General features: G+C 38.9%; 1 long non-coding RNA gene across 1 annotated transcript; it reads left to right on the forward strand.

Moving 5' to 3' along the window:
• The first annotated feature begins 12,113 nt into the window (after window positions 1-12,113).
• LOC142363006 (uncharacterized) lies at window positions 12,114-89,057 on the forward strand. Its single transcript, XR_012765433.1, has 5 exons — window positions 12,114-12,197; window positions 18,284-18,325; window positions 39,899-39,950; window positions 82,423-82,492; window positions 88,989-89,057. It is a non-coding gene; the product is annotated as an uncharacterized LOC142363006 (long non-coding RNA).
• The last annotated feature ends 55,122 nt before the right edge of the window (window positions 89,058-144,179 follow it).

Here is a 144,179-nt window from a genome sequence, read left to right on the forward strand (position 1 = left end):
AAGTCAGCCGAGCTGGATAACATTGAAAACTTATACAGAGGGGATGCATGAATTATAAAACAGAGAACTCAAAAAAGATATTCCCCAGGGTGGAAGCAACTAAAAGAACCTTTTATGACAGCTGTGCATCTGGAGGACTGCATGGTCTTGATAAAAAGACTCCCTCCCTTTTTCCCCAGTTCTCTTCATTCAGTGAGTTAGAAATGTTTTACCGTAACTGAATTTTATGCTTCACTTTATGTTCAGAAATATGAACACTTAAAATTTAAAAGGTACATATATTTTAACTCATCATTTTATCATTCACATAAGATGTCCAGTGGATATGATTATTTCTAAATCATTCCTGTCAGGTATTTTCATATTTCAGGTCAATGTACTTATTCTGAGTGTTCTTTATCAGTCAGACAAGCAAACATAAAGACAAATATTAGGGGAAAGTGTAATTCCCCTGTTTACAGAATCACAGAATCACAGAATGTTAGGGGCTGTGGGTCATCTAGTCCAACCACCCTGCCAAAGCAGGGTCACCTACAGCTGGCTGCACAGGACCTTGTCTAGGCAGGTCTTGAATATGTCCAGAGAAGGAGACTCCACAACCTCCCTGGGCAGCCTGTTCCAGGGCTCCATCAACCTCAGAGGGAAGAAGTGCTTCCTTGTGTCCAGATGGAACTTCCTATGCTTCAGTTTGTGCCCGTTGCCCCTTGTCCTGTCACTGGGCACCACTGAAAAGAGTTTGGCCCCATCCTCCTGACACCCACCCTTCAGATATTTAGAAGCATTTATAAGGTCACCTCGCAGCCTTCTCTTCTTCAGGCTGAACAAGACCAGCTCCCTCAGCCTTTCCTCATAGGAGAGATGCTCCAGTCCCCTCACCATCCTTGGAGCCCTCCGCTGGACTCTCTCCAGTAGTTCCTCATCTTTCTTGAAGAGGGGAGCCCAGAACTGGACACAGTACTCCAGATGAGGCCTCACTAGGGCAGTATAGAGGGGAAGGAGAACCTCCCTCAACCTGCTGGCCACTCTCTTCTTGATGCACCCCAGGATCCCATTGACCTTCTTGGCAGCCAGGGCACAATGCTGGCTCATGGTCAACTTGTCATACACTAGGACACCCAGGTCCCTCTCCACAGAACGGCTCTTTAGCAGGTCTGCCTTGAGCCTGTACTGATGCATGGGGTTGTTCCTCCCCAGGTGCAGGACCCTGCACTTGCCCTTGTTGAACTTCATCAGTTTCCTCTCTGCCAACTTTCCAGCCTGTCCAGGTCTCACTGAATGGCAGCACAGCCTGCTAGTGTATCCACCACTCCTCCCAGTTTTATGTCATCAGCAAACTTGTCGAGGGTACATTCTAACTCTTCGTCCAGGTCATTGATGAAGAAGTTGAATAAGACTGGACCCAGTACTGACCCCTGAGGGACACCACTATTTACAGGCCTCCAACTAGACTCAGTGCTGCTGATCACAACACTCTGAGTTCTGCCATTCAGCCATTTCTCAATCCACCTCACTGAACACTCATCCAGCCCGCACTTCCTGAGCGTCCATACGAGGATATATGGGAGACAATGTCGAAAACCTTGGTGAAGTCGAGGTAGACAACATCCATGGCTCTCCCCTCATCTACCCAGCCAGTCACACCATCGTAGAAAGCTATCAGATTGGTCAAGCATGATTTCCCCTTGGTGAATCCATGTTGACTTCTCCTGATAACCTCCTTTTCCTCCACTTGGTTGATAATGACTCTAGAATGAGCTGCTCCATCACCTTTCCTGGGATGGAGGTGAGGGTGACTGGCCTGTAGTTCCCTGGGTCCTCCTTGTCTGCCCTTTTTGAAGATTGGAGTGACACTGGCTTTTCTCCAGTCCTCGGGCACCTCTCCTGTCCTCCAGGACCTTTCAAAGATGATGGAGAGTTGCTCAGCAATGACATCTGCCAGCTCCCTCAGCACTCGTGGGTGCATTCCATCCGGGATGGAATCAAAACCCTTTATTGTTAAATTAAAATCTTGTTATTGTCAAAAATGGACCATACCTTTTACCTGGAAAGCAGAATATCATTAGCCCAGTTAAAAACTTAACAACCCCCCCAAAAAACAGAGCATTAGTACTGTTGCAATAATACTAATATTCACACTCTGAATTCATACAGAATAGCTCAATATTACTAACATTATAATTGTTATACAAGAAAAATATCTAACACCAGACCCATCTTTCTGGTATTACATGTCCCTGTCCATGTACCCGAGGTCCCCAGGCTGACAGCACCAGTCTACTTCAGGCCTAGAAGGTGGGTGTCACTGCTAGTGACAGCAACCTATGGTCCCTGCTCTAACAAGTGGGATGTCCACGTCAGGTGTAGACCCCTCAGCCCAGGGCCCTGCTCAGAGCTCTGATGGTATACATCTGAAAGTACTTAATGTTGTGTGTTAGTCACAGAATACTGTCAATCAGAAAGGACTTTTGTAGGTCTCTAATCCAAACCTGCTCAAGTATGTCTAATCAGGTCAGGTTTCTCAGGGTTGCATCTAGTCCAGTCTTGAACACCTCCAAGGACAGACATCTCAGAAATTCTCTGAGTAATTTATTGCAGTGTTCAATTACCCTTAGAGTAATATATGCTTCATCATATTTAATTGAAATTTTCCATGTTCCAACCTGCATCCATTGCTTCCCACTGAACTGTTAAGAGCCTAGCTCTGTCTTCTCTGTATCTTCTGATTAGGAACTTGAGGACCACAATAACATCATCCTGTAACTTCTTCTTCTCCAGGCTGAACAGTCCCAGGTCTCACAGCTTCTCCTCATATGACAGATGCTCCAATGCCTTAATTATCTTCATGGCCTTTCGCTGGATCTCCTCCACTATATTCATGTCTCTCTTATACTGGGGAACTCAGACTGGGACACAACACTCCGTATGTGGCCTCATAAGGACTGAGGAGAGTGAAAGGGTCACCTCCATCAATCTGATGGTAACACTCTTCATAATACAGCTAGGGTGCTGTTAGTCATCTTTGACACAAGGGCACATTACTGGCTAGTCATAAACTTACTGCCCACCAGGACTCTCAGTTTCTTCTCTGCAGAACTGCTTTCCAGTCATTTGGCCCCCAGCCTGTAGTACAAGTGCATGGGTTTATCTCTCCCCAAGTGCATGACTTCTATATTCTGTTTTGTTAAACTTTATGGGGTTGCTGTCAGCCCATTTCTCCAGCCTGTTAAGTCCTTCTGAACAGCAGCCCTGCCCTCCGATGTACTGACTACTACTCCCAATTTAGCGCTGTCCATGAACTTGCTGAGAATGCAGTGCATTGTATTGTCTAAGTCGTTAATGAAGATAACAGACAATACTGATCCCAGCATTGATCCCTGAAAGGCTAGTTACTTGTCATCTGCCAGACTTTGCACCTCTGATCACAACTCTCTGAGCCCAGCAGTCCAGTTAGGTTTCCACATGATCCACTTATACAGCTCATATCTTAGCAATTTGATGATAAAGAGACCACTGGAGACTGTGTCAAAGCTCTTGATAAAGTGAGGGTATACTGTGTGAAAAGAAAGGAGCACATAGAAACTACTTATTTTTGCAGTAGGTATTTTCATGCCATAAGTCAATATACTTACTATGATTAAGCTACATTCATATCTGAATCTCAGTATACTGTTGTATTTAAAGAACTGTGCTAAACATGTGTTTCAAAGAAAATATGTTGCATAGTTTTGAACTGTGATTTCAGACAAAAAGATGCTGCTGAATAAGATGCTTGTGCAGATTAAGCAATAACTGTGGTACGAGATGTCTCATGGGTTTGGAAGCTCATTTGTGTCCTATTCAGTCAGGCAACAAGGAAAAACAGAGCATTACACTTGAGTCTGACACTAAAACAACACCTCAGATCACAGATCCTAACTTGTCCTGCTCCTAATAGGCAGTAAGCTTCAGGACTAATTAATTCACCCTTTTGCATTGCTCTAACAGTGCGGAAGACAGATGATTCCTATGAATCATCAGTTTGACAGCATTTTTTTTCCCTTGACGTAGAGAGGGATTTCCTAGACTTAAGTGAGAAATGGTTAAATGCTATACAGAAAACAGAATTGCTGGAGAGTTCATGGGGTTTTCAGAAAACAGAAATGATATTGACTGTTCAAAATAAAGTTAGTGTGTCATTGAGGTTATAAGGAGATCTTGCTATTGAAATCCGATAATTTTGTGATGATTGCTCAAAGGAAGGATATAATATGGTAATTTCTTATTACATGTTATATATATAAAAATCATAATTCCTGGAAACAGATGCATGACTCATGCTTGACCTTAGTCTGGCATAAATCTCAAACTTACAGTTTCCTTTGACTTTCCTGTGGAAGGATTTTAACTAGTATTATGCCCAACATCGGCAGCAGACCAACTAGATCCAGTTCCCCATTCCCCCTTGGGTGGCTTCTTTAACAGTCAGTGGAGTACTTGATGGTGTAGGTCCAGTCAGTCACCAAGTTTCAAGGTAGACCCTCTCTCAAGCCAGTCCCTTAGAACATATCTGCAGATGACTGGTTGGAAACCCAGAGAATTAATGACTGACATACTTGGGATGTGCACATAAGCACCACCCTGATGCCTGGGTGATAACTATAGGAGAAATTTTTCGTATTTAAAACTTAAGTATTACTCAAATCACACTGCTCTTGCATTTATACATCAGTGTCACTGTGTTGTTGAGCCTTTACAGTGTTATAACACTGAAAGATAATTATCCTTTTTTATGTTATACTCCAAGAATAAGACTAGTTGGCAAAAAGAAATAAACAAACAATACTGAATTAGGAAAAAAAACTTGTCTTTATAAAATGTATTTTATGGAATACAGTGAACGTACATAGGTGTGCACATATATATAAATAGATCAGTCACAGGATCATAGAACAGTTTGAGCTGGAAGAGACCTTTAAAGATCACCTAGTTTCAACACCCCCATCATGGGCAGGGGCATCATCCACTAGATAAAGTTGCTCAGAGACTCATCCAAAATGAGTTTGAAAACTTTCAATAATAAGGCACCCACAACTCCTCTGGGCAAAATGTTCCAGTGTCTAATCACCCTCATCATCAAAAATTTCTTCCTTTAATCTAAACCCACCTCTTTCAGCTTGCCCCTTGTTCTCTCACCACAGGACCTGCTAAACTGTCTTTCTCCATCTTTCTTGTAAGCTCTTTTTGTATATCGAAAGGCAACAACCAGGCCTCCGCAGAGCCTTCCCTTTTTCAGGCTGAATAACCCCAGCTCTTTCAGCCTTTCTTCCTAGGAGAAGTGTTCCAGACCTCTGTTCATTTCTGTGGCCCTCCTCTGGATCTGCTTTAACAGGTCCATGTTTTTGTGCTGAGCACCCCAGAGGTGGATGCAGTATTCCAGGTGAGGGTATCACAAGAGCAGAGATAAAAAGGCAGAATTACCTTTCTTGACTTGCTGGCCATGTTTCTTGCTATACTGTTCAGGAAAAAAAAACGATCTTTCTGGGCTCCAAGCATGCATTGACAGCTTATATCTAAATTTTCTTTTGTCAGTACCCCCAAGTCTTTCTCAGCAGGGCTGCTCTCAATCCCTTCATCCCCGAGCATGCATTGGTACCAGGGGTTGCCCTGACTCATGTTCAGGATCTTCGCTTGATCTTATTGAGCTTCACGAGGTTTGCATGGGCCCGCTCCTCAAGCCTGTCAAGGTCCCTCTGGATGGCATCCCCTCCCTCAGGCGAATCAATGGCACTGCTCAGCTTGGTGTCATCTGCAAACCTGCTGAGGGTGCACTCAATCCCACTGTCTATGTCATTAATAAAACTTTGAACAGTACTGGTCCTAATACGGACTCTTGAGGGACACCACTCATTACTGGTTTCTGTTTGGACATTGAATGGCTGACTGTAACTCTTTGAATGCGGCCATCCAGTCAATTGCTTATCCACCAAACAGTCTATCCATCAAATCCATAGTTCGCCAATTTAGAGGCAAAACTCTGACTGTCTAAAGGAGCACAAGAATATCATGAGTAATGACAAAATAATGTGCTGAGAATTTTTTCTTAGAAATATAGCAACTCAATTAAGAAAGTTTTATACTTCGACATAAATTTTAATGGTTGTGTCTCTTTCTTTCCAGGGTCCCTTTGTCCCTCTCCTTCAAATCACATTCATACAGTTTCTGCTTTTTTTTTTTTTTCTCCCCTAGAATGGATCACTTTAGTCCCCTCTAGACTAAAATAATTAATATTTCCATCCAGGAATCACTCTCTGTACAGGACCCTGCTAAATTCAGTCACTGTCACAACCAACTCCCTGCATCAATCATGCTATAACATCCAGCCTGAGGCAGTGTTAAGCTCTTATGCCACTGTCCTGAGTTTGGCCAGGACAGGGTTAATTTTCACTGGACTCCAGGAAGGAGCACAGCCGGGGTGGGCTGACCACACCTGGCCAAACAGAGCAGGGTATTCCATACCATGTGCCGTCATGCTGGGTTCCGGTGGGGGGGAGCTGGGGGACAGGAACTCACTCGCGGCTCGGTTAGGCTCAGTGGCAGTTCGGTCCGGGAGATCGGTTCTGTTCTGCGGGTTTGTTTTATATATTCCCTTTTCTGTATTGTTGTTGTTACTGTTCCCTTTGTTTGCTGTTCTGTTAAACTGCCCTTATCCCGACCCACCAGTTTCTGCCTGTTTCTTTCCATTCTCCTCCGCACCCCGGCAGGGGGAGGGGCGGCCACGTGGCGCTTTTGTTGCCGGCTGCAGCCAAACCAGAAGAGCCACAATGTGCTACAAGGAACACATACTTCATATCACGTTGTAAAGACAAATGTGGTAAACAATTTCTAAAAACCTTACCAAAATCTTGTTAAAAAACCTCGGACTCAAATGGGGGCTTTATGGGCCAAGAGGAAATGGAGTTTTATGAAAAAGTGCATCTCGACCAGGATCAGATTCGGGAAGGCGGAAGGGTGTGGGAACACAGAGCAGGAATTCAGAGCTGCAAAAGTCTCCTTGGTTCCTTAGCTATGAGGTAGAGAGGCCTCACGCTAAGAGATCTGAGTACAGATGAAGCAGTCTTATTCAAAATCTAAAAAGATCTATGCTGAAATCCATGCCATCTCTCACTGTTTTCATATTCCATTGAACAGATGGTGGTAGGTGAGCAGAGGCTTGTGGCAGGTGCAGGGAGTCCTCCCAGTTCTCTGCAGCGTGAGTGCAGCTGCTCCACTGGGAACCAAGTGTGCTATGAGCAGGGTGGGCACAAGCCTCTTTGAAGCTGCTGGCTCATGAAACAACGATCAGTCCTACGGTGTACACCAATAACAGTAGAGGCACAGTACTTCTAGATCCCCTTCTTAAATATTACCTACTCTTTAATTATTTGGCTTAACAGGCAAATATGCTTGCAAATGTAGGTAGTGCTAATATTTTTAAAAATAATAACATTGCTGTAGGCTGTAGAGAAAGTTAAATTTGGCAACCAACATATTAGTTCTTTATCTCAGGTGTTTCCTCTGAGTAAACCGTAAAGTGAGAAAATACATTAACAGAATTAAGCAAAATGGAATTTATTGTGATTAATATATTTCAGCCTTTATGACCCAAGAATGTTGTGATCAAGGACAGAAAATTGGTGAGTGACAAATCCATACGAAGCACAACATATTTATGGAAGTTACAGAATTCTTTAAAGTACGTTGTCCTGGTTTCAGCTGGGATAAAGTTAATCTTCCTCCCAGAAGCTGCTGTGTTTTGGATTTAGTATGAGAAGAATGTTGATAACACTGCTGTTTTCAGTTGTTGCTATGAAATCAAGGACTGTTTTCTGTTTCCCATATTCAGCTAATGAGCAGGTTAGCCGGAGCTGGGAGGAAGCATAGCCAGACAGCTAGCCTGAGCTGGCCAATAGAAATATGCCGTACCATAGCTATCATGCTCTTTTTATAAACGGGGGTTGTCTGAGGGGCCGGAATCCTCTTTTCTGGGAATTCAATCCTTTTTTCTTCCAGGAGGTCGAACTTTTCCGTGAGCCTGGACTTTATTTGCGAGTTGAGTGTTCTGCGAATGTTGCTTGGGGACTGGCTATGCAAGTGGTCATCAGGTGGTGAGAAAAAAACTCTATTGTGTATTTTTTGTTCTGCATTTTCATTATTATTAATATTAATAGTAGTATTTGCCTTTCTTGTTTTACTCAACTTTCTCTATCTATCTCAATCCACAAGTTTTACTATTTGTCCATTCTCCTTCCCATCCCACTGATAGGGAAGGTGAGGGGTGAGTAAGGGGATGTCTGGTCTTAGTTTCCAACTCCTGCTTTAGTTAGACCATGCCATACATGTAGTCCATTTCTTGGAATATGGATATAGATTACTTCCATCGCACACATCAAAAACAGACCAACAGCATGAGTGAAGCAGAGGGGGGGAATCACCTTCCTTGATCTGCAGAACACCCTTCTTTTTATGCAGTCCAGGATATGACTGTCTTTGTGGGATGCAAATGCACAATAATGGCTCATTATTTTTTCTTTCACCAGTATCCCCAAGTCCTTCTCTGCAGGGTTGCTCTCAACCCGTTCATCTCCCAGTCTGTATTGATAGTGAGGATTGCCCCAACCTAGGTGCAGGACCTTTAACTTGGCTTTATTGAGCTTTGTGGGATTCACCTGGGCACACACTTCAACAGCCTGTCAAAATCCCTCTGTTATTCAATCAACTACATCAGTAAACTTGATGTCATCAGCAAACTTGCTGAGGGTGCACTCAATCCCACTATGTCACTGATTAAGGGATTACATTTTATTGGTCTCAGTAAGGACCCTTGAGGGACACCACTCATTACTTGCTTGCTCTTTGATGCTGAGCCATTGGCTAACACCTTGAATGCAACCATCTAACCATTTCAGCATTGACCTAATATTCCATCCATCAAATCCGTACCTCTCCAATTTAGCAGGCGGTATGTTGTGGGGGACCAAATCAAAGGCCTTACATATTTCCAGGTTGAGAACATCTGTAGCTATTCCTTTGTCCACTCATGTAGTCACTCCTTTGTAGGAGGCTACCTGATTAGTCAGGCAGAATTTGCTTTTGGTGAAGCCATGCTCGGGGTCAAGACATGTTATGGAATCCAAGATTCATTTTGCACATTATACGAGAGTTGATTGTTTGACTGCTCTGATTAAAGAAGATATTTTTTAATCTACATTTCCATTTTTTATTCACTCCTCTACAGCAGAAGTGTAAGAAGTTGTTATTCTTCCTGTACTTCTTTCTTCATGTATTCAATTTAGAGAATAGAAAATTCATAAAATCCAGATGAACAAAGTAAAATGATTTATTGTCAGTAATAATCTATACTTGGCTAAGGCTAAGACCATGTAAAATTTTGATTAGGAGTACTACAGCAGTAGAAGCTCTCTTCGGTGAAATAGCTAGAGCTAAAGATTGAACAATCACGCTATTTGTACTTGAAGGTTTTAGTTTGGTCTACCTCTGCTCTGGATCATAGAGTAGGAGTGCATTAGGCAGACATCTGGAGCTCATTTTCCATTTTAATGACTTCCTAAAAGTATTCTGGCAGTTCTCTAAGACTGTTCGATGGTGTGAACAAGAGTATGGTGAGTGGGGATAATCATACTCTCTTCATACGCAATTTCAGCATCTAAACTACTGTTCAAATGCAGATGAACTTGGTAAAGATGCTCTTTGAAATTTTTTCACTTTCATATATAAAATATATTACAAAAGGGACTGATTTTACTTTGCTGTCATAAATGTTTACCTTGTTTTTTTTAAAACAGAACTAATTCTTTTTTACTGATTCTTCCTTACAGCTATACTCTTCTAAGTTCTGTTTTTCTGAAGTTGGCTGCATATTTTTAAGACAGTATCCACTTCAGAGCTGATAAAACTTGATGTTTATAGTTTTACTGAGCTAACAGGTAGGAATGGAATGCAGAAAAAGGCCCACGTTTGTAATTTTTACAATAGCAGCCAAGGCCACTGATAGACCTCTTAGGTCCCACAAGTGAGGAATGGTAAAAGGGTCGTGCTTGTAGGGAGTGGTGGACAGTACAGGTGACGCAATATTGACCAAGAAGGTATTCCATGCCATGCATGTCTTACTCAGTTTCAAGCTGGGGATCATGAGGGTCTCAGTCTCTTCGTCCACGGCCGGTTTCTGAAGAGGACCCTGCTCGTTCTTCTGCCTGCAATCCTGATCCAGATTCCCATCCGTCCATTTCTGAATTCTGTTCCAGCCTACTCCTGAGGCCAGTCTGGGAATTTCTGGTGCTGCCTGGCAGCTACTGGCGGGATGCCAGCACCCCCCCTTCCACCCCACCCCCTCCCCCCGCCATGGCACGCTAGTCTGGGAAACTCCATATTGATTTTGTGTATTTTGCATTATTTTACTCATTATTAGCATTACTAACAAAAATGTTTTAACATTCACTTTGTAAATCTCTTTCCTTTTTCCTTCTTTTACCCTTCCCATGGTGGGGTGGGGGTTAAGAGAGAACATCTGTTTATTGGCACCCTGCTCTAAAGAGTGACAATGTCTAAAAAAGGTGAGGGACAAGAAAATGTCAACAGTAAAGGGTAAATCACCCCTGAAGAGTATGCAAGCAATGGAGAATCTGTACATTAAAGCACAGAATTTAGAGTAGTTTAACTCTTCCTATTATTCTAACTTTTTTTTGTTGTTGACATACTGTATATTGTTCAGAGCACAATTATCCTTCCACAAATATCTCAGTTCCTGTGGGGAAAAAGTACTTTTTTAATATTTTAAATCCTACTCACTCCATTAACTCCTTCAATCCCTGAAAGCAATATATGAGCTTCCTAACTACCATAAGCACAAAAAAATATATTTTCTATGGACAAAATAGATTACATTTTACATTTTTAAGTAATTATAATCTGAAATCCTATTTATTTTTGTTTTCTTCTTTCTTTTTCCCAGTGAAATTTCTACACCAGTTTTCACAATAAGGTAAGATATACAAGAAACAGAGTTATTAAATCTGTTTGTGAAACTTCCGTAACAAGAAAAAAAATGACCTGGATTTTCATCTTCATGGATTTTGAATAACTATCTGTATACTTGTAATAAAGAGGGAAAAAAGGTGGTGCATGCATGCAAAACGGCCATCAGAATAGCATTTTCCATTGATTTTGCAAAAGAAACATTTCTGTTTTAAATGGCAAAGTGGGGAATCTCACTCAGTATGGTAAAATAGAGCTATCAAACACACGCATTGAAGCTCATCACTTGATGCACGTACAGTAGATGCTGATTTTATCTGGCTGAACAGAGTAAGACAGAAAACCTTCTCAGATGACAAAAGAGAACTGAGGAAGATTAATTGGAAGAAAGGACAAATGTAAAGATATAAGAGAACACAGGTATAGAATAAGCAACGATTTTAAATAAGAAGGAAAACCATCCAAAAGAAAAAAGAAGCAAACCAGCCAATGAAGTACAAATTTGGTCTACCTACCTGGCATGGAACTTCACACGATATCCTTCACAACACATTTTTATTCTGCAGTTCATGCTTCATTTCCTGTGAAGTTTCCGACTACAACAGTGAACAACATGTATGAAGTAGAGTGTTAGCAACTTACTTACTACAGAAGAAGAACTCTAAGTGTCTGATTAAATATCATATGCAAGCAATAAAAATATAAATATATTAAGAAAAAATAGTTTATATGAATGTAAGAGACATTTCTGTAAAAATAACAGATATTTGTTCTGCGCTGCAGAGGATACAGGTTTCTTTCCAGATCTCAATAAAAAAGTCACAACAGCATAGTAAAATTCCGTTAATAATAAGACAGAAATAGGAAGAGAAATATAGATGGTGAATAAATCTTACATCCCTTCAGATGCTGGGAACCTCACTTCATGCAGCTTTGGACACATACCAGGTGGACAGACAAAGCATGCCATGCAGAAATCCCATCCAAGGAAGGGTTCAGTCTGCCTCCTATACCATGGTGTCCTTGACCTAGCATAACGAACAAAACTATATTTCTTGTCTTCACACATAAGAGCATTGTCTCTTTCTGTCCACCACAGAATACCCAGCTGCATGTATCCATGAGATCTCTCCAGGAGTGGCACATGTTCTTGTCATCCCAGCATGTTCTCTGGCATTTTTGCATAGGTAAGGCTATACAGTGGTCACTCATGCTAACATAGGGGTTATTAGGCCTAACATGGTGATACCGCTGGCCTAAGATCACTAATTCCTCAAATGCAGTATCTTCCACAATATTTCCAATACAATACCATATGTGGAATCAAACAATATACTGCAGAAATATTTGACACCCTTAAATATATATATTCTACAAATGTTTAGCAGCACTAGCAATCTGTAATACCTATGGAAAAAAAAAAAAGGTTTGAATAGCTAACCTCTATTTTTTTCTGAAGTATGAAATTTTACCCTACAAAGATGTAAACTGACAGAATATATAAGTACACACGTACATATAAAAATTTCTACCCATATTTAACAGCTTCCTTCCAAAGTCCTTTCTTAAGTTTGGAATGCCTGAAGGGCATCATTATTGTCTCATTTATTTGCACAATAGTGCTGTTTGGGAAAATTAATTTCTGATTGTGCTAACCTACTTGAGTATGAATATGAAAAAAAAGTCAGCATAACATAGCTATCCAAAATTTCAACAGTTTATTGTGGATAAACTGATATTGTGGATAAACTTCTCTGATGAAGATATGTCAGGCATATTTTATTGCTTGCAATTATATGCATATACATATACAAGTACATGTACAAATACTAATACAAATACAAATACATATGGAAATACAAATACAGCCTCCAGTCTGTCTAGCTGACCAAGTTTTTTTAGTTTACAGATGTTTATCTGGTACACTGAAGATTGTCAGATTTCAGTTTTCAGCCAGGTGCTGGACAGAGGTTATTTTTATAATTACTTTGTCCATGTGTTTTTATACAGATACTCACTTTTGTTCTCGTTGGAACTGATCTGTCTCTTTTTTCTTCTCTTTTTGTAATCTTCTTGAAAATGTTTGTTCTGTGCTTCAGGAATCTCAGTTAAATTTTAAAATTGGTATATAGAAGTACAGTACTTTTGGATCACTAAGGCACTTCCATGCTCTTGAAGACAAACATAGTATGTAAATCTTTTCATGACACATCAAACACTTGCTTGAATGTAGCTACATTACTTCTGCTCGTACTTCACTGGGAGGAAGCTGCTACAGAACATCACTATATGATCGATGGAAAAAGTCCTTTCCAGTCTGAATGTATTCATGGGCAGTTTATATCAATTTGGTCTTGTGTCAAGGTTATTCTTAGTTTGGAGAGCTATCTTCCATTATTTGTAGATGTATAGATTACAGTTATATCTCATGAACAGTCAAATATCTATTAGCCTCTCATCTCATTATTCTAGTAATCCTTGCAAGCATTTATTCTAGTACAAAATTTTTTTTCTTGAAGTGAACTACCAGAAACATCTGCTGTATTGTAGACAATATCATGAGTGACTTGTACAATATTATCATAATTATGTTTTTTTCTGCATTACTTGTGATTATTCATTTTCTTAATACATAACTTTAGTTCTGCTCTGGGGATAGCAATTCTAATTCTCATTTTACTGTAACACAGGTGTTAATTTTAAATATCTCTGTTCAAGTCAATGTAACTGTGTTGGTATGTGAGTAGCATTGGCACTGATGACTTTGGCAAATTCCTGTCTGGTCTAGACTGAGGTGTGTACAGCCTCAGGCCTGGAGTGAGCAATTGTTGCAAACATCTGTCATGAGAAACCAAGACAAAGAAGCGCTTGTCAAACATTGTGCTTTGGGAACTTCCTTGTCTTGATAAGGGAGTGTGGAAGAAGAGCGAAACCCTGCGGAGTCAGGGTGTTGACTTGTGAAACCCACCTGTCACGTAGTCAAGGAAGTTAAGCACTTGCACAAGGCAGCGACCAGTCTTACAATGGCAGACTGTGAGACCACCAAGACCACCGCACCGCCACACGCGACTCATTTTTGAGAACTTTCAGGAAGCTATGAGGCAGGTACCCAAAGGGTATAAAATGAGAGGGAGCCAGCCCTTTGCTGTACACGCCCACGAGTGGAGGACCCCGACCACCAGCAGAGACCACTGCTGGATCCAAGGGTGGTGATATCTTTTGTCTTATTTCTTCTCTTATCTCTCCTTTCATTTTCCTCCCTATCTCTGACTTTCTGGGCACATAAGGCTAATGTTGTTGTAAGTTTGTTAACCTGCTATATTCTGTGGTTTTGTGAAATCAGATGTTGTGTTATTGAAAGCTTTGTCAAGTCAATATCCATTTCCAACCCCACAGCACAAAAAATTATGTTATGAAGTTACAAAGATATCATCTGTTGTAATTCCACTGCCTTCCAAGTAAAGCTTTGTTTTTAGTCAAGCCTCTTGGTCATTGTTCTGACTTTTCAGTACCCCACAGAGAATTAAAAAGCTCACCTTCCTATTTACCTGCTGAGTGGGATGGGACAGGGCGATTACTGAGAAGCATCTACTGTGACTTGATATTCTACTAGCACAAATTAAAGTTTCATGTGTTAGTGTAATATTCAACTTGCAGGTAGAGAAGGACTAGAAAGACCAAGAGAGGCTAGCACCCCACATGAATAAATGACTTACAGAAGAATGAAGTACTGGTGAAGAATTGCCAAAATTGCTGGCCTGTACTTCAAGTGATGAAGACATCAAACAGATAAATGAAGACACATTCTTCCGATGTCATAGGCTCCCTTGCAACTCCTATAATCTATCACAAAATGTATGTGAGATAACCTCTAAGAGAAATTCTTCTGTCACTTTTGAAAAGGAATATGGACAGAGAACAATAATTCCTAGTTGTCTCTCTTGCAACTCTACATCCAAAAGGGAACAGAAGCAATAACAAAGAGGATTACACACTGCCTACTCCATGAATGAACTCCAGAATGCAGCTCAGACCATGATCCCACAATATTCACACCAGAAGTGTACATGACAGGATTATTCGACTGGACAAATTCAACCCTGATTCTGCATGTACAGAAAGGTGTTACTGTTAAGATAGCCAGGGCAAACAATATAAGCCTACTCCGGCTGATTTTATGGTTATACCAGATTTAGCATGTCTCTAGAGGACAGTTGATGTACTAAACCCAGTTTGAGTAGTCAAGGTCATTTTTTGTATGAGATCAATGTTTTCTCATCTGGCTATGGTTTCTTTTTTTTTCATGTGGAAGCAGGATTCCTAAATCTGGAGCTGCTTTTTTATTAAAACTTAAAAATCTGTTGTAATTAATAGTTCTAGAGTGCTTTGAAGTGGTCCATGCATATTACCCCCAAGAAAGCAAAGATGCAGTTTCCAACTCTCCTACACCTAGTAGCAAGCCGTGCCATCACATAGAACTTTTGCTACCCTAAAGCTGGTATGTTGGTAGGAGGGTGGTAAAGATAGTGGCTTTTGCCCACATTTGTCCATCTGCCGGGTTTTTTTTTTCTTTTCATCATTTTTCCTCCTTTAAGAAACCACTTTTTCTTGTCCCTCTGGAATCTACAAAGTAAACCACCCTGAGGAAAAGATGTCTGCTTAGCCTAGGTGCTTTGAAGTTGCAACGTCATGGGATGACAACATGGACTGTTTATAATTGTAATAGTTTTGGATGAGTTTGCCTCTCTCCTCACATACATATAGGTTTTGCTTGTTTATTTATGTACTAACATATTTATGTAGCATGATTTAACCTATTGCGTACATGTAATAACCCAGATTTTTACAGAATGGCTCCACAGACTGTCTTTGAACAATTTCTTTTTTCATTTCCTAATAACACTGCTGATCTAATGCTGCAAAGCTCAGAAAATATTTCCATTTTCTTGCCTGTCTGAGATTCCTATGGTTCTAGGAGTTGTCTTGTCCCTTTATCTCAGGGATGGCACAGGCAGCTGCATGTATCCCTCTGTGATTCCAGTTAATAGAAGTTTGCACATCTGGAGGCACATACTGATTGTAGCAGCTATCTCTTATGAATTCATAATATGCTTTGCTAATGCCTTAATGCTGCTTTGGTCTCTGGGGACTGGGGGGCAATTCACTGTTATCTTATGGCAATCACTGAAATGTTAACATGAATGAGAAAATATGAAACAAGCATAGGTTAAAGGCAATGGAAGTTTAACAACAAGAGCTCCAGGCTTATCACAATAGACAACGGTTTGAACCAGAGATTAAATGACAATTAAAAAAATCCAGTCTTTGTACAGACAGTATAATTAAAATGTTTTACAGCAGTGTATGCATCAGCCTCAATTGCTTACAGCCATATGTAGGAGGAATAGGAAGCATCCTTGATTGTCTGTCAACACTTAATACATCAGATTTTAATATTACATTATTGTATAGGTCAGATTAATATTATAATATTGCACTATATTATAGAATTATGTAAGTATGATAATGTAAGAATGCTATAATTGTATAACATATAAAAAACATAATGTATAAATGATATATGATAAAATACAATATAATATAATCAGTATGTCAATATAGTATTTAAAAATATTAATCTAGACAATATAATTTATACTATTTTATTAATAAAATATAGTAAATAAATTATAATATAAAATTATGTGATATAAATATTTATTATTAAAGTACATAAATATAGTGACTGATATCACATTGTATCATATCAGCATATTATTTTTTATTTATTTAAAATTTATAATTTAATGTTTTGGGTTTTTAAAGAAGTATATTAATACTCTATTTACATTAATAATCTTTGTAGTTATAACGATCAGACTCATAGTATCGTATATGAACTTACAGAAATCTGAAATAAACCCATGCTCTAAATTGCTCTTGTGATATTAACTTCCAGAATTGTAGTGATCTTCATCAGATATTTCAGAATTTAAGAAAAATTCCACAAAGTTCAAACCTGAGCAGTTAAAGAATAGTAAATATTTCTGTGCAATATTTTCCATACTGCTTTTTAAAAGTCAAAACAATCTTAAAATGCTTAGATAATAGGTTGTCATTTAAACTACTACAATAGCATAGCATAGATATGTTTAGTTTGAAATTTGTTTTTTGTGAATAAAATTTAAAATAGAAAAAGTCTTATCAATATAACTATTAAAAACTTAATTCAAAGTAATGTAAATAGAAATAATTTTGTGAAAGTTGTTATCAAGGGAGAAGAGAAAGTGGACTATTCTGCTTATTTCTGTTCCTTTAATCTGGAGTATATGAACATCAGTCACTCTCTGAAAGTCAATTTCAAAGGCTTCCAAGATTTTCAGCTATCTTGGTTGGCTCCTAAAGGACTAGGAAGAATATATTAATTTATTTATTTTCACTTAAGATACAAATCAAAGGATAATCTCAATATATTTGAGTGAATGCTTTTAAAGATGTGCTAAGAGGATGTCTCATTCTTGTAGACCTGCATGACAAGTGCCTGTCTCAATGACATCAGGAAACATAAAATACTTCATGGATCATGGTGGTCATGCACTGCAGCACTCTGTTAAACCCACACCTAACTAGCCTCCTCATGTTCATGAGAATAAGACAGGAATTTTAGATATCATAAAAGTCACTTTTGACTGATAACATATGTAAAGTCATTCACCTGGAAGCACTTCATTCATATTCCTCCATAACTACATTTGACAAGTTTCTCTGTTACTTCCAGTCCATGCTATGTAGATCACAGAATCACAGAATCAGAATCAAAGAATGCCTGGGGTTGGAAGGGAACTCTGTGGGTCATCTAGTCCAACCGCCCTGCTGAAGCAGGGTCACCTACAGCAGGTCGCACAGGACCTTGTCCAGGAGGGAATCATAGGTGGTCAGGACGATTGCTGAAGTGAACTTTTCTGTTCTAAAATTTTGTTCATCGTGGCATGGAGATGGCAGGAAACAAAATCCACCATCCTTTGCAAGTGTTCTTAATATACATTACTATAGAAGTTGCATAATTGTTTAGGATTAGTTTGAAATACATTACAAAAAAACAGAGGATGGGTCACATTTTTAATTCTATACTGGTTTATTTGATAACTCTATACAATCAAATACTAGCAGCGATAAATGTCTTCACATTTTCTGAGCTCGTATTTGAAGCTGTTATAACCGATATGCTGCCGCTCCTCACATTTGATTTCATTTTAATTTGATTTCTTTCTAGATAATGAGACCTTTTCACTGAGAAGTTGTACCCATTAAACTTGTAAGTATTCATTCAGCTGTTATCTTTCTAATGCCTGCCAAAAAGCATGGACAATAATGGGAATAAGTAATGTCCTAGATAAACTCTTTTATTTTAATGGCTCTCATTTAGAAAAAAAAATTCATACATCTATGGCTTCAGTGAACAGCATATTTTCCAGTTGGCTTCCCAACAATTTTCTCTATAGACCCTGTCTGGCTGGTGTTGAAGTGAACAGTACATTTTTACTTATCTAAATTGAAAACAATAACTGCATGAAATAAAACTGGACTACATGTTGCAATAATAATATAGTTCACTAGGTAAAGGATGAATGCAAATGAAATGCTATGTATAATGCTGACAGTGAATATAAATAAATAAAATAAAAAATAACTTAGAAGAATTATTTCTTCATTGCTGAAATCTGCATAAAACAGTGCTGTTTGCTGAAATATCCACAGAATAATTTATGCATTTCTTACATGAATTCATTAGGGACAAATTCTATTCATGATTGTTTGTAAAATGTTTCTTTCATTGTTAGTGAGATGCCTGTACCATGTATTAGTGTGATGATTTTTGTAAGAAAACATTAACTTCAGACTCATGGTTCATACTTCTGTGTAACTGTCGCCAGTTCTGCATGAGTTGTGATTTTTATATCTGAACCTACAAACAGTTTTTATGCTACGAATATTGCTCTGAAGTACACTTATAGGGTATACAGTGTGAGACACTGAAAGCATTAAAGTGTGCTAATGTCTCAAACACTGTGGTAAACTAGCTGCCTCAGCCTCGGGGCTGTCCTGAGCAGGCAGGACATCGCCCACCTGCAGTGGGGAGTCTGCCCAGGAACAGCAGACTGCACAGAAGGAGCAAGGTAACACAAGATGGGGAGGATGGATTGGAGGATGAGCAGTTCCTTGTTTCTAATGTGCCTTACCCAAATATGGCCAGAGGTCACAGAAAGTTCATTTGAGGAAGGGGCTTGAGATCACCTAAGAGACTCATTGCGACATCCCCCACCTCCCCACTGGTGCCTGCGCAGAAGGTATGAACTTTCTAGAAGAATTGCCATGTAAGTCCCCAAGAGATGCAACTAAGGGCGGAGACTTTGTGATAAAAGACACATGTGCAAAGAGCCTGGTGTGTGTCTGCCACCAAAGGATGCCATGCCTGTCGTCTTCATCGCTGGATCCTAGGGTGGTGATACCTTATTTGTTGTCCCTCTTTCTTTTCTTCTCTTTTCTTTACTCTCCCTCATAAACATTTTTTATAAGAATCCATGTTTTCCAAGTTACCTCTGTTGTAAATAAAAAGCTTAAATGTACTGTTTGATGTAGTTTCACCTTAATTTAGCCCAAGGGAATTCACAGAACCTGAGTGGTTTCCCCCTCCCCCTGCTCCGGCCTCCATAGGCAGGACATGACACATAGTAAATGAACATAAATTACAGTGACTCAGGACAAAATAATTTGACAGTATTTCTGTGGAGTAGGTACATGTAAGATATAAAACATTAATCGGATACTTTGCCTCATCCAAGTGTTTTAGCCTTTTTTGTTTTATTAACTGTTTTTTATCAGTCACTAAATATTGTTAAAAATATTGTAAGGTAGTGACACAAAATGATTTGACATTGAGACCAAACAAGTCATATTCTGTTTTCTACTGTATATACTATAGCTTTTACTATCTGCCCTGTTCATTGAGTGGTCTTGATGAATAACCAGTTGGTCACAATACAATGAAAACAAGAGTAGATAGATGAACAGGCTGAATGTTACTTACTTAGTCAGATTTCTTTCACTCATCCATGTTCTAAGTTAATCAATAGAAAGCATCATACTGTAAGATGAACAGGCAAAAAAACACTTGTGAATTCAAATTATGTTTTGAGTTTTTTGTTTTGTTTTATTTTGGTTTCACATGCATCTCTTAGTTGTTACGCTTTACATTTTTAATTAATTCTGTGATTTAATTTGATATATTAGAATACTAATGCATGTAGTATCTCTAGACTTGGTCTCCTTTTGTTAAGAAATCAAGATGACTTATGCAAGGGGACTTATAATTTTTTTTCCCTTAGGAAAATAGAGACAAAACTGAGAAAACCGAAAAATAACATTCATAAATATAATAGTACATTTTAGAACACTTATTGTTCTAAATAAAATATGTTAGTATTGTTATTTATGTGGTTAAAAAGGTGGAAAACTATGGAAAGAGTTGTTAATTTACTTTTGTTAAAGTAAACTTAATTTTTTTGTAGTTTTTACAGACTTTAATGTCTGTTATACTGTGATAATGGTCTCCATGGTATAGGTGCATTAGTGAAATATGCACAGTGAAAATAATATGGGTCTATAAATTTGATGTAATGAATTTATGAAAACCCAGGTTTATATTAGCATTACATAATCTGATGAATTACCTGTAAATTACATCAGTAATCTTATACATCCTTCTTCACAATATTGTAACCTGTATCAGCAAGTAGTGAAAATACTTTGCATGCTTCAGTAGACTCGGAGGACAAATCTGGTTCAGAAGACTACGTTGCTAACTGAGAGCTTCAGAGACCTTGACTGGAGGTCCCAGTTGACTGGAGGTTAGCAAATGTGATGCTCATCCACAAGAAGGGATGGAAGGAGGATCTGAGGAGGCCTGTCAGTCTGACCTCATTGCCAGGGAAGATTATGAAGCGGCTCATCTTGAGTGCCATCACATGGGATGTGCAGGACAACCATATGACCAGGTCCAGTCAGCATGGATTTATGAAAGACGGATCCTGCTTGACCTGCCTGATCTCCTTCTATGATAAAGTGCACATGTTAGTGGATAAGGAAAAGGCTGTGGATGTTGTTTACCTCAACTTCAGTAAAGACTGACACGGTTTTGCACAGCATTCTCCTGAAGAAGCTGGCAGCTCGTGCCTTACATGGGTGTACTCTTCGCTGGGTAAAACTGGCTCGATGGGTGAAGGGTTGTGATGAATGGAGTTAAATCCACTTGGTGGCTGTTCACAAGTGGAGTTCCACAGGACTCAGTATCAGGGCCAGTTCTGTTTAATATCTCTATCAATGATCTGGATAAGGGGACTGAGTGCTCCCTCAGTAAATCTGCAGATGACAGCAAGTTGGGTGGAAGTGTTTAGCTGCTCAAGGGTAGGAAGGCACTACAGATGGATCTGTGCAGGCTTGATTGATGGGTCAAAGCCAACCATATGAGGTTCAACAAAGCTAAGTGCCAGGTCTTGCACTTGGGTCACAACAACCCCATGCAATGCTACAGGCTTGGGGAGGAGTGGCTGGAAAGCTGCCCAGAGAAAAATGACTTGAGGGTATTAGTCAACAGACAGCTGAATATGAGTCAGCAGTGTGCCCAGGTAGCCAAGAAGGCCAACGACATGATGTTGTGTATCAGGAATAGTGTGGCCAGCAGGAGTAGGGAAGTGATTGTCCCTCTGTACTTGGCACTGGTGAGGCCGCACCTGGAGTACTGTTTTCAGTTTTTGGCCCCTCAATACGAAAAAGACTTTGAGTTGCCAAAGAAGAGCAACAAAGCTGGTGAGGGGTCTAGAGCACAAGTCTTATGAGGAGAGATTGAGGGAACTGGAGTTGCTTAGTGTGGAAAAAAGGCATCTGAGGGAAGACCTTATTGCTCTCTTCAACTACCTGAAAGGAGTTTTTAGCAAGGTGAGTGTCAGTCTCTCTTCTCAAGCAGCAAGTGGTAGGACAAGAGCAAACAGTGTGAATTTGTACCAGGGGAGGTTTAGAATCACAGAATCACAGAATCACAGAATGGTAGAGGTTGGAAGGGACCTCTGTGGGTCATCTAGTCCAACCCCCCTGCCGAAGCAGGGTCACCTACAGCAGGCTGCACAGGACCTTGTCCAGGCGACTAGATTGAATATTAGGAAAAATTTCTTTACAGGAAGAGTGATCAAGCATTGGAACAGGCTACCCAGAGAAGTGGTTAGGTTGCCATCCTTGGAGGTATTTACAAGGCCTGTAGATGTGGTGCTTAGGGACATGGTTTAGTGGTGGACTTGACAGTGTTAGGTTAACGGTTGGACTCAATAATCTTAAAGTTTCTTTTCCAACCTTAATGATTCTACGATTCTGTTGTGGTTTATCTCCAGCTGGCAATTAAGACCAGACAGTCACTTGCTCACTCCTCCCCTCCTCCCCCATGGGATCAGGAAGAGAATAGGAAAAAGTGAAAACTCATGGGATGAGGTAAAACCAGTTTAATAATAAAGCAAAGGAAGAGATAATAACAACATTCATAATAATATATATACAAAACAAGTGATGCATAAATGCAGTTACCAACCACCTGATGAATGACACCCAGCTCACCCCCGAGCAGCAATCACTGCCCCTGGCCAACTCCCTCAGCTTGTATACTGACCATAACATCATATGGAATAGAATACCCCTTGGCCAGTTTGGGTTAACTGTCCTAGCTGCGTTCCCTCCCCAGTTTCCCATGCACCTGGCAGGCTAGGCCAGTTTGAGCAGCTGAAAAATCCTTGACAGACTAACAACTAAAAATATCATAGAATCATAGAATGCTTTGGGTTGGAAAGGACCTCTAGAGGTCATCTAGCCCAACCCCCCTGCAGTGAGCAGGGACATCTTTAACTATATCAGGTTACTCAGAGCTCCACCCAGCTTGACCTTGAGTGTTTCTAGGGATGGGGCCTCCACTGCCTCTCTGGGCAACCTGTTCCAGTGTTTCACCATCAAAATATCTGTACGTTATCAACATTAATTTCATCCCAAATCCAAAACACTGCAGTACACCAGCTACTAGAATGAAAATTAACTCTATCCCAGCCAAAACAATGACAGTTTCTATGATTCTATGACTTTTCTCTGGGATTCTTGGCAGTCGTCTATGAGACGAGCTCAAGATGCTAAATGTGAGGGACATATATCAAACCAAGACTAACATTTCAGAATATTCTTGAGACTACTGATCATTCATTAAAGAAAAAGAAGTTTAAAGTGAATCTTTTATTTCCAAATCACTGGAGGATTAGTATTTCCTGATAAATACTCATCAACCATTCAGTTACAATTGTACTTCTCGGGTAAAAAAAAATTAGTTTACACCCTATTGCTTCAAAGAGGGACTTTAAATTAGAATTACAGGCTGTCTTCAAATAGGGTATTCTTGAAAACAAAACAAATATGGAGAGACAGAGGCAAAGTGATAAAATAAACAGTGCTTTAGCATTGTCCTGCCATTATTCATACCATTTATTTCTATGATGATTCCTATCACAGTTTTGGCCTGTATCACATACTCTCCCAGCAGAAGACCAGGCAGGCTGACCGAACTGTTTGTGTGCAGAGGCTATTATCATTGGTTTGTATAGATTAGACCATTCTGCCCTTGAGTGAGGGCAGAATTTCACGTTACAAATACAATCAGTGTTGAATTACTTGCTACCCAGTCCAGAAAATGAGCATTATTTTGTTTTCATTACCAGACAGTGAAAGTTTCTTTTTACAGTTTGATGACCGGGACTACTGATGTAGAAGGGAAAAAAATCTGCTTTCTATGTGCTTAAAATTGCCTATCAATCTTCTATTAAGCAGTCACTTCACTTAATGTGTAAACTGTCCTAGGAAAGGGGACCAGAAGTCAGGTCTGTTCCTTTATGTCATGGTTTAGCCCCAACTAGCAACAAAGGACCACTCGTTTGCTCTATCACCCCTCCCCCAGCTGGGGTGGGGAGGAGAAAGGAAAGAAAAAGGCAAAACATCGTGGGTCAGGATCAGGACAGTTTAAGAGAACTGCAACTCTCTCACTGCAATGCCCAGCTGTGCTCCCAAGCTGAGACTAACCTCCCCACAGACAGCTCTCCGACTCAGAACCCAGCATGATGTAACACGGTGTTGAATACCCTGTCTGGGTTAGCAGGCATGGTGGTGTGGGGTTGACAGTTGGACTTGATGATCTTAGAGGACTTTTCCAACCTTAATGATTTTATAATTCTATGTTTCTATGATTTGTTTAGCCAGTTTGGGTCAGCCCTTCTGACTGTGTCTTCTCCTATTTACTTGTGAAAGTTAACCCTATCCCAGCCAAACCCAGGACACTTTATCAAGGTAAAGATATTTTTTCCTAAGTGGTGTCATGTCACTTGAGAAGGGCCTTTCCACTAGTCAGGGCATTCACCTGGGTTTTGAGAGGTAGGTGTGAATTTGACTTCTGCCTTATATGCTTCTTCTTCAGTGTTTATTTCACATAACTTTGTGTATTAGCCCTGCTGCCTAAAGTAATCTGACTTTCATTTGGAGGATTTTTTACACTAATACCAACACAGTCACCCTCAGATTTCTAAAAGCCTCTTTTTACAAATTGCAGCATGTGAGAAATACCTGATTATCATAAACATCTGAAATTAACTTGATTGGATTAATCAAGCAGTAATGAAGCTGTTATTTTAAACAGGTAATACCAAGTTTTATTCATGGGAGTATTGTGTATACAGAATAAATTTTATTTTTATTGCTACTTACAACAAGAATGTGTGAATTATGTGTGAATTAATATCTGTAAATATTTCTCTGTAGCAAACGCAGACTTAACAGTTGTTATGCTTCTTTTACTGTTCTTAAAGTTCCACCGATAATTTTCTTTAGCAGGGATTGCCAAATCAATATACACAGGGCAATGAAAGGTAGTTTGCAAAATTATGCTGTAATTTTAGACCTACTATAGTCAAGGTTCTGATAGCAGTTATATCAGAAACCTACTTTTAATTACTTTTACATCAGATATAACAAACCAGTTCAGATTGAAACTTTTCATATAATCTGCTAATGGGTACAAAGTTTTCCTCTTTTTTTTTTAATTTTTTGGTTTTAATTATTTTTTTTAATTTTAGGTTTATAGTGTTCATTACATATACAAAGAAAAATGTATTACCATTTAAATTTTAAATTTGCAGTTTTCTGTAGTACTGCAAATCATACCCATTTCCTAATGAAAAAAAAAAAGAAACAAACTCCCACAAAACATAAACATACTTTTAATTCTACCTTTACACAATTAAGAATTTGTGTTCATAGTTATTATACATGCATAGCTTAAGGAAATAATTCAACATACATTTGGGACTGAAGAGAAAGCATGGGAGCATAACTAAGGAATTGTTTTACATAGTGAAAGAGACTGAATATACATACTCTATTTCCTTATCTGGTAGAAGCAGACTGATGCTGCTATTGAAATTTCAGTCTGGCAGGGAAAATGTGGTGTGTGGATATAAAAAAACCCTAAAAATGATCTTCAATTTGTCAGTTCCTTGGATTTAAATTGCGACACAATGAATGTCACTTCTACAAAATGTAATCACCTTCAAATAAGGATATTGTTTGCTTATTTTCTGGAGTAGATCAATTTAATCCTCACACAACTTGGTGAATGGAATCTCTATATAGAATACATGTCCTTTCAGTACATTTTCTTTTAAAACTTGATTAAATAAGACACATACAGTTTCTCAGTGGTCATTGTTTCATGTCAGTGTAGTGTTCCATTATAGCAGAACACAAGAGGTGTTATTCTGTGGAGGTAAAGGTAAGCTTGAGTGGGAGTGGGAGGTTCCACTCACTTCCATGAGGTTTCAGGAGTGCACTGAAACAGAATATCACTCATTTAGGCCTAGTGGTTCTTCTGTATCTCCATCACCAAAAAAAGTAAAATATTCTTTGCCTAATTTCAGCATATGTTGCCAGTCTAATGTACAGTCTGTTTTTGCAGCAACCCTATTGCACTCATATCACAACAGCAGTAAAGGACCTGAGGATGCAATACTTCCTTTACTGGAGCTCATTACCTGATCTCTTTTTCCTGTACCAGTAACAACTCATAAAACTGTGAAATTAAAAATATAGATTTACTCATAAACAGGACATGTAATTTGTCCTATTTTGTGTGATGATGGTCTGAAATGGGGCATGTTTTCTTCATTATACAAAGTAGTTTTTCCTTTTGGGAAATTAAAACTCTTTTAAATAATAAGACCAGAAGAATTGTTATGAAAGTTATAGCACCTTGTGGTGGGTTTAACTTTGGCTGTCTGCCCAACTCCTACCTTGCCACTCTTTCACTCCCCCTCCTCAGAAGGACAGAAAGAGAAAATAAGATGGAAAATCTTGTGAATCAACATAAAGACAGAGAGATCACTCACCAGTTATCATCACAGGAAAAAACAGACTCGACTTGGGGAAAAATAATTTAATCTATTGTCATTTAAAAATATAATGTGATGGTGAGAAGCAAAGACAAAAGCTAAAAAAGCCAACACATTCTCCCTACCCCTCCTTTCTTCCCAGGCTCAACTTCTCTTATTCCTGATTCTTCCACCTCTTCCCTCTAAGCGGTACAGGGAAATGTGGGATGGGAATTATGGTCAATTCATAACACCTTGTCTCTGCCACTTCTTCTCCTCACACTCTTCCACTGCTCCAGTGTAGGGTCCCTCCCACAGGACACAGTCCTTCATTAACTTCTTCAGCATGGGTCCTTCCCATGGGCTGCAGTTCATCAGGAACTGCTCCAACATGTGTCCTTTCCACAGGATACAGTTCTTGAGGATTGACCTGCTCCAGCATGAGCTCCTCTCCATGGACCACAGTTCCTGTCAGGAGTTTGCTTCTGCATGGACTTTCCATGGGCTGCAGTTTCCACCACGGCACAGCCAGCTGCTCCAGCATGGGGTCCTCTATGTGCTGTAGTGTGGGTAACATCTATTAACAACAACAAAAATTACCCCAGTTTATATTTAAAAAGAAATTGTCCAAACTCTTACAACATTCCCATGATATTTGGATAATTTAGAGTGTTCAGTAGTTATATTAAACCATGTGAAACTGAGCAATATCAGCAGGCAACATTTATTTCAACCTGTAGGCAACATTTATTTCAACCTGTAGCCCAAGATGAAGAACAAAGGATGCAAACTATGTTGACTGAGTATAAGGAAGAGAATTTCTTGTGAAGTTTGGTTAAACAGTGTAACTTACCAGTGGGAAATTCTAAGCATATTTATGGCTTCTATTTCTTAATTGATGCATTAAATACTCAAATGTTCTTCTGAATCTGTGAGTAAGAAGATATGTTTAATGATTCTTGCATATGATATACACTCCCAGACATCAGCTGTCTGTTGAAATGAATGCACAGAATACATGAATAGAGACAATGGAAAGGTGCCCTAGAACATCTAGTGCATAGATCCATGCATAAGAAAGCCTGAGAAATGTGGTATACCATATGTGAAGCAAAGATTTGAAGAGATAAGAATGGCTTGGAACAAACATAACTTTAAAATTAAAAAGCTCATGACCAGAAGAAAGACACGAAAGAAATCAGTGAAGGGTAATGGTCATAATACTCAAAGCCTTGTATATATAAATATTATGCACTAGTGCCACATATTTTATAGAATCAAGGGAAAACTCGCGAAAGTAGTAGCTGATATATTTACACTGTCATATATTTATTATACATACCTAAGTTATTTATTAGTGAAATATTTTTTGCATTCTCATGGAAGGAAAGATTTCTGTCCAACTTACTTCACTAAGAAATATAGTAAAAATCTTTCCTGGGATTTTCAGACCTGTTAGTGTTTAATTTTTTTTTTCATTTTCCTTTTTCTTCATTTTCCAAAACACTCCTTTTCTTGCTGTTTTGTGTCGTGTCCGTCCATCCATCTCCTCTCCCCCCTTAATTTGCTGTTGGGTTTGGGGTTTTTTTTTGTAGACCATTGCAGGTCAAGATAAGGTCATACGCAAAGAAATATGAAGAAAAGTGTAAAGGGACTTCACCTCTCCAGTTTTTTCTCCTTTGCTGTGGCACTGGGATATTCCTATTCTTTTTAACTCCCCATAATGTGAATTTTATTGGAGGATAAAGTAGTTTGAAGATAAGCATTTATTAGGTTATAATCACACACACAAGTATTTTTTAATAGTATTGTAAATTAATCAATAGCAACATTGCTCCAGTGCACAAAATACTGCAAATGGTAAACCAAAACATGGTTGTCTCTCCTCTGGAATATTGGAATGTTTTCCCCATTTGCATTCCTCTATCCGTATTTATTTTCACTTCATAAATTGCACTATGCTGTTACTCAGTTAAACCTTATTAGTTTGTTCTTTACTGGTTCTCTGCTTTTAATTCAACATGTTTTGCTGTCTGGGTTCTTACTTCACTGTAGACAATTGGTACAGAAATATTCTGTTACAGCAGTTGTCATGGTCTTAAGTAATAACTAGGAAACAATTTTTAAGAGATAATTGACATGACATATTGCTCAACTCATGCCAACATTATAAACACCTATTTAGCATATCACCCTTGTTGCTAAGCTTCAAAAGTATTGTCTGTGCTTTCAAGGAGACCTCACTGACTTCTTCATAAATGAAACAATAACACTTATAAAAAGTAAAAGTTTTAAAAAAACCTTGTGGCTGCAGGTAGCACTATCAACATGGAGATTCTATTCTTCAACCGGTATTTCCACTTACGCTTAGCGTAGGCATATAATCATAGAATCATAGAAAGTTATGGGTTGGAAGGGACCCCTAGAGGTCATCTAGTCCAACCCCCCCACAGCGAGCAGGGACACCGCTAACTAGATCAGGTTGCTCAGAGCCCTGTCCAACCTAGTCTTGAATGTTTCCAGGGATGGGGCCTCCACTACCTCTCTGGGCAACCCGTTCCAGTGTTTTATCACCCTCATTGTAAAGAATTTCTTCCTTATATCTAGCCTAAACCTACCCTGTTTTAGTTTAAAACCATTACCCCTCATCCTGTCACTGTTGTCTCTACTAAAAGGATTGTCCCCATCTTTCCTGTAGGCTCCCTTTAAGTACTGAAAGGCTGCAATCAAGTCTCCGCGCAGCCTTCTCTTCTCCAGGCTGTTACTTGGCAAGAAGTGTCAGTCTTTCAGACCTGTCCATCTTTTCATTAACACCAGAGTGACATTGAAAGAAAGGCATGTAATGGTGTAGTGCTAGTTGAGCTCCAGGAGGAAACACAATGCAATTTTGTGCTTACCTATTGCACAGGTTAATATTTTAAACAGTGTTTCGAAGAATTCTTTAAAGTGCTATCGACTTTGACAAGTAAGATGGCTCTGTGCACATATTGGGTAGCTTATCTGGTTTTTTTTTTGTAGCTTGCGGCACTTTTGTTTTTCCCCAGTTTAATAAAATATGCTGTATATTCTCTGATTAAAGCTACTGTTTTCAGTTCTTTTTTTACAATTTTTTTTGCAAATCATATTATTTAATTTAGTTACAAAATCTCTCTTGAAATATACATTTTACGTAGTAGTTCTGTTAACTTAGTGGCTAGTGTTCTTTTTAAGTAGCTGATCCTTAAAGTGCATAATAGATATTAAATGGTATGTGCATATCTTTCAAAGTCACAATAAAAACCCCTAAACTTGTTTTCAAACATCTTGCCAAATTACAGGTCAAGCTATTCATTCCATGTCCACACTGACAAAGGGTACAGTAACTCATTTCAATAAGAGCTCTTTATTTTTGCTTCTTAAATCACATGCAGTGTTAGCTAGCAGCTCTGATTCTGTACATTTTCTTATCCCTTATTTTTTTATGAAATTAGCGAGGAGTAATGGATATTTCCTCTCCTTTAAGCCACACAAGTTAGTAAGCTTGATGGCACTCCACTGAACATGGATACTCCCATGTGTCTACAGCAGTACTTGATATACTGCAGTGTCTGTTGTCAAAATAAAGATAACATTCTTCTGGAGTCCGTGCTCTGAGCTCAATGTTACTGTTGCAAAAAAGGCGAGCTGCAATGCAGCTTAGGGTGTGTCTCGCTGCTGAAGAACTAACAGAACTAAATGCCAGACTTTATCTTGAGACATTAAACTTTGAGGGGAACACTACAGGAGCAGAGCGCATGCTGTGAAACCAGGGACGGATACCAATCAAGTAGAATTCTTCAGAATATGATACAGCTTGAAACAGGAAGGAAAAGTAACTTTTGCAACACTGAGCAAGAGAGGGTCTACAGGGACAGTACCACAAGAAAGGCTTATGATGTAGGAAATTCTATCTGAAATCCCTGTGTGGGTCTATATTAGAAAAATCAAGAGAGCAAGGAAAAAACTCAGCTAAGTTATGAGCACATGCACAGTCCTGCATTTATTCAGCTGGGCGTAGCTCTATGGAGGTTCCCAGGCATGGCTTTGACAAGTGCCATCTGCTCTTCAATGGTTAGAAAACAGCATAGACCAAGGACAGTTCCAGTTTGGCGTATTATACGTATCATTTCAGAAGTATAGGGTGAGGGAAAATATGAGTTTAGCAAACTTGATACTAACTGTGCTCTGTCATTTGCTTCTGGACTAGAAAATGGTCCCTGGGTCATTTTAATTACTAATATAGACATAGCTTATGAGTTAATAGACTAAAGTGGAAGGAAAGCTGTGGGAAAAAAAAATTGTTAGAGAAAAAGTTGTTAGAAGCTTCTGTGAGACTGGAAAAAGTTTCGTGAATCAAGGCGGAACTAGAGAAGTCATAAATTGAAATCTTGGAACAAAAGTGATATGAAAACCCCAAGAGAGAAAGATCTGGAGCTGAGAAAGGAAGGAAGATTTATTTATAAAGATAGGATTAATTAGATTCCCAAGAACAACATGTTTCTTTTAGTCTTGTGTACTGTGAACATGCAAGAAAACACTGAAAATCGTAAAGGACAACCAGGAGATTTTGTGTGACAGAGGAGTTTGGCAGAAATGAATTAATTTATACAAGTCAGGGACTGTTCTGAAGTTGCATGAAGTGAAACTTCCCATATATTCCAGAAGGTTCTGACTTATCCCTTAAACAAACAAGTCTTTACACAAGGTTTCATACTGACCAAGAAGTTCAGTTTGTTGACTTTAAGGTTAGCTTTATTATCCATGGTATAATATTTATTCTATTTCTAACTTTGAGGTGATGTTATAGGAGGCATCATGTTTTGAGAAGTAATATGATTTGGTGAAAAACTTCTGCTTTTAATTTGGGGATCTATTATGGAAAGAACAATTAACAACTAAAGGAAAAGAAACTGTCATGTTCATGAATTTACATACATGAAAGATTAGTAATAACAGCTATTATATATATTTACAAAATTTTGCTTGCCTGATGGCTGCAGTGGCACTCCTTATAAGCTACATTCAGTTTCTGAGAAGTTTGATTTGGTTCATTCTCTAGGCTTCTAAGGTCAGGCTATTCATGTGTCTGTGCCTTCTCACACAGCTTTAGAATCCTTTGCAAGCACATGCTAAGTGAAGTTTAATATTATAATGTACACAGCTGTTATTTTAAGCTACGTTCATACTACATTTCAGTATTACACTTGGGCACTTCTCGGCATTCTGATAAAAGTCCCCTCATGAGCTAAGCTCTTGCTTGTATGTTTTTCAGAAGCTTGTAATTCAGAGTTTTATAAATTTTATATACATTAATGATGAGACTTGGTGGTCTATAAAGACCAAAAATTATTTTTTATACTTTAATGCATCTCAGAGAAAATATCAAGTTGGTTTTTTTTTTTATTATTTTCTTTTCAGTATGTACCATTGGCTTAACTTCATCAGAACAAGATTGAATAATGCTAATACTGAAGACAAGTAAGCTTCTTGGTAGAGATTTTTTTCCTGCTACAGGGCATGAACTGTTTGATGAGGTTAAATGGATTTATTCTATTTGCTAAAGCAGTTCCTTCCAAGCATGGGAATAAAAATGTGTTTTCCTGAAGAGGACAATATTGTACTGTTGTTCAATTGATAAGGAATGAACAAAGGTAGCAATGCTAGATATTAGTTTTCTGCAGTAGATCAATTCATTAGAGTCTCCCTGCCATACTCCTAAGAGTAAGAATTCAATGTTGATGTCCTTCCTTCTTTACATTCCTTCAAATAAATCATAATAGTCTAATATAATATTGAACCGCGCAAAATCAGCTTTATCTGAAAGGAAAGTAGATGCTCTTCTGGAGAGTTCTACTCACAACACGAAATTCAAGATTGTATAGAATCACAGAATCACAGAATATATATGTATCACACGTATACACGTGATATTTTCTACTTTGTAACTCTTCATGTTTTGTATGCAAGAACCCACTGAATCATACTGAAACTTCCTTTAGAAGTTCTCTGAAGACCACTCTTTCATCTCTTTCAATTTCATAGAAAGCATTTTGTATGTGTTTATTGTAGCCTGGTGCAGGGTAGTCCTTCTTTATCTATAGTTAACTGAAACCGTTTTTCACTGCATATTTGCCCAGAGCAATAGATGATAGAAAACTTCCATTTGTTTTGGCACTGTTTATTATATGTGTAATGGATATTACTTTTTTTTCAAGTTTGGAAGTTCTGTTTAAATTTAAGTTTGGGAAGCAGAAAGGAAAATCACCTGCTCGTCTTGCCCTACAATTGAGTTGTAAATAAGTAAGGCAGAGTAAAAGATTGTTACTTTTTTGGAGTAACTAAGGACAACTCTGGTGGCAGTGTATCCTGGAGTGCAAAATGGGGCAGGTACACAGTAAGACATAAAAAGTAGGGAGCCTGAAATGCAGATAAAGACAAGACAACTCCTTGGTAAGAAGAAACACGGAACAAACCTTGGAGATGGGAAGAAGCAGGATCCAAAAGCAGACCATACATGATTGTTACAACCATGAAATCTGTTGATAATTGTTAAACTGTCACTTGTGCAACAAAAGATTTGCCTCTTCCTCCCTCATCTCAGCTGTGAATAAATTGTCCCAGGAGTTCCAGCAATTCAAAGAGGATATGTTCTACTCCCTACCTGTACAGGCCAGTGTCTCAGCTATTAGGAGTAAGCATTCCTCTGTTCAGGAGAGAGAATACAGAGGCTACACACCACCGGGCACCCTGTGGTTTTACCTGCATGACCACGGAGAGGACATGAGGAAGTGGGATGGAAAACCCACCTCAAGTCTAGAGGCACGAGTGTGTGAGTTGCGAGGTAAAACACTCACCAAAGGGGATTCTGTTAGGAAAAATGCCGCTCCAGTTTCCAGCAGCCAGCTCTCCAGACAAGGCAGACACTTTGATCTTGATTCTGATCCTCTGGAAGGGACCTGTAAGTCATTCTCACAGCAAGTGAGCAGCAAATTCTCTGACCAGGATTAGAGGGGTCCTGCCTCCAGCCAGGTGGAGGAAAGGGACAACCGCGTTTATTGGACGGTGTGGGTTCGGTGGCCTGGCACGTCAGATCCACAAGAGTATAAAGCTCTAGTGGACATTGGTGCACAGTGTACTTTAATGCCATCAGATTTCAAAGGGTCAGAGTCCATTTGCATTTCCGGAGCGACAGGGGGGATCCCAAGATCTGACTATAGTGGAGGCTGAAGCTCACTGGGCAGGAGTGGCAGAAGCACCCCATTGTGACTGGCCCTGAGGCTCTGTGCATTCTTGGTATAGACTATCTTAGGAGAGGGTATTTCAAGGACCCAAGGGGGTATTGGTGGGCTTTTGGCATAGCTGCTTTGGAGACGGAAGAAATTAAACAGCTGTCTACTTTGTCTGGTCTGTCAGAGGATCCTTCATTTGTGGGGTTGCTGAGGGTTGAAGAACAACACGTGCCAATCGCAACCACAACGGTGCACCGGCGACAGTATCGCACTAACCGAGACTCCCTTATCCCCATTCATCAGCTGATTCGCCAGCTGGAGAGTCAAGGAGTGATCAGCAAAACTCGCTCACCCTTTAATAGTCCCATATGGCCAGTGAGAAAATCTACTGGAGAGTGGAGACTGACAATAGACTACCGTGGCCTGAATGAAGTCACACCACCGCTGAGTACTGCCGTGCCAGACATGCTAGAACTTCAGTATCAGCTGGAGTCAAAGGCAGCCAAGTGGTATGCCGCAACTGACGTCGCTAATGCATTCTTCTCCATCCCTTTGGCAGCAGAGTGCAGGCCACAGTTTGCTTTCACCTGGAGGGTTGTCCAGTACACCTGGAATCGACTGCCTCAGGGGTGGAAACACAGTCCCACTGTTTGCCATGGACCAATCCAGACTGCACTGGAAAAGGGTGAAGCTCCAGCACATCTACAGTACATTGATGACATCATTGTATGGGGTGACACAGTGGAGGAAGTTTTTGAGAAAGGGGAGAAAATAGTTCAGATGCTTCTGAAAACAGGTTTTGCCATTAGGTGAAGTCAAGGGACCTGCGCAAGAGATCCAGTTTTTGGGAATAAAATGGCAGGATGGGTGCCGTTAAATCCCAATGGATGTCATCAACAAAATAGCAGCTATGTCTCCACCAAACAGCAAAAAGGAAGCACAGGCCTTCCTGCGTGTTGCGGGTTTTTGGAGGATGCACATCCCAAATTACAGCCAGATTGTGAGTCCTCAGTACCACGTGACCCAGAAGAAGAATGATTTTGAATGGGGCCGTGAGCAACGACAGGCATTTGAACAAATTAAACGGGAGATAGTTCATGTCATAGCCCTTGGTCCAGTCCGGTCAGGGCAAGATGTTAAAAATATGCTCTACACCACAGTCAGGGAGAATGGCCCATCTGGAGTCTCTGGTAGAAAGCACCAGGGGAGACTCGAGTTCGACCCCTGGGGTTTTGGAGCCGGGGATATAAAGAATCCGAGGCCCACTATACTTTCACTGAAAAAGAGATTCTGGCAGCATACATTTGAGCTGCTTCAGAAGTGGTTGGCACTGAAGAAAAGCTCCTCCTAGCACCACGACTGCCGGTTCTGAGCTGGATGTTCAAAGAGAAGGTCCCCTCTACGCATCGTGCCACTGATGCTACATGGAGTAAGTGGGTTGCGCTGACCACACAGCGGGCCCAAATGGGAAACCCCAGTTGCCCAGGAATTTTGGAGGTAATCATGGACTGGCCAGAAGGCAAAGATTTTGGAGCATCGCCAGAGGAGGAGGTGATACGTGTTGAAGAGGCCCCACTGTATAACCAGCTGCCAGAAGATAAGAAACAGTATGCCCTGTTCACGGATGGGTCCTGTCGCATTGTGGGGAAGCAGCGGAGGTGGAAGGCTGCTGTATGGAGCCCCACACAACAAGTTGTGGTAACAGCCGAGGGAGAAGGTGAGTCCAGCCGGTTTGCAGAGGTGAAAGCCATCCAGCTGGCTTTAGACATTGCCAGTCGAGAGAAGTGGTCAGTGCTCTATCTTTACACCGACTCCTGGATGGTGACGAATGCCTTGTGGGGGTGGCTGCTGCAATGGAAGAAGAACAACTGGCAGCGCAGAGGCAAACCCATCTGGGCTGCCCCATTGTGGCAAGATATTGCTGCCTGGATAGAGCAGTTCGTTGTAAAAGTTGTAAAAGTCATGTGGATGCCCACATCCCTAAGAGTTGGGCCACTGAGGAACATCAAAACAACAGCCAGGTGGATCAGGCTGCCAAGATTGAAGTGGCTCAGGTGGATCTGGACTGGCAACATAAGGGTGAACTCTTTATAGCTCGGTGGGCCCATGACACCTCGGGCCACCCAGGAAGAGAAGAGACATATAGATGGGCTCATGACCGAGGGGTGGACTTGACCATGGACAGCATCACACAGGTTATCCATGAATGTGAAACATGTGCTGCAGTGAAGCAAGCGAAGCAGGTAAAGACTCAGTGGTATGGAGGATGATGGCTAAAATATAAATATGGGGAGGCTTGGCAGATTGGCTACATCACACTGCCACAAACCCGCCAAGGCAGGCACTATGTGCTCACAATGGTGGAGGCCACCACCGGATGGCTGAAAACCTACCCTGTGCCCCATGTCACCGCCCAGAATAACATCCTGGACCCTTAAAAGCAACTCCTACGGCGACATGGCACCCCTGAAAGGACTGAGTCGGACAACGGGACTCACTTTCGCAACAGCCTCACAGACACCTGTGCCAAAGAACACGGTATCGAGTGGGTGTATCACATCCCCTACCATGCACCAGCCTCTGGAAAAACTGAACAATAAAATAGATTGCTAAAAACCACTCTGAGAGCAATGGAGAGTGGGACTTTCAAAAACTGTGATACTCCTTTAGCAAAGGCCACCTGGTTGGTTAACACCAGAGGATCCACCATCACAGATTACACCAGAAGGCTTTGCTGCCATTCAGTGAGACCTGGACAGGCTGGAGAGCTGGGCGCAGAGGAACCTGATGAAGTTCAACAAGGGCAAATGCAGGGTCCTGCATCTGGGGAGGAACAACCCCATGCATCAGTAAAGGCTTGGGATGGACCTGCTGGATCTCTGCGGAGAGGGACCTGGGTGTCCTAGTGGATGACAAGTTGACCATGAGCCAGCAGTGTTGCCCTTGTCGCCAAGAAGGCCAATGGTCTCCTGGTTTGTGTTAAGAAGAGTGTGGCCAGCAGGTCGAGGGAGGTTCTTCTTCCCCTCTACTCTGCCCTAGTGAGGCCCCATCTGGTGTGCTGTGTCCAGATCTGGCCTCCCCACTTCAAGAAAGACGAGCAGCTACTGGAGAGAGTCCAGTGGAGGGCTACGAGGATGCTTAGGGGACTGGAGCATCTCTCCCACGAGGAGAGGCTGAGGGAGCTGGGCTTGTTTAACCTGAAGAAGAGAAGGGTGAGAGGGGATCTTGTAAATTCTTATAAATATGTGAAGGGTGGGTGTCAGGAGGATGGGGCCAAGCTCTTTTCAGTGGTGCCCAGCGACAGGACAAGGGTCTCCTCCCCACCCCAGCGGGGAGAGGGACAATAGAGCCACTACATGGCCCTTTGTTGCCAGCCACAGCCAAACTGCAACATAGATATAGGGATTTTTTAGAAAATAATTTGTTCATTAAAAGTTTTGATGGTTGATTCTCCACTTTTTCTCTGTTTTCTCTGTACATGGCAGCATGGTTTAATAGCAAAGCATTGAAATGAGACTTAGAAATCTTGATTCTCACCTTTGCATGTTGTTACCTTAAGCATTTCACTTCCCCTTTGATACTTTTATATATTGAGTAAGATGACGTTTCATTATTTTTCTCACAAAAAAACAGTAAATATTAAATAGAGGCCTGATTTTAAAGTGCAAATTATATTTCTAAAAATATTTTTTTTAAGTTTAAAACACTGGATAAAAGCTATTATTTTTTTGTCATTCTTCTTTGATTTATATAAAATTGAAACATTGCAATGATTATGCAGTAAGCATGTCTAGTGGAAGGATAAACTAAATCTGAAAATGTTCTCATTATTAATATGACTTGCTATCCCACAATTATAAACTAAATCCAGATGGTTCTTATCTCTTTGCTACCACAAACATTTTTTCTATAAGCATACATCACACAGAATTGTCTGGGAATATTTCAATTATCATAAATATAAAGCTATTTTTATAGAAGACATACTGATCTAAATACATGTTTGGATAGAAGACAAGAATCTTCAAATGAACTGGCTTTTTTCAGAGATGATATTGATACTTTCCTCCCCTTCTCCCATAGAACCGAAGGATAAGACCGACAAAAATACTTTCCAAAAATCAGTTTTGATGATGTCAAAAATAGAACAGTCAGATTCAACAGGGATCTTATATTACACACACTTCTGCAAACACAGCTTTTTTACAGGTTCAGGATGGCAGCTGGGAACTAACACCACATGGTGTATAACTAAATCTAAGCTTAGAATGATGACCCAAAATGGGAAACCACTCATTTATAAGGTGAGGATGCTCAATCCTGGGAAGTTTCTTTAAACGCCATCCTGATACAAAGGGATAGTCTCCAACTGCAGACCAGCAGCTGGAGGAAGACTGGCTCGGGAGGGGCAATCTTCTGACAGGCTCTGTTTATTCCCAAGTTGGATTGTGGCTCGTGGTCATACACAACTGCTATTGGTTGAGGTGGTCTCCAAGGTGGGCTCATTGGCTGAGGTGGTCTTTGGCAGGCTCAGGTATTTGGGGTACATGACTAGGCTCTCTCCGTATATGTCACCTGCAGCACACATGCTTCCCATCAAACTAGCCACTGAGTCAGCTTACTGCACTGTTAAACCCACGGGGGGGAAGGGAGCAGAGTGTACCTGCCACATCATAATAACTAACTTTAGCCAAGTCAAGTTTAAAAAATGCGCATTAAGGTGGACAGAGAACCACAGATTGTCTTCTAACATAATCTGTGAATACAAGTTCAAGCTCCCCATCCATTTACAGTATTTTTGAGAAGTTCTTTGCAATTTACTTCAAATTAATTTTGCAAAAATTGGTCAAGGTATATCAAAGTATATAGTATGAGGATCACATAAAATTGAAGGCATTCAGACAGAAATAAAGTATTTCCATAGGACATATAATTTCTGACTTGAATTTGCACTACAAATCTCTAACTTTTGCACTATGGACTGTAGAGTATCTGTTACAAACCCTTGGACTTCAGTATGCAAACACTTAAGCAATGTATAATTTCACGCATTTGGACCCAAAGACAATGAAGTTAATAAACAAGAACCATACTTTGAGTCTTACTGAAGTCAAAGGAAAGCAATTCCGTATTTCAGTTGGCTTTGGATCAGTCCATATATGTCAATATTTATGAAATTAATATGTAGAATTGTATATATATTTGAGTTTGGACTTTCTCCAGGCATTTTAGATGTATGTTCTGGTTTGGGCTGGGAGGGAGTTAATTTTCTTCCTTGTGTTTTTAATAGGGGGTGACAATTATGTTGATAACACACGATGATTTTAGTTATTGCTAAGCAGTCCAGGACTTTTCAGCTTCTCATGCTGACCTGCCAGCGGGAAGGCAAGGGGTGCACAGGAAGTTGGGAAGGGACGGAGCTAAGACAGCTCACGCAAACTGGCAAAAGGGATATTCCATACAATGTGACATCATGCTCAGTATTTAAACTGAGGGGAGTTGGCTGGAGGGTGTCACAACTCAGAAACTAACTGAGCATAGGTAAGTGGTTGGTGAGTAATTGTGCTGTGCATCATTTTCTTCCTGTATTCTTTTACTATTATTATAATCATTATTATTATTATTTTCCTTTTCTGTACTATTAAACTGTCTTTATCTCAACCCACGTTTTTTTCTTTTTTTTTTTTTTTTTCCCATTTCTCACCACCATTGCAGTGACAGTGTGGAGTGAGCAAACAGGTGTGTGGTTGTTTTAGCTGCCTGCTGGGTTAAGCCTCAATGGTCCTTTTGGCACCCGAGCAGGGACGAAGGGTTGAGATAAAGACAGATCTGACCAGAGTGTGTTAAAAGAAATTTGTTACAAGCATTCATTATATTAGTTTAATAGTTGGTGGTGACAATGTTGATGCATTCGCTCTCAAAGTTTTTGTACTTATTCTCAGAGTTGTGTTACATAACACTTTACTTGCTGTGTACATTCCCTGTCGTGCTGCTTAGCATTACTAGGATCTGGATCTGGATCAAAATTACCATGTTTCTGTATTATGTAACACTGGCCATGAGACTAATTTGGTATTTGTGCTCCACTTCAGGAGCCATCTATCGGAAACTATTAATAATTACAGTTTTTGCTTTTTTTCCTCGGAGAGCCGATCTGTGAAGGAGACGCCTTCTTTCATCTTCCCCCTTCTCCTCAAAGGTAATTACAATAACTCTTTAGAATTTTTAATATCATTGAGATGTTCAAACCAGCAGGTTCTTATTGCTGTGTCTTCTGAATGTGTTTCTGGTCTTGTACTTGTTTAAGATTAGACAACTATTTAAGCATACCACCCAGAGGTCTGCCTTGAGGCAGGACAGTCATGGGTGGCATGGCATGCAGGAGAACATGGGCAGCTATCTAGAGAAGTTCTTACTTCTGGAACTTAACTTCCAAACAACTACAGAATCCTAATGAAGTGACAGAATGTTTGAAAGAAAAATGCTGTGGCTATTCCAAAGAGGCACAGCTTACCACACTGTGTTGGGCCCTGGCCAGTGTCTACCAAACACTGCTCTATATTATGAAGCACTCTCAGCGAGAAGAGAGGGAAAACACACCAACAGGCTTTGCAGCTACTCTGACACCCATGACAGGCACTGCAGTTACCCTAAACCCCGCGACTGGCGCTGTGTGTACTCCAACCGTGGTGGCAGGTGCTGTGGTTGCTCCAACTCCCATGACAGGCACTGCAAATGAACCCAAGAACAAACCCTTGCCAGTATCAGTTGCCCCTATACACAAGAGGAAATCTTGGAAAAGAAAGTCACCTTATTTGGTCAGGGATGAAGAGGATTCTCCTAAGAGTGAGCAAAAGGAAGAAGCATTCTGCCCCACCAGTGAGGAGGAACACTACTTTGAAGTGGGACCATCACGAGAATAGGAGGAGGAAGAAGAAGCATTCCCTGCTGACTCCAAAAGAGAATTCAGCAGAAGGGCTTCTCCTCTTCCTCACAGGGAGCTTTTGCCCAAGGAAGAACTCAGCAGAAGGGCTCCTCCTTTTCTTTGGATAAAAAGGAAGAACTCATAAAAGAGACAGTAATAACGTGATCTCTGTCCTTGAGTGAGCTGTGAGATATGCGAAAGGATTTCAGCTGTAGTCCAGGTAAGCACATTGTCACATGGCTGCTCCGGTGCTGGGATAATGGGGCCAGTAGCCTGGAATTAGAGGGTAAGGAAGTCAAGCAGGTGGGATACACTGCTAGGGAAGGGGCATTGACAAAACAATTGGAAAAAGGGCACAAGTCCTCTGCCTCTGGAGACGACTCCTGTCAGACGTGAAGGAAAGCTATTCCTTCAAAGAAGACACTATACTTCAAAGAAGATACCTAGGCAAGAGGACCACCATGGAGAGGGGTATCTAGTACCTGAGGGAGTTAGCCATGCTGGAGGTCATTTATGATGACTGGAACAATGAGCAGTTATCCAAAGATCTAGATGAACTCGAGTGCACGCAACCCATGTGGCAGAATTTTATATGGAATGTATCATTGTTTAATGTCAATTCCTTGGCAGTAATGACCTGGAAAGATGGAGAGGAACAAACACTGGATGAATTGGCTGGTCAACTCCAGCAATATATAAATCAACAAGAATTTTTTTTTCTGATTGATAAGTATTTTTTCCATGTTTTAATTATATATAATATACTGTTTCTTAATAAAACTACTTTGCTTCTGTCAAATTAGAGCAGGGATAAGCCATGGCATTTTTTTGCCAGGAAACATCCTGGGAGAGAGATTGTTTGAAATAAGAATCTGAATTTAATTATGTCATTCTCTCACAGATTCTTATTGATGTCATCCTAAATGATGCCACCCACTAGACACTTAGATAGACTGTCCTGCTTAATGGATAAACACAATTATAATTTTATTCACTGTAGTAAACCTACTGATAAAGAACACAAATTAAATAAAAGAGAAGATAGTTCTACAACCGCCAGCAGGTCTCTTAGAGATGGAAAGATTAAGGCCAGCTCAGCGGTGATAAAACTGAGCTAGAGAATTCTTTCTCTCTCTAAACCTCTGAGTGAAAATATTAAGACAATCTTTTACCTGCCTTTGCTTTCCATGAACTGTGAGAAATTTGGGAAAAGAGCCAAAGAGGATGTAGATGACATAATGCTAAGTGTTGCAATGACTAACATTTAGGAATGTGGACCCCTGGGCCATGCACCTGCTCTTTCTACACACGTAGATCCCAAACAACTCATGTGCACAGTGTGAGAAGTTACTTGGTGTTAACTAAATAGGAAATGTTTAAGAACAATGGAAGAACAGCATCTGTTTCTTCAGCAGATACTTAGAAATATCTCTGTGCATTTCAGACTTCAAGACATCCTCTGATGTACTGTCTTTCACAAAGAAAAAGAATATATTTAACACTAAATATGTATTGGTTAAAACACACAAACAATTCTTGAAATATTGATCGGAACCTATCACATTCTACCATATTCTAAGTGCTCTAAGTGTGAAATATAAATTTTAGACATTAACTGACTAGACATAATTCCTTTCTATGTGTAGCCCTGTAGCTGAGCAGATATGCATTGCCATTGCTCTTGAAAAGCCAAAGGCTTTATCCAAAATCTCCAAGGCCTCAGGACAGTGACTTTGCAGGATTGCTGTGTTTGTACTTGTCTCGGCCTGTCTGAAAATTTACCTCTCTTAGCTGTAACAGCAGTTGTCAAAGAATTAAGTGATTATTACTAAATTTGTTTTAGATTTGGCTTAAGTTTGTACAAGACTATGACATAAGACCTGTTATTGTAATAATTTTAATGTCTGTAACTCATGATTAAACCAAATGGGTCTGTATAGAATATACTGTGACCCTACAATAAAATACAGTGTAGAGAAATGAAGGCATAGTAACAGAGGCCTTGAAAGTGTGTGGATGGGATGATGACAGAGGCTCCAGGGCTGTCAACATTGCACCAACAATTGATTAGTCATTAAAGGAATATAGCACTAGGAGCAGGACAAAACTGGCTTTAGGGGTTATAAATTTGAATGTTATTCGGAAATTAAGACCAGTAAAGAAAGCATAAAATTTAGAATATTTTAAAAAATGCATACAATTAGACCCTAAAATGAGGAGAAATACCCCTACCAAAATCATACTTCACCCTGTGGAGGAGCTGGGGTTCTGATGGCCTTCTAAAACCCATACTCCCCACCTCCTTCTAAGTGAAGATCGATACTTTTGACCCAAAGACCCAGAGCGGCATGGAAGGATAAGTCTAGCATTGCAGAAAAGGTGAGGATGTTAAGAAGAAAGAGTATGTGTGTATGTGTTTGTGTGATAATTTAAAACCTTATTAAAAGTGAAGTTTTGTTGTCTTTCTTTGAAGTAACTAGATGATTTAGACTCTAAACACTAACGCCATTACGATTGGACTAATAATAACTGTTCAACTACACTACTAAGACTTTTATTAAACCCACAATAAATGTCTTGGTTTTGCACAAAATGTGTGTTTCTCAAGACCAGTTAACTTGCATTGGGGTTAATACAACACCTCGGTTTTCCTGACTGTCTTCATTTACCTCAATTCTTAAATATATATACAAAATAAAGACACTTTTTTGTGTCTCTGATGTGCCGCTGTCTTATATTATGGTGAAAAACCCAGAAAGATTAAAATCACTAAAAATTTAAATAGTGTCAGCTGATTTGACTACAAGATAGAAACCCAGCTGTTAAATAAGGAAAACTAAAAGCCTACGCTTGTCCTGAGCTGTGCATTACTTACACTCATGCACTAGGAAATGGGTCATACAACTCTGTGCTCAGTATTTCCAAAGCAGTACCTCTAAAAGGCTAAGTGAGGGTGGCACCTGAAGTTTCATTACCTTGTAAAAGATTGTGTAATCTAGGACACACACTGAGTTCTTAAATTTAAAACATAAATCAAAATGGAAACTTCTCTCCTCGACCCTCCACAGTTGATTGACTGCAAGATGGGGATCAGAGGGACCAAGCCCCTCCCACTCTAAGGGAAGACCAGGTATGGGAGACGGAATACACCCTCATCAAGTTTGCAGATGACCCCAAGCTGAGTGGTGTGGTTGACACACCAGAAGGACGCGATGCCATCCAGAGGGACGTGGACAAGCTGGAGAAAAGGGCCTGTGTGAACCTCAGGAGATTCAAGAAGGCCAAGTGCAAAGTGTTGCACCCAGGTCAGGGCAACCCCTGATATTGATACAGGGTGGGGGACGCAGGGATTGAGAGCAGCCTGCTGAGAAGGACTTGGGGGTACTGGTGGATGAAAACCTTGACATGAGCCACCAATGCGTGTTTGCAGCCCAGAAGGGCAACCGTATCCTAGGCTGCATCAAGAGAAGTGCGGCCAGCAGGTAGAGGGAGGGGATTCTGCCCCTTGACTCTGCTGTGGTAAGACCTGACCTGGAGTACTGCTTCCAGCTCTGGAGCCCTCAGCACAGGAAAGACATGGACCTGTTGGAGTGGGTCCAGAGGAGGGCCACAAAAATAATCCAAGGTATGGAACACCTCTGCTATGAGGAAAGACTGAGAGAATTGGGGCTTTTGCCCAAAGGAGTTGTGGATGCCCCCTCCCTGGAGGGTGTTCAAGGCCAGGTTGAATGGGGCTTTGAACAACCTGGTCTACTAGAAGGTGTCCCTGCCCATGGCAGGGGGGTGGAACTAGGTGACTGATAACATCCCTTCCAACCCTTACCATTCTATGATTCTATATTCAGTGAAATATTTATAATGTGGACATCAGGGACTCAGTACTAGCTGTTCTGCTCTACAGATCTACCCCTATTGGTTCTCCACTATATGCTAGTGTAGATATCACCTTAACATCACAAAAGAAATCAGGGAATTCTGTTTTGGAATGAAATCTCAGTGTATTTTTATGGGACTGGTAGGTAGATGCACCCTTGTTACTATTAATTCCCTAGGAAATGTTGCTCCTCTTTCTTCAGTTTTATATCTAAATAACCGATTCATTCTTTTGTTTTCCCTCCTTCCTCTTTCTCTTTTCTACCTCCTCTCTTTCTGTCTTGTTCCTAGTGGCAAGACATTTTTTTTTCTTTTTTTTCATTTTCTAATGCAAGTATCTACCATATCACAAGAAATATAGGTCAGCGTTTCAGAACAAAACATGCTTTAGCAGCCTGAAATGACAAAGCAAGTTCTAGGAAGGTAACCTAATTTGAAGCTATCTTCCATAACTTAGGTTTCTGACAAGTTTTCACAAGGTAGTCAACTTGACTGAAGTTCCCTTTACAATATTGTAGAGGTTTAGCCCCGGTCAACAACAAAGAACCACGCGCCTGCTCTATCGCCGCTCCCTCCCCGGTGCAGTGGGGAGAAGCATCAGAAGAAAAAGGAAAAATTTGCGGGTCAGGATAAGGACAGTTTAACAGAACATCAAAGGAAGCAAACAGTAATAACAATAATACTAATAAGAAGAAGGTACAAAAACAAGGGAATACACAGAGCAACTGCCTTTCACCGCCCCATGCCCAGCGGGCTCTGGAACAGTGGTTAACCTCCCCCTGGCCAGTTGCCCCATCCAAAACTAAGCATGACATCACATTGTATCTAACACCAGGTTTGTTTGGCCACTTTGGGTCAGGCATCCCAGCTGTGTCTCCACCTGCCTTCTTGTGAAAATTACCCTAACCCAGCCAAAACCAGGACAAATATCTAAAGACCTTTAGCACTGCAAAGCTACCACAGTGTCAATTAACTACATTGCACCTATTTTTTTATTGAAGTAACAAATTTATCCAAAGCAAACCAGATTTTTTCTCTCAGGTCTTTAGAAGGACAGCTACAGTGTGAACCAGAACACATTAAAACACATATATATTAAACATATTTACATTCCACTTAATTTCTTTTCCTGCACTTCTCACCTTGATCTCTCCCATTTGCCTTACATATTTTTAATTATCTATCATAATATAGGCTTCAGTAGATATGTAGGACAAAAGCATTTTCATAAAACAATTCTTCCCTCACTGAGTTGATTCCAAACAGCTGGATGTTAATATTTGTTAGTTTTCATCAAGGCAGATTCTTAAAGTTCATTCTTTGCTCTGAATAAAACCACCCATGAGTAAAAAAGGAGCATAATAAATGAACAGCAGTTAGTTTGCAAAATTTGGAAAGTTCTACTTCCTAAAAGTTCATGTGAGGTGTAAATGCATAATTCACTGAAAATAAAAAAGAACAGGCATTTACAATTGGACAAACTCAAGAAGTGGGCCCGTGTGAACCACAGGAGGTACAATAAGCCAAGTGCAAGGTGCTGCACCTTGATGAGGGCAACCCCTGGTAACAGTACAGACTGGGAGATGAAGGGATTGACAACAGCCCTGCCAAGAGCGACATGAAAGAACTGGTAGACAAATAGCTGAACATGACCACTCGCAACCCAGAAGGCCAACCGTATTCTGGGTTGCATTGAAAGAAGCATGGGCAGCAGGTCGAGGGAGGTGATTCTGGTCTTCTGCTCTGTTCTGGTGAGACCCCATCTTGAGTACTGTGTTCAGGTCTGGAGCCCTCAGCACAAGAAGAACACAGACCTCTGAAGTGGATCCAGAGGAGGACCACGAAGATGATCAAAGGGATGAAACCCTTCTTTTGTGAAGAAAGGCTGAGAGAGTTGGGGGTGTTCAGCCTGAGGAAAAAGAAGAGGGAAGCGAAGGGAAGGGAAGGGAAGGGAAGGGAAGGGAAGGGAAGGGAAGGGAAGGGAAGGGAAGGGAAGGGAAGGGAAGGGAAGGGAAGGGAAGGGAAGGGAAGGGAAGGGAAGGGAAGGGAAGGGAAGGGAAGGGAAGGGAAGGGAAGGGAAGGGAAGGGAAGGGAAGGGAAGGGAAGGGAAGGGAAGGGAAGGGAAGGGAAGGGAAGGGAAGGGAAGGGAAGGGAGGAGAGGGGAGGAGAGGGGAGGAGAGGGGAGGGAAGGGAGGAGAGGGGAGGAGAGGGGAGGAGAGGAGAGGAGAGGAGAGGAGAGGAGAGGAGAGGAGAGGAGAGGAGAGGAGAGGAGAGGAGAGGAGAGGAGAGGAGAGGAGAGGAGAGGAGAGGAGAGGAGAGGAGAGGAGAGGAGGAGAAGGTCTCGTCCTCCAGGAAGACCTTATCGCAGCCATTCAATATTTAAATGGGACTTATAAGAAAGATGGAGACAAAATTTTTAGTGGGGCCTGTTGCATTAAGACAAGGGGTAACAATTTCAAGCTAAAAGATGACAGATTTAGACTAGATATAAGGAAGAAATTTTGTACAATGGGGTTGGTGAAACACTGGAAAGGGTTGCTCTGAGAGGTGGTAAGTGCCCCACCCTTGAAACCTTCAAGGTCAGGTTGGATGGAGCTCTGAGCAACCTGGTCTAGTTGAAGATGCCCCTGCTCATTGCAAGGGAGTTGGACTAGATGAGATTTAAAGGTCCCTTCCAACCCAAGTTATTGTATGATTTTATGATTCTATGAATTATGGATGTTCAGAGGAAAGGTGTTTGCACTGAACTAATAACCTACAGCCTAAAGCACCAAAAACTGGGAATGGTCTTTTCTTACAGAGTAAGATTTTCTTCAGATTAGGAATTAATTCACTATAGTTCTTATGTACTTTTGCAAACTTTGTTACAGGGGTAAGGATCATAATTTTCATTGCTGCAAAACTGTTAATGGCAGACATGCACTTCTATCTGTGGAATATTTGTTGAATCTGAGACGTGGACTGTCACTGTCAAATAATAGGATACAAATTAAGTGATCATAAAAGATGAAGAGTGAAAAGGACAAATGGAATGAAGGACTACCAAAGTTTACCTTTTTTGCTTTCCTCCTGAGTTTCCAAAACTTATATAAATTTTCAAGAAAATAACTTTTATTTACAGTCTTTTGCATCATAGTTCCTTACTGAAGGCTACTAATGTATATCATTTTTGTAGTAACTTCTTCACTCTGGGAAAGTGAGAATATCAGAAAGTGTATACTATATACAAGATGAGTTTCAGATACATCACTATATATCTGATATAATTTGTTGGTACGTTTTACTAGTTTTCAGCAAACAGGTCAGTACGCAGAGAAGACAGTTATGCTTCAAGTATATTTCTCTTTCATATTTGACAGCTGTACCCAATGAAAGATGTCAACTGATCTGAAAGGTTTCTAGTCAGTCTCTCACTGGCAGTCACTCAGAATGTAGACGTGCTTCATTTTTCCAGGTACAACACCAATTTAGGGAAATGCAGCAGGAGAAAAGAGCCAACAGCATTCTTTCCTTGAAGAAAATAAGCTGGAAAAAAGTTTTACTTATGTATGTGCATATGGCAGGTGATTTCATTTTTATCTGCCAATTTTGCAATAAGTTTAATTTCATATGTCATTTTTTTTAATTATCTGCTAATGTTACTACTCTGTTTATGCTCTTGGGGAAAAAAACAGACAAAACCCCTGCTGCAGTTTTCTACTAGCACCAGCATTAACTGATTCAAGACTTCTGTGTTAATAATCACTTCACTTTTCAAAGAAACTCATGAATGTTAGAGTAAGAATAAAATTAAACTCATTTCAATTTGGAAACATACAAAACACTTTAAGAGAGTTTAAGAGTTCTTATAGCCACAGTTTTTCTAAGTAATAAGTAAACCAATAGTTTACTTTAGGAAAAAATTCATACATTAAGGAAAAATACATATTTTATAATATGAATGATACATATGTAATTACAGAATATGGATGATGTAGATATAATACATGATATTGTACACTTGCAGCCCAGAGGGCTAACCATATCCTGGGCTGCATCAAGAGAAGCGTGGCCAGCAGATCAAGGGAGGTGATTCTGTCCCTTTACTCCACTCTCGTGAGACCCCAACTGGAGTACTGCATCCAGCTCTGGAGCCTCCAACATAAGCAGGACATGGATGTGTTGGAGCAGGTCCAGAGGAAGGCCATGAAGATGGTCAGGGGGCTGGAGTACCTCTCCTATGAGGACAGGCTGAGGGAGTTGGGGCTGTTCAGCCTGGAGAAGAGAAGGCACCAGGGTGATCTTCTAGCAGCCTTCCAGTACCTGAAGGGGGCCTACAGGAAGGATGGAGAGGGACTTTTCACAAGGATGTGTAGTCATAGGACAAGGGGGAATGGCTGTAAACTAAAAGAGGGCAGATTTAGATTAGCTATTAGGAAGAAATTCTTCACCATGAGGGTGGTGAAACACTGGAACAAGTTGCCCAGAGAAGCTGTGGATGCCGCCTCCCTGGAAGTGTTCAAGGCCAGGTTGGATGGAGCTCTGAGCAACCTTTTCTAGTGGAAGATGTCCCTGCTCACAGCAGGGGTGCTGGAACTAGATGATCTTTAAGGTCCCTTCCAATCCTTACCATTCTATGATTCTATGATTCTGATATACTCATGTACATATCTATATATTTACATAGCTCTGAAATATTTCTGAAAGACATAACTGAGGTATAAAATTTTACCAGTGTTAGATAAATAGTTGAAATATCTTCAGTTAAACCTTTAAGTGTGGCTAGATCTTTAAAGGAGATATTGTGTGTCTTATTATTTAAATTACAAGTTGCTCTACAGAAAGGTATCGATCAGAAAATCTAACCAACAATTTTATTTTGTTTTATTTTATTTTATTTTGAAGGTGAGGTAATGAAGTATAAATGACATTTTCTTTCTGAAGCTTTTTGTCTTTTGAATAATAAAATCACTGCTTTTTATTCAATTTTTTTCCCCCTTGGGGTATTCTGAATGTCGTACTGAGCTATATGTTCACACAGATCATAACAGACTGTCATTCTATTAAGCCTGAGTATAAATTCTTGCTTGTAATACATATGGGAATATACAAACAACTGTAAAAAGGAACCAAAAAATGGAATCTACTTATGCTGAGAATCACTGCTTTTTAGGCAAAAAACCCCATGTGCCTGAAGTCCTGCCAGTATTATTTTGAAGGATGGAAATAAACATATACGTTCTATTTCAAGAGACACTGCACACATTTAAGAAAAAATTATTTCTGGAGAATAGAAGGGAACAGGAAATATAAATAATACTTCAGACTTTCGATACAGTTCACAAGACTGTATTATTGAAAAATAGATTCCAAGTGTTATATTTAATCTTGGAACTCCTGGCCTTTGGCGTTCTGGAAGGACAATCTTGAGAGTTAAGTTATTTCCAAGCTGCCACTTCAATTTCCCACCCTCCCTTATTTGAGAATTCTTAAACAAACTCTTTGCTCTACTCTCTAAACTTGAATCTTTATTTCTGTAAATTTTCATACAGTGATCTATGCTGTTATTTGTCTTCGAAAGATTGACTTTTATGTATTTTACTTTCCTTCATTATGCATAATCATGTTTAATGAGCTTGAAACAATTCAAATGCAATTTTAATGTTGTGTATTCTAGGTTCACACACTTTTATTCTAGTGAAAATTAAAATTTCTGTAATTCTTTCCCCCTGCTTTGTCTTTCACTCCTACATACTGGTACTTTATGTATTTTTTTTTATGGAAATTCACAGATATTACAAGCGCTTTCTCTCATTAAGTCAAAGAGTCATAAAAACACAGAATAATAGAATGATTTGGGCTGGAAGGGACCTTAAAGATCGTCTAGTCCCAATGCCCCAGCCACGGCAGGCTTCCTTCTACCTTCCAGTAGACAAGGTTGCTCAAAGCCCCAGCCACCCTGGCCTTGAACATCTCCAGGGAGGGGGCATCCACAAATACTCTGGGTAACCTGTTCCAGTGCCTCACCACCCTCATAGTAAAGAATTTCTTCCTAATATCTCGTCTAAATCTATCCTCTTTCAGTTTAAGGCCACTACCCCTTGTCCTATCACTACATACCCTTGTGAAAAGTCACTCTCCATTCTTCCTGTAGGCCCCCTTCAGGTACTGGAAGGCTGCTAGAAGGCCTGCCCAGAGCCTTCTCTTCTCCAGGCAGAACAACCCCAACTCTCTTAGGCTGTCCTCATAGGAGAGGTACTCCAGCCCTCTGATCATCTTTGTGGCCCTCCTCTGGACCCACTCCAAGAGGTCCGTGTCTTTCCTGTTGTAATCAATGGCCTTGTTGGACTTCTCAATGCAAGAGGAAAGACATGCAAGGACTGAAGTGCCAAGAGATGAAGATTTAACTAAGGGAGCAATTGACTTGTGCTTATCTTATCAGACAGAATTAAGGGGGGATAGCCCATCACTGTAAACCAAGTGATCTGTGGGGCGCCGCGGAGGCGGCACAGCCAGACATTGCTTCCGATAAAGAACACATGGCCCCCAGAAGCGCATCCCAAGATGCTCACACCATAGGCATGTCAAACTGGTGAATCTCACTTCTGAAGACACGACATTCCATGCCAAGAGCCAATCGATACACAATAATTGACTTAGTCCCACCTCACAAAAAGTTTTTGAAACTTATAAAAATTGGCACTTGAAAAGCTCTCTTTGGGAGGAGGAACCAAGTGAGAATCTTACCTGATGGATGGGTCAAAGGGCCTGAACCTCTCCGCCCCAAGAAGGAACGCCTTTTTGGTGAGAGTCGCACCTCTGACTTTGTCAGACATATCCTCAGGAACACATTGTTAACTAAAGCATTAAACCATTACTTTGAGCTCAACTTTTGTAGACAGTGCATTTGTCAACGGCAATCCTGAATCTGTGATACCTGTCGCTTGAATAAATTACCTATTGTTTCAACTTTGTGAAACTGTCTCAGTGAAAGTCCTTGGAAGGACTCTGGCAGGCAAGCTGAATCTGTTAGGCGGCTACACACTTCACCCTTTAGACATAAACCGTTGACCAAGTCTGGGACTAGGAGTAGATCCAGCCGCACCTAGACTTTCCTCTGAGAGGGAGTTTAGAACGCAAGGTGTTCTGCTCTGAACCTCGTGACTCAATGGAAGGGCTTTCCTTTTGCCGCTTATCAGACTCCCTCACCCCTTTTAACACGACACCTGTGCTGAGGACTCCAGACCTGGACCTAAAGAAGCCACACTGAATTGATTTTATGCATCGTGGTTTCCTAAGAAGACATATTTTATGAAATCATTATTAATACCACAAATAGATATATTGGCAAAGAGTAGGGACAAAATCTTTTTACTTCAGAAGGAGTTGGTACCTTCTTTCTGTTCACTTCTTATCAACCCAAACAGCAGAAAAGCTGTGGGCAAAATGGTGTATCTGCTATGTGTTCATGAGTTACAGGACAATAGTTACTCAGTGTTTGCCATCTTGGTTTAGAATATCTTTTAACTTCATTTTAAATCAAGAAAAGTATGTATTCCCACTCTTTTCAGGAAAAAATTGGAAAAAAAAGACACAGTCCATAACTCTTTAAAGAAGGCCATATTTCAGGTAATATTGAATAAGGAATATACAGTTATGATGAATAACAGTATTAACTTACTAGTAAACCATAGATATTCAAACGTGGCTTATGCTATTATTTCAATGAATCAGTAGTCTGATGAATTTCAAATGGGATCATTCAGATTACATTGAATATTCACTAATTATATTTTCTGGTAAAGGCGTATTTGACCATCTTCTGTTTTTTCCTTTAAGATGAAATGAATCGTGGCATAAAAATATCTCTTTTTGGTCTTTTAATACAAAGGGACCCTTAAATGAAGATAGTGTAGGAGAAGACTTCTAAAAGTTTGGTTTCAGACTTCTTTCTTTTATCATTTTAAGTTCAACCTTATGAGAAGTTTGAATCAACCATATCACTTCTGTCAGGTAGTTCAGCCTCCTTAATACATAGAGAATTATGGTCTGAGGTTGGCTAATCACAGCTGATTTTATCACAAAACAAAAAAATAGGGAGGGTGGTCAATCACTTGAGATACTGGTGAAAGACACACATAACAATCTGAAATGAATCCAGAAGAAAAATGGAGTCATCTGCATAGTACAGGAACAGACTTATTTCTCAGGTGCCATATCATAAGCTTAAACCAGCATCTCTTTTTTTTTTAATCTTACTTAAAATGTAAGGACTGAAATATCCTTGACATCTATAAGACATGACTGAAGATAGCACCAGTTTTCCACAGCTATATAACAATTGACTCCTAATAAAAGTAAGAAGGTATCTAAATTTTAAAATTAGGGTCATCTGTGATCTTTAATTTACTAAAAAGTTAAGCTAACATGGAGTAGCTTCCTATGGAGTTTGACTGCTTAAAGTTGTCAGAAAATGAAATATGTTTATTAATTCTTAGCTGAAATGAATCAGTGCAACTAATTATTTTCATTTTGTTCCAGAACATGCAGGTATCACTGCTTCTGTCTGGTCAGTTTTTTGATGGTAACCAGTTTAGTGAAAAAAACCACCTTTTTCAGCATCTTAACCGCTACTGGTGCTGCAGATACAGCACTTTGAGAAGACTGAGTCTAGATTTTTCTTTACTGTTTTTCAAAGACTTTCCAACAAAACGCAATTTGTGATATTGTAATTTCTCTGATGGAATTTGCCCTGTACGTGATCCGTGTGACTATAGGCTGTACCTGGATGAGAACAAGAAGGAAACCTGGCTGCCAAAACATAGGTTTTATTATTAAGAGAATATTATGTACATATTTTAATTATGGAATGAACACAAATCATTAAGAGAAAGCAATTCAACAGTATTCTGCTATGCTAGAACAATATTTCATTGGAAGCAATGTCAGTATAAGTGATTTTTTGTGTGTGTCCTTTATTGGATAGCTATCGCTTCCTTGATTTCCATGACATTTTCTCAATTTCAGTGGCTTCATACTGTATACCTGATCTTTCACTGATGTTGCCTGGTTGTGTGGGAGTATTCCTTATGCTGCATCTTCCTGCATGATCCTCCTGTCTGATAGAGGGAACAGATAAGAGAGGGGTTTTCAGTAGCAAAAGAGCAATATGTGTATTAAGCATTGCCAGATCACCAGCAGAATTTGGAGATGATTCAAGTGTCTGGCAAGTGATATGAGAGAGAACTAAGACTTACTGGACAAAAATGGGCATGTAATAGGCTTTTGTAACTAAAAGGATGTGGTAAAGGTATGAAACTATCTAATATGCTGTTCAAACAGAACAGATAGTAAGCACTGCTTGTGTCAAGTGCTCAGCATAGATTCTCCTATTTTGCTGAAGTAGAATTTCTAATTAAATCCTAAGGCATATAAGGTAGTTCATTTCCCCATACTCATCAGATTATAAAATAGGGAAAAAAAGGTGGCAGAGGTGGACAGTAAATGTATGAAATTAAGAGGTGGAAAGCAATACCGGGTAATGCATATGGAAGTAAGAGGTGTAGAAAGAAGAGGATTTAAGTAGGAAAAAAGAGAAAAAAAGAAATTTTAGGCTATCTATTTAAAGTCTAATACCATGAACACAGGGACCCTGACAAAGATGAGAAGAATAATGACTGATGCAGGAATGAAGTAAGGGATTCAGTGAACAGGGAGCACATGGAATTGGCTGCTCCTTAGGTCCATCCAGAAGGAACGATTAGTGCATTAGTAATCTGCAACAAGAAAAAGGACAACTTACACGAGGAAACCTTGCAAGCAAAGGAGAACAGCGTATGGTTCTTATTACAGGAAAAAGTGGAGATGGTTTGGGAATGGAACAGAATTAATTATGGGGTGACCTAAGAGGATTTTGGGAATGTACAAGTCTCATTATAAGATGCCACAAAACCTTTCGGGGATTGTGCAAGAAGTGTTATTGGATGTTTAGTGTTGGAGCCAAAAAGAGGGAAAAAAACAGATCAAAGCGATTTAGGGAAGAACAAGTATGGGGAAATGGAGGGAGAAAGGCATAAAAAGGGCTGGTTGTGTATAAGCAGATTGCTAGTCTGTACGCTTGTCTGGCCATTCCCTGCAGGTGATCAGCAGTCTCTCCTATATTCTAACTAAACTCCATTTCTAACTTTTTGTGGGTAAGGGACTCTCTATTCCATGTGCATGGGTGTGTATGGGGGCTTAACTGCCAGACAGTGGACCAGGGGTTAGAGGACCCATGTGTCAACAATGCCAGCAACTGGAGATGCCATAGTGCATATATCTGGTGTGGGTACATGTGATGATGTATGATCACTAAAGAGCATCAAGCCAAAATAGCTGAAGAGTAGGATAAACAGTTAGGAATCAAATATTGAAGTGTCCATAAGTCTTGGGCAGATGCTGCAGACAACAAAGGGACTGTGAGTTTGGTGTTGGAGGGACCAGGACGTCCAAGCCACCTACCATGGGGTTTAGATGTTGGCTACCAGTCAGTTCATAAGTCTGGACGAGCTGTCAAGAGATACCCATTTGCACGTGTGTGTGTGTCTGTGCATGAGGCAATTGAGAGATATGGGGGTCCAGGGCCCAACTGCTGGGTAGGCTGAATGTCTAAGAGAAGTCACTAGAGAGATTTGTAGTGTGAGAGAGTGTGTGTGTGTGCCCGTACTTATCTGTTGATGTGTGAAAGGAAGTTTGGGGCTGGGGACTTGGGGCCTTGTATGTCCAGGTGCATGCAAGTGGGCACATTCAGATCCAGAGGCAGCTACTGGGCAGGCCAAGTGTCTGAGCCCAGATGATGGAGGGATCAGTATTGTATACATTGTATATATATTTTCCACTAATGAACTTTCATCCTGATCAGTCAGAGAGGGAATAGGATAAGGCTGTTGGTGCTGTCTGTGTCCATGTGAGTGCTGAGTGTTTTCTGTCTGTGTTGATCTATGTGTCTGGCTGTGCATACATGTACACAATTGGTATGCGCATGGATTTGCCTGTCTGCTGGCCATACGTGCTCGTTCTCTCTGCTGGTTGTACCTAGGGACAGGGAACTGTGGCTGTCGTGTCTCTGTCAGACAACTCAATTCAGCAACTGCTAACAGAAATGAATTTAAAGTGTTAAAAATCGAGAATTACAGGGAGGGCAGAGATTTTGAAACAGAAAATTGAGAAGGAAAAGAAGAGAGAGAACAGTCCAGAACTGATAAGAGGGAGAGAGGGGTGAAGAGAGAAACTACTGTTGACAGCAGGAAACCCAGTACTCTGAGACACAATAGCACTGCAGCTGAACAGTGCTAGAGAGGACAAGATTTGTAACCCTGTAGATCATTAGAGCACCAAGAGAACTAGATACAGGAGCTCTCATCTTGTATCATGAATAGATAATGAGAATTTAACTTAAAGGAAATCTTGCCAGTGATAAGCTACATTAAAGATCTTGTAATACCCAGAACTGCTTTGATGTATACTACCCGAAAGCTTGGTTAGTAAATTGATGGGGAAAGACTGCCCATCATTTAAGGCTTAAGAGCTGTCTTTGTAGTGTATGGCTAATTTTAAAATTTCCTTTTTATATTTTGCTTAGAATGCCAGAGTAAGAGAATACTTTTTCAGGGACAGTTGTTTTAAATGGAAATTTAGGATGCTGAATTCCTTCCAGGTTAAAGTTACTACTTTACTACCACTGAGAAATTCCATTATTTGTAGACCATTACAGGAAACCTGTTTTGATAAATATAGTTTTAAAACGTATCCACCCAAAATATATTCATGATTAAATAATAATATAACAAATTTATGTTTAGAAAATATTGATTTATTACATGGTATCATGAAATTATTTCTCTTTATAGAACCAATATTATTGATTCACTTTTTTTTCTTAACTTTTTCTGTTTTGGCACCAAATCAAAACATCATATTATGTGCAAAGTTCAATATTTCTCATAACATAATTCTGTTGTTATTCATAATAACACCTAGCCAACTTCCCAGCTTCGCTGTCTGTAAGATGCAGAATTAATGTGCTGTTTGCTTAAACAATATTAGATATGTTTAGACTAGTCTGTAGAGAGATAAAATTATAGAAATGGTCATTATAAAGTGACCCAAGTATCACTGCAGTGACAAGCACAGATACTAGTAGTAGGAATAAACTATAAGTTGCCAACTGTGGAGAAATGAATTAATACACACATTATGAACAATCATCTGGTTATTAAAGAGCAGTGCTTGTAATGTTAGCTGGAGTCCTAGTCTCTCTGAGAAAAATATATTTAATTAGAAAAACAGGACAGGATAGAACATAAATATGGAAAGTTTTGTGTTTTGTACTCAATGCAGTTTCCCAAACTATTTCCTCTTGTGAACATGTACAAAGTTAAAACCAAACCAAACCAAAACAACCCGCTCTGCCTCCAACTGAGTGTATATAAAAACTCTCATTGAAATAAAATGATGCAAGCCTTATGGTCTTGTTTTGGGTTTGCGCAGGCAATTAGAACTTCTTTATGTAAACTCTATTTATAATTTTTCTGTTCTATATTACTATGAAACGCTGTTGCTTTTAAGCAGAGAACTGCAGACTCCTAATCACTGACAAACAAATATATTACTAAGGTAGCTCTTAAATCTTCTTACCCTGCATCCTCATAAGAAGTGCTTTCATAATGAAGTGAAGGTGGCCCTTCTCAGCCTCAGGAGGCCTGCTGTTAACTTAAGTCTTCGTTTTGCTTATTTTACTGAATTCACGCCATTCTTAATGTGAGTGCCAACAGATATTGTCCAGCTCGCTCACAAAAATTCCCTTCTTGACTATCATGCTACACAGTAAATAGATGCCATATTTTGATTAGCTGAGGTGAAGGGTGATAATAGAGTATCTTACTACAATATTTTATGTTTTTTCCCTGTATTAAAAATAATGAAGCATGTTCATGCTATCTCTGAAATTAAGGCTATAGGGAACAGTGTTTTATCCTAGGAATAGCTTCCCATTCTCAGTTACCAGAGTAATTTAGGGCAGAATTTGGAGACACTGTAAATATCCAGTCCTCTGGCACTTGTATTTTTCTATTTCTGACATCTTACTTAGCTCTGAGCAAGGTCTTTGAGCAAGGAAATCCTTTCTTAATAGCAGGTCATAGTAGACAGTGAGTTATTCTTTGAACAAAATTGACACCCAGAAATGGTTACCCTCACTAAATATATTATGTATTTTTATGCATTATGCTGGGATTTAGAATCAAGTCTCTTTGCACGATTAGCAATACCAAGATTCTCAGGCTAATTCATAATGCAATACTCTGTTCTGCAAGTACCTGAGAAAGAAAGACAAAAGAAAAAAAAAACCCAATCAAATCATGAGACTTGATAATCGAATCCTGCTTACTACAATAACGTTGGTTGAACTGTAATTGTACTACCTAAGAACTTCACCCAAAGGGCCATTTATTGGTCTTAGGTAACCTTTCTTGACCACTAAATACAGAAGCTTTTCACTGTTTCAGCTGTTATTGTTGGAGCTTTTCAGATCTTTTGAATTCTGACATGAGGAAAAGACTAAATCATAGTTATACATGACACTGAGGCTGAGAGACAAGGGTCTTTGTTGGTTGAATATTTCAGGTGGCATGTCAGTATACATTCATTTCATGATGATGTGACCTGCATGATCTGAACCATACTATAGCCTTATTTTATTTATTTATTTCTGGAAAAAAAAAAAAAAAGTTAAAAATGAGTGCTGTAAAAAGACAGGTATCATGAGTATCAGACTTTTTTATGAGCCACCTCACTTCTTTTTTCCTTAAAACTTCATGTCTGTTACTGACAAAGTCATCTAACTTCTTTATTTACAGTGCAACTAATTGTGTTTCAGCTTTAGAATTTGTGGGCAATCAGCTAAATATGGTAGGCGTAAGGGAAATATTTTAATTTTGAAGATTAATATGATTTCCTATTTTAATGAGAAAATAAAAACCATATGTTGAGCATACATACATATATATACACACATACCTTGCTTCTCTGCTTCTCTCTGTGTGTATATATAAGTATATATTTCATTATAAAAATTTTCAGATTCTCTTTCACAGAGGTAATACATTATCTTGAAAACTACTTGTTATGTACAAGTCATTATTACTCTGAATACTGCCAACCCTTTCCTGGGATCAATGAAGAGAAGCATGGCCAGCAGATCAAGGGAGGTGATTCTGTCCCTTTACTCCACTCTCATGAGACCCCAACTGGAGTACTGCGTCCAGCTCTGGAGCCTCCAACATAAGCAGGACATGGATGTGTTGGAGCGGGTCCAGAGGAAGGCCATGAAGATGGTCAGAGGGCTGAAGCACCTCTCCTATGAGGACAGGCTGAGGGATTTGGGTCTGTTCAGCCTGGAGAAGAGAAGGCACCAGGGTGATCTTCTAGCAGCCTTCCAGTACCTGAAGAGGGCCTACAGGAAGGATGATTTCACAAGGATGTGTAGTCATAGGACAAGGGGGAATGGCTGTAAACTAAAAGAGGGCAGATTTAGATTAGCTATTAGGAAGAAATTCTTCACCATGAGGGTGGTGAAACACTGGAACAAGTTGCCCAGAGAAGCTGTGGATGCCGCCTCCCTGGAAGTGTTCAAGGCCAGGTTGGATGGAGCTCTGAGCAACCTTTTCTAGTGGAAGATGTCCCTGCTCACAGCAGGGGTGCTGGAACTAGATGATCTTTAAGGTCCCTTCCAATCCTTACCATTCTATGATTCTATGATTCTATGATTCTATGAATATTATATATGTGCATGCATTGTCTGTGTTTGAATCTTGGTTTTGGTTGTAACAATATCCTACAAAGTTAATTCAAAGATGGTTTAATTCTTCACTATTTCCTTATTGTGATTTTCCTTCTTTTACAATTTCATTTACTTCCTCTTTTTTCAGGAGTAACATAAGAATAGGAAACTTCTCATTACCAGGTTTTCTTTTTATTAATTTAGTAATTATACCTGAATATTAATGCTCTTATTATTTACTATTAAGTATGGCTATTTCTGAAAATGGAATTCATTCCGCATCAACTTTTTGCCTGATCAAAACTTTTGCAGAGTAAAACAGAGTAACTCGTATTGACTTCAATAGTATTTGAACTATCTTGAGATTTAAAATCCCTGTAATACATGTTTATTTCTTATGGTATTCCTTAATCAGTAAACTCTATTTACAGGCCCAGAAAAAGTTTGACTGATGCCTATGAGATTAATCTTTCCAAAGCTTAATTATTTAAATTAAGTAATAATAACATGCACTTTTTAAAAAACCGGCCACAACTTGCTGTGACAATGTTTCTGGACTAGAGCCTGTAAAACTCAAACATGAAGTACATAATAGTTTTTGCACAGAAGTATTCATTTCCATCCGTTAGTATGGCATGTTGCCTGTTCAGAAGATGTAAGACCACTATTTACAGGACCTTATCCCTATCCAAAGATAGGACAACCTGAAATATACTTCAACAATCAGCTTCTCTGCCAAAAGACCCTCTGTTTGAAAGTAGTGCCAGCCTGAAGTTACTTGCTTCATTAGGTGGGCAAATATCTGTAGATATTTTTCAGCCTACATAGTCTGTTTTTCTACCCTATTTTACCATTTTTCCTCTCTCTTTTTTTTCTATAAAAAATCTTATTCAATGTTTTGGCTTTTTGTCAAAGAGTAGTAAAGGGCTTAAGGCTTTTTAATTAATAAAAATATAATACACCTTAAATCTTTTATTCTGTAAAGAAAGAAATTTTAAAATTAGGAATAGAGAGAAATGTCTCTCAAAATCAGTTACTTTTACACTGTTTTAAATCCCTCTTTTTCCATTTTCCTGCCACATTTTCTCAATTTCCCACACATGGTTGTCAATATTTTTTCTTGGGAAAATAAGTAGAGAATACTGAAATTTTCTAAAATTTAGTCTTTCTAGATTATTTATCTTAGCATATTTTATCAAGTGTTTTGACCACATCATCAAGTTTTTAAAGCAATTAATGCAAACTATGTCTGTCTATGAAAACAATAGTAAAAACAACTTAAAAGAACAGAAACACCAAGAAAATGTTGTTTAATGGTATGGTGTCTCTTTGTAACATAAAGTTATATAAATTACTACAGAGTTACTTGTGCAAAAAGCTGCCATACCAGGTCAGCAGCAAAGTCAGCATTACTTGGTAGCTGGATATCCTATCAGGCCATTATACAAATCTCAAATAAAAATTGTCAAAACCCAGAAATAAAAAAGTGTGATTCTATTTCTCTGAGCCAAGCAGTATGAAATGAGCTATCAGTTAGTCACTATAATATAAGTATTGTACAAAACAGAGAGGAGTAAATAGAGCCATTAACTGAGTTTTTGGTGAGCATTAGAGCCAATGGACTATAGGATGGAGCTACTACTTTATGGAAAAACTGCCAAGATCCTGTACACACAGTACAGGTCCCAAGATCTTTTCAAGTTTTGTGCATATCAGCAATGCAAACTTAGATACCATGTCAGAGACTCTGGGTGGGGTTTTGGAACCAAAGCACAAGAAGGACAAATTTATAAAATGTAGTCACCTACTTGTCAGAACTCCCAGAAAAAACATGAAGGCTCATTCAACCTGGCATACATTGTGTATGTAACTGGTTGGCCTTATCTTGTTTTCACTAAACTTCTATATTCAGTACTGAGTCTCAGATTTATGTGGAAAAACAAAATATGTATAAAAATGCAAGGGGTTTTTAATGTATACAAAATATATATTTGGACATCATAAAGTAAATCATAATGATTTAATGAGAAAATGATAATGATTAGAGGTTTGTACCTGCTGTGTTGTAGGTCTATATAGAATCATAGAATCATAGAAAGTTTGGGGTCGGAAAGGACCCGTAGAGGTCATCTAGTCCAACCCCCCTGCAGTGAGCAAGGACACCGCTAACTAGATCAGGTTGCTCAGAGCCCTGTCCAACCTGGTCTTGAATGTTTCCAGGGATGGGGCCTCCACTACCTCTCTGGGCAACCCGTTCCAGTGTTTCACAACCCTCATTGCAGCGAATTTCTTCCTTATATCTAGCCTAAACCTACCCTGTTTTAGTTTAAAACCATTACCCCTCGTCCTATCACTGTTTTCTCTTCTAAAAAGATCGTCCCCATCTTTCCTATAGGCTCCGTTTAGGTACTGAAAGGCTGCAATCAGGTCTCCCCGCAGCCTTCTCTTCTCCAGGCTGAACAAGCCCAACTCTCTCAGCCTGTCCTCATAGCAGAGGTGCTCCAGTCCCCGGATCATTTTTGTAGCCCTCCTTTGGACCCGCTCCAACAGTTCCATGTCCTTCTTGTGCTGAGGGCTCCAGAGCTGAATGCATATGTACTTAGTACAACGTCTCCTATGAATATGTGAGTCTCAGTTCAATTCTGTCATAGGTCCAAAAGTCACTCAGCTTTGAAGTGAAAGAGCAGAACATTCATTTCCACCAGATTTCTTCAGGAATTCATTATTTTAACACATGTGGATAGAGTAAACTAACGGTTTTACAAGCCAAAAGAGGAAGATGAAAGAATCTATAGCCATCAGGAAATTGGTTTTATATTAAAAGGCAAGACCTATTTAAAGTTAGTATATAATTAATGTCAACAATTTGTAACCCATTCAGAAGCCATAATATGACCTAAATTATAAGCACAATTTAGTTGCCTTTAAATTCCTTGTCTCTGAAGACTATAAATATTAGGAGTATACGCTTTTCAGACGTAGCTATAAGGTGATGGTTTTGTAAGCAGCAAATAATTATTCCTTAGAAAAAATTCTGTTGCCAGAAAAAAGCACTGTATGTGTTTACTAAGACTTTTCAATGAGGTTAACAACAAGATGAACAAAGAGAAAATATATTCTGTATGTAAGTGTTGTCTGAAAGACATTGACTTAAAAAGGTCTTATGCAGTTCTCATTGTTCTTTGAATTACAACAGCATCCAACAATGTTTAGGTTATGTCTTCCATATTTTGATTCTTATATTCCTTATCTTTTTTGATTTTAAGTGAAACAGTTATTCATTGTATCACTCTGGATGTACATACCTTTGAATTGTTACAGGTATTTGTCCTGCTCGTCCCAGATGTTAAAGCTGAATTTTTATGCTTGTTTTGATTATTCTTACAGACTTCTTTTGTTTCTTTTTTGTTTTGTTTTGTGTTAGGGATTTTGGGAGGTTTGATTTTGTGGAATTTTCTTTACATTGTAGAATCATAGAATGGTCTGGATTGGAAGGGACCTTATAGATCATCTAGTTAAAATTCTCCTGCCATGGGCACGGACACCTTCGACTACACCAGGCTGCTCAAAGCCCCATCCAACCTGGCCTTCAAAGCTAAAAAAATTTCCAGTTAACAAATCTATTTAAAATGTTTCCAGCTAAAAAAAATCGATGTAATTAGTTTTTTTCTAAACTGTACCGTGATTTCTGGTAGAGTCTTCTGTAGTTGTTTAGAAACATTTTTGCTGTGGTAGTTCATGAACCAGCAGATGTTTCAGAAGTTTAAAAAAGCGCAAACAAACCAGAACTTTTCCAAACCAAAAGTAAAAAATAATTTACAATGAAAAGTAAAGTAGACAAAAAAAAAAAGACATACAGTAAGTGTCATAGTGTTCCTGTGATTTTCTTATGATAGGTAGTTAAAACAAGATTGCAACATCATCTGTACTAAGAAAAACATGCCAGACCTCCCAGTTTCTTTGTCCTAGAAGGAAACATGCCTTCTAGGAGGTCATTTAAGAGTCATGTGGGCTAGTATTTTGCTGAGACCAGGGATTGTCTGAGTATGTGCTGTGGTCTCTAGTCACAGCTGGTCAGCAGATTTCTGTCTAAATGCAACTGCCAGCAATCTTTTAATTCTGTTTGCTTAAGTAAAAATAGCTTTGATTAAGCAAATATAAATAAACTTTTACGAATATAAATTTCAGAGGAATGAATGGATGCTTAATAATACAATGTGGTTGTAGAGGTGGTATGTGTCGCAAACGAGTTGTTAGGTTACTTAAGTAATCACTCCAAGGCTTTGCAAGAAAGATTTTATTGAATATTTAGAAAATGTGATTTTACAACGTTCATTGGCAAGGTTCACTTCATTACTTATCAAATGAGTGGAAAACAGTATTGAAGGAGGTTTTGAGTGGAAAATGATTTATACAGAGGTGAAAGAAAAGAGCAAGGGGTACTGAAGACCTTCTGGTTGAGTCGCAAGGTTCGGAATTCACCCCCTTACTTTCTAAACTCCTTCTCAGAGACAAGCCTAGGTGTAGCTGGATCCAGACCATGTTTAAGGGATATGTTTAGCAGCAATTCATGGTCTGTTCACAGTTTAGTGAGAGAGAAAATCGCAGGAATTTAGCAGCTATTAATCACTGGTTAACTTAGCATTTATAGAGTGATTAGAAAGAATTTACTGTTACAATTACAATAATAGGATGTTCTGCTTTGAATCGATTCACACACACACACAAATTCCCCTTGTGTTCAATTAAATACTCACTTCAAATCCAACGATTTCTCAACAGATGAAGGCTGAGTCTCAGGGAGATCAGCCCAGGTAGTTCACGAAGTACCCTGAGAAGTGTGCCACTGGGAGGTACTGGGTTCAGCATGCTGTGGACCAGAATTGCTCAGAGGGCCTTCCTGGGTACTGCTCTTTATAGGGTCCCAGGATTATTTGCTTTAGGCATCAGTAATTTTCCATCCTGATAACAATCTACATGATGCAATCCTGACATTTAGACATCAGCTATACAATTCCAGTACTACCCAGAATGTACAGTTCTGACATCTATCATGCAGGGGCGATTCCAGGTGCCAGTAATCACAGAATCATAGAATCAGAGAATGCTTTGGTTTGGAAGAGACATTTAGAGGCCATCTAGCCCAATCCCCGTGCACTGAGCAGGGATATCTTCAACTAATCCAGGTTGCTCAGAGCACCGTCCAACCTGGCCTTGAATGTTTCAAGGGATGGGGCCTCCACTACCTCTCTGGGCAAACTGTTCCAGTGTTTTGACTCCCTCATTGTAAAAAATTTGTTCCTTATATTTAGTCTAAATCTACCTTCCCTTAGTTTAAAGCCATTACTACTTTTCCTATCACAACAGACCTTGCTAAAAAGATTTTCCCCATCCTTCCTATGGGCCCCCTTCATGTACAGAAAGGCTGCAGTAAGATCTCCCTGCAGTCTTCCCTTCTCTGTGCTGAATAACCCCAATTGTCTCAGCCTGTCCTCACAGAAGAGGTGCTCCAGCTCTCAGATCATCTTTGTCGCCCTCCTCTGGACCCACTCCAACAGGTCCATGTCTTTCTTGTGCTGGGGGCTCCAGAGCTGGACCCCAGGAGGGGTCTCATCAGTGAAGAATAGACTGGCATAATCCCCTCCCTTGATCTGCTGACCACACTTCTCTTGATGCAGCCTAGGATATGGTTACCCTTCTGGGCTGCAGACACGCATTGGTGGCTCATGTTGTCACCGAAAATCCGGGAACAAAACCTCATAACACCAATGTAGTGTTAAAAGGCAGGCATTCTTGATTACAGCGCTGGATGCATGGGGGATAATTCCACCAAACATGCATACCTCATACCTTTTCCATGCAGTTTATATAGATCAAAAATATACATCTTTAATTTATTCATGCATATTCAGTATTATTCGCTTTGGCGATTGGTGTAAACATTTCTCGCTTCTTACGTAAATGGTTGCGCAGACTCAGTTACCCTCTTCTATGGTTTCTTTTTGAGTAGGTGGTATTACTTGTGTAGGGGGTCTGTGAGTCGGTGGTCGCGATCTCCCCCTGCTGGAATTACCTTTTACCTACTAGGCTTGCAAGCTTGGCAGTCCTGGTCAGTTTCTTCAGTCCGCTTCACAAAACCACACTCCACCATTTCTCTTGACAGAAACACAATTACCTACTATTGTTAGCACTAATGGTTACGTAGAGACTAGACCCTCTGTTCCCAGACCTAATGTCCAGGTGGGTAGGGCTGTACAAGGGACACGGCAACATTGTTCATGTTTATGGTCAACTGATTCCATCACCCTGGTTACAATGTCAAGGTTTTCATCCACCAGTACCCCCAAGTCCTTCTCAGCAGGCTGCTCTCAATCCCTGCATCCCCCACCCTGTATCAATATCAGGGATTGCCCTGGCCTGGGTGCAGCACTTTGCACTTGGCCTTGTTGAATTTCCTGAGGTTCACACAGGCCCACTTCTCCAGCTTGTCCACGTCCCTCTGGATGGCATCCCGTCCTTCTGGTGTGTCAACCACACCACTCAGCTTGGGGTCATCTGCAAACTTGATGAGGGTGTATTCCATCTCACTAAGTCATTGATGAAAATATTAAACAACAATGGTCCTAGTGTGGACCCCTGAGGGAGACCACTTATCACGAGTGTCTTTTTCGATATCATGACCACTACCCTCTGTCTGCGACCTTCCAACCAAATCCTTAGCCACTGAAGAGTCCATCCATCAAATCCATATTTCTCCAATTTAAAGAGCAGGATGTTGTGGGGCTCTGTGTCTAAGGCTTTACAAAAGTCCAGATTGATCACATCCATAGCTCTTCCCTTGTCCACTGATCTAGTCATGCCATCATAGAAAGCCACTAGGTTGGTCAGGCAGAACTTGCCCTTGCTAAAGCCATGCTGGCTGTCTCGAATCATCTCCCTGTCCTCCATGGGCCTTAACATGGCTTCTAGCAGTACCTGTTTCATGATCTGCCCAGGCATAGAGGTGAGGCTGACAGGTCAGTAGTTCCCAGGGTCTGCTTTCCTACCCTTTTTAAAAATGGGCACAATGTTTCCCTTTCTCCAGTCACCAGGGACTTTACCTGACTGCCGTGATATTTCAAATATTGTGGAGAGAGGATTGGCAATGGCATCAGCCAATTCCCTCAGGACTCTGGGATGCATCTCGTCAGGTCCCATAGATTTATGTAAGTTCAGGTTCCTCAGGTGTTCCCAAACCTGGTCTTCCCTTAGAGTGGGAGGGGCTTTGTCCCTCTGGTGCCCATCTTGCAGTCCATCAAATGTGGAGGGTCGAGGAGAGAGGTCTCCATTTTGATTTATGTTTTAAATTTAAGAACTCAGTGAGTGTCCTAGATTACACAATCTTTTACAAGGTAATGAAATTTCAGGTGCCAACCCTCACTCAGGGCTTTACCCCCCTGCTCCCCACCTTGTGGACCACCTACTCAGGAAAAGTGAGGAGAGAGATTGCCAGTGAAGACTAAGGCACCTCAGCCTTCTCCTCTTCTTTTTATACTAGGTCACCATTCTTGTTCATCAGGTGGGGTACACTTTCTTTAACCTTCCTCTTCTAGTTGACACAGCTGTAGAAGCCCTGCTTATTATTTTTAGCATCCCTCGCCAAATTTAGCTCTAGCCACACCCTGGCCTTCCTGACCCCATCCCTACACAATTGGGCAGCCTCCCTATACTCTTCCCAAGATACCTGTCCTTGCTTCCACTGCCTGTTCAGTACCCTCTTGCTCTTTAGGTTGACCAGCACGTCTCAGCTCAGCCATGCTGGTCTCTTCCCTTCCTTGCCTGACTTCTTATACCTGAGAACTGAGAGCTCTTGCACTGTATGGAAAGTGTCCTTAAAGATCTGCCAGCTCAGGAGTTACAGTAAGGTCGGGGAGTCCCTGATTGGCCCAACTCACTGCTCTTGTACAAAGATAAGAAAAATGCCAAGTCATCCCAATTCAGTGGTCTCCTTCAAAGGCAAGACAAATGGCCAGTTATGCCAGATCACTATCTTTGCAGTGTAAGCAAAAATACAATGTTGGCAGGTTTTGAGATAATGGCCGGTCGTGCCTTCTTGTTATGAGCAAGGACGAAAGGTTAGCTAGTTCTGGGATTGCCAGGTGTGAGGGACGGATTGCACCACCACAGTATGCGTGTGCATATATCACATCTTGAATTGCAGCTCTGGTACTAACCAACAAAGAAGAAAAGTAATCAGAGGTTTGGGATTTTTTTTTTTTCTTATTTACTACTGGATTCATTTTCTCATTAATGATATCTAGTGTTTAGGTTATTTCTGTCTTGGATCTTAAGCAGTTGTCCAGTTAGGTGGCCAAAAACACTGTCTAAATGAGAAAACTGTTTTAGTTAGAAAATTGAAACTCTGGAGAGAGTAAATTTGTTTTTAGCTACCCCTCAACTAAAATGAAATTCCAGTTCAAATCTTATCTTCATGTTGTGATATCACCAGTGGAAAACTGTAACCAAAGGAAGTGATGTTATCCAAATTAGCATGTTAGCATTTGACTCTCAGAATCTTTTCCTTGCCTGAGGAGTCAGCAGTTTGGAAAGGACTTTTAGTTATTATACAACATAGTTAATGTTTCCTTGGGTAAAATGTAGTTCCAGATGGTTGATTTCTAAACTTAGATATGCAGATATATCTGGCTAAATATGCACGGTGGGTGAGGGTGAGGGGATGTGTGTGTTTGGGGGAACATATGTACACCCGTATATAAAACCTTCTTATGGATATTTGAAGGTCTCTCTAACTGTCGTTTGCAAAGATGTAACATTTAGGATACAATGGTGAATTTGAAACATAAGGATAGTGCTAGTGGATACCCATGAGAGCTGAGGGTGTTTAAAGTGACATTAGAAAACTCTATACATGGCAGCTGAATTGAGACACTTCTCAGTATATCATCAGACTACAGAGAGCTTATTTGGATTAATCAGTTGGCTATTTATAGACTGCTGTTATCATTCTAGATGCCCTAGGGTATACATCCTGCTGCCCACCTGCCACCTCAAAAAGCCCATGGGTCTCCCATAAATCCTGTTATATCTGCAAAGCCACAGTGTTATATTAGGTACCTCTGAGCATTTGATTTTTATTCTTGATGGCATCTTTGAACAACTGGACCAAGGCTTAGATGTCATAGATATGTGTCCTCACACACTTCCCCTGCTCAAGTGTGAGGTCCCTCTCACAGGAGACAGTTCTCCACAAACTTCTCCAATGTGAGATCTTCCCACGGGCTGCGGCTCTTCATGAACTCCGCCAGCGTGGGTCCTTCTGTCCTGATCCAATATCGGGGAGGTTTCAATGTGATCCCAGGAGAAGAGATTAAGACGCAAATGCAGTCATATGCCGTGCAACCTTTTAAACTTTATTTTCGGTGAACAGGGAATCGGAGGTCTGGGGGGGACGGCAGCAGGGGGGGGGAGAAGACGAGACAGAAAAGAAAAAAAGAGTAAAGTCGGAAAAACCCCAGCAGTGAGGAAAAGAAGGGCGGGGGGAGGACAGCATCAGTTACCACCACCACGCATTTGATGATGTCCAGCGATGTCCAGTCGGCTCAGTCTCTGTGCAGGCGTGGAGGCCCCGGCGAGGGCGGAGCCCAGCAGCGAGGCGACGAGGAGGAGAGCAAGAAAGCAGCGAGGAGGAGAGCAAGAGCGGGGGGAGGAGCATGTGCTGCCCTTTTATAGGGGCATTTGCGCATGCGCAGGGCATGTCCGCATACGTGCAGTTCCTGCCATGCGTGCTGCCCGCTTAGACAAGTCCATTCTTGCCCGTCCATGGGCTACTCTGTGCGCAAGCGCTTTCCTGCAGGTCGTTGTGGTGAATTCTTTCCAGAGGCCAGCAAGAGATGACAATGGCAATGTCAAGACAAAACCAGTTTGTAGCGGTCTTCTACACCTTCCCACGGGGTGCAGTCCTTCAGGAACAGGCTGCTCCAGCATGGGTCCCCCACGGGATCACAGGTCCTGCCAGCAAACCTCCTCCGGCGTGGGCTCCTCTCTCCATGAGTCCGCAGGCTGCTCCAGTGCAGGGTCCCCATGGGGCCACAGCTTCCTTCAGGAATCCACCTGCTCCAGTGTGGAGTCCCTTCCACAGGCTACAAGTGGATATCTGCTCCATCATGGACCTTCATTGACTTCAGGGAGACAGCCTGACTCACCATGGTCTTCATCATGAGCTGCAAGGGAAGACTCTCTGGTCCGGCATATCGAGCATCTCCCCCCCCCCCCCCCCTTCTTCACTGACCTTGGTGTTTGCACAGTTGCTTCTCTCACAATCGTCTCACTCTCTCACTTCTCCCTCTCCGCTGCCGTCTCACCACAGTTTTTTCTTCCCCTTCCTAAATCTGTTATCACAGAGGCACTACCACTGTCGCTGATTGGCTTGGCCTTGGCCAACGGTGGGTCCATCTTAGAGCCAGCTAGCACTGGCTTTATCAGATATAGGGGAAGCTTGTCGCAGCTTTTCACAGAAGCCATCCCTACAGCCCTCCCACTACCAAAACCTTGCCACACAAACCCACAATGTATGGGAAACACAACAGGATAGTAGAATGAGAATCTTTGGAAAATACTCAGTTCAGAATTTAAAAAAAAAAAATTCTTCTGTTTCAAATATGACTATTGCATCCATGCAGATCTGCCCCAACTTGAATTTGCCTATAAATGATAATATGTATCTTCAAATCAAATTATAGTTCTCCTCCAAAAAAAAATGCTTTATTTTTATTCAGAATCTGACAGATCCAGAATTACCTTACAGTAAATAAGTCTACATTAGTTTAAGCCATTCTTAGAGCGTACAGCTATACTACATTTAAGAATTTGAACCAGTATTCAGTTATCTGATTGAATTCCACTCATCAAGGCTTTAAGGAGTAATGATTTTTAGTTAATGTATAAACAAGGTATTGAGATGTTTACATTTTAAAAAACTGTCCTTATTTTAAATATGAGCCCAACAGATTTAATCCACTCACTTCTTCAGCTTTCACCATTTAGAAAACTCCATTTGCACACAAAATCTTGTATTTTCAATCCATCTAAACAAAAATATGAAATTCCTTGAAAACTCGATAAAGCATGATCTTTTGAGAAATAATTTTCTTTACTATCAGCTGTAGACAAAAGCAATAAGTGTCTTTTAAACTGACATTTATTAGCATACATGTTTCTGGAGGCTAAGAATGCAAAATATAGAGTATTACTCTCTATAGTCTCTAACTCAGTCATATATTTCATTATAAGGATTGAACTTTTTTACTATGAAAAATCACAATACTCCATCTGATAGTGACACAGAAGTCAACAGAAAAGACGAGGAAGAGGGATTACATGCTATTCCTAGCTCTTCACGTGGCAGACTAAAACAATGTGTTGTGATAAACACAGCCTCTGTGGAACCTCTGGGTGAGGTTGAATATGGCATATAGTGTTGACACTCAATAATTTTGCGTTCCTGATGGATTGCCCTTTGTGGATTAAAATTTGTGACCTTTGGATACTGAATAGCTTCTGAATTATCTGGTATCTGCAGATTCCAAGTCAGTTCATTATGAACTGCAGACATCTAAAAGGCTCTTTACTATCTTGATTAGATTGAGAAGCAGAAAAAAAACTGCAAGATGACAAAGTGCAGGAGCAAGTACTCAATACTGATTGATTATTATTTCGTTTCAGAAACTATTTTTTCCCCAGATAATTCTTGCATGTTCTTTCTATTTTCTTCCACCCTAGCATCTATGTTCCTTGTCTCCTATTAAATAGGATACTAATAATTCAAGATAGCCTGCTGCTGTAGAACTCCAATTTCACTTCATACAATTTGCACTACCTCAGATCATTGGGCAATTGAGTTTTTTGCTTACAGTGACATTAATTACAGAAATCATTCTGCATTCATTCCTTCTGCACAGGATCTTCACTTAAAACACCGTGGAAGAGGTTTTTGGATCCTGACTGTTACTCTATTCACACTCCTACCTCCCCTTTGTAGTAAAAAGTCTTTCCTTTTACATATATATGTGCATCGCATATGTGTTGTGCCATTGCCCAAGGGATTTGTTGATTGACAATAGAAAGGGTTTTAAACAGCCGTAAACCCGATGTTCATCCTTAAACAAAGCTTATCAGTTCAAGGTCAGATTCATTCTGCCTGACTCGGCACTTCTTTGAGGTGCTTAAATTAGGAATCAGTCCCATTTTCTCTCTCTAATTTTCATAAGGTGAACAACTTTGCTTATGCAGTGTCACTAAGAGTAGATTTGCCCTCTGCGCATGCCAGTGTCTCTCCACTGACTATGACAGGCACTTCATAAGTATATCCTTATTCAGAGGTATTAGCTAAATGCCTGAAATTCAGTGGGATGAATCTGGGCATAAAGAAGTAACCTGAAACCAGGATTCCCCTATGGGAACAAACACTATATGGTAAAGAATAATTTAAAACAAGTTAGCGCTGTGCTCAAAATGTTGTGTATGGGCAAAGAGGAAGCAAAATACATATATCTATAAAAGTAAAGCTGAGATCTTATTGTTACCATAATGGAAATCTTTAGCCTAGTTCAAGAATTACCATTAATCTAGATAAAATTATTAGATTTATTAGTTTTATTATTAGTTTCTGTTTTATTTACAAGTGGAAAAATTCACAGTAATACTCATTAGAAAACTAGAAATGCAACAGTCAGGTTTGTGTACCTGTATGTTCCCGTTTATGGCTTCCTTCCTTTCTTATCATCCATTGGTACACTGGAAAAGGTCCTTGGCGAGATACCCTTAAAGGAAGCACTCTGCTTCCACATACATTTACGGGTAAAACTCTAAGCTGTCGGCTTCTGCAGTCCTTTTGCTGGGAGGAGTATGCTGTTTATAGCCACTTCTTTCTCCTCCAGTATCCAGTTTGGGTCATTTTTATTTGTTTGTTAATGAGCTTCTACACCTTTGTCTTACCTCATTGAACTGCAGTGTGATGTTACATCCAAGTTTGCTATATATGGTGGCCTTTATGTATATGTTAAATACTTTTTTTTGTTCTGTTCATTACTCAAAAAAACAGTTTTAGCCATATCCAGGTCTGCATTTCTTTAACTGACTGTTGGTGAGTTGTTTATAGCTTTGGCATCTCCATTGTCAAGCCTGTGCCCCATTTCTTATCATCCCATGCCTGAGCTCCTCTGTACCATGTCTTGTGTTTCCAGTTCTCAGAATCTTTGCTACTGTACCAGACCTGTATTTCTCTGCACTGCATCACTGAGTTAGATCTGTAAATAGGTCATTCTACATGGAAATTTTTTTTTTACTACTACTATTTACATGAAACTGTCATTGAAGTGTGCAAGGATAAAACTAGCCACTGATGCCTGGACAATTAGAGACATGGCTGTCACAGCTAAAGCAGGTAAAACAAAGCTGCAGTCATGTAAAAAAAATTCAGACAGAGCAGGCCTGGCAAGCCCCAGCCCTGAGGCCTTGCAAGTGTAGTACAAAGCTTATGGCCTGTTACTAGCGCTGGCAGTATCACATGACTGGGCTACGCAATTGCATTGTGACTAAATATGCAAAGGGAATTAGGCCCATATTCAGAAGGGAGCCAGAAGTTGCAAGTTTTTTGCCTTGAAAGAACAAGATGCTAGTGCCTTTTTTATCTCCAGCAGAACAACAAGATCAAATGGGCACGTAGGATTTCAACAGGCAGCCTGAGAAGAGTTACGTTCCGTAAATTGGCATGGAAAGCAATCAATAGGTTGAGCAGGGAGCTGTTTATACCTGTGGGAGAAACTGAGGATTGATCTCATGTGGACTCTCATAACTCTTCAGTGCCAGTAGGAGGTGTTTTCATTTAGACTCATCCTGATCTAGTACTTATGTTCAGCTTGTGATGACACAATTCACTCTAATCTCTTCAAGCCTAGGACAGATTTATAGCCATGTGTCCTCTTTCCATTGAGTTAATGGGTAAAGGTCAGCGAAAGCAACAGCTTTTTGAAGACTGGTTAATTAAAAACATGATGATGATCTTGAGATCTGACATATTATAGCAAGAACTGTTTGTGAATCAAGCCCTCAGAATGAATCTAGTAACACTTTCACTATGAATAAGCGATAAAAATCTTTGCAAAAGCTTTTTGCAAAATTCAGGTGGATGATTCAGTGGGGGAGTTTATTTCATCTTCCTCTGAAACTGTGCACTTGTTTTGGCATTCGTTTTGTAGTCTCTATTCTATCCCTTATGTCTTTTTTTTCTATTGCTTCTGGCAACATTTTTAAAATACCTGTAATTTTAATCTTGATTCTTAAAAGGAAAGAAAATCCTTTTGAGACTGGTATTGTTTCTGTTGTTTGTTGTCTTTTTTCAAAATATTTTTGCCACTTACTTAATTTCTTTATCTCATATAAGTCCTAAATTTTATGGAGAACAGAAACAGATTTGTTCTTAAAGGATTATTATTCATTGAAAAAAATGAAAGCTAGAATATTATTTCAAAATCATTAGAATTTTTAATTTCAAATTCAGTGCAAAATAACTGTAAATGGTTTTATATACAATAGTATATAGTATACAGTATACAGTATACAGTATACAGTATACAGTATACAGTATACAGTATATAGTATATAGTATATAGTATATAGTATATAGTATATAGTATAATCCAAACCTGAAGAATATGATTGATACGAGTAAAATATATGAAACTTAAATTTTTACTGGTATAAAATAACTGTACATGTTATTTTATATCAGTAAAAGTTTATGTTTCATACTTTTACTCGTATCAATCACATTCTTTAGGTTTGCATTACTATTTCAAGTAGACTATACATTGTGTGAGAGGTATTTTTTCTTTAAACTTTGGAACAAAGTGGAGTTGGAGACATGTTTTACATGTTACAAAATGTTGAAAAAATTATACATTGTCTAATTTTTTCTCTGCGCATGAAACACACAGAGTATCTTTATGCTGTACTTCAAAGTCTGTTTGATTTACAAGTTTTGCAAGTAGCAAAATTTCAAGCTAATCTTAAGAATAGTCCCCAGAGTGCAAAGGACCCTGCCTACTCCACATATCTGATAGAAGGGTATGCCATTGTGTATTTTAAAACTCCAGCCAAAAGACATTAATTTATCTTGAGGGGACATATAGAGAACATCATGTTCCTGGTTGGATTAATACCTGAAAATTCTAAGAGGCCAGGATGTCCCATGAAAATTAAATAAACTATTAGTACTATGCAGTGCAGCATGTGTGTTCTCAGCCACATGGCATGAGTGGCCATGGAGGGAGTAACCCTCTCCATTTTATACCACCTTCATTTATGTGGACTCAGATTCTTTGATATCACTACTAACTTCAACAGGGCTGAGATTCCTGTACTGAAATGTACTCAGTAGAAATACTGTACTACTTACTACTAGGTTCAGTTTTTCTCTTGGCAAAAAGATCAAAATTCAGTACAAATTTCACTTCATTTTGACTGGTATTTTTTATTATTTTAAATGCAGTGTTTAAGTCATTCAACTTCGGTAAATAGACATATATAACATGTTTAAAATAAAACTTGCTAAGTCTAACTGGTAAAGGTATTTTTCATTTTAAAATACATTTTATAAGAAAAAATGTTGCTTTGGCCTTTTTCCAAGTGGGTGTCTTGCAGATAACTTATGAAATACTTAAGTGGGTGTCGCGTTAAAGGGGGGGGTAAGGGGAGTCTGATATTCAACTAGCCTGCCAGAGCCCTTCCAAGGACTTTCACTGAAACAGTTTTGCAAAGCTGAAACAATAGGTAATTTATTCAAGCGACAGTTATCACAGATTCGGAATTGCCGTTGATAAATTCACTGTCTACAAAAGTTGAGCTCAAAGTAATAGTTTAGCGCTTTAGTTAACAATGTGTTCCCGGGGATACGTCTGACAAAGTCAGAGGCGCGACGCTTACCAAAAAGGCGTCCCTTCTTGGGGGGGGGAAGAGAGGTTCAGGCCCGTCGACCCGTCCGTCAGGTGAAGTTCTCGCTTGGCTCCTCCTCCCAAAGAGAGTTTTCAAGTGCCAATTTTTATATGTTTGGAAATCTTTTTGCGAGGTGGGACTAAGTCAATTATTGTGTATCGATTGGCTCTTGGCATGGAATGTCGTGTCGTCAGAAGCGGGACTCAGCAGTGTGACACGCCTTCAGAGCGGGCATCTTGGTATGTGCATTCGGGGGCCATCTGTGCTTTGTCCAAAGCAATCTCTGAAGCAATCTCTGGCTGCGCAGCCTCCGCGGCGCCCCACAGATCACTGAGTTTACAGTGATGGGCTATCCCCCCTTACTTTTGTCTGATAAGATAAGCACTAGTTATTTACTTCGTTAGCTCTTCGTCTCTTGACAACCTCAGTCCGTTTGTCTTTTGTCTTGCATTCGACAAGTCCAGCAAGGCCATCAATTACAGTGGGCAACAGGGAGTTAATTGCTGTTAGGAAAGGTTTTGAACCAGATTCAGAATTATTTAATACTTAACATGAAGGACTGGCTAATGTTTAAAACAGGTGACTATGTTCTTTTCATTTCAATTAAAAACATATGTTCCTATCTTATTATAAAAACTTCAAATATCCAGAGCCTGTTGCATGTAAATGCAGGCATGCGCCACCATCTGTAAATTAGATTTGTCAGTTCTGAATTACTTTTATTACTCAGCACAGATATAAAGCAGGTGTATTTCATTTATAATTGGATGAAATTATAGCCCCATTCAAATATAATATACTTTGTTTTCAGCAGAATTAGGAGTTCTGTGAAATACAGAGTATATATCCATGAAACTGTGCATGGAGCATACGTTACAGATAAAGAGGCAATATTCACCTTGCAATGCAGTGTTCTGTTTCTGAGATACTAAAGCTGCGGGCACAATCTCTGTCCTTCTGAGGTGAAATTACAGAAGCAGAAGTGAATTTTTAGCCTGCTGCTAAAATATTTAACTTCAGTATTATGGATGTAATTATTCTGAAAATGTCTGCTAAGAGGTTTCCGAGGTGTGGTGTACAGAGCATATGAGGCTGGTCCATGGAGAACTGTTTAACTCTATCACATTACCTTTACTCCTTGTTTACACCTGTAAATCTCACTGGACATTACAAAATAATTCCTCAAATATATTACAAGAAAATAAAATATTTCAGTGTCCCAAGATGATGTTTATCAGTCACAGCAGGAAGTCTACTGGTTAAGATACAAAAAACATTAAATACCATGTGAAGACTGTCTCATCTGTGTTAAGTTCCTACCTACTGAGAGAAACATATATTATATAAACACCAAAACAGAAAGACATTTCTGTTAATTTTAATACACACCATAACTTTCTCTGTTATTTCCTAGATATACTGTAAGATGAAAGTGTACTAAATTGGAAGAGAAATGAAGGAGGAATAGAAAAATAGCTGAACAAACGCAAGAGGAATATCAAGGGCACAAGCACAAAATTGTGATTTTCAGTTACAGTACTTGAAAGGATGTAGACTGAGGACATGTATTGCTCTGTTTATTCACCAACAGTAAATATCTCTAGTTAAAGAGGTATTTGCATCATATGCTGTAGTTCAGACTTGAGTTCCTCTTAGCTACAGAAATAATTATAAACAAAGGAGGAAGAACAGTTCTGGGTCTCTTAAACAAACTATTTTGCTTTTTCCTTTCATTTAGACTTCTGGCTGCAAAATGTCTCTGATGAAATTTAGTTCAAAGGGAAGAAAAAATGTCTATCGTTATTATTCTTATATTTAAAATAACTTACATAGTGAATGCGATCCATTGCAAACAAGAGGAATTAAAAGAGAGAAAGAGTAGGTGTATTGTGTATGTGAACATTTACCTTTTGGTGTTTTTTTTAAAATGATAAATGTGCAAATAGTTTAATTAACAAAATGAGAAAACAACAACAAAGGAAATACAAGTTCTTTGTTTTTTTCCATAATAACTGAATGTCATATTTTATTTCCTTTTACCTATAATGCATTTTCTTCTCCATCAAGTAAACACAAAATTCTTTAAGAAAAAAAAATTCAATGATGCCACAGGGAAGGTTCATATTCATGTTCAGAACACGTTTCTTTCCTCTCGTTCAGCCCGTTCTGTTAGGGCCACAAGCACAATTATATCAGCTTCTTAGGAAAAGTAAAAGCATTATTTCTTGGACATGTTTACCTTTTAGAAATATATTCTATATGTCATGTATTGTAAATATTCAGATTCACCTTGCAGTTAATAATCATGCCGCAGCTTCCATGTTTTCAAAATGATTCTCAGTAGGTACTGAAAGCAGGAAAGGAAAGATGTGTTGCAGTACTATTCGGTGAAAAGAACTACAGCTATTTATTTGCACATGACTTTGGTACTGTTAGTTACGTATTGTTATCTGAGTAACTTCTTCTGTGGGAAAGCTAAATGTGGGATACAGACCTCAAAACACATGCTAGGTTGGAATGATAAAATCTGCGGATACAGATAGAACAGCTCATGTTACCAACCTGAACTCAATAAAATTGCCTTTCCCTGATTATTTGAGGCTGCTGAATTCCAACATCTGCAAGCCAGCTAGGGAAAACCTTATTAAGTAGTGTCTTCACTGTAGAAAAAAAAAAAAAAAATATTCATTTTTCCTTTATTTTTACTGAAAATGAGTGAGATAACATAAATTAGAACTTATAAAGAAAAATTTCTTGTGGCTCATGTAATTCACATAGCAAATTTGAGCCCAGAGCTAACTTTTTTGCATAAATGCTTTTTAATTTCCCTTTATTATAACAAGGGGTTTGAGTATTTTTTATTGGAAGTATTTTCAAGTCCTTAAATTCAGCATTATAGTAGGTGGGAGTACAATTGAAAATGTACTTCAAATAGTAATTTAAATACTTTGATACTATAATATTGTTATTCAGCTTCTTGTCTCAGTTTTAAAAAAAAATTGTTTTAGAACAAACTGGTCAGCATTACTACTTTCTTCTAGTGATTTGTGTCAGTGCTTTAAAATTTGAAATGTTGGGTGTTGGTAAAGATAATCAAGTTTTCTGCTCTTCAAAGTCCATCATGTCATGAAATCGTATGTATATAAAAGATAGTAAAAGTACACACAATAATCTTCAGATTAGTTGGAATTCTGGGCACGTTATTTTTACAACTAAAATAAGTGGCATCCTCATGGTTAATACCTTAATTCACTTACTAAAAATCTATGAGTTACTGTTAATGATCCATATGGTACCCCTGAACACAAACTTGTAATTCTGCAATGAGAATCTGTTATATGGAAGTAACTGTTTCACTTCAGTATTTGCTGATTGTGCTCACTTCTTTAAAGTAACATTTGAAAAATTAGCTCTCTTACAAACAGTCCCTAGACTCATGATGAATGGAAGGACTTGAAGTTTTTTGTTAGAAGAAACAAGTAACTCATTTCAAATTAGATCAGGTGCCATCACTGTCAACATACAATAAATATCACCGTGATGTAGGGCCAGTAAGCTGTCCTTGCAGCTGCGAAGTATGCTGATTTTGCTCCTAAGCATGGAACTCTAGTTAAAGTAATTAAACTTAAGATTTATGCATAAAAGAATGAAAAGTCATAGTGAGAGGCTAACTGGAAAAATGAGTGTGGCTGAACGGTTTCTGTAAGTATAAAGACAGCAGACAGTCTAGTTTAAAGTGATATGGGTAAGTATAAGAATCTAATAAGAAGCAATAACTGAAGCAAGCTGAAACATTAACTTATATGAATAATTTCTAAGTGTCTGTCTAATTACTGAAAGCTTTAATTAAAGAAAATTATTTTTAAAATGGTGCTGGTAGTCACTTCAAAATATTGCACAAAAATGTTAAGTGTTTCAAATATTGAATGTCTCATTGTGGAGATGTGGAGAAAAATATGCTTTGTTTCTCTGGCCCCCTTGCTTTTCTTAGAGAAGTAAACATTTGAATGAGAAATAGTTTTTAAAAAACCCCAAACAAACAACAGAACTGAGGGTATTAGCATGAAGAGAAATCATGAATGAATAAAAAAGAAAAAAAAAAATTTTCTAAAGTAAAGAAAATTTCTAAAGAACTAGTAAGCTTGCAAAGGGCATAACAGTGATGTTCTGCCCACAAAGATCACTAATGAAGGATAAATAATTCCTGATGAACAGTTTCTTTGTTCTTTATGTTTGAGACCTTTACCCTTTTTGTCTTATGCTTACATCTATAACCTTTTCTTTGCTTATGCATATAAACATATATTATATACACGTATATGCATAATATAAACATATGTATATAAAATATTTGTATTGAGAATGGACTTTTCCAATTAGATTTTGCATTATCACTGTATTTGTTTTTTTGTATTAATATAGGCACTATATTCACTAGGGTATTGCATTTTTATTTTTTGGTGCAGTTTGAGAATTTTTATTTGTTGTTAGATTCTTAGGTTGACAGTTATTTATCATTTCAAAAATGAAGAAGAAACCTGGCCAAGCTCTGTGTGATAACTAATACAGATATGGTAATTTGTGACAAAATAGCTTATACATATCCATTAAATAATTTATCATCTGCACTATTGTTATTACATTGACAGCAGCCTCAAGTTAGGAGTACATAGACAAAATCAGTGTGAGAATTAATTGCCTAAACATCTGGTTCTATTTGATCACATGACATGCCCTAAAGTATTCAAGATATGCATGTGTTTGACAGACAATGAGATAGGGCCTACAGGACACACATGTCAGTATGGAGTATCAACAGAACACTTGGAAGGAAATCATAATAGTACTTCAAATGACCCTGGATACATATTTGGCCAAATGAATCACTGCCTCCCTGTGGGTCACCAGTAACTGGCCTGCAGTAGTGCGGGTATGCAATACGCACTGCTATGAGATAGCTTATATTTTTTTGAAGTAGCAATCAAGTTTTTGAGTATAATTCAGCTGTAGAATTTATGCTTAGCATAATGCCAAACAGTTAATGATTCGCATATATAAATAAAAGTAGGCATGCATTTAAAAAGTAGGTGTCTAAGAATTTGCACTTTTTTTTCACTACACTTTCTACAGTTTTAATTTAGCAGTGACATTAAAATGGGTGTCATACCATAATATGACACACAACCAGGGTTCTATATCTCAGTGCTCTGAGATTTTTAAATCAGATTGTCTACCAAACTTTTCTATTAAAAACAAAACCAAGCAAATCCAGCCAAACAAACAAAAAAGCCCCAGAACTAAAAAATACATTATACATTGCAGGGTGGGCATTTATCAGGTCATACATGAGAATTATGGGCATGTTCCAACATAAAGACACATTGACAGTGAATTCATATGCTCTCATCAGTGCTATTCTACTACAAAATGGAAACAAAAATGCATTAATCATGTGGCTAATTTCCAGCATTTTTTCTTATATCTATTAAAGTATTGATGAAACTGCCTTTTGTCTTCCTCTTAGAACACTTAGATCATCCTCTTAGACCTCTCGAGTAAATCTGTAGTATAGCAGAAGACAGAAATAGTAGTATAGATATGGGCATAAGTAAACTCCTTTTCCTTTGGATCTAAATGTAGTAAAAAGCTTTGTTCAGGCTTACAGTTCATAATTTCTGAAAAAAATATCTTGACATTGTTCTGACTGTCATTTAGACTGATGCCGTGAAACAAAACCTGATAAAAGACATTCCCACCTCCCGCAGGGGCTATAGGGTAATATTTCTTTTTTTTGTTCTCTAAAAATCTACCTAAAAATATCAAACAATTGTTCTTTAGTCAAACAATGCTTTTAATATTCATGGGATCCTTCAGGCATTTGCATTTTCATCCACAGAGACTTTCTTTTGCCTTCAAAGCGTGTAAATATATTTATTTCTTTTCAGAAATAAAAAAAAGGTATGACTTGTTCAAAACCTGAGAAGGATGTGTAATAAACCTCAGAGATGGAAAAGTCCAATTTCCTTTAAAAAAAAAGTAAAAGAAAATAAAATTTTCTTAAAGCAGAAATTCACCTTATGAGCTACCTTTCTTTTGGTAAAGCCAGCATTTACGAACCGTTGCAAGATTTTTAACTGCTAATGAGTAAAATAATTCCTCTACATTTTGTGCACTTCCTATCATAATTTCTTAATTAAGAGAGAATTATTATTATTGAGGTTCTCAGCAACACATAACAGAGTACATATACGAAATCAGAGGGGAAGAAGGGTGGGGAAGATTTACTTCACACTCAGACATAAATTAACACTGCCAGAAATAGCATAAATATCTGTCAATGTTTACAAGTGTGGAAATACACAACTATTTAAATGAATGATGCAATATCTTTATTGCTATGGTATTTGCAGTGGTTTTCTAAAGGCTGAGGGATCTCACTACAGTATTCAGGATTACTTTGTCTTCTTGGTTGTAGGTCACTCCCTAGGCTTTTTCTTCCTTGTGACATTCTGAAAAGTAAGTTGTTTCTAAATAATGCCACAGCCACATGATTAGTTCTTCTAATAAGGAATTCTAGATTATCAGAAAATACATGGAACTGAAAAGAAAAAAATCCATCTCCCTAATTTATAATTAAATTGAAATTATCTATGCAGACAAATTGTGCAAGATTCATTTTACCTAACTTTGTATGTTTCTGAGTTTAACACCTAACTGAGACCTAGCCAATGTAACTTTCCTTTGCCTTCAGTGGAAAGAGGTAAGTGACTAAAAAATAAATCTCGTCCTAATTAAGTGCCTAATAGAAATCAGTTGAATCCCTTTTTAGAAGTTATTCAATATTTCTTTATTTAGACATTATTCACTATTCATTAAAGACACAGGTTCATAGTCAGATGTCTCTGTTTTGCACACCTAAGTCACAACAGATTGAGTCCATTAGTTACGGCTACAAGGATGCAACAAGGAGCTAGGAAACACATGTAGTCCTATGCTTTTGTCTGACTTGGGTTTGTTGCTCTGTGAATATATTTTACAGAATATTTCTACTAGAGTCCTGAAAATACTTTATGTATTCCCATGCAGAGAGAAGACCTCAGAGTGGTACTGCACATCTTGTCCCTAGACAACATTATTTTGGAACATTCGTTTTGCTGTAAGTTGGCTATGTTGTGAAGATCTTTAAATATATCCCATAATTGCATTTGTAAAGCCATTAGAGATGCAAGGGTGTGGTTTAGGTCTGAGTTTGTTTCAGTGGTAGAAAACAGTTCATAGAGATGATTGAACTGCAGGATCCTCATTTTTGGAGCCAGTAAGTTGACTGTAACAGAATCTGCAATATCTGAGAATTAAACTCAGTTTTCTGTGGAATTTTTCTTGAGCCACCTGTCCTTACTAGCAGCTGTGATACGAGTCATCAAATTTCAGCAATGGTTGTTCTAAAAGATACATATATCTCAATATCACTGAAGGATTTCTTACTTGAGAGCTGTTTTCCTCTTTGTAAACACAGCCACCAACTGCAAAGAAAACATTTCTGCATGATACAACATGTTATAGTGGCATTATCAAGGAGTATGCTGAGACTAGGTCAGTTAAAACTTAATTCTTATGAATGGCAAACTATCAAGTACCACTGTAAACATACAGAACTTAAGTGTTATTACCAAGAAACATCATTAATGCTTACGAAGTATTTCATTTATGAGGTGTGGACTGTGATTACTTTCCATAAAATCATTAAAATTAACCCATTTTGAACTAGTGATACTATATATGTGTATGGATGTAAAAGATATAAACTACTTTTAAGGGTGAAAATTTCAAAAATCTCCATAATGATGTAGGATCTTTAAAGTCTTTGAAAGTTTGTAGGACATGTGACTCCTTAATTTGTTTAAGACATATTAAAATCCCTTCATGATTATTTTTTAGTCGATTTCAAATTATTTTCTAGCTTTAATCTGATTGTTTGCTATAGAATATAAAATGTTCAACCCTTTTTTTATCATTAGTGTAATGTATCTTCATGAATTGAAGGTCTCAATCCACTAAGAATAACCATCTTTAGGCTTTGGCTTGAAACCAAGCATTGATCATTTTAGACAGCATGGTGTGCTTCTGAAAGTAGCAAATGACTGTTGCTTACATGCTTATATGAAAGGAAAATAGGTCATTAAAGCACCTAAAAAAGCATCAAGATTGTATTTCAGACAAAAAACAAGAGCTTTCTGGTGAACATTGTAATATGACTTTTTTGTGAGTCTAGCTTTTCCCTACTCCATAATATATATATGCTTGCATAATTCATACAGGTATAAATACAAGGAAACATTTAAAATAAGGTAGTTTTTAATTTCTGTAGTAAATCTTCAGAGATTGTTAATCCAGAGTTATCTTGGTGCATTAATTCAAACATAGCATCAGGCAGCTGTTAGGGTCTTCCTCTAACCACAGCCTAACATTTCTTTTAGTTCTTTCCTCTCCTCAGGAGCAAGTAGCAACTAGCTATCAGGATTTTACTTCTTCCAAATGAGAAAGGAGCAGCTCTTTCTTTCTAAACTGCCCTTGGAGTCAATCAGGACCTCTCTAAAGGAGCACCTTTTTCCCTTGACATTGTCTTGGAAGCAGGAACAGAGTGACTGTTAGGCTGGTTCTGCTTCACTTGATGGTGGGCAGTGGGAATTGTAGAAGGGGGCACAAGTCTGAGACATTGACTACACTTGTTAGTCTTTATTTCTCACTAGCCAAATAGATTTTAACTGACAATAAATTAAATTGATTTTCTGCAAGTCAAGTCTGGTTTGCCTGTTACGGTAATTGGTAAGTGATTTCCCTATCTTCATCTCTACCCACAAGCTTCTTCATCCTATTTTCTCCCCTTGTCCTGATAAGGAGGGGAAGTGAGTGAACATTGTTATGTGCTAAGGCTAACCCACCACAAGTTAGGGCACTGGTCATCCTGTGGAGAGCCTCAAGACCGTTTCCTTCGTGTGGTGAGTTGTCATCCTCTTTTTCCTTCCCCAAAATTAGAGCTTTCAGCTTTTTATGAATGTCTGCTGCAGTAGCATAGGTGTGAATACTGAAGGGCAGTAGCTAGCTGGGCCTCTGACAGTGGCTATGCAACTGGGCTGCATGATATGAAAGTTGCATTTGACATTGGAGAGATACTAGAAGGGGCTTTATGTGGTGCTATGTGATCTCTGAGATAATGCTTGACACTCTAGATATCTCTTCTGATCTGCAATTCATGGATCCACAGTGTGCGTTCAGGTAAGACACAAATGGTCCTGAGAACTTACCTGACAGTGACATAGTGACCAATGAGGGCAAGAAGCTTATAATCAAACTAAAGCAAAAACAGGCTAATCAAAATTTCGGAGTTAAAAGTGTATACCTACCTGAAAATCTGTTGCAAATATGTAATATTTAAAATGATAATTTTCACTAACTTTGGTCAGTGTTCTAAGAATTAAGAGAATAAGATATTCAAGTCTAAAATAAGACATTCTGAAGAGATCTAATGACCATGTGAATAATGCTTAGTTTGCAGACTTATAAAGCTTATAAATGTTTGGCATTAGCCTTGCAGTTACAGGGAAATTTTCTTGCACAAAACTGGAAATATGTTGGAAGTTTTTATACATTTTTTTCCCCAAGAAAAAACTCAATATACTTTGCTGTGCACTACTGGGTTCTCCAGAGTAATCACATTAATTAAACGAGGTCTGCAAGGCTGAGATCAACTATTTCTATATGAAAAAAATGGTATTTGTAGGAAATACTGATTTAGGTTTTTGAGAGAAAATGACAACAGAGAAGAGAGGAAACAATAAAACTCTGAAAATGACCTTTTAAATAAAGCATGACTGAAATAAAAGTTCCTGTCATTTAAAAACCATTAACATCTCATGGATGTGCAAGTAAGATAAGATAGTGTTAAGAGGTAATCAGATGAGATAATTCCATATGAGGACAAATCAATGAGTCAAGAAACAATTTTTCCTCTTGTGCTGCCCTGAAAATTTGCCAGGCTAGGTCTAAGAACTCTGTAGGAGGAGCCTCACCACTCTGATTTTGTTCAGTTTTCATTACACAAGTGCAAATCAGTTCATATTGTGTTGACGATTGTCTTCATGGGCACCAAGGATTGGCACATGATTTGTCACTATACAACCTCATTATAATTACCCACTTAATGGTGAGGATACCACAAAAGACTTCTTTGGTCTCAAGAAGATCTATCACAAAAGATCTGAGATAATTTTCCACAGCTCATTATAGGATAAGTGGTGGTTTGGACGAAATTCAACATCTTCGAGATATCCTGTGCTTTGACTACTATGAACACAATAACCTTTCTGTAGAAGCTTGATGGCCTCACAATAGTGCTTTTTGTTTGACACTCCTGTGCTCGGCTTCATATTCCCACAGAGATCCTGGGTAGATGAGGAGGGTTTCTGTCGGGTCATACATTTTAGAATCTTACGACAAAAATTACTGGCAGCTTCATGAAATTCAAAGAATTCTGTGTTCTGTCTTGTTAAATTTTTATCACAGTACTGTTTTTTGTATGCAATTAACATAGAAAATATTTCTTGACCATCCTTATTCTCACTGTGGGAACACAGATTATATCTGACTTGAAGTGAAAGAAACCATTTGTTTGCTGTTACTGTCGAAAAATTACCTCTTAGATTTGCACTGCTAGCATACTCATGTGGCTTCTATTGTATATAAGAGAATAATTTCATTTTTTCTCTGTGATACTGGAGCTTTCAGGGCATGCACTAGATTACACAGTGAAACAAACAAAACTATTTGACCAAAAGCTGTATGGATTGCTAAGAATTATAAACAAGTAATACTTCTTGGAGGATGCAGAGAAGGCGGAGCTACTGAATGTCTTCTTTGATTCAGTCTTCAGTGCCAACGAAGGCCCTCAGGAATCCCAGGCCCCGGAGATAAGAGAGGAAGCCTACAGAGAGGATGACTTTCCCTTGGTCGAGGAGGACTGTATGAGGGATCGCAAAGGCAATCTGGATGCCCACAAATCCATGGGCCCCAATGGAATGCAGCCACGAGTGTTGAGGGAGCTGGCGGACGTCATTGCTGAGCCACTCTCCATCATCTTCGAGAGGTCCTGGAGGACAGGAGAGGTGCCCGAGGACTGGAGAAAGGCCAATGTCACTCCAGTCGTCAAAAAGGCAAGAAGGAGGATCCAGGGAACTAACTACAGGCTGCTCAACCTCACCTCCATTCTGGGAAAGGTGATGGAGCAACTCATCCTGGAGGTCATCAACAAGCAAGTGGAGGAAAAGCACGTTATCAGGAGTCGTCAACATGGATTCGCCAAGGGGAAATCATGCTTGACCAATCTGATACCTTTCTATGATGGCATGACAGGCTGGGTAGATGAGGGGAGAGCTGTGGATGTTGTCTACCTTGACTTCAGCAAGGCTTTTGACACAGTCTCCTACGATATCCTCCTAGGGAAGCTGAGGAAGTGTGGGCTGGATGAGTGGTCGGTGAGGTGGATTGAGAACTGGCTGAATGGCAGAGCTCAGAGGGTTGTCATCAGTGGCGCTGAGTCTAGTTGGAGGCTGGTAACTAGTGGTGTCCCCCAGGGGGCAGTACTGGGCTTACTCTTGTTTAACTTCTTCATCAACGGCCTGGATGAAGAGTTAGAATGTACCCTCAGCAAGTTTTCTGATGACACCAAACTGGGAGGAGTGATGGATACACCAGAAGGCTGTGCTGCCATTCAGCGAGGCCTGGACAGGCTGGAAAGTTGGGCAGAGAGGAACCTGATGAAGATCAACAAGGGCAAGTGCAGGGTCCTGCACCTGGGAAGGAACAACCCCATGTAACAGTACAGGCTTGGTGCGGACCTGCTGGAGAGCAGTTCTGTGGAGAGGGACTTGGGATTGCTGGTGGACAACAGGTTGACCACGAGCCAGCAGTGTGTCCAGGCTGCCAAGAAAGCTAATGTGATCCTGGGGTGCATTAGGAGGAGTGTGGCCAGTAGGTCGAGGAAAATTCTCCTTCCCCTCTACACTGCCCTAGTGAGGCCCCACAGAATCACAGAATCACAGAATAGTAGGGGTTGGAAGGGACGTCTGTGGGTCATCTAGTCCAACCCTCCTGCTGAAGCAGGGTCTCCTACAGCAGGATGCACAGGACCTTGTCCAGGCGGGTCTTGAATATCTCCAGAGAAGGAGACTCCACAACCTCCCTGGGCAGCCTGTTCCAGTGCTCCGTCACCCTCAGAGGGAAGAAGTTCTTCCTCATGTTCAGACGGAACTTCCTGTGCCTCAGTTTGTGCCCATTGCCCCTTGTCCTGTCACTGGGCACCACTGAAAAGAGCTTGGCAATGACATCCGCCAGCTCTCTCAGCACTCATGGGTGCATTCCATCGGGGCACATGGATTTGTGGACGTCCAGATCGCTTAAGCGATCCCTCACACAGTCCTCCTCGACCAAGGGAAAGTCATCCTCTTTGTAGGCTTCTTCTCTTACCTCCGAGGCCTGGGATTCCTGAGGGCCAGTCTTAGCACTGAAGACTGAAGCAAAGAAGGCATTCAGTAGCTCTGCCTTCTCTGCATCCTCCGTCACCAGAACACCCGCCTCATTCAGCAGAGGCCCCGCGTTGTCCCTAGCCTTCCTTTTGCTGCTGATGTAGTTGAAGAAGCCCTTCTTGTTGTTTTATACATCCCTTGCCAGCTTCAATTCCAGGTGGGCTTTGTCCTTCCTCTTCGCATCCCTGCATGCTCTGACCACGTTCCTGTACTCTTCCCAAGTGGCCTGCCCCTCTTTCCACATTCCATCTGGAGTGCTCTGTCCACTTTTGGGCTCCCCAGTTCAAGAAAGATGAGGAGCTACTGGAGAGAGTCCAGCGGAGGGCTACGAGGATGGTGAGGGTACTGGAGCATTTGTCCTACGAGGAAAGGCTGAGGGAGCTGGGCTTGTTCAGCCTGAAGAAGAGAAGGCTGAGAGGGGACCTACTATATGCTTACAAATATCTGAAGGGTGGGTGTCAGGAGGATGTGGCCAAACTCTTTTCAGTGGTGTCCAGTGACAGGACAAGGAGCAATGGGCACAGGAAGTTCCATCTGAACATGAGGAAGAACTTCTTCCCTCTGAGGGTGACAGAGCCCTGGAACAGGCTGCCCAGGGAGGTTGTGGAGTCTCCTTCTCTGGACATATTGAAGACCCACCTGGAGAAGTTCCTGTGCAGATTGCTGTAGGTGACCCTACTTTGGCAGGGGGGTTGGACTAGATGACCCACAGAGGTCCCTTCCAACCCCGAACATTCTGTGATTCTGTAATTCTAAATTTTTTAGTTAGTAATAATTTCATATGAAAGCTGTAACAAATAATACTGAAAAATCACATTTGGAAAAGGAAGAACAGGCCCTTAGCCACAAGCTTTACTATCTTACATCCTAGTATGTAAGGTTATTTTTTGTGTCATCTTTCAGCTTTGGAAGTGAATCAAACTATTATATTATTCAAACAGCACCGCTGTCAGACTCTCTCCAATACCATTGCTGCCTTTGTTTTACCTTTCACACCTCAGATACTATTGAAGCACGTTACTTCTGCTGTTGGATCTAACTTTTCCTTTTATTCATGATTTTCACACATAGAAATCTTGATGAGCCCGGTCCGTTTTGTATCATGTCCTCATCTGAACACCTCACTGCTTTCATCCTGTTGATGTCAGTCTTATCAAAAAGGTACTGTCACATTTAAAGCTACCATAATTAGAGTGTTCAAATCAGAAAGGGAGATTAAAAGCACTTTTCAAAATTGCTCAGAGGAGTTCACATCTCTCCAGGGAAAATGGTGAATCTTCCTCACTTTATTTGTAGCAAGGAAACATCCACTACAGGGAGGGGGGTAGTAGGGAAAATAATATAAATATTTCACAGCAATAGATATTAAAAAAGAAACTATATTGTTACTTTTATACTGCCAAGAAATGTCACTATGTTTTCTTAGCAGGCAGACTACTGTATTGTATTCACTTAACACCGTTTTGTCGGGGGGGGGTGGGTGGGTGTGTGGAGCTACAGGGGTAGTTTCTGTGAGAAACTGCCAGGGTTTGTCCCAAGCTAGACACAGTTGGTTCCAGATGGCTCCAGCAGATCCAGGATGGGACACAGTTGAGCCCCTCAGCCAAGGTTCTAGTTCTTCCCAGAAGACGTATTTAAGAAAGGGCAAAAAACACTGCACAACAGCTGTGAGAAAGAGGAACAATATAGAAATTTGAAACAGTCTTGCAGACATCACGGTCAGAGAAGAAGCATGGGACTGAAACACAATTTCTCTTGCTGCCATGTTGAAGACCACAGCAAAGTAAGTTGTCTTCATGTAGCCCATGGAGAGGAACACATTGGAGCAGATAACCACACTGCAGCCTGTGAAGGATCCCGCACAACAGCAGATGGATATGCCCTGAAGGAAGATGCAGCCCATGGAGACCCTGCGCCAGAGCAGGTTCCTGACAGGGATGGGGCCCATGGAGAAGAGCCCATGCCGGAGCAGGTTTTCTGGCAGGACCTGTGACCCCATGGGGGACCCACACTGGAGCAGTCTACTTCTGAAGGACTATACCTTTTGGTTAGGACCCATGCTTAGCAGTTGTTGAAGAACTGCAGCCCATGGGAAGGATGTCTGTTGGAGAAGTTCATGAAGGACTGACTCCCATGGGAGGAATCCCATGCTGGAGCAGGGGAAGAGCATGAAGAGCAAGGAGAAGCAGAGACAAACTCTTCTGACCGCAACCACAGTTCTCCTTCCTCCTTGCATCACTTGAGGGGTGGGATGGGATGGGAGGAGGTAGAGAAGTTCGGAATGAGGGAATGAAACCGAATGTGGGAGAAAGAGGATGGGAAGAGGGAAAAGTGTTTTTATTTTTGTCTTTGTTTCTCACCATCCTACTCTATTTTTAGTTAACAGTAAATGATATTGCTCTTTCCCAAACAGAGTCTGATTTACCTGTGATGATAACTGGCAAGTGATCTCCCTGTCTTTACCTTGACCCACAATCTTTTCTGTCTTATTTTTCTCTCCCTGTCCTTCTAAGGAGGGTGACTGAAAGAGAAACTGGGTGGAGATCTAACAGCCAACCAAGGTAAAACCTACCATAGCTACCAACATACTTATCTGAGAAATTAATTCTTCCCTTGGATACTCTGCTGCTACAGTTGAGGTCTGTTTCTAGACTCCAAATTTTGTGATGAGAAGAGACTGTTGACTTGGAAATTTGTGTGTCTGCCTTTTGTTATTTTTATTTAATTTTCATACAGAGCAGTTTAGAGAGTATGTAAGTCTTATACTGAAAATGGTGCATATTTTATCACGCTGTTAACCGTGGGGGAGGGGCTGTATGGATACTGCAGTGCTGAGCCAGTGAAATTTCTTCTGTGTTTCTTCAAGTTTGGTGTTGGTGGTTTTTTGTTGTTTGGGTTCGGTTTCCCTCCCGAACTGTTTTTTTATACAATATTGTCACAAACTGTTTTTCTATGTATAATGTATTATACTATATCATATCATATCATATCATATTATATCATATCATATCATATCATTCTACTGTATTACAATAATTCACAGAATTACAGAATGGCAGAGATTGGAAGGGACCTCTGTGGGTCACCTAGTCCAACACCCCTGCTGAAGCAGGGTCACCTAGAGCAGGCTGCACAAGACCTCTTCTAGGTGGGTTTTGAATATCTCCAAAGAAGGAGACTCCAAGACATCTCTGGGCAGCCTGTTCCAATGCTCTGTTACCCTCAAAGTAAAAAAGTTCTTCCTCACATTCAGGTGGAACTTCCTATGCTTCAGTTTGTCCCTATTACCCCTTGTCCTGTCACTGGGCACCACTGAAAAGAGTCTGGCCCCATCCTCCTTACACCCACCCTTCAGATATTTATAAGATTCCTCTCTCAGCCTTCTCTTCTTCAGGCTGAACAAGCCCAGCTCCCTCCGCCTTTCCTCGTAGCAGAGATGCTCCAGTCCCCTCATCATCCTCGTAGCCCTCCACTGGACCCTCTGCTGTAGCTCCTCATTTTTCTTGAAGTGGGGAGCCCAGATCTGGACAGAGTACTCCAGATGGAGCCTCACTAGGGCAGAGTAGAAGGGAAGGAGAACCTCCCTCGACCTGCTGGCCACGCCCTTCTCAGTGCAGCCCAGGATACCATTGGCCTTCTTGGCAACAAGGGCATACTTCTGGCTCATGGTTAACCTGTCATCCACCAGGACACCCAGATCCTTCTCCACAGAACTGCTCTCCAGCAAGTCTGCCCCAAGCCTGTACAGATGCATGGGGTTATTGCTCCCCAGGCGCAGGACCTTGCACTTGCCCTTGTTGAACTTCATCAGAATCCTCTCCACCCAGCTCTCCAGTCTGTTCAGGTCTCACTGAATGGCAGCACAGCCTTCCAGTTTATCAGCTGCTCCTCCCAGTTTTGTGTCACCAACAAACTTGCTGAGGATACACTTTAACTCTTCATCCCGGTCATTGATGAAGGAGCTGAATAAGACTGGGCCGAGTACTGAACCCTTGGGGAACACCACTAGCTTCAGGCCTCCAACTAGACTTTGCGCCACTAATGACAAACCTCTGAGCTCTGCCATTCAGCCAGTTCTCAATCTACCACACCATCTGCTCATCTAACCCACACTTCCTGAGCTTCCGTATGAGGATGTTATGGGAGAGAGAGTCAAAAAGCCTTGCTGAAGTCGAGGTAGAAAATTCATAGTCATACAATTGATAAGTATTTTAAGCTGAATTATGGTTGAATATTAAATGTGTTTATACCCAAACATGAAAAGTGAGTCTAACAGAGAGACACTTACATACACAGAGAAATTACATCTTTGTGTTTCTATGTTATGACTTCATCTGCCTCCATTTAGTTAATTAATTACACCTATAGCCCTAGGCATTGCACAAAATAGTAACTTGAAGAATGAATTGTCAGATCACTGAGTGTGGCAATGGTATTACTTCCTAACTGATTTTATATGGAAGATGTGTATGTGGGCATGGTGAATATGAAAGTTTTAGCTGTCATAAGAATCAGCAGGAATATCTGAAGGCTCCTTTAAAAATTATTAAAAGTCTGTAATGGGTTAAGTGTTACAAGGAAAGGTTATAGAAGTCAGCATGTTTGGGATAGACCTTGAATATTAAAAAACATTCTGTTTAGGGGAAAGAAATCAACCTAAATATGTCACATTTCTTTTGCTTTTTTCTTTTCTTCTTTCTTATTAACTAAGACGTTTTTACGGAAGCAGACGTTTTTTTCATAAGAATTCATCTGCTGCTTCTGTTTATTCCTCCAGCTGAAATCATAGTCCTATGACATCACAATCATTGTCAGGACACCTCACCTTGATGTCACAGAAGTGACTCCAAGTAGACACAAAGAAAACAGGGAGTTCTTCTTTGTAGTTAAATCTTGCCTCCTCTCCCCATACAATAAAAAGAGAAGAAAACCACAGAATATATATGATGTAGTAGTGGGAACATTCCTTTATGAGAAAAACTACTCACAGTTTTCTCAGTGTATTTAACCAATGTTCTGCTTTCTTCCATTGTGACTCAAACCATACAGAAGTTAAAACAGACAGTATATTTATTTCATGTTCAAAGCTTCTGCACAGTTACTTAAATTAGATGTTGCTTCAAATATATGTTTTTTCAAACATTTATGTTGTGCCTATTCTCTGACTAAAAAGAAGATAACCTGATTTCTACAAGAAACACGAAGAATTCTGTTTCCTATTGAGCATTTTAAAACAACATTTTATATCTCCCCCTGGAATTACATGCGAACAGTATTTCAAATTATAGTTTAACAACAACAGAGAAGGAAGGCAGGAAGGAAAGCAGGAAGGCAGGAAGGAAGAAAGGGAGAGAGGGAGAGAGGGAGGAAAAGAGAGGCTGTAAAATATATGATCTTGAAAAACAGTAATCGGCATCAATGTACAATCTGAATTTTTTATAATTGGTTTCATATGGACAATAAAGGCAGGTTCTAAATTAAGGATATTATTTTGCTTTAATGCAGTTAACATCCTCTTTCAGTTTTGTCAGCTGCTGAGGTGTGATTAGTAATTCTGATTTTCTTCTCTCCATTAAAACTTTTTTTTTTCAGGAAAATATCTTTTATTGAAACGTTTCTTTAAAGAGGTTTAGGCAACATCTAAACTTAATATGGACACTTTCCTCAGTTCAGAATGGAATTTCAAAAGACAGAGCAAATCCTATTCCACCGGTGTGTGAAAGGATTTAGGGGCATATTCTTGGAGGGTGTCAGAAGTTCAACTGAATTCCCATAAAACAGAATAGTGATCTAAACTTCTATGTAAACGTTTACATCATTTGTTTGAATCAGTTATCTGGCATTCAGAACTAAAATCAAAATGAAACTACATCTGTAATCTCAAATTATTTTACAAACAAGGAGGTTTCCCGGCTGATCTTATGCCTTTACCTACTGGAAATTTAAAGTAACTGATAATTCTTATGTAGTACTTAGTATAGCACAGGCCTCTAATAGCTTGATTCGATACACACTTCAGGGAAAAATGTTATTTTATATTTAATTTATAGCGGGAATTTTTACATCTATATCATATATTTATCTCTTTTTTTCCTTCATTTGAAGTTATGATGTTATTTTAAAGCAACAGCAACAAAATATAGAAAAGAAAAGAAATCTTTGCCATAAATTTTATAGTATTAGGGTGAAAAAAATTCATTGCAGTTTACAGAATATATTACATATACAGTAAGAATGAAAAACGTGTCTAAATGTGGTCAACTGTCTGGAGCGGATGACAGAATTTTACCTTACTCTACAGAGCCTAGATCAAACAGAAAAACCTTAAAAGTGGGTACCATTGAACACAACAAGATCTTAGATCAAGTACTAAAATACGGTTCTTTTTAATGACATTAAAGTAATATTTACTTATGCAGCAGTACAATACAGGATATCAGACTGATTAATTCTGTATAGTGGATTCTGAAGAACTGTAATTAGTTATTTTTATTGTAGAATTGCATAGCCTTATGAAGCCTTACTTCAAAGACAGCTCCATCTGTGCTATCACTTGTGGGAAGCTTCATAATTATTTTTTTACACAATTCTTTTAACACCAATTAACCATTAATGTGTGCAGCCCTGGGTCCTCTATTATTATGTTGTTAATGTATTTTTCAAGGCATCTGTAATCTTACATTGTCATTGGCTGCCAATTAGAAAGATGCCAAAAGCAACCTAAATGTTAGTAATGAATTCTACATAAATAAGTGAGCTTTCATCAATTTGATGCTGATATAACTCACAGCTTATGCTATTTAACAAGTCGTTAGTAACATAAGTGTTGTGGGTTAACTCAGGCAGGTAGCTAAGCACCACAGATCTGCTTGTTTACTCCCCTCAAAGTGGGGTGGGGAAGACAACCAGAAGGATGAAAGTGAGAAAATCATGGTTTAAGATAAAGACAGATTAATAGGTAAAACAAAAGCTACGCATGCTAGCAAAACAAAATAAGGAATTCATTCACTTCTTCACATTGGCAGGAAGGTGTTTAGACATTTCCAGAAAAGCAGGGCTCCATCAGGCATAGTGGTTACGTGGGAAGACAAACACCATAAACGCGAATGTCCCCTCTTCCTCCTTCTTCCCCTAGCTTTTATTGCTGGGCACAATGTTATATGGTATAGGATAGCCCTTTAGTCAGTTGAGATATTTGATCCCAGCTGTCTTCTCCCAACTTCTTGTGCACCCCCAGACTACTTGCTGGTGGGGCAGCGTAGGAAGTAGAAAAGACCTCGACTCTGTGTAATCATTACTCAGCAACAGCTAAAACACAGGTGTGTTACCAACACTCTTTTGGTCACAAATCCAAAACAGCACCATCCACTCTGAGGAAAATTCACTCTATCCCAGCCAAAACCACAACAATCTGGTATAATTTCAGTTTTCAAATTCTGAACTACTGGGTCATCAAACTTCTAACACCATGAAAGAAATTCAGAAATATTTTTTTCTAAAAAATAAATTTCTCAGCCTATAAGTAACATTAGAGTAATTATTTCACAATTATTAATTGTAAAGAAAAAAAGGAAGAAAATAACTAGAATTATTACTCCAAAATACTTTATAAAAAAATGTCATGTTTCTCATGTGCCTCTTTATTTTATTTTCTTCCCTTCAGAATTGGTACTTTATTATGTTTTCCTTCATTTTATTATGTTTTTCTTCATTTTCTCTATTTCTGTCATTCTTCTTAGCTGTGGGAAAGGAAAAAGACTTGCAAAAGTGGCAAAGTAGGGGAGAAATATCTAAAGATTGTTTCACTTTGGTTTTTTAGTGGAATTGTATACAATCCTATCATAATTGTCTATTAGTTTTATGAAAGCTCAAGATGATCTTTCTGGTAAAAATGCATTTGTCTCAATGTTGTTTCCAAGATTGACTAATCTTCTGTATAAATTTACATAAAAATGACATGTATAAGACAATACTAGATTAGAATTCTTCTAGTTTACACTGAGTTTAGTCATTAATTGAATTAATTGAACCATACATAGTTGAAATATGTGTTATAAGAAGGGAGAAAGCAGGCCACAGCTAGGACCTCTGAAGGCCAGGTTTCAATTTAACAGGACTACTTTTTCTCCCTTATTAAAAAAAAAAAAAAAAAAGAAGTGATTTCAGATTTATTGTGTTTTAATGAAGAATAATTCTCTGTGACACAATAAAATGTTATTGAAGAATTTATAAGAAAGTTCTTAACAATTATGCTTAAGCACTGGAGGCAATAGACCTAATGTAGTACGTTGCACATCCTGACTACTTTGCATACCACTTTGGTTAATCCCGAGCTTGGTACCTATTCCACATAACATTCTCTCCTACAAACCTTTTCTGTCTTGCCATAGATACTGAACAGGGTGCTGTGCTCTCCATCAAGACATATGACCGTACAGGTTTCCATAACAAGAGTTCCCCGTAATGAAGCCCACTGTATTAATTTATTTATTTACCTACTTTTTTTTTTTTAATTTTGAAGTTTTGAACAGCTGTGATCAAAGCTGCAGTCATAACAAAAATTAACTTATTTTCCTTGAAGTGACTTTACAAGCGGTCCCTGGAAAGGGGCCATCCTGGGGTATATGGTGACAAGAGCTTGGGCCTCCTCTGTGCTATAATGAACACTTCTTTGAGTCTTGGAAATTTTAGTAATATTTTTAAGGTTCTTGAAGGTTGAATCTGTTTCAGAAAGTGCTCAGGATATGACATACATTGCAGCTTATCATACTTCTGCTGCAATATCTGACTTTGAAGGTATACATGGATAAGACCTCCTGTGCTAATATTGGAAAAACAGAATGTGACAAGATAAAGCCATTTGACATAAGTCCATTGAGTGTCCTGGAGTGCCTTAATTACTGAGACTTTATCAGGTTCTAACAGTTTTTCTGCTTCAGAAGAGATCCTGGAATTAATCTACTACGCACACAGTATAGATGACTGGTAGAAACCAGGACTGCTAGAGAAACAAATGGCAGCAAACACTATAAATACCTTTCTTGCTTGTTTTACCTATACCTTAACCAACCAGGCTGCTGCTGCTACCAAGGGAGAATGTAAGGTATACTAATGGGTGATGATGAGCTAGGAAAAAAAAAATTTCTGTCTCCACTTACAGTTAATGTAGGAGAAATGAATCAGCATTTTAGAGTTTTCACCACCTTTTGCTACCCAAGATTTTCCCTGCTCTCTTTTCATGAAGGTGTTACTCTAGTCCATTTTTCTTGAAGAATTAGTACTAATATTTAGAAAACAATAAACTAACAACTAAAAAATAAAAAGGTGACACGTCAATTGCAAAACACAGAAGCTAAACAGTTTTATATTTGGGAAATAGAATTTTGCCATTTTTTCTAAATTTCTTTTAAATGTCTGATTCTGTATTTTTTTCTGTTTTTTTTTTTTGTTTATTTGCTTTTCAAGGTTTTTTTTCTCTTTCTTTTTTTCTTTTTATTTGGTTGGTTTTCTGTTTTACCTAAATCCCATAAAGTGTTTCTTTTTTGGAAAAAAAATGATTTTCATCTATCTCTGTTGTGTCCTGCCTATGAATGGGAGAGTGTCAATCAAACAATCAAACGTTTTATTTATAACAGAAGTAACTTGAGATTGGAAAATGTAGAAAACATTGGCAATGTGGGTTCTTAACACATATCTATTAGCAGGAGAGGAAAGGAAAGAGAAGAAACAAGAGAAAAGAGAGGAAAGAAAGGTATCACCACCCTAGGATCCCATGGTAACAGGCATAGCAATACTCTGGTGGCAGGCACACACCCTGCCCTTTGCAGTTATGTCCTTTCTAGTCCAGCCCCTGCCCTCAGTCCGGCCTCTTGAGGTACTTATTCTAGAAGGTTTGTGATCCGTGCAGGCACCAGCTGGGGGAGGGGGGGTGGCACGAGGGGTCTCTCGGGTGGTCTCAAGCCCCTTCCTCAGAGGAACTCTGTGTGACTTCTGGCCATATTTGGTAAGGCACACCAGAACAGGGAAGGCTGCATCCTCCAATAAGCCCTCCATGTCCTGTGCTACCCAGCTTCTCGCCTACAGCCTGCTGTTGCTGGGCAGACCACACCCGTGGGCGGGTGACGTCCTGTCCCACCATGGTGGATTGGGCTGGAGGGATGTGGCCAGGATGTTCAGCGAGCTCAGGGTGGCTGTTTAAAGGGCTGCCTTGGGGCTGAGGCAGCTTTCTAACACAATGTTTGAGACATAAACATACATTAAGCCTTCCAGTCTCTCACAGTCTCTGGCTAAATACTTCACACATATCAAAGCCAGACTTAAAAGTTCTCACTGCCATTGTTATTTACTTCAGAGTAATTTTTTTTTTCTTTTTTGTTCAGAAATTATATCCCAGCACCAACTATCTAGTTGGCAGTACAGACTGCTACTTAAATGTGAGGTATCATTGTGTATAGTCATTAAGATCTGACACTCAGTAAACAGAGGCAAGAATTATTTAGAAACAGACCATTCAGCTCCCTAGGAAGAGCACATCTTCATTCATATAAAAATAGCTAAATGGTATTTTGCAAAAGATATGAGGATGATGGATTACTTCATTTCAAGGCCTTACTAACAAAAGGGGAAAATGAAAGAGAAGCAGCTGGTAAAGATGCTTCCCAGTAGTAGTTATAGGTAGAAAATGGTGAATGTGAACGGCTTTAAATTTGCTTTCAGTGTTCAATAAAACTTCCTGATCACATACAAACTATTTAAACCAAAGTGAGTGTAAGAACCTGGGGTTTAGTTTTCATGTTGTAAAGATTTGTTCCCACTCCTACACAAGCATTCTTCAATTACTAGAAAACATCTTAACCATCACATTCTTCCGTTAAGGAATTAACATCTTGCTCTTTCAAAGGCCAGGAGACCGGAGAATTCTCAGAGGCTCAGTTCCTATAGTGTCATAAACAATAAAGATTCTTTTATACCACTTGTAAGCTTAAAAATCTATCAAGTTTTAAACCAGTTTCAATTTAGTCTGGGAGTGGGTTTCCCACTGAGACTCTGAAGTTGGTCTCAGAAGTTAACATGCTCCAATATTTTTGAACAATTTTATACAATGTAGAAATCTGAAACTGACTTTAAAAATTAAGGTCTTTGTCCTATAATTTTCAAAGAACAGTAGATATGAAGGCAGGCAAGAAATCTCAGCAGTTTAAGATAGGTTGTAAATTCTATTCTTATTTAAAAGTCAGTATTTTACAAATTGATTATAGATGAACCTCAATGTCATGTCCAGATTTTTTCAAGTCCCACGCTAAAGAACTTTTTCTTGTGTTGGCACCATGAAACCAGTGTGTCATTTTAAATATAAAAAAAAAAAATAAAAATTGTTGCTAAGTTGTATTCAAGGTATGGTAGGTAAACCTATTGCTGTTTTTGCTGCACAGATGTAAATTCTGTCTAGGGAGGATTGAGCTTCAAAGCTGTTATACAAGCGTGTAAAAGCACAGATTTTTTGTGGATTCACCAGATTGCATATGTAAGAAGGTGTACTGCTTAAAGATCACAGCTATTTACTTTACTCTTTTTTGTCAGTGGCAGAATTCCTGAAATTAGTGATCTAAAAGTTTGTATAAGGCATAGGATCTAACTTAGGCTTCTAATTTTCACTTAAACTTTTTGTACAGGGACAGATTATTTTTCCTAAAGTAAAATCTTAAATTGCTTTTATAAACAATTTGCTGAGTAAATACTTACTGAGCTGAAGAACCTAACTCAAGGCAACTGAGAAAGTCCCAATGTGACTGAAGTTCCAGAAAATTGACTACTTCTAGACACTGATTTTAGAGTGATTTTAGACATATATGAATAATTAGTTTGCCAGATGACTAGAATAAAAGGGAGATTTAGGAGAAGGTATCCAAAAGCAAAACCAAAATCAGATAAAGAATCAGTATGAAAGTTTCATTCTCAGCCAGTATGAGATTGCTATATATCACAAATTGAACAAATTCTTTGCATAATAAAGCGCCAAAGACAGTAAGTGAAAATAAAATGCATTCTTAGAATATAACTTCAGATTTTTTAAAACTGATTTTGCAAATACACTTCCAAAATTCTCTTGCCACCATGCATCCACTGCTAGAAGTATTTTAACCAAACTTACAGTAAAAAAAACTGGCATTATGTTTAATGTGTGACAAATAATATACCACTGATGACTTTGAATAAGCAAGTTGAGATATTCCTGAAACTTAATGAAAGCAGTAGGCAAACAGGACCCAGACATCATGAAAAACAGGGAAACTCTGGTCTATAATAACTCTGAAGTGCAAGGAAAGGAGACCTGAAAAAATTTTTCTTTCCATATTTAGTATGTGATCAAGCATTGCTTAGGAGTATAAAATTATGATGTCAACCCTCTCATAAATAATTTCATTAATAAATCTTAGCATTTCTGAAACAGTGAGGGTGTTTAATGGTTTAAATGGGAGTCTGTTTTAGGAAATCACTGCAAGCTTGGAGTGGGTACCAACTGCAGTATGTAGGTATAGCTATGTGCAAATTCTGGCTTCAAAGTATATTTATGTCAAAATCAAATTTATTGAAAATTGTTGTTAAACTAAAAAATTCCAAAATAATAGTGGCATTTGCTTAGCATTTTCTACTTGTCCTTGATGAACAAAAAATGGGGTTTACTCTTTTTCTCTTGAATCTTTACCCTTGCAGACTGCTCTAGATCTAAAGCCTTAGGCCTCTTAAGTTTAAGACAAAAAATATATATTTCACCTAGGTATATTTCCATAAAAACAACAGTTCTCCATTAGTCTAAATCTTAGCTGAGACCTAATGAGAAAACTCTAAAGGCTATTTACCCTCAGCAACATATTCATGATTTTTGTTTATGAATTTTAATCTGAGCCATATAACATTCAAATGAAAGAGCAGGTATATAAATGAAATTTTAGATTTTGCTATTGGATTTCCATTCTGGTAATTAAAAATTTAAAATAATTCAGGTTGATTACAAGTTTTGTATATTACATTCTCATAAAATAAACAGCTGAAGGATTTTTCCTGAAGTACTCATCTCTCTGTATAAAAAAACACCTGCAAATAAGCTAAATCTCATCCTCCAAAGGAAAGGTAAATGCAAGGCAAAACATGAGGGTTTCTAGTCGAACTCCATATATAATTTTAATTACAATAACTTCAGCTGCAAACACAGTAGCATTTGATACTAAAATATGGCAGAAACCCATCCAGCTGTATTCTATGTACCTGTTTGCAGAAGCAAGTATACTCTTGGCAATTGCTCACGTAGGTTTACTTTGAATCAGGTGATCAATTTACGTGGGCCTCACAGCAGCAATCCTTCTGTTGCTGATCCAAATATGGAAGATTTACCTTCCTAAAGCAGAACAGCAAAAATGACTCTTCACATATGAGACTGGACAGATTGGCAGGTTATTTAAAATATTTTTTGCAGGAACTAGAGGCTATTATTTCTTTTTTAAACTTAATATTTGAAGGGTTCAAATTTCTAGAGAATATCCTGACTTCCTAATCCCTGAGAAATATCAGTGACATTCAAGCACATAGAATTTTTTTTAGTGTACATATATATGAAAGTAGTTGTATGTAGATATAGAGCAACAGTCAATATGTGTAAAAGTGTATTACTTGGAATTTTACTGGACTTTTTGCTTTGATACACTTTAACTGAAACCTTTTACCTGAATTACATATGAGATACATAAATTATTGTTGTAGAACTCTGAATAACTCTTTCTATAAATTTCAACCATAATCCTCCAAAGTGAACACATGTGAAAGTGGCAAACACACACAGAAACACTAATCTATATATAAAATGATCTAGCTCAAATTTTACCTAAGCATATACGCAAAGTATTATTTTCCCAAGTTGAGATAATTTGGATAAAATATACTTGGTTTCACATGACATTTGGAGACCTCTTCCTTAGAGATATTCAGAAACCACCTAGACATTGTTCAGCTATAAAGGTGTTCTTGAAACAATAAAGACAATGTAACTTGGCATTTCGGTAACATGATAAGTGGTCTTGTAAGCATAATTAGTCCCTAATTAGATTATTTTACTCACACATTATCTTTTTGCCTTAATGAATTAGAAATGCTATTTTACAGAATACTTTATAAATACATGATAGAGCTATTGATATAGTAAAATACCTATTTATTTATTTGTATATTATGCTTCCCAAAGTCATAGCTGAAAAAGGATCCAATATACAGATTGGATTAATTTACGAAAAAGGGTTTATTTTTCTTCATTGTGCAATGACAGAAGAGTTGTCATAGTCAATGACAGAATTAGTGAATGACAAAGAGATCTCTCATTCACATATAACTTTTTCTTGTGTACTCTTTTTTTTTAAGCTGGTGATTGATTTCTCCAGGTTTTCACATATATTTGTAGGGTACCTGTGGTGGTACAGTTCCACCTCCTCCCCTGCCCGCCCCCCAACTGCCTTCAGGCCACCTGGCAATCTACATAGAGTTCTTGCCTGTACTGCAAGAGCAGAGAGCTGGGATGAGTTGGTACTTCTCTTGTTTTTGTACAAGAGCAGTGAGTTGGGCCAATCAGGTGCTCCCTGACCATCCCTGGAACACCTGCTGCCTGGATTGTACCTGCCTGGTAAATGTCAGAACTATACAGCCTGGGAAGCACTGGAATTGTACGGTTGCTGTCAAGATACTATAATTACCTGGTGCAAATGGTGGTCAGGATGGTGATTTACTGATGAAAGTCAGTCATCTCAGAACTCTATAAACAGCGGTAACAAGTGAGGCCCTTTGAGCTCTTCTGGACTGCAGCAGGCTGCACCCTGTATCTCCCTCTGAGTGGGATGCTTCTCACAGCACTTTGAACTCTGAAGTTTGAGGTTACCTGGGCTGAACTACAGGGATCCTTCACTCTTTGAGGCTCAGCTTCTGTCTGTTGAGGAAAATCATTTGAAGTGAGTAGTTCACTTCAGGGGAATTTTCAACTGGTACCTTTATATATACATTTTGTCTGTGTGCATGTGTGTGTGTGTGAATCAATTCAAATCCTATTATTGTGATTATAGTGAATTTTTTTTAACCACTTTGTAAAAGTTAGCCAAAGATTAATTATTGCTAAACTCCTATTATTTTCTCTCTCTCTCTAAGTGTGAACAGACCTTCAACTGCTGCTATGCAAATCCCTTAGACATAAAAGGTTTCAGCCTAAGGCTAGGTGTGGATTCAGCCACATCTAAGCTTCTCTCTAAGATGGAGCTTAGAAAGCGAGGGAGTCCATTCCAAACCTTGTGACTCAATGGAGGGTCTCCCTTACCCCTTACATCTTTCTTCAAACTCTGTATAAATGAGTTTCTCTCAATGCGACCTTGATTTTGTATTCCATTCATTTAATAAGTAATAGAGTGAACCTAAGAACTTTATTAAAGCACATTTTAAAAATCCTTATAAAAAAACATTTCTTGCCAATACCTTTGACGGTGGTTCTTTAAGAGACCTAACGGTTCATTCAAGACAAATTAGTGTAGTCAGCAGGATCCTAAATCAGGATTCATGACAGCACCATCATAATTTGTAGTTGTTTCTGATGAGTATTTAAGTGGTGCTAGAGAGAATTTTTAGTACTGCCTACTCTAAAGATTCCTGATGCTTCTTATTATAACATGTAAGTTGTTTATAATTTCGTTCATTTTTCTAGCTGTCTTCCTTACAGTAAAGTATTCTGAAAATATTTCAGACAGAATAGTCCAAAACCATTATTTTTCTCATACAAATGGATAAATTATATTGTTGAAAACATATGCATATCATGTACCAGCTCTTATTTTAAAAAGCTTGCAACCATGACTTGACATAATTCAAGAAGATTACTTGTTAATGAAGAGTTGTCGTTTACGGCTGTGTGCAAGGTCAACTGTGAATGCATCACCCTGCTGGGTAACAATGCAGATTCACTTCTATAGTTGTAATGGCCCAGAATGCGTTTTCATTGGAGCTGTTCTTTCTGTCTATTGAAAGCTCCTGTATCATGAGCCACAAGGATTGATGACAAGACTTTCTGATCAGTCAAAAGGATCTTCTGTGTCTAGTAGGGCTTGTAGACTAGAAGTGATAGAAGCAGCCATTTAGAAATTTGGAACAGTAAGAGAAAGAGAGGAATAAGGATTCCAAGAGCAAAAAAAATCTGGAGAAGTGAAGGGAAAAAGAAAGCAAAACCAAAATAATGAAAAACCACAACTGAGATGGCTAGGATATAAAATGCGTGTGTGCGTTGCCCAAAATAAAACCATGTTCAGATGGTCAAAGCAATGATCTTGGACCTCAGTGAAAGAAAAGGTTGTAGAAGTCACAACAGATTGTATTCTGAGGACTAGGAACACCAGATCCTCAGCTATGATAGACCTGTATGGGAATTGGTATTTTCTGATTTATAAAACTTGGATCTGAGAAGCATTACTAAGTCAAGGAGGACCGAGGACAATTATTAATGAAAAGGCTAAAACAGCTAGGGGGTATCTGGCTGCACACTGTTAAAGTTATCACAAAGTCACCATTAGTCAGAGCAGCAGCACTTAAACTAAAATTGTCAGAAAGTGCTAACAGCATTTTCAACATCTCTTAAAATAGTCAGCTGACACTTCCTAAAGCTTTGACTGTGAAATCAAAGTGTTTCCCTAGTTGCTTATGTATGATATAAAACATGCTAATACAGGAACTTCATGGACAACATGTGAAGTCATATATCAGTGGCTTCTTCACTGGGGAAAAACAAAAGGGAGGAAAGAAGAAAATGATGAACCATAAATGATATATATTTAATTTCAAGGTTAGCAGGAGCCATTATTTTTTAATACGTATGTATAAATTAAGTTTCAACTGTTGTAGAAATTTCTACTGATGATTGAATGTTATCTTTAAAACAGGCAGCACAGTATTTGCATTCTACTTAAGTGGTTATCCTCAGTTCTATGAGATAGAGTAGAACAGAGGTTCTATCAGTTATTTTCTTGGTGTGCTTCAAATTCAGACTTGAGGCAAGTTGTTTGATCTTGCACTAACCAATGTTAAGAAGCAGAACCAATACAAGGGCTATGATCACATGTTCGTTACTTAGTGGCTGTGAAATGGAAAGAAAGAGAGAACTGGCTAATCAATGAAATCAAGAATTTCCCTGAGATAATGAAGACTCAGGCCTGACACATTCTAGTGAAAAAAAAAAAGAGAGGAAACTTACAGTGTTAATTAAGCATTTACACGGTTACTGATTTCCAGGGGCAACTGGCTTAAATGAGTTTTGTACCTGAAGAATGTAATGTTGTTTGAAATTAGTGAAACAGATAAGAAAGATGTAGGAACTCACACAGACACTTACATATACATAAAGAAAAAGTAAGAACCCCTGCCTTTAAGACTTAGAGGGCTGTGTTCACTGATGTTATTGACAATGTTTTTTCACCACACTTTCACTACTTCCTAGGGTCAGTGACAGAAAGTATGAAAGATGCTAGGCTTGATAGCAGCTGAATTTTAATAACTGTATTGATAGTCTTCTGATAAATACAGTGTATTTATAATTGTGAAAATGTGTTAGAAACTGAATAAGGAAAATTTAGAGAGCACTGTAGAAGCATCAACATTTTAGTCACATATGTAAATATAGGGAACTCTTGTAATTACTATACTGGTAATGTTATTTTAATCATTAAGTATGTTGTTGAAAAATATTTGCCAGTTTGAACAGCTAAAGTAGGTGGAAAAGATGTAAAGGAATAAAATGTTCCCAGACTACTCTTATCAAGTTTTACTTGATCAAAATTATTTACAGCACTTAACATTTCTATGACCCTGTCATTATTTACTATGGCTTACCTCATTATACTGTAAAATTGCACTGATCTTAGAATTAAAATAGAACTGAAGGTGTTCTCCCACAGATCTTGAAGATTTCTGAGAAGTTTTGTCTAAGACACAAGATTTTTCAAAGATAATTTTTGTAAGTGATTAAAAGGTAGGTAGCAAATAGCATGAATTATTTCATTATGTATATCTTTTCTGCCTATGACTTGCAAAGTTTACTACTCATGAACAGCAGGTGGGTATTTAAAAGTTGTGCTTGGCCAGCTAAGATATGGAAAAATTACTTGTATCTAAATAATATTTTAATTTAAAATAAATAATTTTACCTGTATTGTTTTTAGTGTATAGTCCTGATAAAAATATAGAACTGATGTAGTGTGACTCTTCAGAAATGGTCAAGCACTTTATCTCAGATGATTTGTTGAATTTCATAAACTGAAAATGGGTGACATTGAGAAGTGTCTGTTATTTCTTTGACATTGGGCTAATATTTTCCTCACACTCTTAGCTAACAGCATTTTCACATCTGTCATAAGAAAAGGCAAATGGATTCTGAAATTAGGCATTATCTCCTAATTCTACATACCAGGGTATGTACCATACCAACAGTTTTCTGTTAAAATATGTTTTCTTTACTGTGACATCACACAAAACCATTATGTGACCACAGATACATACTAAAATACACTAAGGTATTTAATGCCTTTGACAATGCATGAAAACTTGCCTAAAAATTGTAGCTAAAAACCAAACAATAGATTATAATAAATGTTTGATGGTAGACATAAATCTTTGCCATAAGATATTGTGGTAAAGGAACAGTGGAATAACAACTAGTTAAGAATACAGATAAAACTTCAACATATATTCACCTTTTTTAGTCAATACTAAAAAAAGTTGTGACTCATGTCGTTTATTTTGGCATTGCAACATTATTAATGCTTTTATTTCTTATCCTCATGACCCATAATGCTGCACCTTTGAGCAGTAATTTATTAAAAATGTAGCTATTTGATGTCCAGCCTCTAAATTCAGGTTTTCTTTATTTACTTCAAACTGAAATCAGGTTTCAGAACTGCTTCTGAAAATGTCACCAACAAGCAACATGACAGACATTTAAACAGAATTTGTAGAAGACAAGAAATAATTCAGAACTATTTCAAACAGTTGAAAGTTTAGCAGTCTTGCAGCTGTATGTAATATCAGAGAGAAAGGTTTGTTGGCATATTGAAATTTGCATGGAATTCGTCACAGCTCTTCAGAAAGAAGAAAATTAAAGTTTATTATTCTTGATTAAAACTTGCATAGAGTGATAGATATGTATTGGAAAGTTTTTTTATTTATCTGAAATAAAATCTGTTCCTACTTTTCTCAAGATTGATTTCCATATGAGGCGTTACAGCCTGCTTGAGCAGTGTATTCACTAATTACTGAACTTTTGAAAAAATCAGACAGATTTTGACATGTTTAGAATTAAACTGGGTATTTTTTGACGAAGCTTTTTTTTATTTAAAAAAATAATATATCCATCAACTTCTTTGCTGGTTGCTGTTCGGGGTTTTTTTTTCATTTTTTCTTCTTTCTTTCCCCTCTCTCTCTCACAGTGACTTTTCTAAACTTTTCTCAAATGAAGACAAATTTGTAAAGGAATCTGCCTTGATTTTTTTGTCCTGTAAAAATGGGAGCAAAGAGAGTAAAACATTGATCTGGAATGCTACTTGCCCATATGTCATGTAGCAATGTGGTTTTCAAACTCTCTGCCATGTAGACTGGAGTTCAAAAATTCCAGGAGCTGTACGTCTGATTGTCATTTAGTTTTCCTAAATCATCATCTTAGGGACCCTGGAATCTACGCGTTTCTGAAGCTGAGGAGAAGAATACATAGTAGTTCACAATTAGAAGTCTAGGAATTTAAAGGATAAATCTATAATGAAAAATAACTGTTTCCTGGTTCACTTCTGTGTCTTGGTTCTTTGCTTTTGTACTTTGGATGTTAGCTCATTCTTGGGTCTCTCGGGCTTCACTGAAAACAAAACAACATAGAGTACAATGAAGGTGACATGGTTGATACTGTGTTACTGCATGGTTTTCACTGCCTCTACCATCCAAAGTCTTTTAAATTATCTCGTGGTGGTTTACAGCCTCAGCAGCTCTCCCTGCATGTAACTTATCAGCGGTTTCAAGCTAATAAAACATTTAGGCTATTAGGTTACAAAACTGCCTTTACATTATTTCAGAGACCTGAAACAGAAAAGAGTAGAAAATAGCAATTGCAGGTTAGGGACATGAGGGCATCTAGTGAGACTCAGAGGTACTTCATGGACAAATACAATGTAATGTGAATAAAATTTTTTGTTCTGAACTTGAACAGATTCAGGAGCCTTCACAGTTTGAAAGAAGAAAAGCCTAGAGTCCCTGACAGGAATCTGCTTTCTCAGGGCTGACCTTCATGAAGACTTTCAGAACCATTGCCACGGAGTCCTCCAGGTTACAAATTTGGACCTCTTCTGCCCTTGTGTTGCCTAACAGTGCAAATATTCTGAGCACTGAAATGGAAAAACATGCTCATTTTGTTTAGCAGTTTTAATGAAAATCATTTGAGTTACATGTGCCAAAAAGCAAATTTATCCAGTAGTCTAGTTTTAACAACTTGTCAGAAAACATCTAAATCACAAACTGGCCAGAAATCCTGTATTCATCCATTTTTCATTCTGTCTGTTCTCCGAACTGACTTGAGTTCCCTTTAAAAAGTGCATATCTAGACACCATCCTCTTAATACAGGCTTTTAATCAATTTCCTTGAAATATTTCAATTTGAAAAATACTTAGAAATATTTAAAACCACTTAAAGAAATAAAGAGAATCTTCTTCAAATCAATAGCTAAAGAACATACAAACATTCGTAGTTCAAGAGTTTGTCCAGCTGACCGGACATTTGATTCCTTTTGTTGTGCATTGTAAGTATCATAGATTTCCCATAGACTGAGACTCAGGTTTATTCCGGGTATCTGTCTGCTTTGTAGAAGTATGTCTATTTTTCTTCCTCTAGTCATGGTTCAGGTTACTCCAGCATCTCAAACTGTATATGACACTTTGTTTATTTCCAGTCATACTTAAAGACATTAAGGATTAGGTCTATTTGTAATTACATGAAGCAATCAAAGAAAGCATATTCTGGGATAAACCAGCTTGAGTCTTGATCAGAGACATTATTGCTTAAAAGCTTGTTTGGAAAGGGGCTACTAGTCAAAGGACTGGGAAAAAAAATGTCCAGAGAATTTGACACCAAGAAAATGAACATGCAGTATGGGATAAATCACCAGCTACAGGAAAGTAGCAGGGAAACTGGGAGCAGAATAATTCTGAAATGGCTAGACAACAAAGATAGAAAAGTTGCATTTTAAAAGACAGTGAGTGATGAGAATATGGAAGAACAGATGGTAAATACTGTCATTTTCCCTTTTCTTTTTTTTTTTTTCTTTTTGTTGCAAGTGTACACACAAGTGAAACAAAAGGGCTTAAACGTGCTAAAACTCAAGCCTTAATTCATCCAAATTGAATGAATCCACTTAATAACAGGTTTATTATTCCATGCACTTACATGAAATGCACTATCTCAAGAAAAGACTTCAACTTTGTGTATGTTTTTAAAAATATGTTACATTTATTTCTTTTTTAAATAACTGTTCCTCCACTGTATATGTGTACATTTTACATTCAAAGTGGCTTTTACATACTTTCAGGAGAAAGGAAGACAATAAATCAATGAAAGATAATAATAGCATAGGTACAAACAACTGCAGAAAATTGTGATTTGCTTTAATTTTCTTTTCTTTTAAACCTTATTTCTATATTCTTACTGATGCTGGTTTTTATCCTTTTGTCACAACCAAATTAGTGTGACCTTTAGGAATCTTTTCTGTTGGGAAAATATGGTCACTTAAGTCACTGTTGACTGCTGCTGTCCGATTTCTATCCATTTCACAGAATCACAGAATCATTTATGTTGGAAAAGACCTCGAGATCAGCTACTCCAACCACCCAAGGAGAGTCAGCTAAAGCAGGTTTCCCAGGACTGTACACAGTCAAGCTTTGAATATCTTCAATATTTGTGCAAGTGTAATTCTGTCTGCTGCTAACTCAGAATGCACCCATCTATCAAATGTGGAGCAACCCACCTTTGCACAGAAGCGATGACTATACAGTGTAGTAGAAGAAATTCACGTTGCTGGAATTTTTGTAATAGACCAGAAAAATGAAACTTTCCAGCACGCAGTAAAGAAGCCTATAATTTTATTGTAAATTTTGTGGCAGATTATTATTTCTTCTTGATGAAAGCTACATGACATAAAATATTTTTAAATGCTTCAGAAGGATTACAGGCCTTTTGCTATCCCTGAAAGCGCAAAACCAAAAAAATTAAAGACCCTTTAGTATATTGGCTGTTCTGTATTTTTCTCATTCAAAAATGTATGTTATTCTTAGGAAATATTCAGTGAAAGCTTCTTGTACTCATAAACTGACTGAAATTCTGTGCTTAAGCAGGGGAATAAATCTAAAATTTCCATAGCAAGGCAAAATTTGGAGGCTACTCAGGGAAGCATGGAACCAGGAAAATTCTATGTTCTATCTAAATTCATACAATGCTCAAAGAGCTAACACCTCAGATACATACATCTAATTACCAAGCAAAATCCTTTCAGTGTCTCCTAGAGTAGAACACACATCATTTGAAACTGGGACTGAAAAAGAATGAAAGTATAGATGTTTTTAGAATAGATATTATGCATTATTAAATGTAATAATATTAATCAAACATTTGGATATCTCACAGTGAATTTGTTTACTTAATGAACTGAAAAATTGATACTACTTAAAATAACTGTTCAACCTAAATGCAATAAATAAATTTTAATAATGGTCACAAAAATGTAAATCTTCCTAGAAATATGGCTAAATAATATGAAAGCCAGCTTACAAATTAATTTATTTATACTTCTTATTTACACATGCATTTATGGTATGCTTTCTTCCAACAAATGCGTGTATTTATTTGCTGTTCAATAAATAATTACAAGTAGTTTCCATACAATCAAGAAATATTTTGTTAGCCATTCTTAACGCAGGATCTGTACCATAACTCATATTGAAAATTCTCCCTCCATACTTTCTTAATGCTTTTTCTGAAGTCTTTGCTCCTAGGTTAAGATTTATTTTAGGATATAAAAAAAAAAATGGTTCTGTGTAATTTACATTCAAGGCCAGTGTTTCTCCTGTCATCATGTATTGCTGCGTATTTGTCACCATTATATTTCATTTGCCATGTGTCAACCCAATTACATAAATGAAAGTCTCTTTGAATTTTCCATGCTGCTTATTCTGAAGATTTCTTAACACCCAAACTTGCTCACTGGTAACTTCTTTTAAAATACTTCCCATCTATCTGTCTAAGTGATTTGTTAGCCCCAAACTAGAAGACTTAGAGATGATGACTTCTGGTGGAACAGTACTCACAATGTTTTAGCAGTTAAACATGTTTCTTGAATCTTGCTTTACATTTTGTGTTTGTAAGAGATGTACATTATTTCATCTCATTCTACAGGCTGTGAAAACTTTATCTGTCTCCTGATCCATAAAATTTCTGTATAAGATATTAGATAATGATCATACCTGAGAATATTAATTATACAGAATGCAGAAAGCGATGTACTGAATAAGAGTGATTCTGATCACAAAGAAGATAAACTATGAAGAGAAGATTGATTATTTTGCAAACAGCTAATATAGCTCAAGGATCTAAGTGCTGCTGCGATTGAAACACTAGCTCCAAGTGAACTCACGTATTTTTGTTGATTATGAAAATGTTAGAATAAATTCTGCAGACAATAGGGTTAACATGATTATATGACCTACTTATATAATCAGAAATATTTTTGTGTCTACTTGCTGCACTAGTGAAAATGATTTGAGATGCCACTGCCCTGAACAAGAACAGTCTACATAAAACACTTCCATTTCAGTATGTTGCTGTACATGCAAATTTGTCTGAAAGATTCCTACAAATACTTCATATGAAACATTAGCATTTGATTCTGTAATTCAAATACACTCAGGCAAATCACACACTTTTTTAGCTATAGAACTCATAGAATTTAATATGAAGATATAGGTCACAACTAAAGCTACTATGAAGTTTTTAGTAATCATCTGATCAATTTTCTGTATTTCTTTTTTAAAATTTTTGTTAATAATCTTTTTAGATAAAACATTCTGGCGCTTTTCAGTGATAACCTCAGAGAGACCTCAAGACCTGTAAAGACAGAAAGGTTAGAAAGTTTGGATTCTAAAGCTATACTGAAAAAAGTTTATACTAGTTTGGTTTCATCAACGTTAAACTCTTCTGCTGTTTCAAAACCCTTTAAAGTAGCCACTGAGGGCAAAATTTTGTTACTCATCTAGTGTCACCTCAAGCAGCCATTCTTTTGTGAGGGTTTTCTGCAAATGCTAATTTGTATCCATCAACCTTATATAGACACCTTAGGTACTATAGGTTAATCTAAATAACACAAAACAGCTATGTAGTAGTCCTATTTTAACATCTTCTCAGCTAGATATCGCTGTGGCTTCTGCTGGAGACATTCATTAGTTTTCTGTTCAGTAAAAAGGGAATTGGGAAATCTAAACGATATAAAGATTCCTATATGTAGACGCCTCCATTTAGATGTCTTAACTGGAACCAGATTTTATCCTTCGCGGGATAAAGAACTTGGGTCACAACAACCCCATGCAATGCTACAGGCTTGGGGAAGAGTAGCTGCCCAGCGGAAAAGGACCTTGGGGTGCTGGTTGACAGCCGGCTGAACATGAGCCAGCAGTGTGCCCAGGTGGCCAAGAAGGCTAATGGCATCCCGGCTTGTATCATGAATAGTGTGGCCAGCAGGAGTAGGGAGGTGATCGTGCCCCTGTACTTGGCCCTGGTAAGGCCGTATCTGGAGTACTATGTTTAGTTTTGGTCCCCTCACTACAAGAAGGACAATGAGTTGTTGGAGTGTGTTCAGAGAAGAGCAACGAGGATGGTGAAGAGTCTAGAGAACAAGTCTTATGAGGAGTGGCTGAGGGAGCTGGGGTTGTTTAGTCTGGAAAAGAGGAAGCTGAGGGGAGACCTTATGGCCCTCTACAGCTACCTGAAAGGAGCTTGTAGCGAGGTGGCTGTTGGTCTCTTCTCCCAAGTAACTAACAATAAGACGAGAGGCAATGGCCTCAAGTTTCATCAGGGGAGGTTTAGATTGGATATTAGGAAAAAAGTCTTTACTGAAAGAGTGATCAGGCATTAGGATAGGCTGCCTAGGGAAGTGATGGAGTCACCATCCATGGAGGTATTCAAAAAATGTGTAGATATTGTACTTCAGGACATGGTTTAGCAGGGATGGTGGTGATGGATTTATGGTTGGACTTGAGGATCTTAGAGGTCTTTTCCAATCTGAATGATTCTAAGATTCTATTCTATTCTATGATTCAAAGAGAGGAAATATTTCATCCATTTACACAAAACATAAGGCACAAATAATAGAATTTAATTGAATGTATTAGGCTGGAAATGAATTAAATTAGTTCCAAGACAATAGAATGAAATTATTTCCTCTTTAGGTACAATAAAGCCAGCCCTTAATCAAAAGTAACTAAAACAAGGATGTGACATGCAAACGTACCTATAATAGTACCAAAACAGGAATTCAGGGCATGCCAGTAACAGTGGAAGTCTTAATGCATTCTGTGTACCTAGAAGGAACAACTCATAGGAATAATCTCCTTGTCAAGCTGAGGGGGAGCAAAGAGTGCACTTGCTTCCTTATACCAGGCAGCAACATCAAGTAGATGATTAACCATTTTGTTGACTCAGTTAAAACAGTTCCCTTCTGACTCTGCAGAAATCATTCCAAGGCATCATTCTTTTTAAATTGCCAATACTGACTCTGCTACTAGACGAATTAGAAACTATAGATAACCTTTTTTTAAACCCACACATTTTCTAACTGAATAAAAGCCTTCTTAGCACATTACCTGTAAATTAGATACCTTAGATCCGATAAAGCATATAGAGAAATGTTCCTCCTTAGGAAAGCTGCTGTTTTCAGTTCTTTTGCTTTATTTTTAAATATTTTGCTTACTTTGTCACATTTAATTTCGCTAAGCTTTTCTTTAAAATTTTGATAAATATTGACACATGCATCTCTACATCCTGGCATGTTTAAAACAGCCTAAATGCCTCTATATAGTGGGCCTAAATAGAATTAAAAAAAAAAATAATCCTGTCACATCTACATTATACCTGTTTTGTTAATTTACTGATGTCTGAACAAATGTTTGCCTCAAGCAAACATCATTCGTTCCAATGTTAGGAACATTGTTCCAATGTTTGCCTCAAGCTCTGTATGCAGCTGAGGTTATAGAGTTTTATCTGGAATGGCTGTTACAGTAATTTCCTGGGTTAGTCTATCCCCTGCTTTTTTGCTATTAGCACTAATGTCTTCTTAACATTCTTTGGAATCTTACATTTTGAAGGAGAACTATTCAAAATATTTACCACTATTAAATCTTGATTTGTTTTTCTTCAATTCTTGAGAACAAAACATAACCATCTCAAAAGATTTGCTAGATTTCTCTCTGTATTATTAAGTACAGTATCATTGGTCTCGTTTGGCATAATTGTAACCAAAGCTGTTAAACCCATTAGAGGATTATGAATGCTGCTGTTTTCTTTTTATTCACTTTGCTTTTTTCATCAATAATGAAAGAGTTTAATTATTAGTGTCCTGTAAAATAGTTTGCTCAAAGGTGGCAACATAGTGTGCTTTCTATCACACTTTTTATCATCAATCATGAGAAAAGGGATTAAGTGAAATAGACTTTTTATTTTATTTAAGATGTATTTAATTTCACAGTTTTTTAACATCATAATGCTTAACATGTACATATGTAACTGGAGTAGCAAACCAATGCAAACACAAGAAAATACGGCACAGTAAAAATAAAGCAAGCTAATATTTATTGGGAATATTGGAACATATTTCCTTATTATAGATTGCAAACTGGCAATGCTAAACCCACTGTATTTTGTAGACACAGTATTCTGTTTGTACTGGGCTTGGATGTATGAAAATAACATGAAATTGATATTAAAATGAGAAGAGGAAAGTGATAATGCTTCTGGGTTTACTGGTTTGTTTTCCCTGCATTGTAGATAAGATGTGTTTACTCTGTTGCTTTTTGACTGAAAAGTAAATAAAAAAATAGCGCTGATCATCTTGAGGCAAACTTCTAGGGCACAATACATGGTCACGATAGAGATTCCGCAAGACATACAGATTAAAATAATACACTTGTTTTTATCTTGTCATCTCACCTGTGTTAATCAGTATTACCTCTGATTAGGGCTACTTGGACAGCCATAGAGCTACATCTTTACCCTGTGCTAATTTTTGAATTTTCTTTGCTGTTGTGGTATGCATATGTTCGAGGAATGAATGCTGTTCCAAGTGCTAGATCTCCATTCTTCATACAAGAGTGATATATTGTGGGATGTCTACAGAATTTTAACTGTTGTTCAACCAGGTAGTTTTCAAGACTTGTTTCCTCAGTTTTGCAGTAGAGAGTGCTGCAAATTACAAACTCCCATTTTTCATTGTTGTGAATCAAACACGGTTTTTGAGGTATTTCAGAATCTTGAACTTTACCTCAATACTTCAAAGCATAAACTGACAAGACACTAGTAAATGGGTGCAAATTTAAGAAGGCTTGTATCCACAATTTCAATTCAACCCAGTTTCTACTAAACATTGCAACACTACCTGAAATGACTGTAAATATCAGTCATAGAATGACATGTTATATTCTCCCTACCAGATCTGTTCTTAATTCCTGCAAATGCATAAAATGCATCATTATTATAACAAGTAAAATAATGAAAAAAAAGAAAAATTCTTTAAACAGAAACAGTCGTAAGAATGTGAAGCACTAGCTCATTACAGTGCACAGCAAGTAATGCCTAAGACTTCAAGAAAGAGAGCAGAAAATCAGTAAATAAGGTAGCTTCTTTGCAAAAGATAGTTGTTAATTACGTATTTACTTTAGTTACAGGACAATGTAACTTTAGTTACAATATGTGTTCCATTTTAAAAATAAATGTGCCTTTTCTTCTTCAGCATATGTGCAACAGAAGGGTGTCATTGTCCTGACAAAAGAACCTGTTTTAACATTGTTTTCTCATGTTTGACATTAAATGAAAAAATACTATTTGTTGTAAAAATGTCTGAATATTATATCCAGTCTTGAACAGTAAATTAGTAGTGACTTGCAAAGATCACTTATAACATTTTTCATACCATCTTAATTTAGCACTGCTTCCCTGGGAACTAAATTCCCAGGGGGCTGGGGGTGGGGGAATTAACTCTTGTAAGTGTATCACTACTACTGCACAATCTCAATGAATAAAGTGTTTAAGTTTTGCTAAATCTTAACTAAATATTTAAGTATACACTTGGCTCTGAATAAAAACAAGAATTACTATCAGAATATGTTAAAACATGTGTGAATTAGTTTGGCATGGAAACATAAAATTTTAGTTTCTCAGGAAGTTTTGCTGCCTCATGACTCTGACTGGGAGTGAATTACTGTGATTACTGTGAGAGGTGATTTTCTTCTATTTTCAACTCTTTGAGAATTATTGTTGAGAACTACTACTAGTTCATTAGTTAAAAGTAACGGGGGCAAAGAGGGGAAGCACAAGGCTAAGTGCTACCTCTCCATAACAGCTATCATCCGATGGAAGAACAGAGTTGTTAACCTCAAGAACACAGCTTACGTAGGCAGTTTCCTCCAAAAACAAAGCCTAAAAATCTGGAAGGGATCAAGATGCTATGAAATTCTTTCCTGTCAGATGAAAAGGAGTTATATACTAACTTTAGTAGTTGCAAGACATAGTAATAGCATGAAGACAATGACAAGAAAATCCAGGAGACACTTACAAACATACTGTAATAAAAAACAATGAAATGAGTTAAGTTGAACTATACTGAGCTGAAATGAAATGAATTTAAAATAAAGTATTCCATCAGATTTTCTCCACATCATGTCATTATATATGGAAAAAAATATTTGCCTAGGCTGGTTTTCTAGTTGACATAGTACTCAAGTCTGATTAATTTGTAACTAATGACATGTCTATTGCATCTACTGCTTAGAAACTCTCTGAATTTTGATTAAAAAAAAAATTATTTCTTATTTCATGACAAATGCATAAATACAAACCAGTCTTTTACAGCTTACTATGACAAAATTGACTTTTCTTTCAACAGAATAACTTGCCTCAAATCTTACCTCATAAATAGTTAAATATTCATCTCTATAAAGATAGAATTATCTCACCAATTTCACTGGACATGGATCTACTCTAAATAAAAGGATTGCCAATGAGATATTAGCTAATCTAACTACTTAACATTCAGGTAATCATCAAAAAGTCAAAACAGAATAATCTGAAGTAAATTTGTCTGTATGAAGGAAATTTAGGCAAAACGTATTTTAAAAAATATAGTGGTTTTGAATTTGTGTCATGTATGTGAAAACCAATTTTAAAGATTTTTAGTAAATGTTATTTGATTAAATATATGAATTCAAGTGGATTCTGATTACATATTCTACACTGGGCTATACAGTAGTATAATCTACTAAAAAATAAAACATAGATGACACCTTAATATAATGTATGTCATACCTTGTTATTATACATATATAAAACACACTTTATTGCAATGTAACTATCTAGTAAGTACCCGGGGAAAAAGTATTTTAATAGTTTAATATTTATTTGCACATAGCATTAATGCTTTAAATTATGGGTTGTCTTTCTTTCTTTAGGTTCTGGTTGAAGCAGGAAACTAGAATTGGAACTGAATTTTCACAAGTGGTTCTAAGGAGCACATGATATATTTATTAGTGCAGCAGTAAGGAGTACTAGCTGAGTCATGAAAGGTGAAATAACATGTCCTGAGGACATGGAATGCTTCTTATAGACTGAAAGTAACAAACAAAATCAAAGAGAAACAAACAAATCCCTTGGGAAATTTGGGGGTTTTGTTCAACTGATCTTTAGGACACAGATGTATCTATGAAATGAACAATAATCATCTATGATTATTGTTCATTTCATAGATATGAAATCTATGAAATGAACAATAGTCCTGCACCTGGGTTGGGGTAATCCCCGGTATCAATACAGGCTGGGGGATGAAAGCATCAAGAGCAGCTCTGCTGAGAGGGACTTGAGGGTACTGATAGACGAAAGGCTGGACATGAGCCGGCAATGTGCGCTGGCAGCCCAGAGGGCCAACCGTGTCCTGGGCTGCATCAAGAGAAGCAAAACGTGGCCAGCAGGTCAAGAGAGGTGATTGTGCCCCTCTACTCTGCTCTGGTGAGACCTCACCTGGAGTACTGCATTCAGCTCTGGAGCCCTCAGCACAAGAAGGACATGGAACTGTTGGAGCGGGTCCAAAGGAGGGCTACAAAAACGATCCGAGGGCTGGAGCACCTCTGCTATGAGGACAGGCTGAGAGAGTTGTGCTTGTTCAGCCTGGAGAAGAGAAGGCTGCGGGGAGACCTGATTGCGTCATTTCAGTACTTAAAGGGAGCCTATAGGAAAGATGGGGACAATCCTTTTAGTAGAGACAACAGTGACAGGACGAGGGGTAATGGTTTTAAACTAAAACAGGGTAGGTTTAGGCTAGATATAAGGAAGAAATTCTGTACAATGAGGGTGGTAAAACACTGGAACGGGTTGCCCAGAGAGGTAGTGGAGGCCCCATCCCTGGAAACATTCAAGACCAGGTTGGACAGGGCTCTGAGCAACCTGATCTAGTTAGTGGTGTCCCTGCTCGCTGTGGGGGGGTTGGACTAGATGACCTCTAGGGGTCCCTTCCAACCCAAAACTTTCTATGATTCTATGATTCTATGATTCTATGATTTTCAGTGCTGTTAATCAGTAAAATTTGTGGTAGACACTAACCAGTGGTTTTAACCAGAAACTAGCTCATTTGGAGAAAAAGTAAACATACGTATTATGATATTCATAATACAGAATGAAATAGTTATCAAAAACCTTGGCATGTGGTGAAAAAATGCATTCTACTTCTGATCTTGCTCATAAAGTTGTATTTGACATTAAATTCTTCAACATTACAAAAAATAATTACGCTTAATTAGATAAAATCCAATATATAAATATTGATGAGAGAGTTTATTTTTCATTTTATTTTTCCATTTTTCTCACAGATATATAAGATTATCGTGCTTCCCGGTAAGTCTTAGTCCGTTCACTGAAGGAAAGTCATATTTACCTTATTTATACAAATATTTCCTCTTATGTGATTGGAGATTCTCAGTAAAGTGTGAGAAATTTAGTCTGAAATGCTGCTTAATAAACAATTTTGCATCTAGAAAACTGTGAATATACCGGGAAATGTGAATTTACTTTATGGTGTGATTGGATGTCTGAAAACACGGTTCTTGGGCAAGCTTACCACTCACCAAGCTCACTAAGCCTTTGAGAAAATTTAACTCATTCTTTTAACATGGGAAGTAGTTAAATGAACAATAAAAATAACTCTCTTGTGAAACTCATTGGAGAAAAAAAGGTATATATATTTTAGAAGAGACAATAAATGATGGCTATAGGTTGTTTTCTCAATATAGGAGAAAAATACTTTTTCAGTAAAACTTTCCATTACATCTTCATTCTTGTTATATATAATTTTGATGAGAAGATGTAAATATTTAACTTCTTAAAAGCTTTTGAGATATAATAAATAATATTCATCCTGTATAATATTCAAGGGGAAAAAATTGAACAATAACACCCTTCACCTTGCTTTCACAGCTATAAGTGATTACAAGAAATCACCTATGGTGTTGCAGAAAAGCCGTATAAATTCCATGCTGCTTCATTGTGCCTATACTACAACCCTAGATTTCAAAAGACAAAATGAAAGTAACTTACATTGAAAGAGGCATCTGAACTCAACTATTCAATTGCCTGCTCAAAGCAGGGATAACAATGTGCCAGTGGATCATAATTTTAACTGTTTCTCTGTGAATCATGAAAGTCTGAGCTACACTTGTGTCTCTAAAGAATCTGTTACTCCGGTTCAATGCATGCAATATCCTGTATTTCTATAGGATATTTGAAGAAGTTGTTGATTCATTTGGGAAAGATTACCTGCAAAGAATCCATTCTCTCATTATGCTGGTATGAAAATTACCACAAAGTTTTACTGTCGTAAACCTTTTATTTCTTTGGTCTGTGAGCAAGGAAGTAGTATGTGCCATTTCCAAGTGCCATGAAATATTAGAGAGATGTTTAGATTTGTCTCAGGCTAGACTTCAAAGATATTCAAACTCTTCCTGACTTGCCTATCTGATCTACCAAACATCTTTATCTGTCATTATCTTCCCGGTCATCTGTGTCTTACACAGTAATTCTGGCATTTTAAGTAATATGAAACTTTAATTATTATTGTACGTTGTGTAATTCAGTGCTTTGGAAGGCACATATCTGTCCATTTGCTAATATTGAGAAGAATACTTTGCAGAGAAGTGATAAATTAATACAAAAATTGGGTTGTAATTACACTTCCAGCTACAGAGGTGAACCACCAGGCTGTATATTCTAACTTTGAAGGGCAGGGAACAGAAAACTTTCTTTCAGCTCTTTCTTCATTCAGTAGAAAGGTAACTAATCCTGAATCCCATAATTTGCTTTATGCTGCTTTTCAGAACAGTGGTTAGTAGTAGCTCATATTGATATATACTTAGCAGTTACTTTTTTTGTCACCAGCTTCATTGCATCGTCATCAATGTGTCTACCATGAGCTATGTAGTAAAGCAGAGTACAGGAGTGGAACAGTCATTATAGCTAATCTGATTCGAGACCACTGTTTTGTATGGACGTAATAGTAGTAGTTCTTATGGTTTTATTACATTTTATATTGGACACAATCCTTTAAAAATAAGGATGAGTAGTTCATCTTGCCTTGGATCGAGAGTTTGAACTAGAAGCCATTCAGCAATCATTCTAAACCCTGTTTTCTATTACTTTGAGTATTCTGTGTAACAAAGGTCTAAAAACTTTAAAGTCTCTTCTGATCTGAAGAAATTACTGGATGTCAGACAACCAGAGACAATAAAATTTTATCCGGTGCAAGTTTCAACTGTTTCTGAAGGACAAATAGTAAAAGTAGTAAAGAAAGACACTGAATACCAGCTAAAAGACTTGACATGAATTTACAATACTGCATATAATGTAATGTTGTTGCATATGGATTTAACTATTTAATGTTTCCTTCATTTTATTTTTAAATAAATTGTAGGGTCATATATTGATATAATTCGGGCAACATGATTGAGCTACAGATTGATTTTGCTGACATTTTCCATCCTGTTTCCTCCCATCTCCCATCATACATTTGTGCATTTTCTTTCAAATTGTGCACTCCTCAGAACATGTACCTTTTGTCTTTAATCTGTTATTGAAATAGGCAGCACTCATTGATTGGTCATCTAAATAATTGTCAGATGTCCAAATGCTACAGCTTCTTTGCAGAGAGAGCTTCTGAAGAGTGAAGTTTTTAATTCGCTTTGCCATCATACAAACACTATTTTATTTCTTGCAGGCTGATCTTCAGCCAAATAGATTTTATCTATGCCCAATATTCTTCAAAAAATATGAATGAATTATTTAGTCCTCAGTGCCAAATCAAATGCAAGTCAACTGCCTCCTTTGCAAACAAACTGAATTTTAAAAAATTACAATGATTTCCTGTGCTGTTTTCATTATAGATTGCCTTCATTTTCAACAAAATATGATATTCTTCTTTTAAAAGAAAAAGTAGAATAATGTAATGAAGTTCTTGGGATTTCTTGAAGTAGCAACTGGAGCACCGGCTTTACAGATCAAATGTATTTGCATAGATAACAATGGCTTTCAGTAGTTTATGGTAGGAGTTGCAGAGGTCACAATGACTTTAATCAAATCTCTTATGTGCACTAACAACATATGTCCTATTTTATATTATGATAACTTTAACTCTTATATTATAGGAGCTCATTTAGATGGTAGGTAGGTATCCCAAAATACAGCTAAGAGCTTCAAATTAAACTCAGATGGTAGGCAGGTATCCCTAAATACAGCTAAGAGCTTCAAATTAAACTCAGAAGCAATCTTTCCTTTTATTTTTTTAGATGGTTCTTACAAAGAATATGATCATAACTTTCAATAAGTGACGCTGTGCTTTAGAACTAATCCTTCCATTGACTGCAGAGCATAAGCTACAGTCAGACAGAACACTGAACAAAAAGGTTGCAATATAGATAACATTGCTCTTCTGCCTTTCATTTCCTATAGCCCCATCTATATTTGAGCCTGTGAGATGAACTGATTGAAGTCTGTGGTGTTTCACCTACTTTCAGAAATCTGAGTAGCCAATTATATTTCTTACGACAAAGAATCATAGTGGCAGAAAAGTTCATCTATACAGGATGAGTGAGTACCTCATTAGAGCATGAACACTGTGCAACTAAGAACAGGACAAGACTTCTACGTTTTCATACTGCAGTTACAGTAGATGCTTCCTATAGCATATGCCTTAAAGTTCTAAACAGCCTACATATGGATGTAAATATCAATAAGCAAATTATATATTATATCATGAAAGAGTATGTACCATAATGTGTGTTAAACAAGACAACATAATATGGGACCGTTTTTTTCAATTTACACCTTTAGACTCTTCTTTCTTACATTTAGGAAAACACATACACAGAGTGCATAATGTCTATGTCAATATTACTTGTCCACATTATCATTCCTATAATACAAATACCCTTAATTTCAACCTGATTTTTGGTAAATTGTCCCAATAACAAGGAACTCATGTATTCCATGATGCGTTACTTAGATCTGGTAAAAACGCCTCAGAAATATCCTCACTTTGTATTTGGACAAGCTGTGAGTGACAGCTTCTCTCTGTATATCTTATTTCCTTTGGGAGGAGATGATGGTGAATAGGCAGGATGGATCTCACTGCCTTCTAGAATAGCTACAATGCTTGGGATTTTTTATGTAAGTTGATAGAAAGTACATCAAAAAAGCTATTAAAAGAAGTGACTGGTTTACAACAAGGGAAAAATGGTTGTATCCACATTTTATGACCTGTTTTGCATGAAATTTCAAATTTTCTGGGAATTTTTTTTGTTGTTCTGTTTTGTTTTGTTTTGTTTTCAATAAAACAAATATCTGTCTTCAGTGTCTTCTACTTAAATTAGCTTGTGGAAGAGAAGTGATAACAGATTAGAGATTTCAACTCAGATACCATGAATGCCTGCATATGAGACAATTTCCTATGTAGTCTTCATTAGTCTCAGTCCTGCTTGCTAACATAAAGGATCTTGTTTTAATCCAAAAGCTAAACAATCCCAGACACAGCATGCCATGTGGCCCAGGTCCATGTGGAATGTCCAGCCAAGAGCAGAAGGAGATGGCAGCAGAGAAAGTTCTGGAGACAAGAGATTATGTACATCCAGAGTCTATTCAGGAGACAGAGCTGGAGGCAAGCTACAACCTATGTCCCAGGGATCCATATAAGAAATTAGCTGTCTATAGCACAGGGATATAGATCTGTAGATCTAGCATCTGGGAAGCTAGGCCAGAGATAGGGCCAGAGACAAGGCTACAGTGGGGGTCCAAAGGGTCCATCCAGGTGACAGGGCTGAAAGAAGGCACACCTATAACATTTCTCAGGTCAGGACTCAGTGATCATGCTTGGGCTGAAACGGGGTCCTGGGCCATGGGCAGGGGTGGGAAGAGGCCCCAGTGGAGGCTGAGCAGGGGCAGTGACTGGTTTTAGTACCCTCAAGGCCCTGACAGCAGCCCCATTTCCCCCTCTCTTGAGCAAGTGTTGTCCTCCCATCTTACAGAGATCTGGGCTCAGAAGGGATGTGCTGTACAGTGATCTGATTGCCATGGGACATCAGTGATCTATTTCAGGGGCTGCAGAGGCAGGGCAGGGAACTGGGAAAGGGACAAGGCTCAGACTGGAGCTCAGAGCCAGCTCAGGATCACAGCAAGGCCATGGTGGCACAGCAGGGCCATGACAAAGGGCGCTTGGGAGGGGGATAGGGAACCTGAAGTTGAGACAGACAGGGCAAAATCTTGAAGCTGTGACAGGGACATGACACTGGGGACTTGGAGCTGTGACAGGACCATAGCAGGGACAACATATGGCCTTTGGAGCTGAGCAGGGCATCCAGGCTGTTCTTGATGCACTCTGAGGGGAGAGGGGTCATGGTTCAAGCTGCCCCTAAGGAGTTCTGAATCCAGGGAGGACTGGGGAGAGAGGACTCACTCAGGAGCCTGAGGTTAGTTAGCATTTTGGATCTATGGGGAGATCAGAGCTCAGGGCCAGGCTGTTCACTTAGGGGAAGCCATGGGGACAAGCTCCTGCAGTGCTGCGGGCCAGTCCCCATAGTGTTTGGCTCAGAGATCTGAACCGACTGCCAGGGCAAAGCCAGGGTTGACAGCTACCCCAGGGCTGAGCCAAGAACAGCGGAGATCCCAGGGGTGGCTGTACCCCCCTGATAGGCATTGTCCTGCAGGGCCTGAGTGTCACAGGCAGTACCAAAACCACTCATGAGGCCTGCCAACAGCTCCTGACACTTTAGCAGATATTGAGCTAAAGCTGGGATCAGTTCCCACCGGGAGCATGGGGCTGCCAAATGGCAGTCTGACAAGTCCATCCATGGGGTCCATTCAGGCGTCAGTGATTGGAGGCAAGTTAACTGCAGTGTAGGTCTCCAAGAGACACAGATGGACACAGGCACAGCTACAATAGGTCTCACCAGGCCCAGGTTGAAATGGATATCCTGCGCCCATGGGTAGACAGGGTATGTGGAGACTCAGTAGAAGCTGGCCAGGGCTCTTAAAATTTATTTAGTGCACTTCAGACCCTCACTTGGCTGTTAACCTCTACTTTTGTTTTGAATTCATTGTCTATTACTGACATTCCCACAGTGCAAAGGTTTTTCTACAGGCAAGTGAATTTTCCTGTGGACAAGTCTAGATTTGCTTTGTCCCTTCAAAACTGAAATCTCAGGTATGCTGATAAGAACCATTGGCTCTTCAGTTTGTGACAGCATGTATATTATAATTACCCTAACATCTAAGAACATCTCTAGTGCTTTAAAACATATTTAAAACTAGTTGTAAAAGCAGAACAGAATGTGAGCACTATTCTGACGAAGAGCCTTGGAACTGACCCAGAATTTATAGCTGGATGACTGCCAGATGAGAGCACGGAGAGTATAGAAGCTGTCCACAAAAATGAGTTTTCCAGACAACCTGGCAGAACCTTGACAAATAGACTTCTGTTATTAATGTACATTTTCCTACTGAAAGTTACAGCTTCTGAATTAGTAAGGCGAAGTTTAACAAAGTAGAAAGAAATATGGTCAAGAAAGGTCAAAGGAAAACTGGATCAAAAACTGAATGAATTATGGAGGTTCAAAGATGCAGTAGTGAAGCTGGCAAGAATACGTTCAAAGTCCAACAGCACTTTTATTTTCTCTTGTAGCTACAACATACAATGTTGAAACTGGCTGGAATCTTGCCTGCTACCATATAATGAAGGCTTCCTGTAAAGCTTATGTGCAGAAGAGCTATCAGAAATATCAAATTTGAATATGGATTTAGCTAAACTGGGACAAATTGGAAAAAGATAATTAAGGGTGGGTTTCCTGAGAGGAGACAAGGCTGGAGAAAGGAAGGGATCAAAGTGGATCACATAAGTACAAGCATGGAAAATAGAGAGAAGGGGGAAATGTAAGGGCCTAGCTGTATGCAAACAAGCTGCTGATCAGTACACTTGCCTGACTGAGCCCTGCACCTGATCGCTGCAGGCTATCCTGTCTTCTTATTAAAAGATCTTCTTCTCTATTTTCTGTGCAATTTCATTAGCTGTTGTGTGTGTGTGTATACCTAGAGGAAAAGGGGACACAGATCACAGGGAGTCTGTAGATCAGAGATGCCTGCAGATGTAGAAGCTGGAGCGTGTTTTCCACCAGGGAGCTACAATCCTCTGTGTGTATGTGTTTTCACAAGTGAACTCCAAACTTGCTTCACACAGAATAACAACAGCACTGGCTGGCTGTATTCACATATGTGAGAGCTGTAGGTGTTTATGTGAGAGCTGTAGGTGTTTATGTGGGTGCCAGGACATCACTGCTTTTGGTCTGTAATGGTTTTTGTGGCCTGACATGCTGGTAGGGAGTGTGTCTCTGTACACACACATGTACCTCTCCAACTGCTTCTCTGGAATACATGTTCAGTCTTGCTATTGCCCAGACCTGCCAACAGGAACAGCAGCAGCTGCATCCGTCTCACCGAGATGAGAGTAATCTCCCAGGTCTGGCAATGCACCATTTTCAGCTCCAGAGGCGTGGGAAGGGAAAATCCCCACAGCCCAAAGTCCAATGCATATGGCCACTCCCATGGCAGGGTTTGTCTCTGACTGTCTGCTCTAAAGCTGCAGGAGATGCATATTCAGACAACAAGATAAGGTCTGAGATTGTCAATGAGTGTTTCAAAACTGGTAAGACATGGAAGATATAAGCATTAGTTTAAATGGCATATAAAAGTGGTTCAAGTGCCAAAGAAGTTTTCTCATACTTGCACTCAGCTCATCTATGTGCATACAGAACTGAACACACCAAGAGAAGATTTAGTGCTTAACCACTCATCTGTCAGTGTTACCAGACTCTGACCATTTAATTTAATGTGACACTTCTAAACACATGTATATAGACTCTGTAGTTTTGGCTAGTAAAGTTCATTTTACTATATCCCGAGTTTCTAAATAATATGATAAATATTGCCTTCTCTCTCTTTGACTGATATTTTCCTGCATATCATAACCAACAGATCACAGAATCACAGAATAGTAGGGGTTGGAAGGGACCTCTGTGGGTCATCTAGTCCAACCTCCCTGCCGAAGCAGGGTCACCTACAGTAGGCTGCACAGGACCTTGTCCAGGCGGGTCTTGAATATCTGCAGAGAAGGAGACTCCACAACCTCCCTGGGCAGCCTGTTCCAGTGCTCCGTCACCCTCAGAGGGAAGAAGTTCTTCCTCATGTTCAGACGGAACTTCCTGTGCCTCAGTTTGTGCCCATTGCCCCTTGTCCTGTCACTGGGCACCACTGAAAAGAGCTTGGCCCCATCCTCCTGACACCCACCCTTCAGATATTTGTAGGCATTTATAAGGTCCCCTCGCAGCCTTCTCTTCTTCAGGCTGAACAAGCCCAGTTCCCTCAACCTCTCCTCGTAGTGGAGATGCTCCAGTCCCCTCACCATCCTTGTAGCCCTCCGCTGGACTCTCTCCAGTAGCTCTTCATCTTTCTTGAAGTGGGGAGCCCAGAACTGGACACAGTACTCCAGATGAGGCCTCACCAGGGCAGTGTAGAGGGGAAGGAGAACCTCCCTCGTCCTGCTGGCCACACTCTTCTTGATGCACCCCAGGATTCCATTGGCTTTCTTGGCAGCCAGGGCACACTGCTGGCTCATGGTTAACCTGTCGTCCACCAGGACACCCAGGTCCCTCTCCGCAGAGCTGCTCTCCAGCAGGTCCGCCCCAAGCCTGTACTGCTGCATGGGGTTGTTCCTCCCCAGGTGCAGGACCCTGCACTTGCCCTTGTTGAACCTCATCAGGTTCCCCTCTGCCCAGCTTTCCAGCCTATCCAGGTCACGCTGAATGGCAGCACAGCCTTCTGGTGTATCTACCACACCTCTCAGTTTGGTGTCGTCAGCAAACTTGCTGAGGGTACATTCTAAGATCCCACAGGCTAATGTAAAGTAGAAATGAAGAAACTTTAGTATGAACTCAACTTAGCAAGTCCAGAGTTAGCGTCTGGGTTCAGCACAGCTGATGGCTCCCTGTGGTCAGGGGGACCCCGGAGGGTCTGTCAGGGGCAGGACCTGGTAGCCTGGGCCTGTTCCACCACCTCAGAGGAGTGTGGCAGCTGGAGGGCACCAGGCCAGCCCCAGGCCCAGGAATCGGACACTGCCCTGGGGACAGGAATTGACAGAGGCAGGGCTGGGATATAGGCCTGCATGTGGGCCCGACTCGGAGGCGCCCATGGCTGGACAGGAAAGTGCTGTGGAACCTGGAGACTGTCTCTGCTGCAGCTTCGCTGAGGCAGGGACTGACAGCCCCGGGGAGCTGAAATGTGGTCGTGGAACGTGGGTAGGGTGAGGGGAGCCCTGGGGGATTGGGAAGGGACAGCCAGACTTGGTGGTGCCTGCAGGGCCTTGACAGCTAAAAGTTGAGCTTAAAATCTCAAGTTTAAAGTCTTTAATTTGAGCTTCTATGATTGATCTGAATATTGCGTTTCACTTCTCTGCTTCTCAGAGTCTGATAAACTCTATATTGACTAAGCAAAGGTGAAATATATGAGATTACTTATTTCCTTAATGTATTTTCTGAATAGAACGGAACAGTTTCTTATATGTTGTTACAGACACCAAGGGACTCTTTGTATTGTCTCACCAATTTCATATTTCTGTACCGTTTCTTTACTCTTGATCTTTCCTGCTACTGTAATTCAAATTTAAGGTAACACACAATCCATCATGACAGGTTGCTCACTGCAGAATAGACTTAATTTTTTTTCTCAGTAATATTATCAAATATTTCCCATCACTCACCAGAGCTGGAGTTAAGGTTATGTCTTATGTGGTCTTTGAAACAGAAATAGGCTGTATTGTGTGAGAGAAATGAATATGAAGCCTGCTACATATTTTGCGGTAATGATTACTCTTACTTGGAGGACACTCAGAATTGATGGGTAGTAATAAAAAATTCCAAAGGTCAGTAGAAGAAGAATGGCATGTGGAATGGATGGGCAAATTGCTAGGTTTCTAATGACTGTACCCATGAGATTTTTATAAGGGGCAATACAAAAATAAACTCTTTTTCTTGTTTTCTTTATTTTTTCCTTGTTTTTAATTTGAAAACAGCTTAGCTAGTTCCAAGGACTATATTCATAAACAAACGGTTGAGTGTTGATGAAATTTCGTTGCCTGTTACAGGTCTTACAGCACTTGTTCAACGTTATAAAAACCATTTAGCTTCATATGCCATATGTCAGAAATATTACACAGAGTGTAAATTTTCAGGTGGACTATAAAGCAAAGCCTAAATACTTACCTTCAATAAACACTAATTAATGTAAGTTTATCTTAGAACATATGCATTTCATTAAAAAGGTTAAATAGTACTAAATTAATTATATTTCTCCTATATTTTGTTCTTCCAGAAACTGACACTATCTCCAGAGTTTGAGGTTTTGTTGTAATCTCTTCTGACATATATATTTCAAGTTATTTTATTTGAACTAGATTAACACTATGTAGGCAACACTGGTCTTATGCTGTGTATATTACCCTACCATCTTTAAAGATATTATTTTACTAAATATATATTTTTTTAATACAAAAGATAGCCTAAGATATAAGGATGGATAAAGAAAGATGGGGTCGTCTGCAGATTTTCTGTTTCCACATGTACTGAACTGGGCAAAAACATTTCTCACCGAAAACTCTCTAACCTACTTTCAAGTCACTCATCTAAATGTATTATAGATTTATTTAAATAAGAATGCAACAGTCATCTGGCTCACTTTTTTATTGTAAGGAAAAAATACCATCTGTGGTTTCAAGAACATAGGTTCTTCTTTAATTTACTCTTTCAGACTGGCAGTCAATGGACCAGTATATTAATGTTATTGCTGATCTTGCTATTGACCTCAAAGCAAATCTGATGCTCAAATAAAGATTGTCTTACTTAGGGTCAATTTAGGGGTTGCAATACATGCAAAGAATATTTAAAATGGATTGAGTACACTTCATGTGCAATATGTATTTGAAGTCCTACTGTGTAACAACAGTATGTTCTACTGCATATGCCATACGCCTGAGGCACATTGTGCTTCCCATGTATTTGTTTTTGAACAAGTAACCTTTAGTTCCTGGTAAGGTACAAATGATAATTCTTAATTACTAAGTGTGAAAATGTACTATGGAGATGCAGGATTTTGTGGGCAAAGGTAAAAAATTTATTGTTATACTTATAAACCGTATCATCAGTTAACCCATAGATCATTAGAAGCATTCTTTTCTTGGCTTTGCAGATATATATACAAGAAGGGGAAGACGAAAGGTAGGGGAATGTTGAGGTCAAATGGAAATAGGTTAAAGGGGATCAGAACCTAGGGTTTGAAGACAGTTGTGGAATAAACTGACTCTTCTGTTACACAGACAGATATAATTGATACCTCTTTCAAATCACAGATGAGAAAAAAAAGATAAATGAATAGTTGAAAACATAGTAATAACTTCTGGATTTTTTGTTTCACTTACGTTGTCTGTTGTTCTCTGTTTCCTCTGATATAAATTGTCTATTAAAAATAAAAATGAAAAAACCTCTTAAAAGATATTGCCAATGAAATCCTATCTCATTATGGTTCTTCTTCGTATTATAAAAAAGGTGTACTCACACTGGAAAGCTACCAGATTACGACAAATAAGTTTCAACGTCTACATTGTCTGATGAGAGGTGTGCTGTAAAAATTATGTACATATTATCTGCAGTTTTCTTAGAATTTGTTTCCTTAAATCAGTTGTCTTTTGGTACTAGAGGCAAAGCTGTAAGAAGCAAAATATTGATGCTTGTTTATCCACATTCTTGCACTTTGGGTAGCCATTTAAACCCAGGAAAGCATAAAGCAAAACAAACCTTTTTATGTCCTGAAGGGTTTCTATTCCCATTTTGCATGTAAGGTAACCTTCCACACCACCCAATATGTATAGTGAAGATTCAGCCTCCTGCAGTCTAAGCATTAACTGTGACAGAAAATTTTTATCTGCGATTTATCAGCAAAGGAGATGCTGTGCTTCTTCTTCAAATCATGTAAGTGACAATAGGGGGCAAAGTACAAAAGAAAAATAACAACCATGCTTTGCAAATGTACTGATATTGCATGGAAAGATGAGGGAATGTTATGAGTATTATTTAACATCATCTATTGCAGAAAGACAAGCATGATCACTCAGTAAATAAACAAAGAGGGATATTTAAAGTGTCTTTCTGCAAAGCAGAGAGGCTGTCTTATCTCAAAGTTTAGTAAAGTGAATCTATCTCGAGCTCTAGTAAAGAAGTTGTTGCTGGAGTGAATGTGAACCACTGATCTGAGAGGTCATACAGGTTCTTCACCTCTTCATGAATTTTAGCTGCATCTTCAGCAGAGACCTTTGTCTCAATAAGTAACAGGTCATCCTTAAAAACCTTTGATAGAAGAAATATTAGACATTCAGCTGTTGTGAACACGAATGCTATAGTAGGTAATATTTTCAAAAGTAGGTGATCTAGTTCATAGTTAAGGACTCAAATAACTTCTAATACCTAAATATGAAAACAAAAATCAAAAAATAAACATTCAAATTTGAAGATTTTAGTCACTGTCAGTGGCACTTCTGTGGTTAATCTTCAACAGTCTTTAAGCTAAAATATTCTTTGACACAGATAGTCTTATTTCTTTATTATTCTTGTGAAGCTGTTGTTGCGGCTGGTTAAAAAATGTCAGAATTACAGCACTAAAAGTATCTCCTACCTAGTAAGAGGTTCTTAAAATTGCCTTTGGCTATTGCATGCAAGTACATTTCCAATATGTATATAACTAATATAAGATTTGCCTTCTAGTAATGCCTCTCAAAGGAAGAGTGGCTAATTCCCAAATGAAGTGCTCTGATACTAACATGCACCTTAGGACATGAATCCAAGATTCTCAGCTTAGTTTAGAATTCACTGTTGACTTTCCTAAGGGAACCATGTCTTTTGTTTTCTTCTGGGCTTAGCGCAGAGAAAATCAGGCTGTGAAAGTATAAGTGAACTGTCATCATCGATAGACATTTTTTTTTCTCTGCTGTGCTAGAAAGTTCTTTAATCTACAAACTAAAATAGTAAAGATCTTCTGGTAATCTTGTGCTTTTCTTAGAAACAATATGGTATAATCTATCTATGCATATGGAAAAAAAAACCATTAATCATCCCATGAATGGTGATTGTTATGCAATAGTCCTAAAATCAATTTAAGATGTGCTTCATTTCAGCTCTGTATGAAATTATTTTGATGTCAATGAGATAGCTCACAGACTTAAAGCTATATTAAGCTCTGTGCAAATAAATTCTCAGAGAAGTAGAGCTTTATTGCCCAACATATAAAAGGCAGGACACCATAGTGCTTACTTTTCATGAGATACAGAGTGAGATAGGATGACAAGAGTGTGCACAAAGTGAATGCTTTGTAGTATGTTTCAAAGAACAGTACACTTAAAGATTTGGTTATAGATGTAGCAAGAGTGATAGGACTTACGTTACTAGCAAGTTATAAATCTGCAAATCATGTTTGTTCTTCACCTGCAGTAAGGCTTTTGCAAGTAAGTTCGGGAGGACCTTTGACACAGTCCCTCACAAAATCATTCTATCTAAATAGGAGACGTGGGTTTGATGGGTGGACTGTTTGATGGAGGAGGAACTGATTGGATGGTCACATCCAGAGAGTAGTGGTCAATGTCCAGATGGAGATCAGTGGCAAATGGTGTCCCTCAGAAGTCCATATTGGGACAAGTACTGTCTAATATCCTAATCAATGACATAGTGGGATCGAGTGCACTCTCAGCAAGTTTGCAGATGACACAAAGCTATGTGGTGCAGTTGACATGCCTGAGGGATGGGATGTCATCCACAGGGACATGGACAAGCTGGAGAAGTGGGCCCATGTGAACCTCATGAAGTTCAACAAGCCCAAGTGCGAGGTCCTGCACCTGAGTCAGGGCAATTCCCTGATATCAATACAGGCTGGGGAATGAAAGGATTGAGTGAGTACTGAGGAGAAGGATTTGAGGGTACTGGTGGATGAAAAGCTAGACATGAGACAACAAGGTGTGCTTACAGCCGAGAAAGCTAAAAATATCAGGGGGCTTCATCAAGAGAAGAGTGGCCAGCAAGTCGAGAGAGCTGATTCTACCCCTCTGCTCTGCGGAGACCCCACTTGGACTACTGCGTCAAGTTCTGGAACCCTCAGCACAGGAAAGACATGGACCTGTTGGAGCAGGTGCAGAGGAGGGCCATCAAAATGATTCAAAGACTGGGACACCTCTCTGGTGAGGAAAGGCTGAAAGAGTGGGAGTTGTTCAGCCTGGAGAAGAGAAGGCTCTGGGGAGACCTTATAGCAGCCTTTCAGTACTTAAAGGGGGATTATAAGAAAGGTGGGGACAAACTTTTTAGCAGGGCCTCTTGTGACAGGATAAGGAGCAATTGTTTTAAACTAAAAAAGGGTAGATTTAGACTGGATATAAGGAAGAAATTTTGTACAATGAGGGTGGTGAGGTACTAGAATAGGTGGTAGATGCTCCATCCCTGGAAACATTCAAGGTGAGGTTGGACGGTGCTCTGAGCAACCTGGCCTAGCTGAAGATGCCCCTACTCACTGCAGAGGTGTTGGACTACATATCCTTTAAAGGTCCCTTCAAACCCAAACTATTCTATGGTTCTATGATTCTTTGATTCTACAGCTGTGGCAGAGCTTGCTATCAGGACTATGTTTACTGACAGGCACTTGCGTTGTTAATTACATGGGTGGTCCAGAAACTCCCCAACAAGTGATCTGAATAGATGAGATAACAAACTGGCATGAGACAATTGACCAGTTTGAAACAAGGTGGACTTTTACTATTAACATTTCAAAATAACCCTCCAGGTGGGAATTTTGGACAGTTCTCTAATTTCTTCCCCCACTCCCCAGAGGGTTACCACTGCAGCTAGATCACTCACCAATTACTGTCACATGCAAAACATATTGAGCTTGGGGGGGAAAAAAAATGTTCAATTAGTCACCAATCAAATCTGAGTAGGATAATGGGAAATAAATCTAAATCTTAAAACATCTTTCCCCGTTCCCCCCCCCAGCTTGTTTCCAGACTTAACATTACTCCCAGTTCTCTACATCCTCCCCCCAAGAAGCTCAGGGAGACGGGGAACTGGGGTTGCAGTCAGTTCATCAGACATTGTGCCACTCCATCTTCCTCAGGGGTAGAATTCCTCACACTCTTCCCCTGCTCCAGTGTGAGGTATCTCTCACGGGAGACAGTTCACCACAAAGTTCTCCAATGTGAGTCCTTCCCACAGGCTGCTGTTCTTCGTGAACTGCCCCAGCGTGGGTCCCTCCCACAAGGTGTAGTCCTTCAGGAACAGGTTGCTCCAGCATGGGTCCCCCATGGGATCACAGGTCTTGACAGCAAACCTGCTCTGGTGTGGGCTCCTCTCTCCATGGGTCCACAGCTTCCTGCCAGGACCCAGTTCCAGCATGGGTTCTCCATGATCTCACAGCCTTCTTCATGCGCATCCACCTGCTCCGGTTTGGGGTCCTCCATGGGCTGCAGAAGGACAGCCTTCCTCACCATGGTCTTCACCACAGGCTGCAGGGGAATCTCTGCTCTGACTTATGGAGCCCATCCTCCTCCTGCTTCTTCATTGACCTTGGTGTTTGCATGGTTGTTTCTCTCATGTATGCTCAGTCCTCTCTTCTGGATGCTGTTGTGCAGCAGGTTTCTTCCCGTTCTTAAATCAGAAGATGTGCTACCACCATCTCTGATTGTTTCAGCTTTGGCCAGCAATGAGTTCATCTTGGAGGCACCTGGAATTGGCTCTGTCAGACATGGGGGAAGCTTCTAGCAGCTCCTCGTAGAAGCTACCCCTATAGCCACGTCGCTACTAAAACCTTGCCACACAAACTCAGTGCAACATATACCCTTTTCAACAAAATAAAACTATGTAGAGAAGACGAAGTTTTGTAGAGAATTCCTCCCCAATCTGTAGCTTGTACCAATACATTTCCCATGACTGCACCAGCATTGTTTTTATTCAATTCAATTACAAATATGAACTTGGGTGGCAAAAACTGTAATCCAGATTGACAGAGGAAGCAAAATACAATGCTGTTTGGAGCAATTTGTTCAATACTGTGTTCCCAGGCCAGCAGTTAAGGTTAATGAGTTCAGGAGAATCAGACAGCGGGGAGGAAAAGAGGGTTGTCTTTCAGAATCTCTCTTGATTTCTGAGCAGTTGTACTGCTTTGACTCAGTTCAAGTGACTTGGTTTCTGGGGAAGGGAGTACATGGCAGACAAGGAAGTGGATCAGGCAGATATATAGTGAGTTGCTTTCAGTACACCACTATTGCTTGTTTCCTCAGAGAAAAAAAATGGATCTGTAACACTCAGTGGCTTTCTGGGGCTTGAGACTCAGAAAGCTGGAGAGATGCTATGTTAGATTGAAGCCTAGGACTTTAACATGAGTACTTGGTTCATTTATTGATAGTGTTGAATTTAGTGCTTACACTCAAAAGTATTGCTCATCTGCTATAATCTATTTCAGAGGTAGTGAGGCTCAAAAATCCAATTTGATATCTCATGGAAACATCACATCTAAATAAGAATATGTAAGCTAACAAACTCTGAACTAGTGTTTGAAATGTGGAAGCCTTCATCTATCTATGAATCTAGTAGGAGCAGTTCATTACCTGCTCTATGCCTGTCACCTTTGGACATAGTTTAGAAATTGCAATGAAAATTTTTGGACATTTTATAAGAACTGAGAACTGTTTCAGTCTTTTTGATCGTGCTTTGACAAATGTCTGACTCTAATACTTGCATACTGCAACTGAGCAGGTGGACTCAACATTTCCTTCTGTTTTTTTTCCCCTCTCTTCAATTCCATTGCTACATGATAGCTAAATAGGTTGTATTGCTATTTTCATTCCTTGGCTTTGTATATTGGCTTAAAAGTTTTGTAGGGAATAACACCAGCATAGTTCTATAAGTCCCAAAATAGATCAGAATATGTAGCATAGAAGCTTATTACAGACTTATGTAGTATTAAACATGCATGTATGACAGATGATGATCTGTTATACAGACATATACTTTCAGTAACTCACAGGAAAATAACAAAATTGCTAGAAAAGAAAATCAGTGATGTTTGAACTTCACATCAGAAAAAGATGGACAAAATTTTCCAGTGAATGCCTGCTTTGTTTATGCAACAAAGCGGATTATATATATGTATATAATCCGTCTGAACATGAGGAAGAACTTCTTCACTCTGAGGGTGACAGAGCACTGGAACAGGCTGCCCAGGGAGGTTGTGGAGTCTCCTTCTCTGGAGATATTCAAGACCCGCCTGGACAAGTTCCCGTGCAGCCTGCTGTAGGTGACCCTGCTTCGGCAGGAGAGTTGGACTAGATGACCCACAGAGGTCCCTTCTAACCCCTGCCTTTCTGTGATTCTGTGATTCTATAAATGAGCACCTTTACATTATAGAGGGAGAGACTTTTGATTTGGGAAAAAAAGCCACAAAACCCACAGCCCTTCTGTATTGTTGCAAATTTCATGAAAACACTTACCCTAATTCTAATCTGAAATATACTATACATATCTCTGCAATTTTTCTAAATTTGTTTTCATAAATGTTCTATATCTTTCTCTCAGCTCGGTAGACTAAAACAGTATCTATTCCCTCACCTTAGCCAAATCTGTCTCTGATGTATAAAATGAAAATATGATAAATGTGTAATAACAATTGTCTTCTCAGCCACTTTTTAATCAGGGTTTGTGGCCTGTGAATGCTCACTCTGGAATTTGAGCATTACTTCGTGAGTAGATGTTTTACTGCACTATGTGTGTTATAGGAGCAAATGTTAGTTGTATGGCAGTGTGTGAACAGATGTGAATAGAAAACATGCTAAACCAAAAATATATTGTGAAAAATATACTTAGAAGTGTGTCTCTGTGGTTATTGTTTGGTTGGTTATTAGAGGACCATCTGCTGTGGGTTTGTTCTTTTTCCTTTTATATGTGGTAATAAAGGCATAAATTTGTACCTGTATTTCACAATGCAAGGAGATGTGGAACACTTTGTGTTCTGCTGATATGGGCATTGATGGCAGTTTGGGGTCTTTAACTCAGCTTGCCAGACAATTCACCGGCAAATGTCTCCTGAGGATGCATTCTCATTCTGAGTCTCAGAGGAACAATATGTACTAATGACCACTAGAAGAGTAATTGAAAGAGTGATTAAAGTAAAGAGATCAGAGAATTCTTATTTGGTCATGAAATATTGAATGTTCTTGACTGAGGTTTCATCATACTGAATTAGTATGCTTCTGAATTTTCTACCATGGAAAGGAAAACTGAGAGAAATGCAATCAACAGTATTATGGTAACACACGTAAAGAATGACAGATTTTCTCTTGTTTCTGTCCACCTATGCTATAACCTTACAGTTTATTACAGTCTGGCCATGATCTTTAAGTATTTAAATTTCCCTGATATTTTTCTCTGGTTGAACACTTTTGAATTTATTTTGTTTCTCATCAAGGGTGTATGCTTAAATAAAAATGAAATACAGCTGCCACTATCAACATATCCAGTAGATATGACTGAAATCCGAGATATCAGAGTGCAAAATTATCTCCAATCAAGCACAATAATTTTTGTTTTCATATTATAAAGATTTTAATTACCATAATATGGTCTGTAAGCACATAGTTATAGAACAGATCAAAATCACTTTAAATATCTGTTTGCGTAAATAAGGACTTAATCATATCAGTACTGATTTTAGGCTACATGTGCTTTATATTTATTTCGTAAATTGTCTAAGTACATTTAGTAAATAGAGTAAGATCTTCTGGGAAACAGTCAAACCGGGGATATAGTCAGGCAAATGTCACCCTCATCTTCAAAAAAAGCAGGAAGGAGGATTCAGGCAACTACAAGCCAGTCAGCATTACCTCAGTCCTAGGAAGACTTTAGAGCAATTTTTCCTGAAAGTATGTCTAGGTACATGAAGGAAAGAAGGCGTTTGGGAACAGTCAGCATGGATTTACCAAGGGCATACAGCGCCTGATGAAGCTAGTAGGTTTTCCTGACAAGATGACATACTCAGTGAATTGTTGGAGAACACTGGATGTTGACTTTAGAACTGGAAAATGCTATAGATAAAGAAAAAAAAATGAATCTATGTATTCATTTTAATTTTTAATAAAACACTATTAAACTCTTGATCAAGTAAACATCATTATTAAAACTTAAAAATAAAGTATCTGGTTTTTTTTCAAATAAATTACACACCATGTCCAAATTCAGATTTTACATTTACATAACAATCTGAAAATATTCCTACATAGCAACACAATAGACATTTGCCCTAATATTCCACTTGTGATTTATTTATCCACAGATTTTTATATTGTGGACAGTTATTGGGATAATCTGCATTCCTTTCAATCTTAAAATGTAGAATAGATGCAGATCATACAATCATAGAATGGTAAGGGTTGGAAGGGACCTTGAAGATCATCTGGTTCTAACCCACCTGCCATGAGTAGGGATATCTGCCTCTAGACCATGTTGTTCAGAGCTCCATTCAACCTGGCCTTGAACACTTCCAGGGAAGGGGCATCCACAACTTCTCTGGGCAACCTGTTCCAGTGTTTCACCACCCTCATGGTAAAAAATTTCTTCCTTATACCTAGTCTAAATCTACTCTCTCTTAGTTTAAAGCCATTTCTCCTTCTCCTGTCGCAACAAGCCCCACAGAAAATATTTCTTCCTAATATCTAAACTAAATCTTCCCTCTTTTAGTTTAAAGCCCTTTAAGTTCCCCCTTGTCCTATGACTACACACCCTGGTGAAAAGTCTCTCTCCATCCTTCCTGTAGGCCCCCCTCAGGTAGTGGAAGGCTGCTATAAGGTCACCCTGGAGCCTTCTCTTCTCCAGGCTGAACAGCCCCAACTCCCTCGGCCTGTCCTCATAGGAGAGGTACTCCAACCCTCTGATCATCTTCATGGCCTTCCTCTGGACCCGCTCCAACACATTCATGTGCTTCTTGTGCTGGGGGCTCTGGAGCTGGATGCAGTACTCCAGGTGGGGTCTCACGAGAGAGGCGTAAAGGGGCAGAATCACCTCCCTCGACCTCCTGGCCATGCTTCTCTTGATGCAGCCCAGGATACAGTTGGGATGCCCTTCAGAAAACTCATGAACATAAATTTAAACTGATGTTCATCTTCCTAAGTTATTAATTTTCTTCCTTGAGTGTTCAGAAATCCTGTACTTCTGACCTGTGAAATAAGAAACTGTTTATAATAATTTTCATTTAAGATGTGTTGACTATACTGAAGCATGATTTGTTGATTATGTGAAGCATCTACAATTTAAGAAAGGTTCTGTTATGGCCCACTGGTGCACCATTAAAAAAAATATATCAAGCTGTAAGATATAGAAAAAAGCAGAGCTTTACAAAACCATAGTCTTCATTAGGATAAGAAGCATTATGAATGATATACTACTTAATTTGCTCTTTCACTTACTCTTCTCATCTTCACATAATGTGGAAGAGGTCAGTTTTAACATAAACCTACCTTGAAAGATTTAGGGGATATGTGTTGATGCATGGGGATGCTGATGTTAGCAGCCACAAAGAAAAAAGGGAAAAATTACTAAACAGAAGAAAATGCCAGTTAAAAAATACCAACAAAGAAATTGCCTGCTAGCCTGGGAGCTATGAGTTCTCTCGGAACTAGGTCTTGGAAGCAGAAACATCCTTGAAAAGTGAAGCTGACATCTTTGAAGTTCAGCTGGGTATCAGTAGAAATGGGAGACATCTTGCCATATTATCACTAAGCATAAAACCAAAAACTGTAACGGCAACTTATTATCTGGAAAGTGGAAATACTCTGGCAAAACAAAATTGTTCTGAAAGAACAGAAAATATGATCATTTCTTGGCTGTTACAGATGAAAAATTGAAGTTAACATTATCTATTGGCAGTTCAAAATGGTGATGTCCTTTGCCCTGTATGTCTCTGTGATACAAAAATGACTTAATTTTTATCCAAAATGAAGTTTTTCTTGCTAAGAACTTCCCATGCTGCACGTACTTTTCCTTTCCTAAAGACCTGAATTCCACATGAACTTTTTACGATATCTCGGACTCTCACCGGGGACACCTGGCTGACTCCAGATCCTCTGATGCGAATAATCCTTGAAGGTAGACTGCAGTGTCATTTTACCTGTCCCCCTCTGGGCCCACTTCTGTGATCAGTTCAGTTTGTCCTCCCACCTCTGGTACAGTTGGTTCCCCCCTGGGATCAGTTTATCCTCCCCTCTGGGATGGTTTGGCCCCTTCTGAAATCTATTTCACTCAGTACTGGTGTTATATATCCATATAAGTGATCTACCAAAAGCATATCTGCTGCTATATTGTTTTAAGTTCCTTCACTAATACTAGGTTTGTAGTAACCTGTAATAGTATATACATACTTAGTTACTGCTGTTGTTGATTGTTGCTATAGGATTGGTTGCTGTTATTATTAACTGCTGCCATACTGTTGATTGATACTGTATTACTGATTGCTGAAAGTAATTTGCAATAGATTGAGATATATTCTTTTTATTAATTATAGATATGCTTGCTAGTGGTTATTCTTGTGTTAGTTTACTTACGGTATTTCTGGTAATCTGTAATAAAGTAGAGAAATTTAGAGAATAGATGCCTCTGCGATTCTGTGTATTGCAGAATCTACAAACCCACAGTTACGATCTCTACACGCCCACAGGATGGGTAAACCTTTAGGTCATGACAGATGCAAAGGGAAACTACCCAGAATTCTGCTTTTTTTCTGAACTGCAGGTTGGAATTCCTTACCCAGGGAAATTAAGAAGGATGAAAATTTTAGCTATTGATTCACAGAAAATACTTCTGTATGTTTACACCTGTCACTTATTTACTGGGTATGACTTAATAAACCATGAAATACTAAAATAGATTAAAAGACTTGACATAAATATTTGCAGAACCTTTAATACTTCTTTAAAAACAATGACTCAGGAGAGGATTCTTTTGGGCATAGAGTAGAATTTAGCAGTTGACATCTGTTTCCTTTAGTATTTACAGTGAAAAAGAATTTAAACTGTAATAGAGCAGTGACATGCAACCTGCCTAGATGATGCAGCTGCAGCATTGTATCGCCTGTAGATAGCAGAGAGACTGAGCTTGCTTTTCGAACACAAGGTAAGCAGAAGCAACAACTGCCATTTTTTGAGGGGTTTGCATCTGTTACCTCCAAAAAAAGATGGAAGTTTTTCTCGATTCAATATCATGATAGACAAAATTACATCCAGAGCTCAAATAACAGGTGTAAACAGTAAGCAGAAAGGGAAGAGTTGTGCCCTTAAGACAAGCAGAAATCTGAAACTTTATAGTCTGTTTACTGAGGATTTTGAATTTTCACGTAAGGAATACAAAAGTTAGAATTAAAAATAACCCATGATGTGGACTCTTTCAGTTGACAGAATGGTGAAAATGGTAGCCATGATCTGATATTTGACTATACAGGAAATAAATAAGCAGTTTTTCTTTACAAGGTTCTTTAGTAAACATTTGCTGTTTTTTCCTTTTTTTCAGGAACACTTTTGTTTAATTCTTTTCTCATTTGTTCATTTGTTTATCTTTGCTTAGATGCAACCTGATTTTGGAAGATGACTAAATATGGATATGACTAAATATAAATAATAATTTTTAAATGTCCGCATTTAGCTGAACAATTTGAAAAGATATGTGAAATGATGTGCTGGTTTTTGAACACAGGGAAAAAAAATATGTAGTAAGTATCAGAAGTCTTAAGGGCTAAATTTAAAAGATGTTTTTCTTTGTAGGGCTTAACTAGCTCTTTAAAATTTATGGGTAATGTAAGTTTTCTGCATTGTTGGTGTTATGTAGAGGTCTGACACTCACTTGTAAGTAAACCACTTCCAAATCCAACCTTCAAAGAACGTCCAATTCAGAACTGAAACCATTTGACTGAAAAAGTGACTTTGTAGAATGCAGCATCTAACATTTCAGTGACTTTAGAAGTAGATGCATCACCTGTCTTCCAGATTTCAATATGCAGTAAGAAGACACTGTCCTACTGAGCCAGAGTAGATGACATCTTCAGGGCTGAGGCAGTCTTCGGAGTTGTTTGTGAAACTCCGAAAAGGTGTCAAGAAAAACAATTGCTAGTGTATCTTCAGAACTACAAACACTGCATATGTGACATTATATTTTTAAGCACGTTCTGCAGAAAACAGGTGTTTTACTGATGGTGCTGTAATCGATGGCCTTGCTGGACTTGTTGAATGCAAGACAAAAGACAAACGGACTGAGGTGTCAAGAGCCGGAGAGCTAACAAAGGAAGAAAATAACTGATGTTTATCTTGTCAGACAAAAAGTAAGGGGGGATAGCCCATCACTGTAAACTAAGTGATATGTGGGGCGCCAGAGGCTGCACAGCCAGAGATTACTTCAGAGATTGCTTTGGATAAAGCACATAGGGCCCCTGAATACACATACCAAGATGCCTGCTCCGAAGGCGTCACACTGCTGAGTCCCCCTTCTGACGACACGACATTCCATGCCAAGAGCCAATCGATACACAATAATTGACTTAGTCCCACCTCGCAAAAAGATTTCCAAACATATAAAAATCGGCACTTGAAAACTCTCTTTGGGAGGAGGAGCCAAGCGAGAACTTCACCTGACGGACGGGTCAACGGGCCTGAACCTCTCTTCCCCCCCCCAAGAAGGGACGCCTTTTTGGTAGAGTCGCGCCTCTGACTTTGTCAGACGTATCCCCGGGAACACATTGTTAACTAAAGTGCTAAACTATTACTTTGAGCTCAACTTTTGTAGACAGTGAATTTATCAACGGCAATTCTGAATCTGTGATAACTGTCGCTTGAATAAATTCGCTGTTGTTTCAACTTTGCGAAACTGTTTCAGTGAAAGTCCTTGGAAGGGCTCTGGCAGGCTAGTTGAATATCAGACTCCCCCTACCTCCCACTTTAACGCGACAGGTGCCTATGGTAACCCTTTCCTGAAAAAAGGTAGCAATTTTCTAACAGGATATATCTTGCATAACAGCTCATAAAAATTCATGTCATGTCTCATAAGGAAATAATGTTTCAGATGTATTTTTGATAATGACACTAGTAGAACGTAAAGTGGTCTCTCTGTGACAGGTCTCCTGTATGACAATAAAAATGTATTGGTTCCCAACATCTGCCAAATGGTACAACTTGTCTAAATGCATATTTAATATATACCTCTTCCTTTTGGAGAGAAAGAAGGAGTCATTTTCAACATGCAACAACAGGTAATCTAAATGTACTATCTGAAGACTATTACCTCAGTGTATGAACTTCTTTTGGGAAATGGTAAGATGGAGCTGGGTTAGGAATGACAGAAAAGTCATTAATATTAATCCCCAGTTATGAACAGCTGATTAGCCAAAGCAAATGTTCAAAATTACAAAGGTAAGGAGGGCCATAGCACTTTTTTTTTCCTGAACTATATAGAAGCACCTATAAGTAAGAAGTCCCATGTAGTCAGTAATTTCTGATTTTTGTGTTTCTGTGTAAAATGCGTGCCTCTAATCTGCAACCACCTACAGATACCTAACATAACAGTAAATTCTACCTCAGTTTCCTGAGGATCTCAATTCCTTTTATTTATCATACGTGTAGTCAGAGTGCTGAGCAGATGTCTACATCTCAATTACATTAGAATATTCCTGCTTACAAAGCCAGTTTCAGTGGACATTTCAGTGTTTGGATCATTCATAGCATAATAGCAAGAGTACAGTATCATATCATCTAAATCAGATTGTTTAAAACTCTGGTGTCTAAATCTGAGCTTCCTTCTCTAGGTATCCTTTACAGTCAATGGAGAGGAGCCAGAAGTTCTAGAGGAATGTTTATGTAACCAGCCTTAGACCGCTGTTTCAACATGAAAGGAATAATTTCTAGAGGTATATATACTGCCTATAAACAAAGCCTAAGGTGTCTAGATCAGGCCTTTCTGTGCGAAATATGTTCAGATGAATCCAAACCTTAGTGCTTCTACAGAAAAAAAAAAAAATGTTTTTTTTTTTTTTTCCATAGGATCATGGAGTTGGAAGAGATCCACTAGGATTGTTAACTTCTAACTCCATATAGGACAACCTAAAAGTTAAACCACGTATCTAAGAATATTATCCAAATGCTTCTTGAACACCAGCAGGCTTAGGGACATGACTGCTTCCCTGAGGAGTTTGTTGCAATGCTTGACCACCTTCTCACTGAT

This window comes from Opisthocomus hoazin, chromosome 1 (assembly GCF_030867145.1).
Source record: "Opisthocomus hoazin isolate bOpiHoa1 chromosome 1, bOpiHoa1.hap1, whole genome shotgun sequence".
Taxonomy (NCBI): Eukaryota; Metazoa; Chordata; class Aves; order Opisthocomiformes; family Opisthocomidae; genus Opisthocomus; species Opisthocomus hoazin.